The 144179-nt window shown below is 36.9% G+C and overlaps 1 protein-coding gene across 2 annotated transcripts; it reads left to right on the top strand.

Moving 5' to 3' along the window:
- The first annotated feature begins 46956 nt into the window (after positions 1–46956).
- On the top strand, positions 46957–140431 carry Brwd3 (bromodomain and WD repeat domain containing 3). 2 transcript variants are annotated; one of them, XM_008773357.4, is made up of 41 exons: positions 46957–47229; positions 47362–47420; positions 47625–47654; positions 48057–48116; positions 55524–55674; positions 55858–55956; positions 76279–76439; positions 77629–77850; positions 81350–81450; positions 81914–81984; positions 83124–83224; positions 85617–85657; positions 90451–90555; positions 91821–91974; positions 94932–95066; positions 96502–96630; positions 99102–99327; positions 101027–101194; positions 103855–104038; positions 105083–105176; positions 108084–108233; positions 109168–109244; positions 109926–110094; positions 111031–111144; positions 113794–113901; positions 116953–117077; positions 117787–117869; positions 118601–118712; positions 119171–119232; positions 119338–119493; positions 120143–120263; positions 121265–121390; positions 121476–121554; positions 122622–122678; positions 123496–123636; positions 124604–124672; positions 125957–126109; positions 128145–128308; positions 128630–128727; positions 129531–129689; positions 133460–140431. In XM_008773357.4, exons 1-41 carry the CDS (start codon positions 47199–47201, stop codon positions 134212–134214), a joined length of 5400 nt encoding a protein of 1799 aa, XP_008771579.2. In that variant the 5' UTR covers positions 46957–47198; the 3' UTR covers positions 134215–140431. The 2 variants fall into 2 exon arrangements, with proteins under 2 accessions (XP_008771579.2, XP_038956491.1); XM_039100563.2 differs by lacking the exon at positions 129531–129689 and having other exon boundaries at positions 46973–47229.
- Positions 140432–144179: the final 3748 nt, after the last annotated feature.

The following is a 144179-nucleotide window of genomic DNA, read 5'->3' as shown; positions in this document are numbered from 1 at the left end:
GTTGTAATACCTTGTAATCCCACCAAAAATGAGGGAATATTCCTCTTTCTCCACATCCTCAGCAGCATGTGCTGTCACCTGAGTTTTTGATCTTAGCAATTCTGACTGGTGTGAAGTGGTATTTCAGGGTTATTTAGATTTGCATTTTCCTGTTGACTAAGGATGTTGAACATTTCTTTAGGTGCTTCCTAAATCCCCAGCTGAGAATTCTTTGTTTAGCTCTGTACTCCATTTTTAATAGGGTTATTTGATTTTCTGGTGTCTAACTTCTTGAGTTCTTTGTATATTTTGGATTTTAGCCCTCTATCAGATGTAGGATTATTAAAGATCTTTTCCCAATCTGTTGTTTGCTGTTTTGGCCTATTGACAGTGTCCTTGGCCTTACAGAAGTTTGCAATTTTTTGAGATCCCATTTGTCGATTCTTGATCTTAGAGCATAAGCCATTGGTGTTCTCTTCAAGAAATTTTCGCCTGTGCCCATGTGTTCGAGGCTCTTCCTCACTTTCTTTTCCATCTGTTTCACTGTATCTGGTTTTGTGTAGAGGTCCTTGATCCACTTGGACTTGAATTTTGTACAAGGCAATAAGAATAGATGGATTTGCCATTTGAACCAGAACCTGGTATCTTTCTTGAAAATTTTCATTTCCTCCAGATTTTCCAGTTTTGTTGAGCATAGGCTTTTGTAGTGCGATCTGATAATTTTTTGAATTTCCTCAGTTTCTTTTGTTATGTCTTTGATTACATTTCTAATTTTCTTAATTTGGATACCATCTCAGTGCCCTCTGGTTAGTCTGCCTAAAGGTTTATCTACCTTTTTGGAACCAGCTCCAGGATTTGTTGATTATTTGTATAGTCCTTGTTGTTTCTACTTGGTTAATTTCAGTCCTGAGCTGGATTATTTTTTACCCTGTATTCCTCCTGGGTGTATTTGCTTCTTTTAGTTCTAGACCTTTCAGGTGTGCTGTCAAGCTGCTGACATATGCTCTTTCCTGTTTCTCTTTGGAGGCCCTCAGAGCCATGAGTTTTCCTCTTAGCACAGCTTTCATTGTGTCCCATACATTTTGGTATGTTGTGCCTTCATTTTCATTAAATTATGAGAAATATTTAAATTCTTTCTTTATTTCTTCCTTGATCAAGTTATCATCGAGTTGTTCCCCTTCACTGTGTATGTGGGCTTTCTGTCATTTTTGTTGTTAATGAAAACAAGCCTTAGCCCATAGTGATCTGATAGGATGCATGGGATTATTTCAATCTTCTTATATCTGTTGAGGCCCATTTTCTGACCAATTATTTGGTCAATATTGGAGAAGGTACCATGAGGTACTGAGAAGAAATGTTCTATAAGTATCTGTTAAATCCATTTAGTTCATAATGTCTGTTAGTTTCATTCTGTCTTTGTTTCTGTTTCTGTTTCCATGATCTGTCCATTGATGAGAGTAGGATGCTGAAGTCTCCCACTATTATTATGAGAAGCTATGTGTGCTTTGAGCTTTGGTAAAGTTTCCTTTATGAATGTGGTTGCCCTTGAATTTGGAACATAGATGTTCAGAATTGAAAGTTCATCTTGGTGGATTTTTCCTTTGATGAGTATAAAGTATTCTTCCTTGTTTTTGCTGATAACTTTTGGTTGAAAGTTTATTTTATTAGACATTAGAATGGTTACTCCAGCTTGTTTCTTGGGACCATTTGCTTGGAAAACTTTTTCCAACCTTTTAGTGACTTGCCTTGGTCTCTGAATGCAGGAAAATGCTGGGTCCTGTTTACATATCCAGTCAGTTAGTGTACATCTTTTTATTGGAGAATTGACTCCACTGATGTTAAGAAATATTAAGGAAAAATGATTGTTGCTTTCTGTTATTTTTGTGGTTAATGGTGGAATTATGTTTGTGTGGCTATCTTCTTTTCACTTACTTGAAAGAAGATTATCTTCTGGATTTTTCTACGGTGTAATTCCCTCATTGTGTTGGAGTTTTCCATCTATTATTCTTTTTTTTTTCCTATGATTTTTTTTCTTTTTCTTTTTTTCAGAGCTGGGGACCGAACCCAGGGCCTTGTGCTTCCTAGGCAAGCGCTCTACCACTGAGCTAAATCCCCAGCCCCTCCATCTATTATTCTTTGTAGGGCTGGAATTGTGTGAAGATATTATGTAAATTTGGTTTTGTCATGGAATATCTTGGTTTCTCCATCTGTGTTAATTGAGAGTTTTGCTGAAAATAGTAACCTGGGCTGGCATTTGTGTTCTCTTAGGGTCTGTATTATATTTGCCCAGGATCTTCTGGCTTTCATAGTCTCCGGTGAGAAGTCTAATATAATTCTGATAGGTCTGCCTTTATATTACTTGACCTTTTTCTCTTACTGCTTTTCATATTTTTTCTTTGTTTTGTGCATTTTTGTTTGATTATTATGTGATGGAGAGTGTTTCTTTTCTGGTCCAACCTATTTGGAGTCCTGTAGGCTTCTTGTATGTTTATGGGCATCTCTTTCTTTAGGTTAGGGAAGTTTTCTTCTATAATTTTGCTGAAGCTATTTACTGACCCTTTAAGTTGGGAGTCTTTGCTCTCTTCTATACCTATTATCCTTAAGTTTAGTCTTCTCAGTGTGTCCTGAATTTCCTTGATGTTTTGGGTTCAGAGCTCTTTGCATGTTGCATTTTCTTTGGCTGTTATATCAATGTTTTCTATGGTATCTTCTGTCCCTGAGATTCTCTTCTATCTCTTGTATTCTTTTTGTGATGCTTGCATCTATGCCTCCTGATCTCTTTACTAGGTTTTCTAGCTCCAGGATTTTCTCCCTTTGTGATTTCTTTATTGATTCTCTTTCCATTTTTAGATCCTGGATGGTTTTGTTCAATTCCTTTACCTATTTGGTTGTGTTTTCCTGTAATTCTTTTTTTTTTTTTTTTTTGTTTTTAGGAAGTCTTTTTTTTTTCTTTTTTTTTTTTTTATTAACTTGAGTATTTCTTATATACATTTCGAGTGTTATTCCCTTTCCCGGTTTCCGGGCAAACATCCCCCTCCCCCCTCCCCTTCCTTATGGGTGTTCCCCTCCCAACCCTCCCCCCATTGCCGCCCTCCCCCCATAGACTAGTTCACTGGGGGTTCAGTCTTAGCAGGACCCAGGGCTTCCCCTTCCACTGGTGCTCTTACTAGGATATTCATTGCTACCTATGGGGTCAGAGTCCAGGGTCAGTCCATGTATAGTCTTTAGGTAGTGGCTTAGTCCCTGGAAGCTCTGATTGCTTGGCATTGTTGTACTTTTGGGGTCTCGAGCCCCTTCAAGCTCTTCCAGTTCTTTCTCTGATTCCTTCAATAGAGGACCTATTCTCAGTTCAGTGGTTTGCTGCTGGCATTCGCCTCTGTATTTGCTGTATTCTGGCTGTGTCTCTCAGGAGAGATCTACATCCGGCTCCTGTCGGTCTGCACTTCTTTGCTTCATCCATCTTGTCTAATTGGGTGGCTGTATATGTATGGGCCACATGTGGGGCAGGCTCTGAATGGGTGTTCCTTCAGTCTCTGTTTTAATCTTTGCCTCTCCCTTCCCTGCCAAGGGTATTCTTTTTCCTCATTTAAAGAAGGAGTGAAGCATTCACATTTTGATCATCCGTCTTGAGTTTCGTTTGTTCTAGGGATCTAGGGTAATTCAAGCATTTGGGCTAATAGCCACTTATCAATGAGTGCATACCATGTATGTCTTTCTGTGATTGGGTTAGCTCACTCAGGATGATATTTTCCAGTTCCAACCATTTGCCTACGAATTTCATAAACTCGTTGTTTTTGATAGCTGAGTAATATTCCATTGTGTAGATGTACCACATTTTCTGTATCCATTCCTCTGTTGAAGGGCATCTGGGTTCTTTCCAGTTTCTGGCTATTATAAATAAGGCTGCGATGAACATAGTGGAGCACGTGTCTCTTTTATATGTTGAGGCATCTTTTGGGTATATGCCCAAGAGAGGTATGGCTGGATCCTCAGGCAGTTCAATGTCCAATTTTCTGAGGAACCTCCAGACTGATTTCCAGAATGGTTTTACCAGTCTGCAATCCCACCAACAATGGAGGAGTGTTCCTCTTTCTCCACATCCTCGCCAGCATCTGCTGTCACCTGAGTTTTTGATCTTAGCCATTCTCACTGGTGTGAGGTGAAATCTCAGGGTTGTTTTGATTTGCATTTCCCTTATGACTAAAGATGTTGAACATTTCTTTAGGTGTTTCTCAGCCATTCGGCATTCCTCAGCTGTGAATTCTTTGTTTAGCTCTGAACCCCATTTTTTAATAGGGTTATTTGTTTCCCTGCGGTCTAACTTCTTGAGTTCTTTGTAAATTTTGGATATAAGGCCTCTATCTGTTGTAGGATTGGTAAAGATCTTTTCCCAATCTGTTGGTTGCCGTTTTGTCCTAACCACCGTGTCCTTTGCCTTACAGAAGCTTTGCAGTTTTATGAGATCCCATTTGTCGATTCTTGATCTTAGAGCATAAGCCATTGGTGTTTTGTTCAGGAAATTTTTTCCAGTGCCCATGTGTTCCAGATGCTTCCCTAGTTTTTCTTCTATTAGTTTGAGTGTGTCTGGTTTGATGTGGAGGTCCTTGATCCACTTGGACTTAAGCTTTGTACAGGGTGATAAGCATGGATCGATCTGCATTCTTCTACATGTTGCCCTCCAGTTGAACCAGCACCATTTGCTGAAAATGCTATCTTTTTTCCATTGGATGGTTTTGGCTCCTTTGTCAAAAATCAAGTGACCATAGGTGTGTGGGTTCATTTCTGGGTCTTCAATTCTATTCCATTGGTCTATCTGTCTGTCTCTGTACCAATACCATGCAGTTTTTATCACTATTGCTCTGTAATACTGCTTGAGTTCAGGGATAGTGATTCCCCCTGAAGTCCTCTTATTGTTGAGGATAGCTTTAGATATCCTGGGTTTTTTGTTATTCCAGATGAATTTGCAAATTGTTCTGTCTAACTCTTTGAAGAATTGGATTGGTATTTTGATGGGGATTGCATTGAATCTGTAGATTGCTTTTGGTAAAATGGCCATTTTTACTATATTAATCCTGCCAATCCATGAGCATGGGAGATCTTTCCATCTTCTGAGGTCTTCTTCAATTTCTTTCCTCAGTGTCTTGAAGTTCTTATTGTACAGATCTTTTACTTGCTTGGTTAAAGTCACACCGAGGTACTTTACAGTATTTGGGTCTATTATGAAGGGTGTCGTTTCCCTAATTTCTTTCTCGGCTTGTTTCTCTTTTGTATAGAGGAAGGCAACTGATTTATTTGAGTTAATTTTATACCCAGCCACTTTGCTGAAGTTGTTTATCAGCTTTAGTAGTTCTCTGGTGGAACTTTTGGGATCACTTAAATATACTATCATGTCATCTGCAAATAGTGATATTTTGACCTCTTCTTTTCCGATCTGTATCCCCTTGATCTCCTTTTGTTGTCTGATTGCTCTGGCTAGAACTTCAAGAACTATACTGAATAAGTAGGGAGAGAGTGGGCAGCCTTGTCTAGTCCCTGATTTTAGTGGGATTGCTTCAAGTTTCTCTCCATTTAGTTTAATGTTAGCAACTGGTTTGCTGTATATGGCTTTTACTATGTTTAGGTATGGGCCTTGAATTCCTATTCTTTCCAGGACTTTTATCATGAAGGGGTGTTGAATTTTGTCAAATGCTTTCTCAGCATCTAATGAAATGATCATGTGGTTCTGTTCTTTCAGTTTGTTTATATAATGGATCACGTTGATGGTTTTCCGTATATTAAACCATCCCTGCATGCCTGGGATGAAGCCTACTTGATCATGGTGGATGATTGTTTTGATGTGCTCTTGAATTCGGTTTGCCAGAATTTTATTGAGTATTTTTGCGTCGATATTCATAAGGGAAATTGGTCTGAAGTTCTCTTTCTTTGTTGTGTCTTTGTGTGGTTTAGGTATAAGAGTAATTGTGGCTTCGTAGAAGGAATTCGGTAGGGCTCCATCTGTTTCAATTTTGTGGAATAGTTTGGATAATATTGGTATGAGGTCTTCTATGAAGGTTTGATAGAATTCTGCACTAAACCCGTCTGGACCTGGGCTCTTTTTGGTTGGGAGACCTTTAATGACTGCTTCTATTTCCTTAGGAGTTATGGGGTTGTTTAACTGGTTTATCTGTTCCTGATTTAACTTCGATACCTGGTATCTGTCTAGGAAATTGTCCATTTCCTGAAGATTTTCAAATTTTGTTGAATATAGGTTTTTATAGTAAGATCTGATGATTTTTTGAATTTCCTCTGAATCTGTAGTTATGTCTCCCTTTTCATTTCTGATTTTGTTAATTTGGACGCACTCTCTGTGTCCTCTCGTTAGTCTGGCTAAGGGTTTATCTATCTTGTTGATTTTCTCAAAGAACCAACTTTTGGTTCTGTTGATTCTTTCTATGGTCCTTTTTGTTTCTACTTGGTTGATTTCAGCTCTGAGTTTGATTATTTCCTGCCTTCTACTCCTCCTGGGTGTATTTGCTTCTTTTTGTTCTAGAGCTTTTAGGTGTGCTGTCAAGCTGCTGACATATGCTCTTTCCTGTTTCTTTCTGCAGGCACTCAGCGCTATGAGTTTTCCTCTTAGCACAGCTTTCATTGTGTCCCATAAGTTTGAGTATGTTGTATCTTCATTTTCATTAAATTCTAAAAAGTTTTTAATTTCTTTCTTTATTTCTTCCTTGACCAGGTTATCATTGAGTAGAGCATTGTTCAATTTCCACGTATATGTGGGCATTCTTCCCTTATTGTTATTGAAGACCAGTTTTAGGCCGTGGTGGTCCGATAGCACGCATGGGATTATTTCTATCTTTCTGTACCTGTTGAGGCCCGTTTTTTGACCAATTATATGGTCAATTTTGGAGAAAGTACCATGAGGAGCTGAGAAGAAGGTATATCCTTTTGCTTTAGGATAGAATGTTCTATAAATATCCGTTAAGTCCATTTGGCTCATGACTTCTCTTAGTCTGTCTACATCACTGTTTAATTTCTGTTTCCATGATCTGTCCATTGATGAGAGTGGGGTGTTGAAATCTCCCACTATTATTGTGTGAGGTGCAATGTGTGTTTTGAGCTTTAGTAAGGTTTCTTTTACGTATGTAGGTGCCCTTGTATTTGGGGCATAGATATTTAGGATTGAGAGTTCATCTTGGTGGATCTTTCCTTTGATGAATATGAAGTGTCCTTCCTTACCTTTTTTCATGACTTTTAGTTGAAAGTCGATTTTATTTGATATAAGAATGGCTATTCCAGCTTGCTCCTTCAGACCATTTCCTTGGAAAGTTGTTTTCCAGCCTTTCACTCTGAGGTAGTGTCTGTCTTTGTCTCTGAGGTGTGTTTCCTGTAGGCAGCAGAATGCAGGGTCCTCGTTGCGTATCCAGTTTGTTAATCTATGTCTTTTTATTGGGGAGTTGAGGCCATTGATATTGAGAGATATTAAGGAATAGTGATTATTGTTTCCCTTTATATTCATATTTGGATGTGAGGTTATGTTTGTGTGCTTTCATTCTCTTTGTTTTGTTGCCAAGACGATTAGTTTCTTGCTTCTTCTAGGGTATAGCTTGCCTCCTTATGTTGGGCTTTACCATTTATTATCCTTTGTAGTGCTGGATTTGTAGAAAGATATTGTGTAAATTTGGTTTTGTCATGGAATATCTTGGTTTCTCCATCAATGTTAATTGAGAGTTTTGCTGGATACAGTAACCTGGGCTGGCATTTGTGTTCTCTTAGGGTCTGTATGACATCAGTCCAGGATCTTCTGGCCTTCATAGTTTCTGGCGAGAAGTCTGGTGTGATTCTGATAGGTCTCCCTTTATATGTTACTTGACCTTTTTCCCTTACTGCTTTTAATATTCTTTCTTTATTTTGTGCGTTTGGTGTTTTGACAATTATGTGACGGGAGGTGTTTCTTTTCTGGTCCAATCTATTTGGAGTTCTGTAGGCTTCTTGTATGCCTATGGGTATCTCTTTTTTTAGGTTAGGGAAGTTTTCTTCTATGATTTTGTTGAAGATATTTACTGGTCCTTTGAGCTGGGAGTCTTCACTCTCTTCTATACCTATTATCCTTAGGTTTGATCTTCTCATTGAGTCCTGGATTTCCTGTATGTTTTGGACCAGTAGCTTTTTCCGCTTTACATTATCTTTGACAGTCGAGTCAATGATTTCTATGGAATCTTCTGCTCCTGAGATTCTCTCTTCCATCTCTTGTATTCTGTTGGTGAAGCTTGTATCTACAGCTCCTTGTCTCTGCTTTTGGTTTTCTATATCCAGGGTTGTTTCCATGTGTTCTTTCTTGATTGCTTCTATTTCCATTTTTAATTCCTTCAACTGTTTGATTGTGTTTTCCTGGAATTCTTTCAGGGATTTTTGTGTCTCCTCTCTATGGGCTTCTACTTGTTTATTTATGTTTTCCTGGAATTCTTTCAGGGATTTTTGCGATTCCTCTCTGTAGGCTTCTACTTGTTCTCTAAGGGAGTTCTTCATGTCTTTCTTGAAGTCCTCCAGCATCATGATCAAATATGATTTTGAAACTAGATCTTGCTTTTCTGGTGTGTTTGGATATTCCGTGTTTGCTTTGGTGGGAGAATTGGGCTCCGATGATGCCATGTAGTCTTGGTTTCTGTTGCTTGTGTTCCTGCGCTTGCCTCTCGCCATCAGATTATCTCTAGTGTTACTTTGTTCTGCTATTTCTGACAGTGGCTAGACTGTCCTATAAGCCTGTGTGTCAGGAGTGCTGTAGACCTGTTTTCCTCTCTTTCAGTCAGTTATGGGGACAGAGTGTTCTGCTTTCGGGCGTGTAGTTTTTCCTCTCTACAGGTCTTCAGCTGTTCCTGTGGGCCTGTGTCTTGTGTTCACCGGGCAGCTTTCTTGCAGCAGAAAATTTGGTCTTACCTGTGGTCCTGAGGCTCAAGTTCGCTCATGGGGTGCTGCCCACGGGCTCTCTGGAGCGGCAGCAATCAGGAAGACCTGTGCCGCCCCTTCCGGAGCTTCAGTGCACCAGGGTTCCAGATGGTCCTTGGCTTTTTCCTCTGGCGTCCGAGCTGTGTGTGCAGGGAGCAGTCTCTTCTGGTTTCCCAGGCTTGTCTGCCTCTCTGAAGGTTTAGCTCTCCCTCCCACGGGATTTGGGTGCAGAGAACTGTTTATCCGGTCTGTTTCTTTCAGGTTCCGGCGGTGTCTCAGGCGCAGGGGTCCTGCTGCTCCTGGGCCCTCCCCCACGGGAGCCCAGAGGCCTTATACAGTTTCCTCTTGGGCCAGGGATGTGGGCAGGGGTGAGCAGTGTTGGTGGTCTCTTCCGCTCTGCAGCCTCAGGAGTGCCCACCTGACCAGGTGGTTGGGTCTCTCTCTCACCGGGTCTGGGAGCAGAGAGCTGCTGCGGGCCGGAATCCGCGGGTGTGGGACTTCCGGTAAACACAGAACGTGCCCGGTCCTAGAGAAATTCTGCTTCCGTGTGTCCCAAGCTCACCAGGCAGCTTTCTTGCAGCAGAAATTTTGGTCTTACCTGTGGTCCCGAGGCTCAGGTTCGCTCGTGGGGTGCTGCCCAGGGGCTCTCTGCAGCGGCAGCAACCAGGAAGACCTGTGCCGCCCCTTCTGGGAGCTTCAGTGCACCAGGGTTCCAGATGGTCTTTGGCTTTTTCCTCTGGCGTCCGAGATGTGTGTGCAGGGAGCAGTCTCTTCTGGTTTCCCAGGCTTGTCTGCCTCTCTGAAGGTTTAGCTCTCCCTCCCACGGGATTTGGGTGCAGAGAACTGTTTATCCGGTCTGTTTCCTTCAGGGTCCGGGGGTGTCTCTGGCAGGGGTCCTGCCGCTCCTGGGCCCTCCCCCACGGGAGCCCAGAGGCCTTATACAGTTTCCTCTTGGGCCAGGGATGTGGGCAGGGGTGAGCAGTGTTGGTGGTCTCTTCCGCTCTGCAGCCTCAGGAGTGCCCACCTGACCAGGCGGTTGGGTCTCTCTCTCACCGGGTCTGGGAGCAGAGAGCTGCTGCCTTTCCTGTAATTCTTTAATGGATTTTTTGTTTCCTCTTTAAGGGCTTCTACCTGTTTACCTGTGTTTTCCTATTTTTCTTTAAGGGAGTTATTTTTGTCCTTCCTAAAATCCTCTATCATTATTATTAGGTGTGATTTTAAATCTGAATCTTGCTTTTCTGTTGTGATGGGGTATCCAAGACTTTCTGTAATGGGAGAACTAAGTTCTATTGATGACAAGTAGCCTTGGTTTCTATTGCTTGTGTTCCTGTGCTTGCCTCTTGCCATCTGGTTATCTCTAGTGTTATCTGCCCTTGCTGTCTCTTACTGGAGCCTATCCCTCCTGTGATCGTGGTTGTGTCAGAACCTTTTAGAGTCCAGCTGTCTCTGGGATCCTGTGATTCTAGGATCCTGTGATCCTGGGTGTTTAAGAGCTCCTGGGAGTCAAGTTGCCTCTGGGATCATGAAATCCTGGTGTGACCAAGCTCCTGAAATTCTGTTGTGTCAGAGTTCCTGGGAGTCAAGCTTTCTCAGGGTGTTACAGGAGTTGATGGGGAGCCAGAGCCCTGGGTTTGCTCCAGGCACAGGTGCAAGCTGGAAGGAACCAGTGTCTCTGGCTGGGCCCGGGTTTGTGTTTCCCTGGTTCTTGTCAGGGTCCTAGTAACACTGGGTGTTGGGAAAGTTATTGTGACCTCAACTGTGAGCTTGAGTATGTCAGAGTTCTAGTGCTCCTGTTTGTGTCTCATCTCCTAGAAGTCGAGCTTCCTCTGTGATCCTGTGATCCTCTGACTGTGGGAGTTTCAGAGCACCTGGAAGTCAGGCTCCCTTTGGGTGTTGTAAGATTGGATGAAGATCCAGCATCCCACATCTGCTCCAGGTCCAGGTTCAGACCAGAAAGGACGAGCAAGGGTTCCTGTGTCCTTGGATCCTGGGGGACCCAGTTACTCTGGGTGTTGGGGTAGATGTTGCGGCCTCTCCTCTGATCATGGGTGTTTCAGAGTTCCTAGGAGTCAGGCTCTCTCTGTGTTGTATGAGTGGGTGCAGAGCCAGCTCCAAAGCTCTGCTCTGGGTGCAGATTCAAACTGGAAGGAGACTATTAAGTTTTTAAACAATACTATATAATTTGTACCCAAGAAAAGGGGAAAAATTCCTAGCACTCAGCAAATGGGGACAGGAGCACCAGAAGTCAAAATTAATCTTTGCCTAATAGCTCTGGTCCAAACTGGCATATATGTGACCCTGCCTTAAAAATATTCTTATTCAATAGTATCTTAAAGTGATGTAGAAAAAGTTTGGCACAAAATGGAATTGACTCAAAACAAAATATTGCTTTGTACTAAGTAATATATTACCTGGTCATGGTGGTACACATTTATAATCTCATCACTGCGTATCTGGAAGCAAGAAGATGAAGTTCAAAGGCCGTTTCAGCTACAGAGTAAGTTAGAAAACAATTTGAGTTATATGAGACCTTGTTTCAAAAATATATGTGTCAATTGGAAACAATGTTTATAATATTCATACAGTGTGCTCTAGAATAATTTTAATGTGGCTTAAGTATATATATGTGGGCTTGGTGGTATACACCTATAGTTCCAGAACTACAAAGGAAGAGGCAGGGTGGCTGTGAGTGGGTTGAGGCTGACTCAAGCTACAGTAAGACATTGTCTCACAAAACAAAAACAAAACACACACTACAGAGTTGGTAAGAGAATAGAACAAGCAGATGAAACTTTTAAAATGTCAAATGGCACCAAGGCTTAGTATGTAACTGAGTTGTGCACACACACACACATAGCATGCATGAGGCTGCAGGTTTGATACTCAGCAGCAAAAACACACAGAAACACAAAATTATTTCCAACAGGTTATTTTGATAGATAATACTCATGAAACGCAAAGGCTTCATACTCATCATGTAGCTAATGATGACTCTGAACTTTGGTTGTCTTAACTCTAACACGCACCTGTCACCATGTCCAACTAAATATTTGATTTCTTTAAAAAAGCTACTCACTTCTTTCTCTTTCTGTAGCATGATAATTTTTAAACATTCATTTTTTATTATGTGAATGTGTCACATACACACATGTCTATGCCATGGCCAGCACACATCTTATAGGTGTCAGTCCTCTCCTTCTACCATATGGGTCCCAGGGATCACACTTGGGTCTCTGGGCTTGGTAGTAAGTGCTCTTAACCCACTGAGCAAACTTGCCCAGCACAAAAGCCACTTCTGATTTTAAAATGTTCTTAACTATTAGGAATACATGCATTTTAAATCACAACAAAGATGAATCTTTTAAAAATATTTATTCATTTTTGTTTAGTATGTGTATTTGGCCTACATGTATATATTTATGTCCTTAGTGTTTAGAACCGATAGAGGTCAGATATGGATATTGTATAAATTTATAGTGATTTAACCTCCATTCCACCCTAATATCTAATTACTACATTACTTCACTGGTTAGAAATGTCAAACTATGCTTAGTAAGAATGTATATAACAATTGTGATATTTCTTAACTTTAAATTTTTCATTGTTTTAAAATGAGTATGATGGCACATGACCATTAATCCTAATACTTGGGAGGTGGAGTCCAAGGGTGCTAGGAGTGTAAGGTCATTTGTGGATGTATGATTAGTTTGAAGCTGACGTGCGCTGCATGAGACCCTGCCTCAAGTTCTTACCTATTTTAGCCAGTAGTTCAGAACACTGTTTGCTCTTTAAGAGGACCCAGTTTCATTCCCAGCATCTACATAGAGGCTTGCAACCATCTAATTGAAAACCTTTCATTAACCAACAGATATTTTTCCAACCCTAAGTATGTGGTGCCTGTCCCTTTGCTGTCATTTTTCTGTAACAATCAAATCACTTCATTATTCTAGAACTGTCTTCCAGCCCTTTCAGAAAAATGTAACTTTTTTTTGGCTCAGTTGAGTTGAGAGGCAAAGAAGGTAAGTAACTAGTTAAAGTTTATCATGTATATAGCATTTTGAAAATCTAATTAAACCAATAAAATAACAAATAGCATCGAATTAAACAAGTAAAAAGTGTAGGGAAGGGAAAACATCTCTTTTCAATAAGAAAGAGAGCCATAGTAGTAGATACCTTTAATTTCAGCACTTGGGAGGGAGAGGGAAGGGTATCAGATGTTTAGCCTTCGCACCAGCTATATAGTGAGTTTAAACAAGTCTAAGCCTGGGCTCAAACAGAGTGTGTGGATAAGCGAGATTAAGACAGAGATGGACAGAAAGAGAAAGTGAAATAGTGGACCACGTAGAAAATGGGATGATAATATTTGCTAGTTTTGTGACACTGATCAAATATCTAGTTGATTAGAGTTTTGATTTCCCTATTTCTAAAGTAGGAATAATAAATGTGTATGACACAGGGCTCTTGTGACTACCATCAATAATCCATGTGGATATGTAGCTTAGGCCCTAGCAACTAGTCAGTACTTTTGATCTGTACTCTATAAAGACAATGAAATTATGAAATAAATTATAATCAACAATAGATGTATAGAATTTTGACAAAGAAAATTAAGAACTCTCCCTGTGGGGCTGGGTATGTAGTTCAATTTCTAGAGTGCTTGTCAAACACACACAAGGATCTAAGTTTGATTCGCAGTACTTCATAAATTGGGCACAGTGGTACTTGATTATAATATCAGCACTCGGGAGGCTGTAACAGGTGAATCTCTTTGGGCTCAAGGCAAACCTGGGCCATATACTGAATTCTAGGCTAGCCAGGCTACAAAGTAAAATCCTGTCTCAAAAAAAAAAAATCAAAAGAGAGAAGGGGGAAGGGAAAGAAGAAAAATGTTTCTGAACTTTCTTTAATAAAAAGAAGTTGCCATGATGAAGTGTCCGAGTTAAACAGCTCAACACTTGTATTTGTTTCAAAGTTTAAATAGGTGTAAGTCCACAATCAGCGGACTCCACTGCCTTTAGCTCTTTGACAAGGTGGGAACATTCCAGTAGAAGGGTAATATGAATTTAGCTGCACATGTTACCCAGTCGTGAAACAGGAGCCAGGGTTGGAGAGATAGCTCAGCGGCTAAGAGCACTGACTGCTCTTTCAGAGGTCCTGAGTTCATTACCACATGGTGGCTCACAACCATCTGTAACGGGATCTGATGCCCTCTTCTGATGTTTGAAGATAGCTACAGTGTGCTTACATATAATAAATAAATATTTTTAAAAAGGAAAAAAACAGGAGCCAAAAGGGTCCAGTACAAAGATGCCTTTGAAAGTTATACCCCAGTGACCTACTTCCTCCAATGAGGTCTCATCACCTACTAGCATTTTACCTATGAATTCACACGAATGGTGAAATCAGTGCCCTTTTGACCTAATCATGTCCTAATAACTAAATGCTGGAGAACCAAGCCTTTAGAAGACTTCTATAAGTCATAATAAGATGACAGCCGATGAAAAGCAGAAACACTGGTGTGTGAGTGTGAAATTGAGTTTCTCAGATGATAAAATGTGATATAATCTAAACAATGACATCAACATGGGATTGGGAACAGATGTTGTTGCTTTTATAACTTCATTTTTTAGAATTATTTATTTATTTTATGTATGTGAGTATACTGTCACTCTCTTCAGACACACCAGAAGAGGGCACCAGGTCCTATTACAGATGGCCGTGAACCACGATGTGGTTGCTGGGAATTGAACTCAGGATCTCTGGAAGAGCAGTCAATGCTCTGAACAGCTGAGCAAACTCTCCAGCCTGTGTTGCTTGGTTTTAATTGTCAATTTCACACAATCTAGAATCACCTAAGAAAGCAGGAAGACTCAATGAGGAATTGCCTAGGTTATGCTGGCCTCGGAGCATGTCTGTAGAGCTCTGTCTTCATTATGTTAATTGATGTGAGAAGACTCCATTTAAACGTAGGCAGAGTAGGCAGCTCTATTCCCTAGGGTTGAGATCTGGACTATAGACAGACAGACAGACAGACAGATAGAATAAAAGAATGAGAAAGTGAGTTGAGCACAGTTATGCATAACTGTGGATATGACTAGCTGCTTCACATTCCAGATACCTTAAGGGGACTCTAATGACAAAGCATAACCTGGAGTTGTGAGCTACAAAAACCCTTTCTACTCTTTGTTGCATTTGACAAGGCATTTTATCATAGCAACCAGAAAGAAAGCTAGGACACAGATCAATAGAAAAGAATACACAAAAAGAAATAGATCTTAGTATAACACATTATTGAATGACACCAACTGCATAATGTAGAAACTGGGCAAAAGCAAACATTTAATAAATATTGCCAGAGAAAAGTGGTTAGCTATTTTTCAAGCAATCATACACAAATTAAACTGGAAAGTAAGTAGTCATACACAAAAATATTAAATTATTGTTTTGTTTTTTTGTTTATAAAGCATATCTTAATTACATACAAAAATGGTTTTCATTATGACATTTTTGTAAAAAAAACCTTTGTAATTAATTAGTTTAATATTATTGTGTGTGTATGATTTGAGCCTGTAGGTACATGCTATGGCATGCGTGTGGATTTCAGAGGAAGTTTGTGGAGTAAGTTCTCTTCGTTCAACCTTTTACATGGCTTCTAGGGATCACACTTAGCAGTTAGCATCTTTGACTCCAGTTCCTTTACTTTTCCTTTTTAATTTAATTTGGGGTTGTGAGACTGGTCAGTAGATAAAGATACTTTTAGCCAAGCCCGATGACCTTAATTTGATCCCCAGAACCTAAGGAAAGAGGAGCAAACCTACTCCAAGTTGTCTTCTGACCTCCACATAGGCACATGAGGTACATGGTCACTGACGTGGTCACAAACAGAGAGTGAGAGGGGAGGGAGGGAGGGAGGGAGGGAGGGGGAAACAGAAACAAAGAGACAGAGTGAATGAATGAATGAATGAATAAATAAATAAAAATACCTTTCAAAATCAGATTTTAGGGCTGATGAGATATAGCTCAGTTGGTAAAGGCACTTGCTGCCAAGCCTGACAATGTGTTTGATTCCCAGAACTCACCTGAGAAAAAGGGAGGGCTGACTCAGAAAAGTTGTCCTCTGACCTGCATATGCACAGTGTTACCACCTACATGCAACCACACACTCACAAAATAAATAAATGTATTTTACGTTTTATGTGCCCCTGTCTGTATGAGAGTACATGCAGGTTGGGGTCAGCTAGTAAGCGTGTGCATACAGGCAGAGGGCAGAAGTGGGTATTAGATCTATCAGACTAGAACCTATAGGCTTTTGATACATGGCTGCTGAGATCTGCTTCTCATGATTGTGTACTTCCAAGTAATCTTTCAGCCCCAATTATGACACTTTCATAGATGCTTTTATTGTCATAGGATCCTATCCAAACCCTGTTACCCACTCTTGTCACTTTTCTATTATGGCTTGTGGTGGTTTACATAAGAATAGGTCACAAAGGAGCTCTCTGCTCCCAAACCCCGTGGGAGAGAGACCTCACCGCCTGATCAAGTGGGCACTCCTGAGGCTGCAGAGCAGAGGAGACCACCAACACTGCCCACCCCTGCCCACATCCCTGGCCCAAGAGGCAACTGTATAAGGCCTCTGGGTTCCCATAGGGGAGGGCCCGGGAGCAGCAGGACCCCTGCGTCTGAGACACTGCCGGAACCTGAAGGAAACAGACCGGATAAACAGTTCTCTGCACCGAAATCCCGTGGGAGGGAGAGCTGAACCTTCAGACAGGCGGACACGCCTGGGAAACCAGAAGAGACTGCACTCTGTGCACATCCAGGCGCCAGAGGAAAACACCAAACGTCATCTGAAACCCTGGTGCACGGAGGCTCCCGGAAGGAGCGGCACAGATTTTCCCGGTTGCTGCCACAGCGGAGAGGACTTAGGCAGTACCCCACGAGCAAACTTGAGCCTTGGAACCACAGGTAGGACCAACTTTTCCCCTGCAAGAAACCTGCCTGGTGAACTCAAGACACAGGCCCACAGGAACAGCTGAAGACCTGTAGAGAGGAAAAACTACACGCCCGAAAGCAGAACACTCTGTCCCCATAACTGGCTGAAAGAAAACAGGAAAACAGGTCTACAGCACTCCTGACACACAGGTTATAGGACAGTCTAGCCACTGTCAGAAATAGCAGAACAAAGTAACACTAGAGATAATCTGATGGCGAGAGGCAAGCGCAGGAAGACAAGCAACAGAAACCAAGACTACATGGCATCATCGGAGCCCAATTCTCCCACCAAAGCAAACACGGAATATCCAAACACACCAGAAAAGCAAGACCTAGTTTCAAAATCATATTTGATCATGATGCTGGAGGACTTCAAGAAAGACATAAAGAACTCCCTTAGAGAACAAGTAGAAGCCTACAGAGAGGAATCGCAAAAATCCCTGAAAGAATTCCAGGAAAACACAATCAAACAGTTGAAGGAATTAAAAATGGAAATAGAAGCAATCAAGAAAGAACACATGGAAACAACCCTGGACATAGAAAATCAAAAGAAAAGACAAGGAGCTGTAGATACAAGCTTCACCAACAGAATTCAAGAGATGGAAGAGAGAATCTCAGGAGCAGAAGATTCCATAGAAATCATTGACTCAACTGTCAAAGATAATGTAAAGCAGAAAAAGCTACTGGTCCAAAACATACAGGAAATCCAGGACTCAATGAGAAGATCAAACCTAAGGATAATAGGTATAGAAGAGAGTGAAGACTCCCAGCTCAAAGGACCAGTAAATATCTTCAACAAAATCATAGAAGAAAACTTCCCTAACCTAAAAAAAGAGATACCCATAGGCATACAAGAAGCCTACAGAACTCCAAATAGATTGGACCAGAAAAGAAACACCTCCCGTCACATAATTGTCAAAACACCAAACGCACAAAATAAAGAAAGAATATTAAAAGCAGTAAGGGAAAAAGGTCAAGTAACATATAAAGGCAGACCTATCAGAATCACACCAGACTTTTCGCCAGAAACTATGAAGGCCAGAAGATCCTGGACAGATGTCATACAGACCCTAAGAGAACACAAATGCCAGCCCAGGTTACTGTATCCTGCAAAACTCTCAATTAACATAGATGGAGAAACCAAGATATTCCATGACAAAACCAAATTTACACAATATCTTTCTACAAGTCCAGCACTACAAAGGATAATAAAGGGTAAAGCCCAACATAAGGAGGCAAGCTATACCCTAGAAGCAAGAAACTAATCATCTTGGCAACAAAACAAAGAGAATGAAAGCACACAAACATAACCTCACTTCCAAATATGAATATAACGGGAAGCAATAATCACTATTCCTTAATATCTCTCAATATCAATGGCCTCAACTCCCCAATAAAAAGACATAGATTAACAAACTGGATACGCAACGAGGACCCTGCATTCTGCTGCCTACAGGAAACACACCTCAGAGACAAAGACAGACATTACCTCAGAGTGAAAGGCTGGAAAACAATTTTCCAAGCAAATGGTCAGAAGAAGCAAGCTGGAGTAGCCATTCTAATATCAAATAAAATCAATTTTCAACTAAAAGTCATCAAAAAAGATAAGGAAGGACACTTCATATTCATCAAAGGAAAAATCCACCAAGATGAACTCTCAATCCTAAATATCTATGCCCCAAATAAAAGGGCACCTACATATGTAAAAGAAACCTTACTAAAGCTCAAAACACACATTGCACCTCACACAATAATAGTGGGAGATTTCAACACCCCACTCTCATCAATGGACAGATCATGGAAACAGAAATTAAACAGAGATGTAGACAGACTAAGAGAAGTCATGAGCCAAATGGACTTAACGGATATTTATAGAACATTCTATCCTAAAGCAAAAGGATATACCTTCTTCTCAGCTCCTCATGGTACTTTCTCCAAAATTGACCATATAATTGGTCAAAAAACGGGCCTCAACAGGTACAGAAAGATAGAAATAATCCCATGCGTGCTATCGGACCACCACGGCCTAAAACTGGTCTTCAATAACAATAAGGGAAGAATGCCCACATATACGTGGAAATTGAACAATGCTCTACTCAATGATAACCTGGTCAAGGAAGAAATAAAGAAAGAAATTAAAAACTTTTTAGAATTTAATGAAAATGAAGGTACAACATACCCAAACTTATGGGACACAATGAAAGCTGTGCTAAGAGGAAAACTCATAGCGCTGAGTGCCTGCAGAAAGAAACAGGAAAGAGCATATGTCAGCAGCTTGACAGCACACCTAAAAGCTCTAGAACAAAAAGAAACAAATACACCCAGGAGGAGTAGAAGGCAGGAAATAATCAAACTCAGAGCTGAAATCAACCAAGTAGAAACAAAAAGGACCATAGAAAGAATCAACAGAACCAAAAGTTGGTTCTTTGAGAAAATCAACAAGATAGATAAACCCTTAGCCAGACTAACGAGAGGACACAGAGAGTGCGTCCAAATTAACAAAATCAGAAATGAAAAGGGAGACATAACTACAGATTCAGAGGAAATTCAAAAAATCATCAGATCTTACTATAAAAACCTATATTCAACAAAACTTGAAAATCTTCAGGAAATGGACAATTTCCTAGACAGATACCAGGTATCGAAGTTAAATCAGGAACAGATAAACCAGTTAAACAACCCCATAACTCCTAAGGAAATAGAAGCAGTCATTAAAGGTCTCCCAACCAAAAAGAGCCCAGGTCCAGACGGGTTTAGTGCAGAATTCTATGAAACCTTCATAGAAGAACTTATACCAATATTATCCAAACTATTCCACAAAATTGAAACAGATGGAGCCCTACCGAATTCATTCTATGAAGCCACAATTACTCTTATACCTAAACCACACAAAGACACAACAAAGAAAGAGAACTTCAGACCAATTTCCCTTATGAATATCGACGCAAAAATACTCAATAAAATTCTGGCAAACCGAATTCAAGAGCACATCAAAACAATCATCCACCATGATCAAGTAGGCTTCATCCCAGGCATGCAGGGATGGTTTAATATAAGGAAAACCATCAACGTGATCCATCATATAAACAAACTGAAAGAACAGAACCACATGATCATTTCATTAGATGCTGAGAAAGCATTTGACAAAATTCAACACCCCTTCATGATAAAAGTCCTGGAAAGAATAGGTATTCAAGGCCCATACCTAAACATAGTAAAAGCCATATACAGCAAACCAGTTGCTAACATTAAACTAAATGGAGAGAAACTTGAAGCAATCCCACTAAAATCAGCTACTAGACAAGGCTGCCCACTCTCTCCCTACTTATTCAATATAGTTCTTGAAGTTCTAGCCAGAGCAATCAGACAACAAAAGGAGATCAAGGGGATACAGATCGGAAAAGAAGAGGTCAAAATATCACTATTTGCAGACGACATGATAGTATATTTAAGTGATCCCAAAAGTTCCACCAGAGAACTACTAAAGCTGATAAACAACTTCAGCAAAGTGGCTGGGTATAAAATTAACTCAAATAAATCAGTTGCCTTCCTCTATACAAAAGAGAAACAAGCCGAGAAAGAAATTAGGGAAACGACACCCTTCATAATAGACCCAAATAATATAAAGTACCTCGGTGTGACTTTAACCAAGCAAGTAAAAGATCTGTACAATAAGAACTTCAAGACACTGAGGAAAGAAATTGAAGAAGACCTCAGAAGATGGAAAGATCTCCCATGCTCATGGATTGGCAGGATTAATATAGTAAAAATGGCCATTTTACCAAAAGCAATCTACAGATTCAATGCAATCCCCATCAAAATACCAATCCAATTCTTCAAAGAGTTAGACAGAACAATTTGCAAATTCATCTGGAATAACAAAAAACCCAGGATATCTAAAGCTATCCTCAACAATAAGAGGACTTCAGGGGGAATCACTATCCCTGAACTCAAGCAGTATTACAGAGCAATAGTGATAAAAACTGCATGGTATTGGTACAGAGACAGACAGATAGACCAATGGAATAGAATTGAAGACCCAGAAATGAACCCACACACCTATGGTCACTTGATTTTTGACAAAGGAGCCAAAACCATCCAATGGAAAAAAGATAGCATTTTCAGCAAATGGTGCTGGTTCAACTGGAGGGCAACATGTAGAAGAATGCAGATCGATCCATGCTTATCACCCTGTACAAAGCTTAAGTCCAAGTGGATCAAGGACCTCCACATCAAACCAGACACACTCAAACTAATAGAAGAAAAACTAGGGAAGCATCTGGAACACATGGGCACTGGAAAAAATTTCCTGAACAAAACACCAATGGCTTATGCTCTAAGATCAAGAATCGACAAATGGGATCTCATAAAACTGCAAAGCTTCTGTAAGGCAAAGGACACTGTGGTTAGGACAAAACGACAACCAACAGATTGGGAAAAGATCTTTACCAATCCTATAACAGATAGAGGCCTTATATCCAAAATATACAAAGAACTCAAGAAGTTAGACCGCAGGGAAACAAATAACCCTATTAAAAAATGGGGTTCAGAGCTGAACAAAGAATTCACAGCTGAGGAATGCCGAATGGCTGAGAAACACCTAAAGAAATGTTCAACATCTTTAGTCATAAGGGAAATGCAAATCAAAACAACCCTGAGATTTCACCTCACACCAGTGAGAATGGCTAAGATCAAAAACTCAGGTGACAGCAGATGCTGGCGAGGATGTGGAGAAAGAGGAACACTCCTCCATTGTTGGTGGGATTGCAGACTGGTAAAACCATTCTGGAAATCAGTCTGGAGGTTCCTCAGAAAATTGGACATTGAACTGCCTGAGGATCCAGCCATACCTCTCTTGGGCATATACCCAAAAGATGCCTCAACATATAAAAGAGACACGTGCTCCACTATGTTCATCGCAGCCTTATTTATAATAGCCAGAAGCTCGAAAGAACCCAGATGCCCTTCAACAGAGGAATGGATACAGAAAATGTGGTACATCTACACAATGGAATATTACTCAGCTATCAAAAACAACGAGTTTATGAAATTCGTAGGCAAATGGTTGGAACTGGAAAATATCATCCTGAGTGAGCTAACCCACTCACAGAAAGACATACATGGTATGCACTCATTGATAAGTGGCTATTAGCCCAAATGCTTGAAGTACCCTAGATCCCTAGAATAAAGGAAACTCAAGACGGATGATCAAAATGTGAATGCTTCACTCCTTCTTTAAATGAGGAAAAAGAATACCCTTGGCAGGGAAGGCAAAGATTAAAACAGAGACTGAAGGAACACCCATTCAGAGCCTGCCCCACAGGTGGCCCATACATATACAGCCACCCAATTAGACAAGATGGATGAAGCAAAGAAGTGCAGACCAACAGGAGCCGGATGTAGATCGCTCCTGAGAGACACAGCCAGAATACAGCAAATACAGAGGCGAATGCCAGCAGCAAACCACTGAACTGAGAATAGGTCCCCCGTTGAAGGAATCAGAGAAAGAACTGGAAGAGCTTGAAGGTGCTCGAGACCCCAAAAGTACAACAATGTCAAGCAACCAGAGCGTCCAGGGACTAAGCCACTACGTAAAGACTATACATGGACTGACCCTGGACTCTGTCCCCATAGGTAGCAATGAATATCCTAGTAAGAGCACCAGTGGAAGGGGAAGCCCTGGGTCCTGCTAAGACTGAACCCCCAGTGAACTAGACTATGCGGGGAGGGTGGCAATGGGGGGAGGTTTGGGAGGGGAACACCCACAAGGAAGGGGAGGGGGGAGGGTGATGTCTGTCCGGAAACCGGGAAAGGGAATAACACTTGAAATGTATATATGAAATACTCAAGATAATAATAAAAAAAAAAAAAAAGTAAATAGCCATGGCAAGAACATCCCACCAAGGATTTGGAGTGGTAATAACACAAAATTTAAAATGACAAAAGATTAACATTAACCAGACAAGAGGAGCAGTGTATGCTGATAAACAGTGAAAGGTGTGAGTATACAGTTCTGTTGGCCAAGCGGCAGAACACGAAAAGGCATAAAGCAAAACAAACAAACAAACAAACAAACAAACAGTGTAAATACTCAGAATTTTAAAAAAAGAAAGGACAAACCACGTGGTTTTCAGTTCATCATTGTAATTCTTTTATACACGATTAAACCAAGTGAAAAGAGGGATAAAGAGATGGTATTTGTTTATTAAGAGATGTACATGTAAAGTGTGTGCTTCTCGTAATCATTAAAGTGAAATTTGAAACAAAAAAAAAAAAGAATAGGTCACAAAGGCTCCTATATTTAAACAGTTAGGGGTGACATTTGAAAGGACAAGGAGATATGACCTTGTTGAAGAAAGCATGTGACTGGAGGTGGGCTTCGAGGTTTTCAAAAGTCTAAGCCAGATCCAGAGGCTCTGCAATTCCTGATGCCTGTTTAATGTAGAACTCTCAGTTATTTCTCTCTTCCTGCTGCCTTTGGACTGAGATGTAGACTTCTCAGCTACTATGCTGCCCGCATGCTGCCATGCTCCCTGGCATGAGGATAACGGACTGTGAAACTGTAGGCAAGTCCCAACTAAATGCTGTCTTTTATAAAAGTTGCGATGGTATGGTGTCTCTTCACAACAGAACACTGACTAAGACAAGGCTTTTCATATCCTTTCCCCAAGCACTCCATCTTCTATTTCCATATCTTTCGATATATTCATGTGTGTTTGTAGTGAGAATAAATGTTTCCATTTATGCACGTAGAATCCAAAAGCTAACATTGAGAGTCTTTAGCTAATACTCTTCACTTAATAATAATAATAATAATAATAATAATAATAATGGTAATAAATATTATTATTGTTTACAATGTCATTATTTGATATATGATCTATCATAAAACCAGCAATCACCTGGAATACACACACACACACACACACACACACACACACACACGAGTCATTATTCTAGGGCTAAATTTTATACGAGTGCTGGGGATCTGAACTTAGGTCTTCATTTTCCTAGCCCTGCAAGTTATTGCTTTAAACATAGTGGAATGCTGGCAATGTAGTTTAGTTGGTTGGCTTTTGACCTACCATTCATGAGGCCCTGAGTTCAATGTACAAGACCACCAATACCCAGTATAGTAATACAGGTGAACTACATGAGGTAGAAGCTGGATGACGGGGAGCTCTAGGCTGGCCTGCAATACAGGAGACTCTATCTCGAAGTAATAGAAAAGAAATATTAACTATGCAAGAAATCTCAGGATGACTATTCCTTTCCAAGTTCAGGAACAATAGTGCATTGGGGTATTTTAAAGAAACAGGAGAAGAGACTACACTCTGCCCACATTTCTGATCCCAGAGGTAAACACCTAACACCATCTGGGAACCCGGTGCACTGGGGCTCCCAGAAAAGGCTGCGCAGGCCCTCCTGGTTGCCACCCACACAGAGAGCTCAAAAGCAGCCCCCCACAAGCAACTTGAGCCACGGGACCACAGGTTAAACCAACTTTTCTCCTCTAAGGGACCTGCCTGGTGGACTCAGGACACAGGCCCACAGGAACAGCTGAAGACCAGTAGACAGGAAAGACTACACGCCCAAAGCAGAACACTCTGTTCCCACAACTGGCTGAAAGAAAACAGGAAAACAGGTCTACAACACTCCTGACACACAGGCCTATAGGAAGGTCTAGCCATTGTCAGAAATAGCAAAACAAGGTAACACCAGAGACAACCTGATGGCGAGAGGCAAGCACAGGAAACCAAGCAACAGAAACCAAGACTACATGGCATCATCAGAGCCCAATTCTCCCACCAAAGCACACACTGAAAATCCAAATACACGAGAAAAGCAAGATCTAGATTTAAAATCACATTTGATCATGATGCTGGAGGACTTCAAGAAAGACATGAAGAACTCCCTTAGAGAAACGCAGGAAAACATAAGTAAACTAGTAGAAGCCTATAGAGAGGAATCACAAAAATCCCTGAAAGAATTCCAGGAAAACACAATCAAACAGTTGAAGGAATTAAAAATGGAAATAGAAGCAATAAAGAAAGGACACAGGAAAACAGCCCTGGATATAGAAAACCAAAGGAAGAGACAAGGAGCCGTAGATACAAGCATCACAAACAGAACACAAGAGATAGAAGAGAGAATCTCAAAAGCAGAAGATTCCATAGAAATCATCAACACAATGGTCAAAGATAATGTAAAGCGGAAAAAGCTACTGGTCCAAAACATACAGGAAATCCAGGACTCAATGAGAAGATCAAACCTAAGGATAATAGGTATAGAAGAGAGTGAAGACTCCCAGCTCAAAGGACCAGTAAATATCTTCAACAAAATCATAGAAGAAAACTTCCCTAATCTAAAGAAAGAGATGCCCATAAACATACAAGAAGCCTACAGAACTCCAAATAGATTGGACCAGAAAAGAAAGTCCTCCCGTCACATAATAGTCAAAACACCAAATGCACAAAGCAAAGAAAGAATATTAAAAGCAGTAAGGGAAAAAGGTCAAGAAACATATAAAGGCAGACCTATCAGAATCACACCAGAATTCTCACCAGAAACTATGAAGGCCAGAAGATCCTGGACAGATGTCATACAGACTCTAAGAGAACACAAATGCCAGCCCAGGTTACTGTATCCTGTAAAACTCTCAATTAACATAGATGGAGAAACCAAGATATTCTATGACAAAACCAAATTTACACAATATCTTTCTACAAATACAGCGCTACAAAGGATAATAAATGGTAAAGTTCAATATAAGGAGGCAAGCTACACCCTAGAAAAAGCAAGAAACTAATCGTCTTGGCCACAAAACAGAGAAGAAAAGCACACAAACATAATCTCATATCCAAATATGAATATAACAGGAAGCAATAATCACTATTCCTTAATATCTCTCAACATCAATGGTCTCAACTCTCCAAAAAAAAGACATAGATTAAGAAACTGGATACGCAATGAGGACCCAGCATTCTGCTGCCTACAGGAAACACACCTCAGAGACAAAGACAGACACTACCTCAGAGTGAAAGGCTGGAAAACAACTTTCCAAGGAAATGGTCTGAAGGAGCAAGCTGGAATAGCCATTCTTATATCAAATAAAATCGACTTTCAACTAAAAGTCATGAAAAAAGGTAAGGAAGGACACTTCATATTCATCAAAGGAAAGATCCACCAAGATGAACTCTCAATCCTAAATATCTATGCTCCAAATACAAGGGCACCTACATACGTAAAAGAAACCTTACTAAAGCTCAAAGCACACATTGCACCTCACACAATAATAGTAGAAGATTTCAACACCCCACTCTCATCAATGGACAGATCATGGAAACAGAAATTAAACAGAGACGTAGACAGACTAATAGAAATCATGAACCAAATGAACTTAACATATTTATAGAACATTCTATCCTAAAACAAAAGGATATACCTTCTTCTCACCACCTCATGGTACTTTTTCCAAAACTGTCCATATAATTGGTCATAAAACAGGCCTCAACAGATACAGAAAGAGAGAAATAATCCCATGCGTCCTATCAGACCACCACGGGCTAAAGCTGGTCTTCAATAAAAATAAGGGAAGAATTCCCACATATACATGGAAGTTCAACAACTCAATGATAACCTGGTCAAGGAAAAAATAAAGAAAGAAATTAAAGACTTCTTAGAATATAATGACCCAATTGGACAGGATGGATGAAGCAGGGAAGTGCAGGCAGACGGGAGCCGGATGTGGATCTCAGAGACACAGCCAGAATGCAGCAAATACAGAGGCGAATGCCAACAGCAGACCACTGAACTGAGAGCGGGATCCCCGTTGAAGGAATCGGAGAAAGAACTGGAAGAGCTTAAAGGGGCTTGAGACCCCATATGAACAACAATGCCAAGCAACCAGAGCTTCCAGGGACTAAGCCACTACCTAAAGACTATACATGGACTGACCCTGAACTCTGACCTCATAGGTAGCATTGAATGTCCTAGTAAGAGTACCAGTGGAAGGGGAAGCCCTGGGTCCTGCTAAGACTGAACCCCCAGTGAACGTAATTGTTAGGGGGAGGGCAGCAATGGGGGGAGGATGGGGAGGGGAACACCCATAAAGAAGGGGAGGGGGAGGGGTTTGGGGGATGTTGGCCCAGAAACCGGGAAAGGGAATAACACTCGAAATGTAAATAAGAAATACTCAAGTTAATAAAAAAAAAAGAATATAATAAAAATGAAGGTACAATATACCCAAACTTATGGGACAGAATGAAAGCTGTGCTAAGAGGAAAACTCATAGCTCTGAGTGCCTGCAGAAAGAAACAGGAGAGAGCATATATCAGCAGTTTGACAGTACACCTAAATGCTCTAGAACAAAAAGAAGCAAATATACCCAGGAGGAGTAGAAGGCAGGAAATAATCAAACTCGGAGCTGAAATCAACCAAGTAGAAACAAAAAGGACCATAGAAAGAATCAACAGAACCAAAAGTTGGTTCTTTGAGAAAATCCACAAGATAGATATAATGAGAGGACACAGAGAGTGTGTCCAAATTAACAAATTCAGAAATGAAAAGGGAGACATAACTACAGAATCAGAGAAAATTAAAAAAAATCATCAGATCCTACTACAAAAGCCTATATTCAACAAAACTTGAAAATCTACAGGAAATGGACAATTTCCTAGACAGATACCAGGTACCGAAGTTAAATCAGGAACAGATAAACCAGTTAAACAACCCCATAACTCCTAAGGAAATAGAAGCAGTCATTAAAGGTCTCCCAACCAAAAAGAGCCCAGGTCCAGATGGGTTTAGTGCAGAATTCTATCAGACCTTCATAGAAGACCTCATACCAATATTATCCAAACTATTCCACAAAATTGAAACAGATGGAGCACTACCGAATTCCTTCTATGAAGCCAAAATTACTCTTATACCTAAACCACACAAAGACCCAACAAAGAAAGAGAACTTCAGACCAATTTCCCTTATGAATATCGAAACAAAAATACTCAATAAAATCCTGGCAAACCAAATCCAAGAGCACATCAAAACAATCATCCACCATGATCAAGTAGGCTTCATCCCAGGCATGCAGGGATGGTTTAATATACGGAAAACAATCAACGTAATCCATTATATGAACAAACTGAAAGAACGAAACCACATGATCATTTCATTAGATGCTGAGAAAGCATTTGACAAAATTCAACACCGCTTCATGATAAAAGTCCGCGAAAGAATAGGAATTCAAGGCCTATACCTAAACATAGTAAAAGCTATATACAGCAAACCAATAACTAACATTAAACTAAATGGAGAAAAACTTGAAGCAATCCCACTAAAATCAGGGACTAGACAAGGCTGCCCATTCTCTCCCTACTTATTATTCAATATAGTTCTTGAAGTTCTAGCCAGAGCAATCAGACAACAAAAGGAGATCAAGGGGATACAGATTGGAAAAGAAGAAGTCAAAATATCACTATTTACAGATGATATCATAGTATATTTAAGTGATCGCAAAAGTGCCACCAGAGAACTACTAAACCTGATAAACACCTTCAGCAAAGTGTCTGGGTATAAAATTAATTCAAATAAATCAGTATCCTTCCTCTACACAAAAGAGAAACAAGCGGAGAAAGAAATTAGGGAAACGACACCCTTCATAATAGTCCCAAATAATATAAAATACCTCAGTGTGATTTTAACCAAGCAAGTGAACAATCTGGATAATAAGAACTTCTAGCCTCTGAAGAAAGAAATTGAAGAAGATCTCAGAAGATGGAAAGATCTCCAATGCTCATGGATTGGAAGGAATAATATGGTAAAAATGGCCATTTTACCAATAGCGATCTACAGATTCAATGCATTCCCATCAAAATACCAATCCAATTCTTCAAAGAGTTAGACAGAACAATTTGCAAATTCATCTGGAATAACAAAAAAACCAGGATAGCTAATACTATCCTCAACAATCAAAGGATTTTTGGGGGAAATCACTATCCCTGAACTCAAGCAGTATTACAGAGCAATAGTGATAAAAATTTAATGGTATTGGTACAGAGACAGACAGATAGACCAGTGGAATAGAATTGAAGACCCAGAAATGAACCCACACACCTATGGTCACTTGATTTTTGACAAAGGAGCCAAAACCATCCAATGGAAAAAAGATAGCATTTTCAGCAAATGGGGCTGGTTCAACTGGAGGTCAGCATGTAGAAGAATGCAGATCGACCCATGCTTATCATCCTGTACAAAGCTTAAGTCCAAGGGGATCAAGGACCTACCCATCAAATCAGATACACTCAAACTAATAGAAGAAAAAGGGGGGAAGCATCTCGAACACATGTGCACTGGAAAAATTTCCTGAACAAAACACCAATGGCTTATGCTCTAAGATCAAGAATTGACAAATGGGATCTCATAAAACTACAAAGCTTCTGTAAGGCAAAGGACACTGGTTAGGACAAAACGGCAACCAACAGATTGGGAAAAGATCTTTACCAATCCTACAACAGATAGAGGGCTTATATCCAAAATATACAAAGAACTCAAGAAGTTAGACCGCAGGGAGACAAATAACCCTATTAAAAATGGGGTTCAGAGCTAAACAAAGAATTCACAACTGAGGAATGCTGAATGGCTGAGAAACACCTAAAGAAATGTTCAACATCTTTAGTCATAAGGGGAATGCAAATCAAAACAACCCTGAGACTTCACCTCACACCAGTGAGAATGGCTAAGATCAAAAACTCAGGTGACAGCAAATGCTGGCAAGGATGTGGAGAAAGAGGAACACTCCTCCATTGTTGGTGGGATTGCAGACTGTTACAACCATTCTGGAAATCAGTCTGGAGGTTCCTCAGAAAATTGGACATTAAACTACCTGAGGTCCCAGCTATACCTTTCTTGGGCTCATACCCAAAAGATGCCCCAACATATAACAAAGACACGTGCTCCACCATGTTCATAGCAGCCTTATTTATAATAGCCAGAAGCTAGAAAGAACCCAGATGCCCTTCAACAGAGGAATGGATACAGAAAATGTGGTACATCTACACAATGGAATATTACTCAGCTATCAAAACCAAAGACTTTATGAAATTCATAGGCAAATGGATGGAACTGGAAAATATCATCCTGTGTGAGGTAACCCAATCACTGAAAAACACACATGGTATGCACTCATTGATAAGTGGCTATTAGCCCAAATGCTTGAATTACCCTAGATGCACAGAACACATGAAACTCAAGAAGGATGACCAAAATGCGAATGCTTTACTCCTTCTTTAAATGGGGAACAAGAACACCCTTGGCAGGGAATAGGGAGGCAAAGTTTAGAACAGAGGCAGAAGGAACACCCATTCAGAGCCTGCCCCACATGTGGCCCATACATATAGAGCCACCAAACTAGATAAGATGGATGAAGCAAAGAAGTGCAGAGTGACAGGAACCGGATGTAGATCTCTCCTGAGAGATGCACCCACAATACAGCAAATACAAAGGTGAATGCCAGCAGCAATCCACTGAACTGAAAACGGGACCCCCGTTGAAGGAATCAGAGAAAGGACTGGAAGAGCTTGAAGGGGCTTGAGACCCCATATGAACAACAATACCAACCAACCAGAGCTTCTAGGGACTAAGCCACTACCCAAAGACTATACATGGACTGACCCTGGGCTCCAACCTCATTGGTAGCAATGAATAGCCTAGTAAGGGTACCAGTGTAAGGGGAACCCCTTGGTCCTGCCAATACTGAACCCCCAGTGAACGCGATTGTTCGGGGGAGGGGGTAATGGGGGGAGGATTGGGAGGGGAATCCCATATAGAAGGGGAGGGGGAGGATTTAGGGGGATGTTGGCCCGGAAACCAGGAAGGAGAATAACAGTTGAAATGTAAATAAGAAATACTCAAGTTAATAAAGATAAAAAAAAGAAACATAACTGACAGAAATAAATACATAAATAAATAAATATATACATACATACATATATTACACATTATATATACATATATTACATATTATATATACACATACATACACATACATATACATATATTACATATTATATATACATACATACATTATATTACATATTATATATACATACACACACACACACACACACACACACACATGATTTCTTAGGCTTACCAGATGCAGTCTAGCAGCTGGATAGTCCATTAATGACTAATTCATGATGGAAAGGCCAAGATTCTGGCAGTTGTTCAATCTACAAGACTCAGTATCTCAGTAGCCCTAGTGTGGCACCGGAATCCTGGATAGACATTGATCTTCATTCTGTTGGAATCCCAAAGCATTTAGGTTTGAATACCAGTGAAGAAATTCTGTAGGAAAAGAGAGATGGAGTTGACAAGTGAGACTGAGGACAAACAGACAAAAAGCAATGTTTCCTTTTTCCCAAATCCTTTTTATTCTGAGCTGCCACCTAATTTAGGGTGCTGCCCTGATTTAAGGTGGGCTTCCCTGCTTCAAATAATCTGATAAAGGAAATCCCTCAAGGTGGTGCCCATCAGCAGCTTTAGAGGATCCCAGATGCAGTCAGGTTGACAACCAAGATTAGCCATTGCAAATGGAAAATAAATCAAATGGAAAATGGGGAAGATTGAATTTAAACTCTCTACCAGTATCAGCAAAGTAAGTTCAATTTTTAAAACAATCTAGGCATGATTATGAACATCAGTAATATCAGCCCCTGAGAACTAAAACAGAAAACTGGTGAAGTGGAGACTGGCCCTTAAGCTGTAAGAGCCTGTCTCAAAAATGAGTAGACTAATTAACAATAAACAAAGAAAATAATAAAATTAGAAATATGCTGGCAGAAAAATGCATAAAAGGTGTTTATGATCACATATATCATACAAATTAGTAAGCTGGCAATTGGCAATTCTGATCTTTTACAGATGAAATAAATAAATGACTAATAATCGAGTACTAAACATATTTTCATGCAACCAAATAGTTAAACTAAAAATAATAGATGATTGATAAATATAGATACATGATGGTTTATGATATAAAATTTTTCCTACATTACTAAAAGGAAATTCAAATTAGTAGATTAAAAAAATAAGTTGGAGGGAAAACTAATGAAAATACGTACTAGTATATTTCTGAAAAGAAACTTGGCACCAATTTTGGAAAGCCTTTAAAAACAGTCAATCCAGCCGCCCAGTGGTGGCACACAGCTTTGATCCCAGCATTTAGGAGGCAGAGGCATGCAGATCTCGAGTTTGAGACCAGCCTGCTATACATAATGAGTTCCAGCACAGCCAAGGCTGAGAACCCCTGTCTTTAAAAATATGTGTGTATGTGTGTATTTATGTATTGAATTCATATGGTTTTCAAGTGTGAGGAATCTATTCTTTGCACCTATTTAATAATTAGAAAGATAGACAAGTGATAAGGCAATATGGTCCCACACTTTCAATCCCACCTGTCAGGAGGCAGAGGCAGGCAGTTCTCTGAGTTAGGAACCAGTCTAATTGATACAGAGTTCCAGAATAGCTAGGGCTGCACAGTGAGACCGGCCTCAAACTGATTCTTTTTATTTGTCTATTTATTTATTTGGGTTTTTTTTTTGAGACAGGGTTTGTATGTGTTAATAGAGCCCTGGCTCTCCTGGACTGGCTTTGCAGACCAGGCTGGCTGATAGAAATCCCTCTGTCCCTGCTTCCCAAGTGCTGGGAATAAAGTTGTGTAACACCATGCCTGGTGCAGAATTGTTTTAAAAAGAAAGAAAAACATACTTTATTAATGAAAAGAAAGAGGAGAAAAGCCAAATGAAGAATATTAACTCAAAACAATTATGATATGTACAAAATGTGACATTTCTATAATTATTAAGATGATTAATATGCTTTATATGTGTGATGACCAAATCCAGGACCCAGCACATGATAACCAAGCCCCTTACTGCTGATATATATTCCAACTTCTTACTGTGTCCTTTGTGAGTAGCAATTTGAAAATGCGTGAGGCAATGAAGGAGAAAGTGCAAGGCGATATTAAAAGAAAAAAATAGTCAGAATACTATTTGGTTTTGAAATATTCAATTATGGCTCAACAAGGAAAAAATGTTAAGAACATACTACAGTCATAATTAAATTTATTAGCCAAACACCATTTTAATTAATTTTAAAGAAAATCTGATTTTATTAGTTTATCTTTAGTCAAAGCACCACATATTTTTAAGACCCCACTTGAGACATAATTTACATACCTTAAAGTTCACTGTTTGGGTAATGAATCCATGGCCTTTTGCAAGGGAGAGAAGTATTTTAAGCATAAATCTCTACCTCCAGCTCCAGTTCACTGTTTTAAAATGTGAATTTACAGCCAGCAAGGTGGTTGAGAAAGTAGGTAAAAAGGCTTGCCATGCAAGCCAGGTGAACTGACTTGGATCTCTGGAAACCACGAGAAGGTGAAAGGAACGAACTGACTCCACAAAGCTATTCTCTGACCTCCGCACATGGATCACAGCATCTATGCCCATACACAGGCACCCCCATGCACTAAGAAAAACTTGCTCCCTTAGATGCTTTTGTTTCAATTTACAAACCTATGCAAGCATTACCAGAATGTAGTTGAAGAACATATTAGAAACATTTTCCCCACCCAAAATAACTGTTGTATGTGCAAGCACCTTCCCTCGCTGCATGTCCTTAGACCAACGGAACCAATAATCTGCTTTTTACCTTGTTTCACCTGTTCTTCACATTGTCACACTATTATACTATATGTGCTCTCTTTTCTGATTAACCTCTTTCATTCAACACATGTTCAGGTTCACATCCAGGCACGTGTCATTACTTTGTTCCCTTTTATGTTAGAATACACAATTCTATAGGTACACAATATCTTGTTTTTATTCATTCACACGTTGTTTCTGTTACGGAAGTATTAAAACAACACTGCTGTGAACTGTTTTTTGAGACAAGACCTCAGGAAACCCAAGCGGGTCTTGACTTCTCTGTGTAGTTGAAGCTAGACTTGACAAGATTCTCTTCCCTCCCCATTCTAAATGCTGGGATTAGCGGTATATGCACTGCAACAGTTTCTGTTGTTGTTTGTTTTGGATGCTGTGAGCTTTGGCAACAACTTTCATTGTACAGATTTTTCCATTCTTTGGGGTATACAGCGACAGGTTAAGTTTTTGAGGAACTACTAAACTATTTCTACAAGCTTTGTGAAAGACTACTGGTAGAAGGAAGGTATTGTCATCTTATGGTTTCAACTTGCATGAATTTTTGTAATGAGCACTGATATGTGTGTTCTCTGTATATATTCTGGTAAGTAGATTCTTACTGCATATAACTTACTATTTTCTTCCGTGTGTTGGGTTATCTTTTTTGTCGTTGTTGTTGTTTTCAGATAGGATTTCTCTGAGTAGCCCTGGTGGTCCTGGAAGTTGCTCTGTAGATTACGGTGGACTCAAAGTCAGAGATTTGCCTGCTTCTGCCTTCCAAGTGCTGGGATTAAAGGCCTGTGCCACTACTGCCAAACTGGGTTATCTTTTCCTTCCTTCCACACCTCACCTCTCCCTCCCTCTTTTATGTAGGGTCTTACTTTGTAGCTCTAGTCAGCCTGGACTTGATCTGTTTGTTGATCAGGGTGACCTCACATTTAGAGATTTGCCTCTAGAGTGCTGGGATTAAAAGCATGTGTCTCTTCCTTTCTTCCTTTCTTCCTTTTCTTTCTTTCCTTTCTGTTTTCTTTTTTTCCCCAAAGGGTGGAAGAATTTATTTTGCCTCATGATGTTACAGTGTTTTTTCTGGTTAGCAGTATAAAGCTGATTGATTAATGGTCACAATTTTCTTAATGTTGTTTGACATACATAAATGTTTCACTCTGACAAAGCTTAACTTACTACTTTTGTTAGCTTGTGTTGTGTCATAACAAAGATACATTTGTTTAATATCAGTTAACAAACACTGGCATTTAGGTTTAATTCATAAATTGTATTGTTTTAAACTTTAGGGCTTGGAAAATATTTGAGTTAATTCCTGTACCTATTATTGCATTATAGTCATCTAAACTGATTTTCTTCATGTGCATATCCATTTGTCCATGAGCACTTGTTGAAAGAATATTTTCTTTCTTCCATTGTATTGTCTAGGAACCGGTAGCAACAATGGATAACAGAACAGCAGGCTCATTTCTGAATTCTAAATTCTATTCCACTGATGTGTATGACTATTTTTTTTTCTTTTTTTTTTTTCCGGAGCTGGGGACCGAACCCAGGGCCTTGCGGTTGCTAGGCAAGCGCTCTACCACTGAGCTAAATCCCCAACCCCCTGTGTATGACTATTTTTATGTCAGTAGCACAGACACCTCCTGATAATTGCTTTTAGTTAGTAAGGCTTTAGCATGAGAAGTGTGGACCTTCCTAATTTATCCTTCTTTCCAAGATGGTCTGGCTATTCTGGGATCCTTGTATGAATCACGGAGTTTCTGCCAAAATTCCTGGGATTTGGCTACATATATTATGCAATGTAGATCAGATTTTACTATTATATTTCAAACCATGGACATGAAATGGCTTTTTATTTCTTTAGGTGTTCTTTAATTTCATTCAACAGTGGTTCAAAGTTTTCTTTCTCTCTCTTTAATTTTTAAAGGTTTTTTGAGACAGGGTTATTTTTTCTTTGTAGCCCTGGCTGTCCTTGAACTCACTCTGTAGACCAGGGTGGCCTTGAACTCAGAGGTCCTCCTGCTTCTTCCTCCTGAGTGCACCCATTACCAGTCAGCTACTTTACAGTTTTCAGTGCACTTGTACTACATTTATTTTGTTAAACATATTTTTAAGAATTTTATTCTTTTTGATGATACTGCAAATCACAATAGTTTTCATTTCAACATCTGTATTGCTCAGGTACTGAATTATAAGTACTATCTTGGTCACATTTCATACATTGCTCTGCTCATTCAACCACTCTAATAAGTTTTTCATGAGTACCTTAAGATTTTTGCTAGCTAAGTCTATACATTTAAAAGAAAGAGATGCTTATTCCTCTCCACACCAGATTTAGTATCCTCTTTTTTTCTTTTTCCTATTAAAGTATGTACAAACTCTGGGAAGACGATGAACAGAAATGGTGAGAGAAGGAGTGCAGATGTAGCTCACTTTGTTGAATGCTTGCCTATGTTTTCACAAGACTCTGGCTTTTACCCTCCCTCCCCTCCCCAACTCCGCACCAAATAAGCCAGGTGTGGTGGTACATGCTACTATTCCCAGCCCTTGGGAAGTGGAGGCAGGAGGATGAGAAGGCCTAAGTCACTCTTGGCTGCACAGGAACTTTGACATCCATGAGACATTGTCTGAAAGAAATTCTACCTTAAATTGAATCTCCTGGTTATAAGAGAATAGTCTTCAAATTTTCACAATTAACAATGATATCAGCTACAGGTTTTTCATAGACACCTGTTATTAGCTTAATGAAGTTCCCTCTGTAAACTAGTTTATTGAAAGTATTTATTAGAAATGGTGGTAAATTTGGCAAATTGTTTTGTGTTGATGTGTTTTCTGTTTCGGTGAAAAATGTATGAGATAACATGTTCAAGAATGGAAGTATTTTGGCTCTGGCATTGAGAGGCTTGAGTGAGTAGTTGCTCAGTTCCATGGATATGAGCCCTGATGGCACTGAAATGAAGGTTAGAGTGTAAGACAGTAAATTTGTTCATCTCTATATGACTAGGAAATAAAGATAGTGGAAGGGAGCATCTTGACTTCCAATACCTTCCTCAAGATCATGTCCTGTTTGGCCTTCTTCAACAAGGTCCTGGCTTTTATTTATCTGCTGGGTTTTCTATTTGTGCATAGTTGCTGCAGAAAACAGTACCTTTCATTACAAGATTTTCATGCATGAATATCATATAGTTTACTTGTATTCTCTGCTTTCCTATGGTCTTGTTCACAGGCCCACCTTTACTTTCATGCCATATGTATACACATATATCTACATAAATGTTTATGTGTGTAATCTAGACGCTTCACAAAAGGGAGCTGGATATTTGTCTCTCCCTGTCCGGCACATTTTACTTAACAAGATACTGTCTCTCTCTAGTTACATTTCCTTGAAAGTAAGGCAATTTTATTCTTCTTTGGGGGTAATACTCCATGAAGGCACAACATACCAAAAGTTAAGGAACACAATGAAAGCAGTGCTAAGAGGAAAGAAAACTCTTAGCTCTGAGTGCCTTCAAAAAGAAACTGGAGAGATCATACACTAGCAGCTTGACAGCACACCTGAAATCTCTAGAAAAAATAGCAAATATATCCAAGAGGAGTAGACAGGAAGAAATAATCAAACATAGGGCTGAAATCAATCATGCAGAAACAAAAAGAATTATACTAAAAGTCAACAACACCAGGAGCTGTTTCTTTTGAGAAAATCAACAGCCAGACTAACCAGTGGGCACAAAGACAGTATCTAAATGAACAAAATCAGAAATGAAAAGGGAGACATAATAACAGAATCTGAAGAAATTCAATAAATCATCAGGCCCTACTACAAAAGCCTATATTCAACAAAACTGGAAATGCTGGAGTAAATGGACAAGTTTCTAGACAGATACCAGGTATCAAGGTTAAATCAGGATCAGATAAACCATATAAACAGTCCCATATACCCTAAAGAAATGGATGAAGTCATTAAATGGCTCCAAAACAAACAACAACAACAACAACAACAAAAGCCCAGGAGCAGATGGGTTTAGTGCGGAATTCTATCAGACTTTCATAGAAAACCTAATACCAATACTCTTCAAACTATTCCACAAAATAGAAACAAAAGCAACAATACCCAATTTATTCTATGAAGCCACAATTATTCTTATACCTAAACAACACAAAGACCCAACAAAGAGAATTTCAAACTAATTTTCCTTATGAACATCAATGCAAATTTATTCAATACATTTCTCACAAACAGAAACCAATAACACATCAAAATGATTATCCATCATGATCAAGTAGGCTTCATACCAGGGATGCAGGCATGGTTCAATATATGGAAATCCATCAATGTAATCCACTATATAAACAAACTCAAAGATAAAAACCACATGATCATTTCATTAGATGCTGAGAAATCATTTGACAATATTCAACCCCCCTTCATGATAAAAGTCGTGGAAAGAACAGGAATTCATGGCCCATACCTAAATATAGTAAAGCCATATACAGCAAACCAGTAGCTAACATTAAACTAAATGGAGAGAAACTTGAAGCAATCCCAATAAAATCAGGGACTAGACAAGGCTGCCCACTCTGCCCCTACCTGTTCAGTATAGTTCTTGATATCCTAGCTAGAGAAAATAGGCAACAAAAGGAGGTCAAGGGGATACAGATCGGAAAAGAAGAAGTCAAAATATCACTATTTGCAGATGATATGATAGTATATTTAAGTGATCCCAAAAGTTCCACCAGAGAACTACTAAAGCTGATAAACAACATCAGCAAAGTGGCTGGATATAAAATTAACTCAAACAACTCAGTAGTCTTCCTCTACTCAAAGGATAAACAGACTGAGAAAGAAATTAGGAAATTGACACTCTTCACAATAATCACAAATAATATAAAATACCTCGGTGTCTCTCTAACCAAGCAAGTGAAAGATCTGTAAGCCAAAATCTTCAAGTCTCTGAAGAAAGAAATGGAAGGAGATCTCAGAAGATGGAAAGACCTCCCATGCTCATGGATTGGTAGGATTAATACAGTAAAAATGGCCATCTTGCCAAAAGCAATCTACAGATTCAATCCCCATCAAAATTCCAACTCAATTCTTCATAGAGTAAGAAAGAGTAATTTGCAAACTCATTTGGAATAACAAAGAACCCCAGACATCAAAAAGTATTTTTAACAATTAAAGAACTAATGTCAGAATCACTGACCATTCCCTTACCTCAAGCTGTATTACAGAGCAATAGTGATAAAAACTGCATGGTATTGGTACAGAGACAGATAGGTCGATCAACGAAATAGAATTGAAGACCCAGAGATGAACCCACACACCTATGGTCACTTGATCTTTGACAAAGGAGCTAAAACCATCCAATGGAAAAAAGATAGCATTTTTAACAAATGGTGCTAGTTCAACTGGAGGTCATCATGTAGAAGAATGCAGACTGATACATTTTTATCACCCTGTACAAAGCTTAAGTTCAAGTGGATCAAGGACCTCCACATGAAACCAGATACACTGAATCTAATGGAATAGAAATTGGGGAAGAGTCTGGAACAAATAGTAACACAGTAAAATTTCCTGAACAGAATGGTAATGGCTTAAGCTTTAAGATCAAGAATCAACAAATGGGACATTATAAAATTGCAAAGCTTCTGTAATGAAAAGGACCCTGTTGGTATGACAAAATGGCAACCAACAGATAGGGAAAAGACCCTACACCTGATAGAAGACTAATATCTAACACATACAAAGAACTCAAGAAGTTAGACTCCAGAAAATCCAATAACCATTTTAAAAAGTGGGGCACAGAACTAAACAAAAATTCTCAACTGAGGAATATGAAATGTCTGCAAAGCACCTAAAGAAATGCTCAACATCCTAAGTCAGCAGGGAAATGCAAATCACTCCATCTCGCCATAGTCAGAATGGCTAAGATTAAAAACTCAGGTGAGAGCAAATGCTGGTGAGGATGTGGAGAAAGAGGAACATTCCTCCATTGTTGGTGGGATTGTAAGCTAGTACAACCACTCTGGAAATCATTCTGGAGGTTTCCTCAGAAAAACGGACATAGTACTATCTGAGGACCCAGCTATACCACTCCTGGGCATATAACAAGGACACATGCTCCACTATGTTCATAGCAGCCTTATTTGTAACAGCCAGAAGCTGGAAAGGACCCAGATGCCCTTCAACAGAGGAATGGATACAGAAAATGTGGTACATCTACACAGTGGAGTACTACTTAGCTATCCAAAACAATGAGTTCATGAAATTCATAGGCAAGTGGATGGAACTAGAAAATATCATCCTGAATGAGGTTACCCAATCACAAAAAAACCACACATGGTATGCACTCACTGATAAGTGGATATTAGCCCCAAAGCTCCAATTTCCCAAGATACAATCCACAGACTACAAAAATCTCAAGAAGGATGACCAAAGTGTGAACAATTCAGTTCTGCTTAAAAGGGGGAACAAAAATATTCATAAGAGGGGATATGGAGACAAAGTTTGGAGCAGAGACTGAAGGAATGGGCATTTAGAGCCTTCCCCCACATGGGTATATAGCCCATATATTTACAGCCACCAAAACTAGATAATATTGATGAAGCTAAGAAGTGCATGCTGACAGGAGCCTGTTATAGCTGTCTCCTGAGAGGCACAGCCAGAGCATGACAAATACAGAGGCGAAAGCTAGCAGTAAACCATTGAACTGAGAACGGGGTCCCAGTTGAAGGAATTAGAGAAAGGTTTGAAGGAGCTGAAGGGGCTTGCAACCCCATAAGAACAACAATACCAACCAACCAGAGCTCCCAGAGACTAAAACACTACCCAAAGTCTATATATGGACTGACCCATGGCTCCAGCTGTATATGTAGCAGAGGATGGCCCTGTTGAGCACCAATGGGAGGAGAAGCCCTTGGTCCTGTCAAGGTTGGACCCCCCCCCCCCCCCAGTATAGGGGAATGTCAGGGCAGGGAGGAGTGAAGTGGGGGTTGGGGAGGGTGAACACCTTTATAGAAGAAGGGGGATGGAGGGTGGGATTGGGAACTTATGGAAGGAAAATGGGGAAAGGGAAGAACATTTGGAAGGTAAATTAAAAAGTCCAATAAAAACTAATAACACTAAGACTGAGTAAGAACAAATTCTAGGTAAGGATTCCTTTTTGGTAGCCATTCCCTATCCCACCAAACAAATTTCTCCAACTCTGACAAGACTGAGTAGGCATGCTGCTTTCCACCCTCATAGAAGCAGGGGGTGGGGGGATGGGATAGGAGGTTTCTGAAGGGGAAATAATATCCAATAAATGAAAAAAAAAGAGAAGCAGAATCCTTAAATTAGTTTACTATCAGGGGTTGGAGATTTAGCTCAGCGGTAGAGCGGTTGCCTAGCAAGCGCAAGGCCCTGGGTTCGATCCCCAGCTCCGAAAAAAAAAATTAGTTTACTATCACTGATGAGAATGCTCTGTGAGTAAAACTCTTGCTATACAAGCCTCACCTGAGGGTTTTTTGTTTTTTTATTTTTGAGAAGGTCTTCTCTTGGTAGCCCTTGTTGTCCTGGACCTCACTATGTAGACTAGGTTGGGCTCAAACTTGGGAGATCCACCTGCCTGTGCCTCCTGAGTACTCGGATGAAATTTGCGCAGCCACTGTTTGGCTAAGTGTGATTCTTGGAATCCACAAGTTGGAAAGAGAGGATCTACAATGTAAAATTGTCCTCTGGCCTCTACTTTTTAGTAAATACAAATAAAGAACTGTAATGCATAAGGAATGAATCCTGTAGCTGGGCCTGTTGGTGCAAGCTTCTAATCTCAGCTTCTACAGAGGTAGAAGACTGAAATTCCAAAGCTCTCCCAGGTGTGGTGACACACGCCTGTCTGTCTGCTCAGCACTAAGCAAATGAAGGCAGAAAAAAATTAGAAGTTCAAGGTCACCTTCTGGTATATAGTGGGTTCAAGAGTCAGCCTGGGATAGGTGAGATCCTTTCTGAAACAAAATAAATAAACGAACAAAGATTCCTGATAGTTCAAGGCCTGCCTGAGCAACTTACTGAGTGCTTGTATCAAACAACGAAACAAAAACATAAGTAAAACAAAAGACAGAGCTGTAGACCAATGCTGGAACACTTGCTAAGTATGTGGAAGAGCTTGGATTTAGATTTAACTTCTAGTGCTGAATCAGAAGGAGGTAGGAGACAGAGAACAAAATGTATTCTTTTTCAGGAAATCTGTGTTCCTTTTGCTATCATACTTTGGACTGAAACCATACTGAAAAAGATATTGCTATGGTGTGTGGTAAGCACTTTGTTACTACAGGACATGGAATTTGTATCTTAAAGTGAAACATGCCTGCCTCCTGTAATTCTCCTACTCAGAAGGTAAAGGCAGAGTGAGTGAATGTTTGAGCCTGGCTATACAAGAAGGCTTTGTTTCAAAATATAAAACCAAAATGCAAAAACAGAAACTATGTATCCCTGGATCAGATGATCATAGCCCATATTGGAATTGTTTCAGGTATCCACAGGAGGTGCTGGAATTTACTCCTCATGAATAAGGGACAGAAATATTATGCTGTCTAGATTCTGTTGGTTTCCAGCTGGAAAAATAACTTCCTTTACGACTTTCTTGTAATGTGGCTTCGCTAACAACAGCCTGTTCCTTTTGTTTTTTATTGGGGAAACATCTGCCTTTCACCTTTGTTTTCAAAGTTAGCTTTACTAAACATAGGACTCTTGTGTGGTGCCTTCCTTCTTGGGTTACAATGACTATGCTATCCGATTGCCTCTGGTCTCCATTGTTTTAATAAGACATCATATCTTAATTTTCTTTTATTAGTGATGACGCAGTAGTTTTCTATTTCCAATGTTAGTGGACACTACTAAATGTTTATATTTGTAGTTCACTGAGTTTCCTGTGTGTATGTTAACTTTGAAACAAAGGCTTCTGACATGGTTACAATGTACCTTCAAAATATTTCGTCTCACTTGTCTTTCTAACATTTTCATTAAATGTGTGTTTGTGTGTGTGTGTGTGTGTGTGTGTGTGTGTGTGTGTGTGTTGGTGAATATAATGCTGCCTATTTTCTGCTGAGAGTTCCCTTCCATTTTTTCTCTTTTGTTTTCATTACTTTTGTTTGTTTTTCGGAGTTCACAATCTCTACTAGCTGTCAACCTTCCTAATGTTGTGGTCCTTTAATACAGTGCTACATGTTGTGGTGACCCCAAACCATAACATTATTTTCTTGCTACTGCATGATCATAACTTTGCTATTGTTACAGATCATAATGTAAATACTTTATATGTAGGCTATGTGTTATGTGACTCCCTCCAAAGGGGTCACAACCCACAAGTGGAGAAGCACTGCTTTAGATCAATAAATAGTTTTCTTGTTCAAACTTATGATTGTTCCTTTAGATGACTTTTAAATTTGAGAAATTGTCTTCTAGTCTAATGAAGAAGTCTACCAACTGAGCCATATCCTTGGCTCATGCAATGTGATTTTAAATATTTATAGTTTATTTTCTTTGCATGTGTACCACCAGCATATACCACGGCACAATTGTTGAAGTCAGAGGCCAATTTACAGGAGTCAGTTCTATCCTACTCTGTGGATCTGAGGATCCAACTCAGGCTGTCAAGTTTTGCTATAGTCTTAATCATTCTGCAATGTGATTTTTAAAAGGACAATTTGTTCAATCCCTGGAACCCACATAAAAGCAGAAAGAGAGAAACAATGTTATAAAGTTGTCCTCTGACAGTCATGTGTACACACATCATGCCCCCCCACATATACACACACATCCAAATATGCATACAATAATGGCAAATAAGATTTATTTAAAAATAAAGATGATAATAAAGTAATGGGTAGTTCAGTGAATTGTATCCCCTCAGAAATATGTTCATATTCTGACCATTGTACCAGTGAGTACCACCTTACTTGGAAATAGGGTTTTTATACATATAATTATGGTATTAGGATGAGGTCATTTTAGATGTAGGGTGGGCCTGAAATTTAATGACTTCTGTCCTTATAACGAAACACATTAAGTGGTAGAGTGCTTGCCCAAAATGTGTGAGACCCTGAGTGGGTCCCAAGAATCATGGATATTCACAATCCAGTAAGTTTGACACAGGGCCCCACATGTACAAAGGTTATCTGAACATGGAGGAAGATAATGGAATTATGCTGTCAACAAACTTAAGAAGGCTAAGGATCCATTAGAAGCTAGAAAAGGTAAAAAAAAAAAGATTCTTTTACAGAGCAGTTAGAGGGAGCACAGACTCTGCCAGAGGCTTTCTAGCTTTCATGTGTAAGAAAACAACCCACTGCTTTCCTAAACCCTTTGGATTAGAAGTTGTTATGGTAGCCCCAGGAAGCTAATGCAGCTACCAAGTAAACATTTTTACTAACATTTTTTACACTTATGTAGTGTGTTTGTGTGTGGGTGGGAAGTGCATGCCAGGGCAAGAGTGTGGAGGTCAGAGAACAACTTGAGGGAGTCAGTTCTCTCCTTCACCAGGTAGGTTGTGGGGATCGACCTCAGGTTGTCAGGCTTGGCGGCAAGCACCTTTACTGGCTGAGTCACTTGCCAACTCTCGTGGTTTTCTTTTCCTTCTCTCTTTCCTTGTGCTGTTTTCATGTAAGCGAGTTGGTCTCAAAATCATTGTGTAGCCAAAGATGGTCTGAACTCTTAATCCTCCTGCCTCAAATTTTCAAGTGCTAGGATTATAAGACCACACCACAATGTCTGATAACATTTCTCAGTTTTTCTACTGAAGTCCACTTTTTTTCCTGTAACAGATGAAAACTTGCTTCCTTTCCAAATGAAAACTTTGAAAAAATTAAAGACAGTGTGGCTAAGTGGGTAAAGGCACTTGCTGCCAAGCCTGGCAATCTGGATTCAATCCTGGGACCCATATAATGGAGGGAGAAAAGCAGCTCCTAAATGCTGTCTTTTGACCTACATAGACAAGTGCACGCACGCAGAGTTGGGAGGAGAACACAAAAAACACACAGAGGTTAAGCCTGGTGATTGTGTTCTAAATTACTTCAAAATGTTTGATTAATTAGCATTAGTTCTAAAGAATGAATACTTTTTGTGGGAACAGGGACATTTACAAAATTTCCTTCTTACATATTTAGTACAGAAAATTTGTGCTAGTTTATCAGTTCCTTAATTATCATCTCCAAAATTTACCCCTACTGACTGGCTTTGTGGAAATGGATTTGGGCTTTAAGTATTTTTCCTTTTGTCAGTTTGCTTTATCAATAGAGGATACTATAATCAAAGCAGGACATTTTGCTTGCTGAAGTTTCTGAAGTATGCATTCAGTAGTCTGTGCCTGAAACTAATGGAGTGCTCCTTCCCAGTCTCCTTATCTCTCTAGGAAGGGTCTCACTGTTTCTCATGCTAGCTTTAAATTAGCTATGTATCCCAGTGTAGTTTTGAACTAAGGACACTTCTGCCTCAGCCTTCCTAATGTTTGGATTATAGGTATATCAGACCACAGAAGGTTAATCTCTATTTTCTTTATTCCTAAGCCCTTATCACTTCCAATTATGGTCAATATAATTATTTACCTTGAGGTCAGGAGACTCTGCCCCTTCATATACACAATAAATAAATAAATAAATAAATAAATAAATAAATAAATAAATAAATAAAATAATTCTTTACAAAGTAACTTCTTACCTTAAATTTCTGTAAATGTGTGGAGTTTTCTCTCTTAATTGCATCCAAATTTGCAGTTTAGTGATCAATGGAATAATTATGTCACATGTCTTTTGAATACAACACAGATATATTCTCACATGACTTCTACAAAAATGTGTTTGTAAACATGGCGGATATTATTTATTCTTATCATTTACACATAAAAATACAATAGAATGTAAGTGCTCTTAATTCATATAGTAGTCATTTTTAATATTGCTGTGATAAAGAAAAATATAAACTATCTCCTAGGTCACTGTAAGGATTAAATAAGTTACAGCAGGTAAAATATGTGTTTAAATGATTTACAGCAGGTAAATAAAAGAAATGGGCAGAAAGAGTTACTAAGGATATGCTAAGTTTATGCTTACTTAATTGAATTCTATGCCCAATGTGGTAATGGCTAAGCTCCCTGAATCAGAAAATTATACTCCCACTATAGCCACACAGTTAGGTGAACCTTCAAATTTGAGTGTTTCAACGAAAGTAATGTATACAATTCAAATAGTATTTGTTTTCCCATCAGGTGTTGCCTCTGTGAATTCTGTTCACAGTAACATCCTGAGAACAGGATGTTAAGAGAAATTGGGGAAGTGAACCAGTTTACTCAAACTGTCAATTATTATACAAATCCTTCGATCACTGAAGATTTACCTACCCCAAACAGCAGGCCAGCGCTCTGCTAAGAGTTAAAGTTATACATTAAAACAATTGTAGCCTCAAAACATTGGAAAAAGACTTAGTAAAGTGGAATGGTGACTCATGTCTGCCACGTGAACAGCAGGGAAGCTGAGGCAGGAGGATTGACACAGGGAATGCCAGGAGAGCCTTGGATAAATAGTGAACATAGTGCAAGCATGACAGAGAATAACACTTCAAAGACAAAACCAACCAAACTATCATTTCTATCCAAATTTCACAATAGTTAAAAACTTTAAAAATGTTTTGGTAGAATTTCAAAACAGAGTTCCAACTTATCTTACAGGAATGGAGAAGATACCGCTTGTTGATCATTTCAGAAGGGGGAAAAGGCCTCGTGGTTAAAGTGCAAACTTCTCGTTCAATATTTATCAGAATCAAGGGGATACTTTAAGTAGTTTTCTAGAAGAATATTATTCCCTTGCTCCAGCTATCAGGTAAGCACAGCACTTTCATTTGGTATACTGTTCCTCCTTTGGCAACAAAACCTTTTAGTAGCTAGCGACTTTTTTTTTGGGGGGGGGAGGGTAGAAAAAGAACAAACAAACCAAATCCTTTCGGTGACCCAAGGTAAGCTAGGTCAAGTCAGTCTCTCACAAGTTTCTATGGACCAGGTCTGGAGAAAGGTTCCTTCACCGGAAAGGGTACGATTGCCCTTACAGGAAGGGTAAGCAACTCGGGAGCTCTGGGACGCCAACGCCACCACAGAGTTTGACAAAGGTTGCCAGAGCGTCTGCCTGCGTTTAGAACCTCTTCCTTGTTCTCTGGGCAGTAACTAGGCAACCCCAGGCCGGCTTAAGCGGCTGGAACTAGGCGGCCGCCTTAGTGCCTCTGGCGGCCAGCCTGGAGCTCTGCAAGCTGCTCCCTCCTCTCCTCCCTCCCCCCTCTTTCTATGACTCCACCCCTTTTCCCCCGCCCACCCCTCCGCGACTTCAGCTCCTCCCTCTCCTTCTCTCTTGCTCTCCTTCCTCCTCCGCCTCCTCAGCTCTTGGGCTAGAATATCTATGGGTCGAAACGTGATGCGATGAATCCGAGAGAGACCGAAACTGGGACGAAGAGTGCGGCGGAAGCGGCGGGACTCCCAAGCATGGGGGCTTCACCACAATAGAGGCAGCGCCCCCACCCGCCCCCGCCAGCCCTCCGGAGCGAAGCCCCCAAACCCCCTCGGGAAAAGGATGGCGGCGGCACCTACCCAGATCGAAGCCGGTGGGTAGCTGAGCCGGGGGCTAAAGGGATAGGGGATTTGTGCGACTGCTGTCAGAATTTTTTTTTAAAGCTTGTATCTCTCTTCCTTGCCTCTCTCTCTACGTCTCCCCCCACCCCCCACCCCTTCTTTAGAGCTGTATTACCTGATCGCAAGGTTCTTGCAGTCCGGACCCTGTAACAAATCCGCTCAGGTGAGAGGGGAAAAGGATATCTGGGAGTGTTGGGGAATGGTCCCATTGGGGAAATTGAGGCACCGGGTAAGCAGTGCAGTTGGAGGGTGAGGGAAAGGCCGGCCGCGATTACTCCTACAGTCAGCGGCTGTGTTGGAAGTGGGGAGGGAGGAATGGGTTGGCGCCCCAATCTGTTCCTCACATCTGTGTGTCCCTCTTCCCCAGGTGCTAGTGCAAGAGCTCGAAGAGCATCAGGTATGGACCCCCTTTGGGAAGAGGTGGGGAGGGCTGGGGAGAACCTGGAGGAAGGGTAAGGTAGGTCAGGGGCCGAGGACAGGGGCCGGGAGAGAGCCTTCGAGCTGGACAGTTGGGACTGTTGTCACTTGGGGTGAACCGGGCTCTTTGCTTAGAAGGGGCGGACAACGCAGGGGTCTAAACTCGCTGCCTTTTATTCCTGCGGGAGGTGTTTTTTCAGGATTTCCTTTCCTTTGGCCTGCCCCCCACCCCCCACCCCGGACACGGCGGCAGTAGCTGTTGGGACTGGAGAAATTAAAATGCTAAAGGGTCCAGGACTAGACTCCAGGCTGGGTGCTGCTGATGGGGACCAGAGGCTTTTCCTTCACACACCCCCCCCCTTTCTTTTCCTCCGGCCCCCAGCTGATTCCGCGCCGCTTAGACTGGGAAGGGAAAGAGCACCGAAGAAGCTTCGAGGATCTGGTTAGTAAACTTTTCGTTTCAACTTAGCCCAACTCTTTATCCACTCCCTCCCCACCTTGTGCCCCCAACCCGCCCCTGGCCCTTCAGCCCTCAGAGCTCCCCGAGCCTGCTGTTCGGTGTTCGAAGGACTGCCCCTTCCCCCTCCCAGCGTGTCGGAAAGGGTACCTTGCCCTCCTCTAGCCTTGCTTATTTTCACCCCAAAACTTTGAAGAATGTGAGTTGGTTTTCAGAGGTGCTGTGTTGTGCATTATGACTGTGTTACAAACATCGGAGAAGGCCCATTGTAGGGGAATAAGGGACAGAAACCAGGGGGTTATCTTGGGGCACGTACCAAGGACTGACGCTGGCCAATGACAGCGTTGGTAACAGCCCGGAGTTCCGGATTAGTGGAAGAAAACTGGTTTCTGGTTGGTCCTGGCTTGAAATACGGGAACTGAGGCCAGGCTTGGGTGTTTTTTTTTTTTTTTTTTTTTCCTAGCTCTCTCTCTTTTTCTCCTTTTTCTTTCTTTCTTTTTTTTTCTTTTTAGAGGGGAGGGGAAAAGGGACTCAGAAGGGGAACTGACTCGTAAGTGAGGAAAACTACACAAATAAAAATACTAAGGACTACTGAGTGAATTCCAAGATTTACTGTCTTTAGATAATGGACTACTGAATAAAAACATTGTTGTATATTTCCAATCTTAGAAAATAGCTAGTTAATTAAGTAAATTGCATTTGTAAAAATACATTTTCACTAAATAAGAACTATGTATTATGACCTTTTGGGAATAGGTGAACAGGATTTGGGGATTAAGAGACAACAATGGGCATTTTTTAAAGAATATACTTTGGTTAAGGACCAAAGCTTTTGGATTGCAATGCAAGTGCATGTTTTGCTCTGCACTGAGACAAAAAGATGATCTTTTATATGTGGGAAAAGAGATTCTAGTATTAGCCACAAATATGAAATTATAATAAAAAGGAGTGATAATAAAACCTAAATTCAACTCCTTTCTTACAAATAAGATCCAAATGAGGAAAAGCACACAAAGTGGAGAGAAAGTTGGAAGAATAGTAGAATAACGTAGACTAAATAAAAAGAAAATTATTGGAAGTTTGCTTGTAAATAGTAAACAGTTAAATTGCTGTAATATTCATTTTGAAAAGTTTTTGTATGATATTACAAGAGTAAAGCCACTTTAAGTGTTACAGAATCTACTGACTTTTTCCTAATGCCTTGTTAAAAAAAAATAGGTTTAATTATAATAAGAGTGAATGCCACAACCAGTATTGTTAATGGTAATTTCTCAGAGAGTTACTAATAATTTTTGAACACGTTGTTACTACCTTTAATTTTCAGCCCAAAGTTTTGTTGTTCTTTCTGTTGTTAGATATGTCCTACTTGTACCACAGAAGGCAAATTCGAAGTGTTCACTAGTACATGTTTTAGCCTCGAATTACTGATACATGTTTGAAAATAGTTTTAATATCCAGGTGTATGGGCAATGCTTTTGTTTACTTTTTCCCTTTTTCAGTTTATATATGCATGTGCAGGTACATCATTTCTAAAAACTTGATAGGAAATTGAGTAATTAACAATTGTCTCAAGTTGGGGATTTAGCTCAGTGGTAGAGCGCTTGCTAGGGCCCTGGGTTCCGTCCCCAGCTCCGGAAAAAAAACAAAAAACAAAAAACAATTGTCTCCTCACCACACAGTTCAAAAGGCGGTTTACTAGTCATTTTCTTAAACAGTAAAGGCAAATCTTTACACAATTATAATCAGTGTCCATTTTTTTACTTTATATTTTTCTGACAATACTTTGGCATGACTAGTGTTCTTTGAATAGCCATCATGGTAATGGTAAGAAAAAGAATTAGTTGTGTTTTAGGTATGATTTGTCTTCAATTTCCAGTTCATTTGAGTTACTTTTACCTTTTCAGTAATATTTTTGCGTAATTACATGGTCTTTTTCTGCTGCCTTCTTTTCCAAAAGGCTCCTGGACTTACAGATGTCTGAATCAGGTCAAAGTAGCTCATCAGTTGTCTAGCTTTTGCCACATATTGAAGATCCGTCTTCAGAAGTTTGTCCTGAGGTCTAATGCCAACAACATCTAGTGACAGTGTGATGCTTTATAGTTTTAAAATCATTTAAAATGGTTTTAATATGTAATAATAGTCTTGAGTTGATTTAAATAGACTTTTGTTTATTAGTAGTAAGGCTGACTGAATCCTTAACAGTTATTTTTTTAAGTATTGTTAATACACTTGTCCGTTTCTATGGACTTGATTGTGCTCTCCTGTAGTTTTTGTTTTGTTACTATGTTTGAGTCACAGTCACATACTTTTGTGTAGTCTGACCTGGAGCTCATTCTGTACTCCAGACTTGCCTCAAGCTTGAAGCAACCTCCTGCTTCAGCCTGAGAAATGCTGGGATTATAGGTATGATCTATGATATGGTTACTCATTCATTCATTCATTCATTCATTCATTCATTCATTGAGTTAGTAGTATTATACAAGGTTTTATAATTTAGCCAAGGCTGACTTAGACTTTGTAATTTTCCGTGTAGAATTTGTGATTCTCTGGTAGCTTCAAACTCAAGTGTTACTCATTTCCCAGCCTTCTTAGCAGGCATATGCCACCATGTGCTTGGCTCCATTTTCACACAGTGTACTCTTGCTTTTTCACGTAACTTTTTATATTAGGTACTTTTTTCTTCTTTCTCTGTGTCTCCCTTGTTGACATTTTTCACCCATGGAATTGAAAGCACTAGTTAGCAATTGTATTACAATAACATGGGTTATATTACCCTTGCTGAACAAGCAAGATATATGTGCCAATATTAAAATAATTTTATCAAAGTTCCTATGTTGAAAAGATAGTATATGATCATTATTGTCTTTCAAAAGAGTATTGCATTTCTGAAGATACTTTTTATCATTCTAAGAGTCTTTTTACAAAATACTGAAGCTTTAGAATGTTTTTGGCCGTATTGTAGATTGAAACCATGTGTCTCATACCTATAAGGTAATTACTATGGCTGAGCCTCAGCCTTAGCCCCTTTAAGAGTGTTTTCATATTGTCATTTGATTCATAACAACTACTTTAAAACAGTGTATTAGCATTCCAGACATACCTGTATTCTTTTCTTACCTGACCTAGCTTTTGTCTAATTGCTAACAATAGTTTAAATTAGCTACTTGAATAGCAGACACATGTTTGAGTGCTGGTAGCATAGTTATTGCCTGTGTAAGTGTGGACACAATTTAGACAGGTGTGAATTAAAAACTGTACCGTGACCCACAGTCATCGTTAGGAAGAACAGAATGAAGCATATGAAACCTAAAACATGGGCTCCTCAAACTCAATGCACTGCAGTGTCATGACACTAAAGATACTAAGGCAAAGTAGGCGGTCTCTGAAAACTGGTACTATTGACTTTACTAGAGTCATTTACCTAGATTTGATTGTAGGAAACGTCAATTCAGTGACTAAGAGTGTTCAGGTGGTTTCTTTGAAAATTCTGGAAAAAGACTGGTATACAGTACAAGGAAGCTGATATTGTAAGTTAAGAGAATAGATGACAAGGAGGTAGGAATTTAGATTTCACGAATTCCACTTACAAAATGTTGTCTTGAGGTCATTTTACCCCATACATATGAATTTCTGAAGTGTGTGGGGTGGGAGGAATATGTTTGTGAATATGCCTGTGTGTATCTAAATTAATGTGTTTTCTGTACATGTGGAGGCCAGGGGTTGAAGGAGTATTTTCTTCAGTTGCTTTGTGCTTTTTTTTTTCTTAGCACCACAGTAAAATTTAGTGTATTTATATTTTTAGGACTGATCATTTGGTATTAGATAACCAATTGATGTGCTCTTCCCTGGGGAAGACTATTCTCCCATTTTTATCATTCTTTATTATTTGAAATAGAATCTCTTTTACACATTTTGATAATTTCATACATGTAAAAATGTTGTAATGGTAATAACCACTGGATACCCTTATTATTTGAGACAGTATTTCTCATTGAATCTAATTGTTTCAGTACACTGGCTGGTCAGCAAACCTCAGGGATCCTCATGTACCTATGTCCTTAAGGCTAGGACCCATGGGTTGCTTTGCACATGGCTGCTGCTGATCCTGACCCAGGTGCTCGTGGTTGTGCAGCCAGCTTTTTACCCACTGAGCCGTTTCCCAGCCTGCCTGAAATCTTCTTTCCTCATGTTTTTCACATGACTGGTAGAAAATAATTTGTGTGTTTGGTTTTTTTTTAACAGTAACTGTTTACTGATTGCTTAGTAACCTTTTTGGTAACAAATGGAAATTTAAAGGCAATTTATAGTTTCATGTACATTTAGGAACACTGTGTTTCTGCGTACACACACAAAGAGTTTATTTAATCTGTCAGCTGATGATGTCGCTCCTTTCAGTGTATCTTCTTTGTTGAGCAACTTCTAGAAGACAGATGTACCCTCTGAACTTTTCTTGATTTTTATCTAGCCCTTTTAGCAGTCTTCCTCCCCTCCCCTCCCCCTCCCACTCCTGTTTTCTTTGTTGTTTTTAGGCAGTGTTTCTTTGTGCTGGAACTTGCTCTGTGGACCAGACCAGACTGGCCTGGAACTCACCAAGATCTGCCTGCCTCTGCATTTGGAGTGCTGGGATTAAAGGTTTAGGCAACCACGTGTTCAGCCACTTTAAGCTCTTCTTGAAGTGGTACAACCTAGAGAATGCTTGAACCTAGGAGGGTTGTTTGAGGTTTCTTTTTCCTGGGGAAATCTTTAAACCAGTAGAAAGAAAAGGAAAGGCGATTAATACTGATTAACTTTCAGAAAACAGAGTTGTAGGGAATCTGAACTTCTGGCAGGTCAATCTGCCTCCTATAGCCAGACATGGTGGCAGCACTTTTAATCCCAGCACTTGGGGATGGGGGTAGGGGGTGGGCAGCGTTTCTTTGTAGACAGGTGGATCTGGTCTACAAAGCAAGTTCCAGGACAGCCAGGGTTGTTACACAGAGAAGCCCAGTCTGGAAAAACAAACAAAAAGTGTTCTGACTAAAGAAGGACCTGCTGCTGCTTCTGTTTCAGCACTCACTCTTCACCCCTTTTATATTCAGTAATATATTTTGCATGATTGTCTGAAAACCAGACACTTTTGTTTCTATAAAGTTACTAAAAGATTTAAGATGTGAGTTTTTGATTCAATCCTGACTTTTAAATAAATATAACACTTATTTATGAGACACAGTTCTCACCTCTAGGGGAAATACTTTATTTTTGCTTGTTTTTTAGCATCATTTTAGTGTTTTTCTCTTCAACCAAAGAGGAGAAATTTTATTGTCAGGCAATAACTTTGAAATATTAACCTTAATAGAATTGCTTTATCTTCCTAGAATTTTGAATAAAGATATTTTAATTCTTTAATTTTGTTATACTAATCAAACAGAAATCACTCTGAGAATATGAGATCTTCTAGGAGCAGTTATTATATTGATTTTAGTTAGACTTTATATATATCCTTACTCATTTATTCATTGACTGATTTATTCAGTATTTATCTGCTCATAGTTTATGCTGGGCATTTTTCTGAGTGATAGGAATAGGGCAACAAACAAACCATACAGAGCATTTTATATATATGAGTGTTTTCTTTGCATGTTTTTCTGTGCAGGACATGTGTGTTCCTGGTACCTGAGAAGGCTTGGAAGAGGGCATTTAATCCCCTGAAACTAGGGTTGCAGGTGATTTTGTTAGCCACCATGTGGGTACTGGGAATTGAGCCCAGGTCCTCTGGAAGAGCAGGCAGTACTTACTTTTAACTGCTGAGCATCTCTCTTAGCATAGCCATTTCTCTAGCTCCTGGTGATGTTTTGCTTTTAACCCCAGAATGAGGGAGGTAGAGGCAGGTGGATGTCTGTGAGGCCAGCCTAATCAACATAGAGATTTCAAGATTGGCCAAGGATACACAGAGAAACCCTTGAAAACAAAAAGAAAGACAAGACAAGAAAGAGCCTACGTTACCAGGACCTTTGACTTTAGGACTTTGTTGTCTATAATATGGTTTGCATAAGAACATGACTTAGATTATCCCTTTTAAAGAAACTAACTTTGTACAGGGAAAACAATTCTGCTTTACTGTACACATATGTGTAATGTTAATACTAAGGGGACAATATGGTAAGTGGTTAGTTGGTATAAGATTTTTTTTTATTCTTTAATCTTTTTATGCAGTCCAGACTTTATCCCCCTCCTCGTCCACCCTCTCACTATTCCATACATCCCACACCTCCTCTCCTTCCCACCTTCCCACCCCCACCCCACCAGACCTTCCTATTCTTTGGGGCCTCAAGTCTTTTGAGGGTTAGGTGAATCTTCTCGGACTGAATCCAGACCCAGCAGTCCTCTGCCATATATGTGTTGGGATCCTTGAGAGAATTTTTCCCTTTGAGTTTGTTTTTCTTCTGAGAAAGAGCCTTACTTTGTAGCTCAGGCTAGTCTGAAGCTCAGGTTGGCCTGCAACACCAAATGGTATGTGGTGCTTGTTGGGTTTAAGCTACTGGTGATTCTGTTGCTTCAGTCTCTAAGTCCTGGAATTTTAGGCATGTGACACCTTCCTGTGTTCTGGTAGCTCAAATTCTTCTCTTTTCTTTGAGACAAGATCTGACTATGTGTCCTTAGCTGGCCTCAACTCAAAAGGACAGACATCTGCCTGCCTCTATCTCAGATTTTTTTAACCAGTTAATTCTCAGCACTGAGTAAATGAAATCAGAGAGTTTACTTTATCACTTGCTTTTTTTATTGGCATCATCAGGTTGTCTGTTTTGAACCACATTTTATATAAAATTCAGGTATGATTTAGTAAAGGTATGTAGAATAGAGGCCTGTGCTGTGTACCCGCTATGACAAGATTTAAATATGCTGTGCTTGCTTTCTGTCTCTTTCTTTTTTAACACTTATTTTTATTATTTTTAACTGTCTGTATATGTGTGTGCCTTAAACACAGAGGAGGTGACAGGTTTCTGGTACTACAGGCAGTTGTAAAATACCTGATAGGGGACCTAAAGTTGGACCCTCTGCAAATATATTATGTGCTGACCTATCATTCCAGCCAGTTGTGTCTGTTAACACTGGTTCAAGTATTAATTAAATATGTACATTTTAATTTCCTTTTTTTTTTTGAGACAGGGTTTCTCTGTGTAGCCTTGACTGTCTTGGAACTTACTCTATAAGTCAGACTAGCCTTGAACTCACAGAGATCTGCCTCTGCCTCTTGAGTGCTGGGATTAAAAGCATATCCTACTACTTCCAAGCAGTTTATTCAATTTTAATTTTCTTAATTTAATATCATAAAATACGTTTGATTTATGGTGAGATAAGTTGGTACATTAAGACTAATTCTGGTTTTTCCTGTGTTCCATTTATTCTATTTAGGTGGCAGCCAATGCACACATTCCTCCAGACTACCTCCTTAAAATTTGTGAGAGGATTGGCCCTTTATTAGATAAGGAGATCCCTCAGAGTGTTCCTGGGGTACAGACATTACTAGGTGTTGGTCGGCAGTCTCTGTTACGGGATGCAAAAGGTAAGATCTTTTAAATGAACATTCACATGCTTTTAGAAATACTCACTTTGTTTTAGTTTTATTGTTGATTTTTAATAATTTTCTAAGTCTATAAGTAAATTTGTAAAGGCGTAAAATACAGTTCTTTTGTGTCAAGTACTAGAAAATCCTTTTTCCTTGAGTAACTTTTGTTTTTTTCTGTAGACTGTAAGAATACACTATGGAATGGGTCTGCTTTTGCAGCTCTACACAGAGGCAGACCTCCAGAACTACCTGTAAATTATGTGAAACCTCCAAATGTGGGTAAGTAATATCATTCAACTTAGAAGCATATTCTTGATTCATTCTTGGACTCATTTCATGGCCAAAAGTAGGCACTGGAATTGAATTTGAAGTATAAATGCACTGTTTACATTGTTAAATGTTTTGAAGATTGATTTTTGTGTATGTGTGTATATGTACCTCTTGTGCATGTATATACTGTATATACTACTGTATACATTTAAGGGCCATAGGCAGGCCCAAAAAAGAGTGTGGGATTCTGTCAAGGATGAGCTACAAGCATTTGGAAGCCACCCAAAATGCGTGTTGGGAACTGATTTAGGGTCTTCTGGAAGATCACTCTTTAACCACTGAGTTGTTGTTTCTCTAGCCTCTCTAGCCTAGTTCTTAATGGGACAGTATACTTTTAAAATGACATTTATTGGGGTTGGGGATTTAGCTCAGTGGTAGAGCGCTTGCCTAGGAAGCGCAAGGCCCTGGGTTTGGTCCCCAGCTCCAAAAAAAAAAAAAGACATTTATTTATTTATTTAGTGTGGTGTATGTATACGTGTGTGTATACATGCAACTGCACAAGTTTGGAGGTCAGAATACAACTTGGAGCCTTTTTTTTCTCTACCATCAGGATTTCAGGAATCACACTCCGGTCAGCAGGTTTGGCTTCAGGTGTCTTTACACACTGAGCAATCTCATGGGCCTCAGGGCTATATTTTTTTTCAAGTGTTTTTCAACTTAAAGCAAGTTTCAGCCTCATTTTGTAAAAGATGATCTATTGGGTTTCATTTCTTCCTTAGCAGAAACTTGGTTCCTTTTTGAGCCAAGATCTCATGTAGTTTCTGCTGGCCTCCAATCCACTGTAGTGGGGGCTGATCCTGAACGCCTGATGATTTCTGCTCCCACTTCACAAATACTGGGATTGTAGTACTTTAGTACCACACCCTGCCTCAGGAACATTTTCGAACATAGAGTACAAGGAGTTTAAGCCATATGGTTTTCTATTTCCATGTCTCTGTATTGAGTTTCTGTAAATCTTTATAGAGAACTGCTTAAAGGTAGATTTCAGAAGGAAAGAAATATATGTCCTGTTTATATTTCATTGCCAAGTTTATAATTATGGTATGTATTTTATATCAGTCATCATTCTATTTATTTTTTGTTGTTCTGTGATACAGTTTTCCGGTTTCCCATACTGGATTGGAATTCAGTGCTTAACCAGGCAGTCTTCTAACTTGCTGCTTGAGTCTCAGAATTACAGGCATGGACCACTACACCTTGATCTATTTTTTTTAAGACAAAATATCACCATTCCTAGTTCTAATTTGCTGAAATTCACTTGTCCCTAGTTATTCTCTCGCCAAATAATTTTGCAGAATTACTAGTTACTAATGGCTACCAAGATGATAGATCTAGTAGTTCTAAACCATTTTGATTAACGCTAACCTTTCCAAAGTGCTTATAAAACCAAGGTGCAGAAATGTCGTTCTGCTTCCATAAAAAATATATTTTTTTTCTGTAATTCCTAGTGCTGCTTTCACACTGTGCCCTCAATTTTGAATGGAAAACTTTCAAATCAAAAGCTAAGAACCCTTTTTTGTTGTTGGCTCTTCTTAAACATGTTTTGACACAAAGTCTCACTCTGTATCCCTGACTGGCCTCCTACTCAGGGATAACAGAGATTGGCCTGCCTCTCCCTTCCCAGTACTGGGATTAAAAGTGTTTACCAGCTTGTTGATGGCTTGTTGACTTTTTTCAGTCCAGGACACATGCTCAGGGTGGCCTCATGGTAATCTTTTGTTTCTACCTTCCAAATGTTGAGTCTACAGACATATGCCTGGTTTATGAAAAAAGTTCTCAAAAGGTGTAAGTTAATAGAACTTATTAACCTTTGGAGGCTAAATAAATTGAGGGTAGAGATTATTTTAAAGGATTAAACATAAAGCTTAGTAAGAGAAACTCGATACTTAAGAGTACATTGCTACATTGCTAACAGTACTCATTTAGAGCCTTCATGTTACTTGGTTAGGTCTTATTGGATTTGTTTTGCTAATACTTTTTTGTTTTACTTTGTCAGGGATAGTTTATAAACCAGAATTTTTATTTATACTTTATTGACTTGAGGAAGGTTTTTTCCCCTGATGAATTTATTTACTTTCAAAAATATATATAGCTCACAGAGATCCTCCTACTTCTCCATTCAGAGTGCTAGGATTGAAGGTATGTGACACTGTGCCAGGCTTTAAATTCCTTCTTCAATTAAGTTTAGCCAGTGGTTGTGGTGGTGGTGCCTGCCTCTAATCCCAGTAGTTAAGGGGCAGAGGCAGGAAGATCTCTGAGTTTGAGGCCAGCCTGATTTATAGAGCATGTTCCAGGACAGCCAGGGGTACACAAGACTCCTGTCTTGAAAAGCCAAAAAGAGTTTAAGTTAGCTAAGTAATTTTTATACACCCATGGCATCACGGCACTTTGTTCTAATTCTCTCTCCTTCACTGTTCGTTCTCCTTTCACATTCTCCTACTCTTGCTGGTAGCCACCTTTTCAAAAGTCATTTTTCCCGTTTCATTTTATTTACTTATTTAGAGACAGGTTCTCACTATATAGCTCTGATGAGTGGCCTGAAAGTCCCTATGTAGACAGAGATCCCACCTGCCTCTGCTTCTCAGGTGTTGGGATTAAAGGCAAGTGCCACTAAGCCTAGGCCAGTAGGTCAGTCGATCAGTGGGTGGTCTGTCTCTCTCCCTCCACCTCCCTTCCTCCCTCCCTTCCTCCCTCCCTCCCCCCTTCCTTTCTTCCTTCCTTCCTTATTTCCTTTATTTAACGAAATGAAAATCTTATTGTGTAGCGTAGGCTAGCCCTCAATTTCCTGCCCTCTTTAGCATCCCTAGTGGGAGAATTACTGGAATGTGTCATAATTGACTGGCTCTTCTTTTTTTTTTGGATCAAAAAAAAGTTTATTCTGAATATTTAATTTAAAAAAATCCATACCTAGGGGTTGGGGATTTAGCTCAGTGGTAGAGCGCTTGCCTAGGAAGTGCAAGGCCCTGGGTTCGATCCCCAGCTCCGAAAAAAAGAACCAAAAAAAAAAAATCCATACCTATAAGGTGTGCTACAGAATTCCAGATGATAATTCGTATAGATGGCTGGCTCTTCTTAACTTTCTTTCTTCCTTTCTGTGCTCTTGATGTTTCGTGTATTATAGGGAACTGTTCCACCTCTAAGCTGCAGACTTGACACTCATTCAGTTTTTGAGAAATAATATTTTCTGGCCCAGGTTGGATTTAAACTCACTGTGGCCCTTCTTCTGCTTGAGTGTTGAGATTACAATGTTGTGATTACAGATGTGTATTTGAACTGGGTATATATTTTTTTCAGGATTACAGGGCGTTTGGTACTCTTAATAATTGCTTAGTAATTACAGAATTGTTGTTATACCTTTTAAAATCTGAAAATCTGCCCTGAATTTGGAGAAGAGTTTAGACACAATTGAATTTTCACATAGAACGTACTAGTCAAGTTTAAGAGTTTTAAAGAAGCTCTAGATTAGCCAGGGCTCTATGAGACTGTCTCAAAAAGAAAAAAAAGAAGTACAGATTCTAAATATTTCTATGGAATATATCTGAGAAACTGGGTTATAGCTTCTCTTTTGCAGCATAGAAACCCAAACAAAATCCAGGGAAGTCATAATTGGCCAAAGTTTGCTTCCTATCTTGTTTTATTTTACCATGCCATGTTTGCATGTTTGTGGTCAGCAACTACTACTACTACTTCTACTACTACTACTGCTACTACTACTACTACTACTACTATTTCAAATACACTTACGGAGCTGCTGCAAAATAGATAATTAGCTATATTGCTTTTTTTTTGAGACAGGGTTTCTCTGTGTAGCCCTGACAGTCCTGGAACTGTACATAGACCAGGCTGGCCTCTGCCTCCCAAGTGCTGAGATTAAAGATGTGTGCCATATGGCCAGCCATATTACTACTTTTTAGAATATGTTTATCTATCAATCAGTCATCTATCTTCTGTTTATTTTCTAATGTGGGAATGAAGCTAGGACCTCGTACATATTAGTTAAACTCTCTGCCAGTAAGCTATGTCAGAAGCTATCTTTTATATTTTGATTCTGAGACACTGTTTTGCTCCAGACTGGGCTGGCCTAATAGCTTGCTGCCTTCTCCTGCCTAGACTGTCTATGTAGGTGGTATCATAGCCCAGATTTGGTAAAAGGCCTGGCTATTTTTAAAGTCAAACATCTTAAGGTACAATTATGCATAATAAAATTCTCCCTTTTAAGCTGACTAGTATACTGAATTTTGATAAATGTGTACATTAGTGTTACTTCGAGAATAATAAAGGATATAATGTTTCCATCACTTTCTAAATATGTGTCTCACAAACCCTGAATTCCAATAATCATCTCTTCTGTGATTATATCTTTGCTTTATTTAGAATGTCATTTGAATTAAAGCACATTGCATTCAGCTTTTTGTGTGTATCTTTTTTTCTTTGATCCTTGTTTCTTTCATTCTTTCTCTGTTTCTGTTTTTCTTTTTCTTTTGAGACAAGGTCTTACAATGTAGGTCTGCATGCCCCGGTGGAACTTACTGTGTAGACCAAGTTTGTCTTGTTTTGTGTTTCCCTACTATGGGCTTGACCTTGAGTTCACAAAAATCAGCCTGCCTTTGACTTTCAAATGCTGGGGTAAAGGTGTACACCACCACCACCACCACCCCACTAAGCCTACGTACAGATCTGTTTTTTCAGGCAAGGTCTTGCTATATAGCTCTGACTCACCTAGAAATTTCTGTGGAAACCAGGTTGGCCTTGAATTTCACTGATCCTCCTGACTAACTCCCAACTACTGGGGTTTATCAGATTCCTTTTAAATGAATGTTTTATGAGACTTAAGTCATTTCATATGAGCAGCATTCCTTTTTATTACCCAGTAGTATTGTATTGTACTGATACATTAGATTCTGTTTGTTTAGGTCCATCTGCTGGTGGACATTTGGATTATTTCCAAATTTTGGCTATTAGGAATAAAGCCACTTTAAATGTTTTCATATGGAAATATTTGTGCACATGGTTTCATTTTGGGAGGTAAATACGAAATAGAATTGGTGACTTGAATGCTAAGTACAAACTTACAAGAAACTGTAGAACACTTTCAAAAGAGATAGTCCTGATGCAGTTGCTTTATATCTTCATTGGTTTTGTGTATGATTGGGTAATATCTTTTTATGTGCATATTTGCCAGTATTTTTTTGCCTTCTTTATAATCCTTTGCTCATTGTAAAAATGATTAGCCTTTCTCTTAATGAGTTCTTTATAATTTGGCTATGATTTTTTTCATATTTTGGACCAATTTGTGATCTTTGCATTTTTTAACAGTTGTTCAAAAAACTCTAAGTAGCTTTTGTTGAAGCCCTGCTCATCGGCTTTGTTTGAAAGTATATTTTTGGGGGTGTGGATCTCATATCTAAGAAATTGTACCCTGTCATAAGCTCCCAAGATTATTTCTATTTCCTTTTTTAAAGTTTTGGAATTTTATTTTAAATTTTGTTCATTTTTTCCATTTTGCATTAATATTAGAATGGATATGCAATTTAGTTTGGGTTCATACTTTTTTGCACATTGAAATGTAATTGTTTCAGGCCATCTTTTCTCTTAATTATGCACGTATGACTCTAGACTATGTTGTTTGACTACTCCAACTTAGTTCTCACTTTTTCAGAATTGCTTCAAGGTTTCTTGTCCTTAGCCCTCGTATAAACTTTACAGTTCAGTTCCCTTTACTACAAAGAAACCTTGAGGATTTCCTTCAAATATCATTGTATCCGTGGCCAAATTTTGGGAATGCTTTTGTTATTTACCTCTAGAAAATAGACACTACACTTAACAGTTATTTCTATATTAACCTTATGATATTCAGTTACTAAATTTGCTGACCTTTAAAAAGACACTTTGAGATTATTGTTTGTGTGGATGATAACATCAACACTGAATGATTGTTTCCTTTTTCATCTTTCCCTTGTATGCCTTTCTTGCATTACACAGTAGGTGGTTGAAGTAGTGAGAATGGATATCCTTGCTTTGATTCTTGTTTTAAGATTAAAACTAGACAAGTTTTATCACTAAGTAGCATCATAGATATTTCTATTTAGTCAATTTGCAGACGTTACCTTCTATTCCTACTTTTTAAAAAAACTGCAAATGTTTTTATAAAAATTCATAATTTTTTAAAAAAATCATAATGGATATAGCCTTTTAATTTTATATTCGGTAATTGACGTATACCTATTTTAAACAAGTACTTTATCACTGAGCTATATTCCCAACCATTAGGAGTCATTGTTTTTTTATTTGCGTCTCCTGTAATCTAGAGTAGGCATGTATACACTGTAGCAGATGCTGGCTTCTGCTCCTTACAAGATGATTCTCCTAGCTCCAACCTATGTACTGGGATTACAGCTAGTCCCACTATGACTTGCTTTATGTGATGCTACAGATTGAATCGGGAACTTGGTGCTTGCTAGTTCTTTCTTTCTTTTTTTAATTCTTTGAGAATTTATAGAGTTTACTTTTTTAAATGAAAGTTTTACAGAACTCTTTTTGCCAAGTACAATTATACAAATACAGTTCTGACCATTGAGACATTTCTTTACTTGCCGCCAAGGTCAGAATTGCATTGATTTGGCAAAACACTGCTGGAACACTTTATTTAAAACAGAAGAATATCGTAAAAAGAGTATACTGTGTGAAATTGTCAGAGAATAATAAAGAAAAATTTGTATGATATGATGTTTAGAATTCAAACTATGGAAAATAGTTTACAGAAAAAAAATTTTAAAAAAACTTAGAAATGGAATAGGACAACTTCGAATCCTTGATCCTCTTACTGCTGCCTCTCAAGTGCTGAGATCATGGGCATACCAGGCTGTTGGAGTGCTTAAGGGTACTTGTTCTTCTGAAAGGCTCAATTCCTAGTACCCACATGACAGCTTCAATTCCAGGGGATCTGACATCATCATCTTCAGGCCTCTGTGGATACATGTGGTGCACAGCAGAAAAGGACCCATACACATATAAATTGAAATACATAAAAATTCTGACTTGGCTTGTGCTCTAAAACACGCTACACTGTTGATTGTAATGTCCCCTCCTTGGAGCAACTGATCAGTAATGATGCTTAGTAATTTAATAAGATGGTAGTGAAGGAATTTGAAAGTTAATACCCTGATAACATTCTCCACACTACTTAATATAACACTTGAATTCTATGTGTGGTCACTTTAATCCAGGGTGAATTGCTAAATTTCTCTAGAGAAAGAGCAAAATAGGAATATAATGTATGACTATAATGTGACTGGACAGATGGCTCAGTGGTTAAGAGTACCTGCTGCTATGGCAAAAAACCTGGGTCTGGTTCCCAGCATGCAATGGTAGCTCACCACCATTATAACTCTAGTTGCAGAGGATGGGACACCCTTCTCTGGCCTCCAGAGGAATGGGGCATACATGCACTTGCTTCACAGACATACATAGGAAATACACCCATGCAAATAAAAAGAAATATTAAAAAAGAGATGACTATAGATTTGTATTTTTGTTTACATTTCAGTAGTGCTATTTCATTAGCTGGATGGTTGTCTAATCTAATTGGATTCTCATTGGGCCAAGACTAAATCAGGAAGAAATTTGAACCAATCTCAAACACTCTTTATACTAAATATGACTTAAATAAATACTGGGGCTTATTCAACATTTGTGGTATTGCTTGGAGTTTTAGCCTGTTATCACTAAGTGTTATTTCTTCCTCCCTTTAAAGATTAATGTATGTTATAGAAAGTGATAGTTAAGATTTAACAAACTTTTCATGGAAACAAAGGCCTTCTGAGCTAGTTTGTCATTAGAGAAGTAATATTAAAAGTTCAACTTTCAAGAGTTAGCAATTATTATCCATCCTGGCAAAAAAAGTTTACAAATTTTCATATTTTCCTCTCACAACAATTTTCATGCAGTTCTCCTTAGAAGGACAAGGGTGGGAGCTACCTCATTTTGTTACATACTGACACTATTCCTCAAGAAGGCATAAGCATGCTTTTGTATTTCTAGTCTGAGTCAAAGGCGTGATGCATTAAAGAATCTATTTTTAAATGTTTGTCACTACTTTTATCTTCAGTCCTATTAACTTCCAGTTAGATGCTATAATTTACATAGCATGCCTTTAATTTACATTGTATACACATTTGGAGGCTTGCATTCATTCTAAAGCCAAATTATTATTTACAAGTTGACATAGGCTTCCATTTAGCATTGATTGTCTCTTGACTTACTGGCCATTGTGTGTGTCATAGTTAATGCCAGAACTCACTTGGAGGTGGGAAATCTGCCTCTTTTAAATATATAAATACATATTAGAAGAAAGTACTAAGCTGTTTTTATCGTGAGGAGGTGACTGCATTCCTGTGAGAAATATTTAGCCTTCGTCCCTAATTTTCTGGAGTTCTTATCTCTTGTCCTTGGATCATTTTCTGCCAGACTTAATATTCTTTGTTGGGAGCCTCCCTCCATTTACTTTTCCTATTTGTATTGTGGCAAGCTGCTTGTCCAGTCCCAGCTTTTATGTATCTGGAAAAGAGGAAGAGATATTTGTCACACCTGCAAGTAATTACAACTGAAATATAAACTCAGTCCTTTGTAGGAGCTACGTTGAGTGCTTACTAAATATTAAATGGATGGAAGTGCTATAATTACTGCCACAGGGAAACTGAAACACCCATTTTAAATGCATTGTTTATACAGCTGAGTTTCTAGCCTTTTACATACACTTCTGCAGTCAGTATTGCAGTAATATTAGGATTCGTAATTTTAGTACTGTTTCTTTTTGTTTTGAAGTTATATTATCATACCATTTCCTGCTTCTCTTTTCCTCCATCAACCCTTCCTTACTTACATATACTCCTCCTTCCTCTCTTTCCAGTCATGGCCTCTTTTTTTTCATTAGTCGTTGTGTGTGTGTGTGTGTGTGTGTGTGTGTGTGTGTGTGTGTGTGTGTGTTCCTAAATACAACACATGTCTTAGTATTTTTGAAAAAGAAATTAGATTTTTATGTTCAACTTCATTATATACAATATAATGAAAATAATTTCTTTACTTCTATTTTGAACATTATTTTTACTTACACATGTACAAACTGTTTTAGTCCTCTTATATTTATACTATACATTTAGTTAAGTATCTGATAGAAATAGAACTTTGTAGTTTAACCAAGCTGTAAAATAAGAGTCAAGATTTTTAAATTGGAGAAAAGTGTATTCCAAAACTTCTGGGTTTAATAACTAAATCGGGTTGAAAGGTTTAGAGGAGGATTAAGAGGATAAAATGCAAATGCAAGCCAGTTGTGGTGAGGCAGGCCTTTAATGCCAGCACTGGGGAGGCATAGGCAGGAAGATCTGAGTTCAAGGCCAGTGTGGTCTATTTAGAGCAGTGGTTCTCCACCTTCCTAGTGCTGTGACTCTTTACTGTAATTTATTTGCTTTGCTACTGTTATGAATCATAGACTATCAGAAATATAGGATATTGAATATACAACCACCAAAGGGGTTGTGACCCCACAGGTTGAGAACCATTGATTTAGATTTCCCAAGAAAGCTTATACTTTTAATCCTGGCACTTAGAGGCAGGCTGACCTCTGAGTTTCAGGCTAGCCTGGTCTACAGGACAGTCAGGGCTTGTTACACAGAGAAACTTTGTCATGAAACAACAACGATGAAAAGCCAGAAAACAAACAAACAGACACCCACAAAAAAAATCAACACCAAAAAATGCCCACACAACCCAGGAGAGTTCCAAGACAGCCAGGGCTTCATAGAGACCCTGTCTTAAAAATCAAATCAATATTTTTAGTCCCATTTACATTATATTAAAGAACTTGCAGCGAGTCTGACTAAAAGGCTGAGCAGAACTGGAAATGATGATTAGGGTTGTTTGGTTAGTTTGTTTGTTTGTTAGTTTCTTATTTTTTTTTCAGTAACTTGGTATTATCCAAACAATAATAAATGTATGGCCATTAGCTAGTAAGCCTATTGTACCAACTAGTGTTATCTAATTTATGTTGCAGAGGAGAACTGTGGGATGGAATTGCCATCTGCTTTGAAAACTATAAGCTTTTAGTTTGATGAATTAAGATTTTACAGACATAATTTGAGCCACAGTAACATGAAATTCATGAAAGAATATTCTTAGTTTTATGTATTTGTTATACTTTCTGGATTTCATTCAAGTTTATTTTTATTCTTATCTTAGTACCTTTCACATTTAGTGGATTTTAATTTGTCTTATTAAAGCTTTTCTCAAAGACATTTACTCAAGCTTCATAGTCTCCTTTGCAGCTGTAAAGTTGGTGCGAAGTTTATATGGTTTTTTTTGTTTTGTTTTGTTTTGTTTTCTTTTGTTGTCATTGGTGGCAGCGGCAGCAGTGTTTGCTTGTTTGCTTGTTTGTTGTTTTTGCTTTATTTCCAATGCTCCAGATGGGACTTGGAGTCTTACTTACATTACAGACTTTCTCTACTACTGAACTACAGCACTAGCTTACTGTTTTTAGGGTGGGTTTTTGATGTTGCTAGTTTTCTGGGTCTTTTAAACTTTTAAAGAGACACTCACTTTGTAGTTCGGTGTAGCTTGGAGAATTGGTGATTTGTGTGTGCATGTGTGCGTGCATACACACCCATGCATACCGACCATGGGACACATGTGGAGAAAGACAGAATAACTTCTACCATATGGTTCACTGGCATTGGACTCAGTATCTGAGTGAGACTTGGTAGCAAGTCCCTTATTTGCTTCGATGTCAGCCTTTCCAGGGTTTTTGATGGGCAGTTTCTTAGTCAGTTATGGTCTTTTGTATTTATGGAAGCTGTTGTGTTTAATGCATTTTAATATTCAAAAGGTTGTAAATAGGTACTCTTTGCTGGTTAAAAGAAAAATAAACACTAGCCAAGTGACATTTTTGTAAAAGAGAAAAGAATGGTTTTTAATCTATCAATGTCATTTAAGAAAATTCAAAGCATTCTATTTTTATACAATTTAAAGGCATTTGAAATTAAGAATTAGAAAACTACAGAAGGATTTCAAGAACCTATTATCATACTGTCAAGGGCAGATGAAACGGCTGAAGAGTTATTTTACACATGGGGAAAACATCAGATATTATTGCCACATTGTACACTTGTGTTTTAAGGGGTTTTTGTTTTGTTTTTTGATGCTAGTTTGCTAATAAACTGTACCAGCAGAGACAATATTTTCCTCAAATAATACATGTCAAAATTCAGTGAGTTATCTTTTTTATAGTTTTGGTTTAGGCTTAGAAGTTTTATTTGGATTCGGAGCTTTGTCAATCTAAACAACTGAACATTATAGGGTAATTCAATTAAATTTATTACTTAAAGTGTACTAAGAAAAGGCCACCACATGTTACCGTGTAATCTAACCAAATAAGATTTATTGTTTTCACAGAGTGAGGGAGGAAACTTGTGGAAGCATGGAGGGTCTCTGAGAGATAGGCCAGGTTAGTAGCATTTGGCTTAAACTAAAGAATTGGTAGGGTTTAAAGGAAGTCAGAACAGTTCTAAATTGGCGGCTGTTTTCTGAGGCAAATTAGGAAAATGGAGAATTATCTGGAGACTGGGTGTTATTAAGCAAAAGCAGTTTGGAAGTTAGATATTTCTCTCTGGTAGGAAATGAAAATAACAAACGGGTCTGGGTGCATGATTGGTAAGAAATCAATAATGGTCAAGGAGTGGGGAGTAGTTAATGGTATTTTAGAACTACTCTATAACCTTGGGGAAAGCAATGTTCCTGGTAATTTTGCAGCTGGCTTTATCTGTGTCTTCCCAAGTTTGATTGATTTTAGGGATTTTGTTTTATTTTTCAGTTCTCACTGATTGACTCCTTCAGTCCTGAATGGCTTTTGACTATTTAAAAGTGGAGTATTGTACATCTTTTAAATAAACCCAGGTCACAGTTTGTCATTAATGTTATTTTGAAGACAATTTGTTGGCTGTTCTTCATCTGCTGAGTTGAAAAATCTTTTGAGGGGTAGGCTAGAAACATTTTATAGTTGACACTTTAAGGTTCCACACCTGTGGGAAAAAGTCTTAATATTAACTGAAAAAAATGAATACACTATTTAGTGGTCCAGCAGCTCTGCTGTGGTCTTTGTGGAATAGTCTTTGGTACTCTGCGGGTCTTGGCCAGCTTCCTACTAGAAACCAATTTAGCAGAAGCCAGAATCTCTGTTAATTGTGTTTTCTGGCAGATGGAGATAAGATGTAGACTTTTTATGGTTAAATTTTTTATGTCTTTTTAGGCCCACAGTACTTGTATATTCAGTAATGTTATTAAAGAGGCAGCTTTTTAAAAGTGGAAAATGAAATCATGAAATCTTTTTTGAAATTAGGTTATTTCATTTATTTACATTTCAAATGTTATCCCCCTTCCCAGTTTCCCATCTACAAGCCCCCTATACTGTCTTCCATCCCTTTGCCTCTCTGAGGGTGCTACCCCACCTGTCTACCCACTCTTGCCTCAGTGGCCTAGTGTTCCCCTATCCTGAGTCATCAAGCCTCCAATGAGTTAGGGTCTCTCTGTGTAGCCTTGGCTGTTCTGGAACTCACTTTGTAGACCAGGCTGGTCTGGAATCCGCAGAACTCCCGCTGCTTCTGCTTCCCAAATGCTATTAAGGGCATATGTCACCACCATCAGCTCCTTCCCATGTTTTGTATCCCCTATATCCCATTGAAGTGAGATTTTATGAAAAGACAAGTGATTTTAGACTGCCTTCAGTGTTAGGTATGATATTGATGAGCTGAAATTGCAGAAGCTAAAGGAATAGCTAGGGGTAATGGATATCAGTATAGTAAACTGGGAGAAGTTTAGTTGAAAACTGAATAGATTGCCTATGAATAATGTCCAAGGGCTTCCTCTATACTTGTTTGTGTATACATATGTATACATATGTGTAAGCAAACTGAAGCTCTATACTGTTTACCACTTACGTGTCTATCTCTATAATTGATAAAGAATTTTCATCTCTACAAGGGCTCTTTATGTTGCCTTTCTATAACAGGACCATTTCTACCTAGCTCTAACACTGAGCCTGGTCAATTGCTAATCTTCTACAGTGGTGGTCACTTAGTATCATGGAGGATTGATTCCAGGATCCTCCTCCTTAAATTAATGGATGATCAAAGACCTCGTATGACACAGAGGCGCTATGGTTATAAGGTAGTGCTGGAGATTTTTACTAGTGTGTGATAGGCCTTGGACTGCAAAAAGTAAAATAACCAACAAATAGTATTGGGATATAGCTTACATGCCTGTTTCATATATTTAAAATTGTCTTTAGATTATTAATAATACTTAAAGCCATTTAAATTCTATATAGTTATTTTAATTGGTTAGGGAATGGTGACAGGAAAACCACCTGTGTGTAGTTGGTACAGATGCAGTTTTATTTTTACTGCTGTCATTAAACTCAGGGCCTTCTCACATGCTAGATATGTACCTTCCCCCATGTTCATACATTTGTTTAGTGTGTATGCATACTCACATGCTGTGATGTACGTGTGGTGGTTAGAGAATGATTTGTGGGAGTCGGTTCTCCATCTACTATGTGTGGATTCTGGGGATTGAGGAAGAATCTCTGATTTTGTTGCTTTGAGGACTCTAGGCTAGTTGGCCTGCCACCTTCCTAGGCTTTTCCTGTCTGTAGCTTCTCTCTTGCCTCAGGAGTGCTAGAATTACAGCTTTGAGGTATGACTTTCCTTGAGTTCTGAGGACTAACCAAAGGAGTTCTGGGATTACAGATGTGCACTACCATATCACTTTTTATATGGGTTGAGACATTGAGCGCAGCTTACACTGCACAGTAAGCACTGCGCTTACTGAGTCATCTCCTGAGCCTCATACCTAATTCTAACAGGATGGGGTGATTCTTTGACTTGCACTCAGTGATACTTTGTGATATTGTAAGTTTTGAAATACATTATATATTTTCACTACATGTTTGTCAGCATTTCAGAAATGTCTGTTGAGTTCTGCTGCCTATTTTTCCTGCTTGTCAACATTTCAGAAAGGTCTGTTGACTACTGTTGCCTTTTTTTATTGTGTTCATTTGTGTTCTGTTGAGTTTTGGGATGTTCTTATATGCTGTCTATATCAACCCTGTGTCATATGAATAGCTTCTCAATATTTTCTTCCAATCTGTAGGTTGTTTTTCTATGTCTTTTTGTTGTCGTCATCGTTGTTGTTGTTGTTGTTGTTGTTGTTGTTGTGCAGAAACTTTTTAAATTTGAGATAATAATTTGGTTTGTTGTTATTTTTGAATCCTATGGAACTAGGGTTAAAAAAAAGCTGTGCCCGCTGCAATTCTGTTATATTCTGAGTGCCTATATTTATGCCAATCCTGTGTTGTTTGGATTATTGTAGCTTTCAAATATATTTTGAAACCACACTTTGTTCCTTTGGTTGAAGACATGTTTGATCATTTGCAGTTGTGACTTCGTACAATTTTGTGATTTTCTTCTAGTCCTAAGAAGATTGTTTTTATGTTATTAAGGATTCTATTTAAACAGATTGCTTTATATATTATGGATATTTAACCATATACTTGAGGCATTCTACATTAGAAACTTTTGTTTACTTACTAAAAGAGACTACATGTTAGTCTAGATATATCGTTTATTATAGCAATATAATTTCTTTCACATGAATTTCTAGAAGATTGTTGGATTATGTAGTACTTCATTTTTTACATTTTGAGGAACCTCTATATTATACAGGAAAATGATAATATAATTTACATTTTTACTCATAACATATTTTTAAGTGCATGCTTTCATGCATGCATATTTAGTGCATGCTTGTGTGCATGTGTGTTAATGCTCATACATATCAGTCAAAGGGCAATTTTGAGGCATTAGTGCTTTCCTTTTAATGGATTCTTGGGATTGAACTCAAATCTTCAAGCTTTGCAGCAAGCACCTTTATCTTACAGACCTCAATATTTGTTTCTCTTTTTTTCTCCATCTTTATTAACTTGAGTATTTCTTATTTACATTTCGATTGTTATTCCCCTTCCAGGTTTCCAGGCCAACATCCCCCTAGCCCCTCCCCCTCCCCTTCCCCATCCCCCTCCCTTAACCGCCCTCCCCCCAACAATCACGTTCACTGAGGGTTCAGTCTTGGCAGGACCCAGGGCTTCCCCTTCCACTGGTGCTCTTACTAGGATATTCATTGCTACCTATGAGGTTAGAGCCCAGGGTCAGTCCATGTATAGTCTTTAGGTAGTGGCTTAGTCCCTGGAAGCTCTGGTTGCTTGACATTGTTGTACTTTTGGGGTCTCGAGCCCCTTCAAGCTCTTCCAGTCCTTTCTCTGATTCCTTCAACGGGGGTCCCGTTCTCAGTTCAGTGGTTTGCTGCTGGCATTCGCCTATGTATTTGCTGTATCAAATGTCTCAAGCCCCTTCAAGCTCTTCCAGTCCTTTCTCTGATTCCTTCAATGTGAACATTTGTTTCTTGTTGATATTTTTTACATCTCATTTGAGAAATGTCTTTTCAGGTTCATTACCCATTTAAAGAGTTTTATTGTTAAGTTCTTTGAATTGCTTATAACCCTTAAGTGATTTGGATACTAGCTTCATCAGATCTGGGATTTGCACATACTTTCTCTTAATCTGTGGGTGAACTCTTCATTCTGTTGTTGGCTGTGGGGTTGTTTTTGTTGTTCTTGCTGTTGTTTGGATGAGATCTCATTTGTTCTTAACTTTTGGCTATATATGTTTCTGGAGTGGTATACAGACAACTAGTGGCTTTACAGTTTAGGGGCTTATATATAACTCTTTGACTCATGATAAGTTGATTTTTGTATTTAATATATATATCATTCTTTTGCATACCCAGTTTTTTCAACAGCACTTTCTCCATTGTTTGATCCTTGAACATTTATGGAGTGTCAGTTTATTTTCTATTTTTATTACTGGAAATGCTATTCTTTTATGTTGGTCATTGTATTGTTTCTGTGCTAGAACGATGCCATTCACGGTAGCTTTATAAGGAATCTAGGGCTTTATGCTTTGTTCTTTCTGTTTTAAGTCCTTTGAGTATTTGGGAATTTTATATTTCCACTTAGATTAAGGATTATTTTCTACTTCTCTGAAAAATGTCATTGGAATTTTTACAGTGATTTATTTGACTCGAATTTTTTTTAAAGATTTTATTTATTCATTTTATATATGATGAGTACACTGTCACTGTCTTCACACACACCAGAAGAGGGCATCAGATCTTGTTACAGATGTTTGTGGGCCACCATGTGGTTGCTGGGAATTGAACTCATGACCTCTGGAAGAGCAGTCAGTGCTCTTAACCGCTGAGCCATCTCTCCAGCCCTTGACTCGAATTTTATGATCATTTTTATTATCAAGTAGGTGACTACATAAAAAAGATTCAACTGCGTACTGCTTACAGATTCACTGTACATCTAATGAGACTTACAGTCAAAAAAATGTATTCCATGAAAAGAGAAACCTAAACAGAATAGGGGTAGCTACATGTTAGACAAAATAGACTTTAAATGAAAAATTCTAGGAAGAGAAAAAAGGGATCCACACTAAAAATAGTATATAAAATTTTCAGCACATTTGTGTATGGTGTATTCAAAACAACTTAATTTTGTCATTAGACCTAAGTCTCCTTCTTCCCCAGGGGATCTCATAATTCATATGTAAATAATCCAAGCACTTGTGTATAGAATTAGTCCATCTGTAAGTGGAATAATCATACCATACTCACCTTATACTGCTAATGTAGTTTGGAGAGAAGATCATGGCAATACCTATAAACACCTATTACACAACCTATTAGACTTCAGGGAAATGAAAAAGATAACAATAAAACAACTCAGTTTTTTTTAGAATTGAGGAAATAATAAAGAACAGAAATAAATAAAAAATCACTACACAAACAGCATAAAAGATCAACTTAATAGTGGTTGGTTGCTCGTGCCTATAAGTTTTCTCTTCTTTGATGGTTTCGTCCATGTTTATTTTATGAAATAATGTATGTTTGTCAGTTCTAACTTCCCAACAAATGCTGTTTTCATGTTTTGTATAGTGTTTGTAGTTTTGCTTTGTTTTGTTTGTGACATGCTGAGTTTAATTAGTGTTGCCATGAGCATAGGGGAGGGATTATTTACAGGAACATGAAAAATGTACCATGCCTAGACCATTGAAGAAAATAACCCCCTTTCCCTTTGTAACCTTTAACTGCTAATAGCTCCTCAAGGAGGGATGGGATCTCATGAGTCCCTTTCCATCCATGATAGACTGTTAACAGGTAGAGCTTTTGGCGGTTTAAAAAGTTAATCCTTAAAAAGGCATTGCCAAAGCCTTAGTCAACATAATTTAAAAAGAGGAATCATTCAAAACAGAGATGAGAGAAATTACAACTCATGACATGGAAATGCAAAATTCATAAGATACAACTATACATCAACAAATGTGATAGTCTACACTACATTGAATAACTATATAAAAGCTTAGATAGCCCAGAAGCAACAAAGATTTCTCAAAAAGTATAACCTACTAAAAAAATCAGAATGGAGGAGAAAAATCTGAACAGAATCGTAAAAAGAAATTTCATTAATAACTAAAAGTCTCCTAATAGCTTCATTGCTGAATTCCAGCAAACTGTTAAGGAGGAACTAATTCAATTACTTTTCATACTTGCGAAAAATTGAAGGAGAGAATGCTTCCCGCTACCTTAAGAGTACACCAGTACCTTGATAATAAAATGAGACACTGTCAGCATCCTTCCTGGACATATATAGCAAAAATCAAACAAATGTTAGCAGTACTCACTCCACAGCACACTGAAATGTTATAAAACATAACGAAGTGTAGTTTGTTTCCATGATGTTTATCAACTCAGGCAAATGAATGATCATGATACAGCAATTGATAAAATGAAGGGGAAATATAGTACATACTCTTCTCTAACGATACAGGAAAACATTCAATATTTTCCCTTTATTGGTGATAAAAGCATTAATGAATATAAAATATACATATATACCAGTGCAGCAGAAGCTATATATTTCAAACCTATAACTAATATATTCATCAGTGAAAACTGTGGTTTTTCATTTAGGATTAGGAACAAAACAAGGATGCCTTCTTTATCTACTTCCGTCTGCCAAAATGTCAGATATTCTTGTTAAATTAATTGAAAAAGTGGAAAAGTAAAAAATAATACATCTATTATGAAGAAAAGATGACATAGTTGTTAACTCCACCTCCCCCCAAAAAAAAACTGCATCAAAAAACATTTGAAACTGTTAATACAATTTCGGTCACGTTTTCAGGTTACAAAAGCAATGCATGACAACCTCTGGTGTTTCTATACCCTAATGATGGACTAGTTGAAAGAAAAATTATGAAAACAATCCTATTTACAATACCAAACAATAGTATATATAGCAATAAACTAAGAAAATGAAAGTTCTCTTTAATTAAAGTCTGAAACATGATGTTATAAACTGATGGTACAAACCAAAGACTATATAAATAAATGGAAAGATATCTCGGTTCATTGATTGGCATTTTTTCCTATCTCCACCTGGTCCTCAAAGTTATTTTGTTTGTTTTGTTTGAATTTCTTCTGCTGCTAATTTTTTATTACTTGTTTTTTTGTCCTGCAAGCAGTGATTTTTCGATAGAGGTGTTTCTCTGACCCCCAAGCCATATTTAGCAGTGTGGGGAGCTATTTTTGCTTGTCATACTCAGTGCTGGTAATGCTATTAGTGTCTAGTGGGTAGAGACTACGGTTGCTGCTAACACCCTACAATGAACAGACTCACACCTGTAACATAGAAATATCCAGCCCAAAGTGTCAGTATTTCCTCAGTTGAAAACTATACACTTAAACAACATAACTTTTCCTCTGTGAAGCTGCAAAAAAATGAAAAGAAATAAAAGCAAACAAACCAAAACTCAAAACATGAAAACCACAAAATAGGGCTGATTCAAAAACTCAAAGCATTAGGAAATGTTTGCTTGGGAAAGCAGTGTGCCTACTCTGTCTGGTCTTAGAGTTGGAGAAATTTCTGTTCGGTGGGATAGGGAATGGCTACCAAAAGTAATCCTTACCTAGAATTTGTTCTTACTCAGTCTTATTATTTTAACCTTTATTCGTTTACTCATTGTTTAACAATATTTAAGTGCCCATCTCTAATATGCGCTAAGGATTTTCTTTCAAAGTTTTCTGACTATGACATTCATCATTAATGTTTCTGTAATTTTACCAGTTTAAAGTGGCCAATGTAACTTTTCCTGAAAGGTAGACTTCCTAATATGGTGAGGCAATAAGGGTTTCATATTTTTATTGTGGCATGCTTCTAATTATACTGATCTAGCTAGAACTGAACTCTTACCTTCATTTCGCTGTGCTTGAACATAGACGTGTTGCTGTTTGTTCCATACAGTGTTCGCAGGGCAGTAAAATGTCCTTTCACCTCGGGGTAAATTTCAATATACAGAGATTCTATGTTATGCCTAAAATAACCATGTGGGTTACTCAGTTTTTAGTGTGTAAGAGAAGATTGGAAGGACTTACACACACACACACACACACACACACACACACACACACAGAGAGAGAGAGAGAGAGAGAGAGAGAGAGAGAGAGAGAGAGAGATAAATAGGTGTTTGAGAATTCTTACATTAGAACCAAGATCTCTATTTTAGAAGTGAACAGAATCTACGTGGTATTTGTTGAATTGTTCAAGTTATGTTACATTCCTGGTGATTTTTTTTAAACCTAAACTTATTTACTTATTCATTTATGTGCAGGGGCCGGGATTTAAAATGATCACAGAGGATGTATATAAAGCCTCAAAAGTTTAGTCATACAAACTTGTGGAAAAAAATTCTATAGGTAGAATCCAAAAGATGAGAACTGATAAACCTCAACGGGATTTTCTTTTCTTTCTTCCTTTTTGCTGCTTATATAGCATCATAGAAAGAGGAAAAGAGAATGTGCTTCATAAACTATAGGAAGCTAAAGAGTGTATCAAATTCCCAAGACCTAACAGAATAGTATTGTTCGTACTCTTGAATTTAGAAAGTAATGAAATGTATAAGTAAATTTAGATGTCTCATTATGGAGAATTGGTATGTCAGCTATACCATTTTGTCTTATTTTAATAGTCATACATACACAAATTGCGTACAGTAAGCTTCACTTTCTGATTTTAAGATGTATTCTCCTATTTCATTTTATTTGCAGTGAATATCACCTCGGCCAGGCAATTAACCGGATGTAGTCGCTTCAGCCATGTTTTCCCCTCATCTGCTTACCAGCACATTAAGATGCATAAAAGAATTCTGGGACACTTATCTTCTGTCTACTGTGTAGCCTTTGATCGAAGCGGGAGGCGAATTTTTACAGTGAGTTAAAAATTTATGATATGTAACATTATACATTTACAACTGAAGCAAGACTCCATGCCATCCAGTATATTACATTTTATAAGTAACTTATACTATGTGGACTTAGTGATATAGAAAAGTTGGGTTGAAATTGAAAATAATGTCTCAATTTATATAAATGGAGGATGTTCTATGGTAGCCACTTTTGGGAAATTAAATTCAGAAAATTATGTCCTTAGACATCTATATAAACTCAAGATGGTTAGTTTAAGTGAAACAAATCCACTGTTTGATTCTGTTCAACAGTCATTAATTAGAAGACATTTTCTGTTCATATTTGCTTCACGTTGGGCTTTCGTGATTCCATCACCTTCAGCATGGAATGGTTGAACTAAACTGTACATTGCCGAAGATTACACTTACATATATTTCTTTGATTTTTAGGACTGGTTATTTTAAAAATTTCCCAATTTTAAGTTTGACTTACTAAGTCATGTTCTTTGCTTTTGTCTAAACTCTATAGTATATTAATATGTCTAAAAATACGAATGTGATTGCTTCATTGCTGTTAACACAGAGGTGAGAGAAATAGCAAATTTTCTATTTATATCCTACAACAAAGGAAGTGCATTAGAGTCAGAGAAATTATAACTCCTTAGATTGTGTTATTGGCTTTTGAGCTAATGATTTACGTTCCTAGCTATGATGACTTGACAATGGTGCATGTCATCTTTTAATAAATAGATAATTATTTTACCATATTAGAATAGAATTCGTTCTTCTATATTTGAAGCTCACTTGGAATTCTTAAAGGGAAGAGCAACATAAAGTTTTTCACTTGGGGTTATTAATGGCCTCAGGTCTCCAGAGAGATCAATGTGCACTGTAGATTAAATTTTGAAATATTTGTACAAAAAGTTATCAAGACAACTAAGTCAAGCTTGCTAGGCATAGAAAGGAGCAACGGAGAAAATGCTTAATGGCTAGTCACTTAAGAAGGAGCATAAAATATTTAAATTGTTTTTTGGATTATTAAATTTGAAGCCTTTTGCACAAATGACACTGTTTGGACAATACTGAGTCAGCTCTGTCATTTACACAATGTGTATATTTGCTAACGAGTCTACATTATATTGCATTTTTTTCCTTCTTGGTATAAATGGTGCTTTTCTGTTTCATTTTAAATCTGTCTTCTGTGTCCCTGAAGGGTTCAGATGACTGTTTGGTGAAAATCTGGGCTACAGATGATGGACGCCTCCTTGCCACCCTGCGAGGGCACTCTGCTGAAATCTCCGACATGGCTGTTAACTATGAAAATACTCTCATCGCTGCAGGCAGCTGTGATAAAGTTGTGAGAGTATGGTGTCTTCGAACCTGTGCACCAGTTGCTGTCCTTCAGGGACATTCAGCTTCTATTACTTCCATACAGGTGAGAACAAAGATAAGATCTCTGACATGTTAATAAAGCTGAGAATGTTATCATTTGTATTAAGGAGAGATGATATTTTACACGGATATATATACACACATATATATGTATCTTAATATATATTAATATAATTAATGTATACATTAATTATATGGACTAAAGCTCAAAGAATGGCAACAGAAAGAATGCTCTCATAGAGTTTTCTTTCTCTTCTGCAGACAAATGTTTTTAATTTCTTTCCGTCTTACATAAACCTGTGCCTATAAAAATAAATAAAAAACATGATAAGTAATGTTCTTCAAATCTAGAATGAGATATCGTATTTATCTTAAATGTGTATACGTGAAGAAGGGATTAAACTTGCAGATGTCTGCCTGCACCCTAGTTAATACCTGTTAATCAGGATATAAAGAGGTTCTAACATGAATATTGACATAGTCTGTTAATACTTAATTCAAAGTATATGGCAGATTTAATATGTGTGTATATGTAGTTTCAATATTATGAAAACGTTACAGTTTTAGTTTCAGTGATTTTTTTTTGTTTCAACTTGATGCTTGATGTAAAATAGATTGTCCATATAATACTTTGATCAGATCCTGGTAGGAAAAGGCATTGCTATCTTAAAAGCCTTTGCTCTTAACAAAACTAAGCTGAAGTTTTCTTTTACTGTTCTGTTTTCTTTCAAGAAAAAAAAAACAAAAAATCTTATTAAACTTTTGCATGTAGATAAAAGGCAATACTTTTTAGAAAAATCATTGCTTATATTTGTCATGTGCTAGTTTATAACATATCACTTATTTATAGGGATTTAGCAGAAACCGTGCTCATTCTGTATTGAATTAAAACTTGTAATTAAAATTTTGATTCATTAAGGTTATTGTGTAGATTGTTTTGAGGCCTCTTCTTATTCTGTAGTCTTGGATTTTGAAACTCTCACTCTTGTTCTTATTTTGCATTGTGGGCTTGCAGTTCACCTCTAGGTTGATTAACCTGATAAATACCCTCATCTTGGGCCCATCTTATAACTATATATTTGCTTATTCAACTGTGTACTTAGCATCATTGTGTGATGTCTACCAGATGTCTAAAACTCCGTATATTCAAAATTTAATTCATTTTGCTATTCAAATTTAATCCCAACCAAGCTTTCCCCATCTGTGTAAGTCACTTTTTGGTCACAAATAAAATGCCTGAATGACATTACTTAGGAAGTAAAGAGGGTTTATGGAGCTCACAATTACAGAGATGGAGTTGGAATCCATAATGCAAGCTCCACCACTACTCCTTGTCTACATGACTTCATGCTGTAAATAATATAGGCAGAAGTGTGTTAGCATAAAAGATATGAATCATGGCTGAGGCATGTGTGTGTAAAAGCTAAAGTCACCCTGCAGGAAGTCACATAAGCACATTGGAGGTGGATACAGTCCCTTGAAGGCATACTGTCAGTAATCCCTAGACTTCAACCAATGACACTCAGAAAGGTTTCATCTTCTTTAATAACCTGCATTGTAGATCAAACCTTTAATATGTGGGCTTTTGTGGAGACACAGAACATCCTAACTACAGTAGCATCTAAACATATGATGATTTCATGATCATAACTAATGTTTATATTTTTCTTATTTCACTAGTTTAGTCTGTCCCCATACCATATTTGTTCTACTCTGAATAATACACTGAGAATCTTGAACGTTCTAATGAATTATATCAGTACTATGCTGTTTAGAGCCACTGACATCTGAGGCTAGATTTTCCAACTAAAATGCTCGTTGATTTTCATGTTCTGAACGCTCCCTTGTCCTAGTCTAGATTCTATATAGTATACAGATGATTGTGAAATAGAAGATAAGTCATATCACTGGTATTCAGCCCTTACTAGCTTCTATTCTATAGGTTGGAGGCAGCATATCTTTATAGTGATCTGCACGACTACAGACATTTTCAGCCTCTCAGCTTTCCTTGACTGCATATGCTATTACTTGCTTTTCCTTTTTTACTGTTTTAGGTGCTGATAAATTCCTATCATTCTTCTTCTCCTTCTTTTTCCTTCTCCTCCTCCCCCCTTCTTCCCTTCCTCTTTTTCTTCCTATCTTAGCCTCCCATGTCCTATGCTAGGCTGAAATTTCTGATTCTTCTCCTATTTTTTTTCTCTGAAGTGGTCCCTAGATACTCAACATAATAGCCCATTCACTTTATACTTACTCTGTGCAAATCTTATTTTCTCAAGAAGACCAACTGACTTTATCATTTTATTTAGCCTAACAGTCTGTATCTTCTGTGTTTTTTAATTTATTGTTTTTTGAATTTTATACAGTATTACATCTATATTATTTCTGCTGAATGAGTTATAGTAAATAATATAGACTGCCAATGGATAACTATTACTATGGACAAAATGCCATGCCATTGTGGGTGGCCAAAACTTCACAAGGCCTCCACCCTAGATGAAGAGCTACACGCAATCACTAGCTATTGAGGCGGGGAGAATAAATTTCACTATAGCAGCACTAAGCATACTCAGCAGATTGTATTTATATACATATTTGTATGTAAATATAACAATAGTAATAAAAGACGAGGTTCCAAATTTGACTGGGTGGTACAGGAGGGGTTGGAGAGGAAGGAAGGGGAAGAAATAATATAATTGTGGAAGCAGAGGTAGGATTGCAATAAGTGCAAGACCAGCCTGTCAACATAGCAAGTTGTGAACCAGCTAGGGTTACATAGCAAAACCTGATCTCAAAAACAAAATCCACAGTTTTTCCTTATGAACATATATTTTCTGCATTTGTTATGACTTAGTAATGATTTCTGTATTCATTCTCCATTAAAATATTCTAAAAGTGTTATGTTAACTTATTTAAAACAGTAGTTACCACTGAAATATTTTATTTCAGATCCAAGTACTACTTTCATTTTTAAGACTTTCCTTTTAGTATTATGTGGATGGGTATTTGTATGTGGTAGGGCCTGTGGAGGCCAAAAGAAGGCATTGGATCCCCTGGAGCTGGAGTTTCAAGGCATTGTGAACCACGCAGTGTGGGTGCTGAGAATCAGAACTAAGCAACAAGCATTCTTGACTGCCAAGCTTCCACCTCTCCAGCCCCTCACTCAATATTTTCTGAAGGCTTTGGTATTTAATATTTTTTGTTAAGTATTCATGTAGCTATGGTATTTAAGTAACAAAACTCTGACACTGAAATTATTTTTTCCTTTGTGTGTATGTGGGATTTGTACATGTATGTGGGCTTCAGGCATTCATGTGCTACATACAGCACACGTGTGAAGGCCAGGGGAACTTACATTAGGTGTTTTTCTCCATCTATTATCTGGATTCAGTGAACTAAACTCAGGACCTTGGACATTTTGGCAAACACATTACCATCTCACTGGACTGATATTGACATTCTTAAATGATTTTTGTGCTGTATTTGTACAAAAAAATCATTTGAATGAGAAAAGTTCATATCTTACTTAACTTCTTCTTTTTAAGTTTTGTCCATCAACTAAAGGCACAACTAGATACCTCACTTCTACTGGTGCTGATGGAACAATTTGTTTCTGGCAATGGCATGTAAAAACCATGAAGTTTAGGTAAGTTTAAATTTTATAAAGTTTGTGAAAAATCAACTTTATATATCTTCATTACCTTGGTTTTATACTAGTTCAAGTATTGAAGAATGTCCATGTAAATATTCCCACTGTGCATGCTTAGATCCATACCTATGTTAATGTTTAGCGATTTTAGGATAAATATTCTTATAAAAACTAGTGTCAAGACTATGAAATTCATAGGGAAGTGTGGGATAAAATGTATTTGAATGTTTTATAATAATATTGCTAAATAACGTGACAATATGTTTGCAAAACTGTTGTCAAAATTTTGATGCCATGAATTATATTTGTAAGGTTTGAAAATATGATAAGAGCTCTTATTGGATTCTTTTCTTTTTAAAACTAATATTGATGCTAAGTAGCTCAGTACTCATCAGTGTGCTAAGATTTTTGCCCATTAGATGAGCCTGATAGAATTAAAAACATTTACTTTATTCTTTAGAGATCGCCCAGTAAAATTTACTGAGAGATCCAGACCTGGAGTTCAGATATCTTGTTCATCTTTCAGTTCTGGTATGTATCAAGAGTGCATGCTTCTAGTACTTACAATGATCCGCCTATAAAAGACCATTGAAAGTTTCTTATGAAGAAAAAGTGTGTGTGATAGATGGTGAGCCTACCAAAGATGTAATCCATGTGTTGGGTTATACGATTCTGTTTGACTAATTTAGCACCTAATAATATTTTTAATTTAATACATTTTCTATAATGCTAGTTTTTTTGGCAAAGAATAAACAGTTCCCATGCCAAATACCCATTAACTAAAATATATAGTACCCAACTCTTCCCAATTTAATACTTTACAGAAAGTACACATAGTTGTGGCTTCATATATAAGATGTAAGATTATTGTAAGTATAAGTAATCTTAGAGTTTTGACATAGTATCTTATATAAAATATAACATTCTTAAAAGCTTTGGCATGCATAGTTTTTAATCACTAACCCAATGTTTAGTGTATAATTGGTACATTTTGTTAGGTAAAGGGTATATTTGTTTTAAATACTTCTCTGTCTTTGTCTCTTATGACACTGAGACCCTTGAACTGCTAGGCAAACATTCAGTCACTGAACTATCTTCACAATCTTCTAACTTCATTTTCACTGTTTATTTGTTAGTTTTTAACTTTCTAAACCGGGAGGGCTTTCAGTTTTACTATGTATTTATTATATATGTATACATGTGCCTGTGTTTGCCCTGGCACATTTGGGTAGGTCAGAGTACAGTACTCAGGAGTCAGTTTTCTCCCTCCACCATGTGGCTTTTGAGGATAGAACTCAGATCACAGGACTTGTCAGCAAGCACCTTTATGCACTGAGCTGTTTCACTGGCCCTTACTTTATTATTTTGACATAAGATCTCAGTTGCCCAGGTTGACCTTGAAGTCACTTTGAAGCCCTGGACAGCTTTAAATTTAAAATCTTTCTGCCTTAACCTCCCCCCGCAGCTAGAATTATAGTTTTGTTACTTGGCACAACTCTATTGTTTGTCATGCATTTTATTTCTTTTTCTTTGAAATATTAACATGACCTTATTATTTGTAGTAAGACAACTGTGTTTTTGTACAGCTTGTTACTAATCTAAAGTAAAAAATGAAATACTATTAAAGAAGTGCCTTGGTTTACAGGTTTTATTTTGTTTTAATCTTCCAGGTGGTATGTTCATTACAACAGGGAGCACTGATCATGTTATTAGAATATACTATTTGGGTTCTGAGATACCTGAGAAAATTGCTGAATTAGAATCGCATACGGTAAGAGCAAAATAAGACATTTGTATTTATTGCCTCATAATTTTAAATCTCCCTTGCTTGTCTTTTCTGGGCTGAACCATTCTTCAATATAGATGAATATTAAAACTTTAATTCAAGATAATTCCTTAGTAATGGAGGGAAATGTGAAAATCTGGAATGATTATGGTTGTAGTATATAAGATGAGCCCTATTTGCCTGTACATAAAAGGTTTTGTATACCTAAAAGGCAGTTTAAGAAATGCTTTCATGAATTGAGCTTTTCGATCTTTGGTTTTCACCATATCATCGAAGGTTCAGGAATCTAATCTTCCTTAGCAATAGCAGTAGTCACTTATTTTTATTATTAGTGTTTAATTTAGCATACTAATTGATTCAATGTCATTTTCATACATAAATATTATACTTTGTTCTTATTAAAAACCCATTCCTCCCCCTTCTTTCCTTTTTCGGCTTATCCCCTTTCTCTCCTTTGATTTAGTTTTACATATATTCCATTACCTTGTCTTATTCCTCTCATATACTTAAATCTCCTTCTCCTCTCTCATAGTCTTTCTACTTTCATATCATACATATACATACCTAAACATATGTATATATATTATATATACAAGCATATATATATGTATAGATTTCATGTATGAGAGAAAATATATTTGGCATTCTATGCTTGGCTTATTTAGAAAATCAGTGATCTCCAGTTCCATCCAGTTTCCTGCAAATGTCATGATTTCATTCCGCTTTATGCATTGACAAAATATAATCCGATGTACTCATGTACCATATTTTGTTTATCCATTCATCTGCTAATGGGCATGTAGAATTGTCCCACTTACCAGTTATTGGGAGTAATGCAACAACAAACGTGAATGTGCAAGGATATCTGTGTTAGGTTGATTTAGAGTCATTTGTGTGACTCCACGAGTCATATACATGGATCATATGGTAAATCTATTTTTGGATTTTCAAGAAACATCTATACTGGTTTTCATGGTGCCTCTAACACTTTATATTGCCATCGGCAGTGTAGAGTAGGGATGCTCTTTCTTCATATTCTGGCCATCACATTTTGTTTGTTTTCTCTGTCATAGCCATTCTGACTATTCTGAGGTGAGATAGAATCTTAATGTATGTCGTTTCAATTTGCATTCCCCTGATGGATAGGAATGTGGAAAGCCTTTTCAAATATTTATTACCATTTGCATTTTTCCTTTGAGAACTGTCCAGTTTCAGACATATCAAATTCAGCTTGCTCTCATCTTGATGCTTCATATTCTAGATAGTAAATACTGGAAGCTTATTTAAATTGTACAAGAGAAACACTTAGAAATACTCAGAGACCTCATTCTGAGACCACTAAATATAATCCATTGAAGCTAAGCATGACAAGGCAACCCCTTTGCACTGTGTATACAAGCACAATCTAGTTCCTAAAGCACTGAGAGAAGAGCGAATACATGAACAGAAAAGAATTAAGGGGTAGGGGGATGAAGAACATACGATTTGTAGTTTTGTTCGCAAAGTCCCAGGTAAGCACAAAAATATTATCAAGTAAAAATCCCCTGTTCAAATGAATGGTCTACCACTTGTGTTAGTTGTTACAGTTAAATTACTTCTCCAGGACATCTAAAATTAGTTATTGCTTGTGTTACTAAGAATTCAGAGTTTATCAGTAAATACCATATTGAAATCGCAAACCTATTTAAGTAAGAATTATATGAATATGTGAATGATGTTTAAAAATTAAAATCATTATGAAGGTTTTGCTGGGTTTTTTTATTAAAAGTTAAGTTTGAGGGCAGATTGCTAAGTGGGTACTGTGAAAATGAGTGCAGTGTATGAGGGTGCGTTTTAGATTCCTTAACAAAGAAAGCAAGAAGAGCTATATAAATTTTAGCTTCGGTTTCAATATCATCTTTGTATACAAAAACGTAAATCAAGACATAAAAACTGTAGAACATCAGAATGTTAGATGAATCCTTTATAATATTAAAAAGAACATGTGGAAAACAAGTAAATAAAACATTCTCTAAAGTTATGTAAACAATTGGGAACTTTCAATGAACTCAGTTGTTTAAGGTAGGTCCTTCTATTGTGGTGTTATCTCACGGAAGATGTAATACCTTAGTACCTTTCCAGAACTATGCATCCCTTGATAGGATTTATAAGCAGATTTGTTTATATTTAATTTGTTTCAGAATACCAAAGACTTACTTTGTACATTGGTTGAGGCTTCAGCGATTTATCTTATTAAGCAAAATGAGTTTTTAAAATGAAAATCATATTAAAATAAAATCTACCCTGTAAATCTTTTTTTGCCTGTAAATTTAGGAGAAGGACACTATTTTTTTTACATAAGTTCATTTAATCAAAAGTCTGTTGTTCTATGTTTTAGGACAAAGTTGTTGCTGTTCAGTTCTGTAACAATGGAGACAGGTAATTATGGAGTACATACTTGTATAAAGAAATATTTGACATTTTTTTTATTATCCCCCCAAACTAATATAGTTGCTATCCAGACATCGACATTTCAAGCAACTCACTTAGAAATCCTTTTGTAGGCTAAGCATCTATTCACATCACCTTTCCCACAGTTAAGCTCCTTCAGCTCAATTTACACTCACTGAAGTCAGACCTAGAAATGGTATTCGTACCTTGACCCACCTCCTGTAGTTCTGGATATCTCTCATTGTACCCTAATTCCTCTAACTGCCAAAAGTTCTTTGTTTTGTTTTAAGATGATCTTGGTTGCTTGAATTGCTTGGCTACTTTTAAAGATAAAACCTAAGAGATGCACTTGTGGAGACAGAGATTGTTTTGTGCTGTCCTTGGCAGCCAAAGCTGGCTGTGCTGATGGTGTGCGCTATCACTGGGAGATAACCTTAAACAAAGTAGCTCAGAGTTCTTTCTCACTTCACAGACAATGTATGAGGCAGAAATGAGCCACTTTGTTTAGACACAGGTTCAGAGTCCGTGTCTGTCTTCCTTACTATCTGTATCTCTTTAAAATGGCTAACACAGTAGTGACCATAGCCTGTCTGCTCTTCAGCTCCATGAGTTCCTTTGTTGCTGTATACTTCGCCTTTTCTGTTTTCTTTGACAACCTGGCTTAAACGAGAATTGTATTATTTGATTAGTATGGCTCTGACAAGCAAACATTTATTCTATTCAGAAATGTTCTTACCACTTTTCGTCTGGTGCTCTGGGCTGCATTTTAAATCTCAAACTGGCATTTCCAGACTCTGTGCAACTTGACTTAGACAACTACATTCTTTTCTCACAGGAATCTGTGCTTTATGGATTTCTCTTCCATATTTTCATTTTATCTCATCCACTACTTTGATTATACTTTCCTCACATTATTCCTGTTCAGCACTGTCATTCCCCACCTTTTACCTTCTTTTCTTCTCCCTCCTGCATGTTTTAGCTCCTGTCTCGTCTTCTCTCTTTTTCTTTTCTGTCTCTGCCTCCCTTTCTATCTCTCCTGATTCTATTGTATCTATGTCTCATATGGGTTTTAAAGTTCATATCCTACTTGGAGCTTGTCCTGAGATGTCCAGAATTCATATTTATGTTGACATTCCCTGTACACATGAATCGCCAGTCTCTACTACCCATAGGATCCATTCCCTATCTCTGGGAAGTCAGACCTTAAATACAGGTAACTGTGAGCGCTCTAAAATATCGGATCCCCAAAGGTCACAGTACATGTTGGTCAAAAACTTGTTATAAAATACATAACATTAGCATATATTTGTATCTGTATGCCTATATTCTGTGGGTAACTTTTATTTCAAGGTACTTTTGAACAGTGAGTAATTACAAAGATGAACTTTTGACCATCTTCTTGAAATATAAATATAAGAGCAAATAATCTGCATTAAGGATGACAAAGTATTAAAATAGAAGTATAAGTTAACCATATGACCATTCTTAAATGACTTTTAAGTTTGTATGTGTATATGTGTGTGAGAGTGTGTGTGTGAGTGAGTGTGTGTGTGTGTGTGTCTGTATGTTTTAGCCACATGTATGTAGATGCCAGCATAGACCAGAAGAAGGGTCTGGATCCTGCAGAGCTGGCATGGGTCCTGAGAGTCAATCCCAGGTCCCCTGGAAAAGCAGCAAGTACTTAAATGCTGAGCCACTTCTCCAGTTTCTTTTTAAGATTTATTTTTATTTTTAATTGTGTGAATTTCTTTTGTTTTTACTTTTTAAATATAGATTGTTTTTATTTTGAGATTGCATATCATTATATGGGTTAGGATGACCATAGACTCTTGGTGCCCATGTCTCAATTTCCCCAGTTGCTAGAATTACAAACATGCAAGTGTCATTCAAAGCCTGTGCACATCTTTATCAAAACTATTATTTAGCTTAGGGATCACAGTGAATTTTTTCAAGTAACAGAATCTCTATTATAATAGTAGTCCTACCTATTTCTTTGTGTAGTACCAGATCATATAGTCCCATATTCCCTTCTGTTTCAATGACAGTATAATTGATGACTTTCTTGATTTGCACGCTGATTTCACTTAGCAAAATGCTAGTTTTATTGTTCCAAGAAACAAGCAAGCAAGCAAATAAACATTTACTATTCAGTCTTATTACATTTATTACTTAATTGATGGTTTTACTTTTCCTTTGTTATCTAGATTTATGACTTCCCATGCTTATACTTCCTGAAGAACTTATTTTAATATCTTCTACACAGCACTCTTTTGGCTATGGATTTCCTCAGGCTTTGTATTTATTATCTTTCAATATTTCTTATTTATATTTTAAAGAGAGCTTCTCAGGTGCTTTTGTTAGGGTGTTTTATCACAGCAATGGCAAAAGTATATAGAATTTTTTTTTTGTTGGTAGTGGTGATTTAGTGCCTGGGAGCTCTGAGGAGTCTTGTTGGTTGATATTGTTGTTCTTCCTATGGGGTTGCAAACCCTTTCAGCTCTTTCAGTTCTTCCCCTAACTCCTCCATTGGGGTCCCCGTGCTCAGTCCAATGGTTAGCTGCAAGCATCCTCATCTGTATCAGTAGGGTTCTGGCAGAGCCTCTCAGGAGACATCCATATCAGGCTCCTCAAGCAGTTCTTGGCATCAGCAATAGTGACTGGGTTTGGTAGCTACATATGGGATGCATTTAAGTGTGTATGTGTGTGTGTGTGTGTGTGTGTGTGTGTGTGTGTGTGTGTGCCTCATATGTGTCCTCATGTGATATGGATATGTGTCCTCGTAACTGTAGGGTGTCTAAGGAGATCAGCAACATCAGATCCTTTAAAGCTAGAGTGAACAGGAGTTTTGTGAACCTTCTGACAATCTGCAAGAGTAGCCCATGCTCTTAACTGTGGAGCTATCTCTCTAGCACTTAGTTTTAATTTTAGTTCTCTCTCTGTCTCTGTCTCTGTCTCTCTGTTTCTCTGTCTCTCTCTTTGTCTCTCTTTCTGTCTGTCTCTGTCTCTCTGTCTCTCTGTTTCTGTCCCCCCCCCCCTCTCTCTCTCTGTGTGTGTGTGTGTGTGTGTGTGTGTGTGTGTGTGTGTGTGTGTGTGTGTTTCAATGTAAGGGTTTATGAACCTGTGTGCAGTTGCTTACAGAACAGGTCACAACTCTTGCAGTTGGAGTTATGAGCCTTTATGGACTACCTGACATGGGTGCTGGGAACAGAGCTCCAATCTGCTGCAAGAGCAGTATGTGTTCTTACTGGTGCAGCACCCATACTACTATCCTTTTCTACTGAAAGAGCCTGAAATTATAATTTTTTATCTATTTGTAAATGTATATTTCAAAAATGTTGTTAGTGAGCCTTCAAAGTTAAGTGTCGCCAATATATCCAAATCTTATATGAATTTTAAAATGTACAAAACATATTAAATATGAATGGATGCGTATATGTGAAAAATCAAAATACTGAAATTTTGTTTTTCTAAGGAAAGATCATAGGTGAAAATTTGTTCATACTTGAAATTCTTTGTGTTTATTTCTTTTATTAGTATAGAAACAAACACTCCCTAATCAGAGCAGCCAATTTTATTAATATAATATAAATTAAAACAACTAACATTTTTAAATTAAAAGATAATTAAAATTATAATACTCAACATATTGAGTATTGTAAATTGACCCTTTCCTGCAACTATTCATAAGATTCTTTTTTTCTAAAACATAGGTAACAATTTGACAATGCATAGCAAAACCTTTTTAAAATGTACCTGTTCTAAATCAGTACAATATATAATAATGTAGAAAGACAGAGGTGCTCTTTATAGCATTCGGTTTAAAGCTGAAAGGTAACTGCAATTATTGATCATTATGCATTTCATTAATTACATTTTGATATATCTATATAGTTGAATACTTTCTCAAATTGATATAGTTTTATACTCATAAATATAGAGCTATAAAACACTGTTATGGACAGCATTGTATATGGTGGGACTCTGTTTTCTAAGTAGAAAATGGGTCATTATATATGTTTCGATGGCTTTTAGAATTTTTTGTCAAGTCTCTTAGTATATAGTTCATGCTGGCCTTGAACTTGTGATCTTCCTAGCTCATCTTCTTGATTACTTGAATCATAAGCTTGCAAGTATGCCTGGTTTCAATACATGTCTGAAAGATTAGAAAAATACAATATCAAGCTTGTGATTTACAATAACACGTATTATTAAGGGTAGCTCCTAATAAAAATGCTGGTATATTTATAGGGTTGTGCAACCTTCAGTGTAGTTATTCTTAGAACAAACATGTTCTTCCACCTTATAGAATGCTCATTCCCTCTAGTTATGAATCCTTAAACCTATCGTAACTCTTTCCCCAGCACTGGGTAACTGTTCATCTCTGTCATTAGACTTACTTGCATATTCAGCATTCACCCATATTACAAACATATCATTTTTCATTACTGAAAAATTCTGTTGGAGGAATGCCATGTTTTTTTTATCCATTGGCAAACTTTTCACTTGTCTCTGCTTTGGGGATTATTACGTGTTCCATGTATCTTCACGTACACATTTTATACATACTAACGTTTTCATTTCTTTTGGGGGATATGTACCTGAAGAATGCGATTGCTGTGTCAAAAGGTAACTTAGTTTAGCATTTTAGGAACTGCCGAACTGTCCTAGAAACTGTACTGTTTTACATATCCCAGTAGTGTCTGAAGGCTATATTTATTTTATAATCAAGAAAATGTGATGTATTTTGGAAAAAAAAATAACAAGGCTATTTTACCTTCCAGCTTAAGGTTTGTTAGTGGAAGTAGAGACGGAACAGCAAGAATATGGCAATACCAACAACAAGAGTGGAAGAGCATAGTGCTAGATATGGCTACTAAAATGAGTGGGTAAGCATGGGGCGTAGGTATCTCAGGGGAACGCCCATAGCATATCATCTTTTGCATTGTATCATATTTCATAATGAATATACTTTTTTGTTAGTAAAGAGTTTGGAATTTCTAGGAGTGGAATTTGCCTCTTCAGTCTTGCGGCAGCTGTTGCTTTGCTGATGACTGACTAGAACATTACTGATTTGTTTCAGATGCTGGGCTATTCTGATGCTTGGATGTATGAGTTTTAATGACTTCCATGGAGTTATTTTCTGGCTTAGTTTTTCATTTATTATTTTTTCCATCTATCTGCACTTCTGTTTTAAAAGTTGTTCTTATTAAATACTCTAATAAATTTACCTTCTACTCTAATTACAAAGGACTCCTTCACATTTCATATTGTTTGCATTTATATTCAGAATTATACACGCGGTTAATTGCTATCTGCTTTCAGCAGCTTACTGCTGACGAGATGATATATCAGTGTCTTTGAGATAATTCAGCTTCTCCGTGTTTGACCTTTAAATGGACTACCTTATTAAATAAACTGACTTTATAGGCATAGACAGATATAATTAATGTCATACTCATTTATGTCAATATTCTGATTCTTATTGACAAAGACTATTAGTTTTTTTTAAAGTAATACTTATTACCACTCTCCATGTTTTGTGTTGTCTGACAGCCAACATGATCATACTGTCAATTTACTTTTTAAGATAGTTATTTCTAATCGCACTCTTTTTGTGTACTTTCAAGTAACTATTATACTAGTTTGGTTTTTTATTGCTGTGATTAAGCATCATAGCGAAAAACAGGTTGAAGAGGAAAGGGCATCTTTCATCTTATAGCTCCTAGGTTATAATCCATCTCTAAAGTACTCAAGGCAAGAACCTGGAGGCAGGAACTGAAGCAGAAGCCATAGGGAACACTGCTCTCTTAGGCTTGTTCTCTATTGTTTGCTCAAGCCACTTTCTTACCCAGAACCGCCTGCCCAGAGGTGGTTCTGCTGATAGTAGGATGGGCCCTCCAACCACATCAATGGTTACACAAGAAAATGCCCTACAGTCTTCCCTAATGACTAAGCTAATGGAGGCATTTTCCCTACTGAGATTCCTTCTTCCCACATGACTCTAGGTTATGTCCAATTGACAAAAAGCTTTCCATCTCAATTGTTTACATCTAATCATTTACATCTTCCTAAAAATTTGGTCATATTTGCTGTTTTGTGTTTCCCTTTGTTAAAATGTATAAGGTTTAACTCTTCGAAATTATTGCTTCAGGAATAATTTGACATCTACGGAAGATAAAGTCACTAAACTGAAGGTGACTATGGTGGCTTGGGATCGGTATGACACCACCGTTATTACTGCAGTGAACAATTTCCTTTTGAAAGTTTGGAATTCTGTCACAGGGCAGCTTCTTCATACTTTATCTGTAAGTATTCTACCTTTTCAATGGAAAAGAAAGGATTTAAGCCTAGTGCAGTGGTGTATCATATGTCTGACGCTTATGGTGAGGTATGAAGGTTACTTGATCTAGGAGTTAGAGACAAGTCTGGGCCATATAGTGAGACTGTCTCAAAAAATTAATTATTCTAGGAGAAAGACAAATAAGTTTTGCTTTCCTTTCTATGACATATTAGCCTTTGGAAAATAGTTTGGGGGTCCATTGTTACATTTACCTGATAAGACTAATACATGATATACCACTGAAAGCATGACTAATTTTTTTTTTTTCGGAGCTGGGGACTGAACCCAGGGCCTTGTGCGTGCTAGGCAAGCGCTCTACCACTGATCTAAATCCCCAACCCCCTTGCATGACTAATTTTTTTAAAAGTTATATTTATGCATTTCTTAATGTTAGTATTTCTTCAAGTATACAGTAATTTGTTTTTACTGAGGATTAGGGCATTTTTATTTTTTGCATATATATCCTACATTTTATATTTTCACTGATCAGTTTATGTAAGAAATAGAGGAAACAGGAACAAGTAACTGAAATGATAATGTATTTATTTTTTTGGATTTTCTGTATATTTCTTATAGTAGAAGAATGTTCCATCTGTAGGATTAATAGCAGAATACATGCAGGTGGAGTTGTTGTTCAGTTATTCGTGTTATGGGTTGACCTCTCTTTCCTCCTCTCTGCTTCAGTTATCAATATATAAGCATTTTACTGCACAAGTCCTAATTTTTGTCGAATGTTTTCAATATAATATCAAGTGGCAGGGTTTAGACTAGAGACTTAACTTACTTTCTCACTACTTTACCTTGTTTTCATTTTTATCCACCTAACTGGTAATCTTCACCTCTGTCTGTAATAACAGCACATAGGATGCTGAAGTAGAGGAGTGCCACAAGTTGGAATCTAGCCTGAGCTATATATTTGAATACCAGGCTAACCTGGCCTACACAGGAAAATCATGTACAAACACCAGTCAACTAGTCAATAAACAAAACCAAGCAAACAGAATAACATATTTTTCTTTGATTCTTTAAAATCAGAAAACATATTTTTCTTTGATTCTTTAATTGTTAATGTTGGTTTGGATCAATATTCCAAACAAATAAGCTATATTATAGATATAAAATACAATACTAGGTTTTTTTAGCAGCCACAATTAACAATCTAATTTCACTAACATATTTAGTATATCCAAAATACATCATTTCAAAATGGATTTACTAATGAAACATTTTACATTCACTTTTCAAGCGAAGTCTTAATACAGAAGATCTCAATTTGTACTATCCATATTTCAAATGTTTAATAGCCACAGATAGCTATATCTACTGAGTTAGACATGCTGCATCCATATTATTAAATTTATAGCTTTAAGAGTTATAGTTCGTCATTTAATAGATCCATGTAAAATTTCATCTTCGTAGTTACTTTAGTCTTGCTTAGTGACACGGTTATGACTGACTCATATATTTTTACTAAATTTTACGGGCAAAATTAGTGTTTGTAGCAGACAGCTACTTAATTTTCTTTTTCTGTCTTTATTTCATTCATTCATTCACTCATTCATTTTTTTTGAAAATTGAGATGAATTTCATGGAGCCCAGGCCAGCCTTAAACTTTTAATAATGAAAATTATTAGCCAATAATGACTTTTAATTTTCTGTTCTTCCTGGCTCCGTTTCCCAGTGCTGGGATTGTAAGCATGTGCCATCACATGGTTTTCTGCAGAGCATAGGGTGCTACAGAAGAACTCTACCAATTGGTTGAAATCCAACCCTTTCATTTCATATTGTACTTATATTTCCATTGTAAAAATTTCTGTCATAGTCTTTGTGGGGCATAAAGCTCTTCTATTCAGTGATCCTGGGCTTCTACTGCGTGAACAGTTTTGGATTAGGTATTAGAAATCAATGGAAAATTAACCAGTATTTTCTCCTTGTGGCAATCAGATCTGATGTCGGACTTTGCCCTAATATACTGTGAAACAGCTAGGCCATTATCATTTGAATTATCAATTTCAATATATGCTTTATTAAATATACTTTTAGGAAACTAAGAAATAGTGGCCATTCACATGATTCTTAAACAAAGGTTGTAGTTACAGCATAGAAAGAACATTTTCAGTAGTCATGGGTGAGAATTTTTGTTCTCTTCAAGTTATTGATGGTATTTTTTGTAATTCATCTTAGCACTGTATATTTTAGGGTAGTCTTAAGGTAACCTTTTGAGGTAAGGTTTTACTATATACTTTTGGACCTATCATCTTTCTACCTCAGCCTCTTGTGTTCTGAGACACAGATACAAATGATAGAGAACATTGGATGGAAACCAATCAGGTCTTTTATCATGGTAGTAAGATTAGATAGATATTTATAATGAAAGGTCTTTTTTCCTTTCTCTGTCCTGCAACTTCTACTCTACTTTGAGACTCTATCTTGCATATTCCCAGCTGGGTTCAAACTTACTATATAGTCAAGGATAGCCTCTGATTGTCCTGCATCAATGTCTTTACTGCCAGAAGTACATAAACTGTCATACTCCGTTTGTTGTATTTTCTGTGGCTTTTAAAAAATTAGTGGCCTTGACTGCCGAAAGTACATATGCCATCATATGCTGCCTGTTCTATTTTCTGTGGCTTTTAAAAAATTAGTGAAGTCTTAGATCTCCAAATTATATTTCAGTGGTTAGTGAGCATTAATCATCTTTCTATGTCTTCTATCTATGACATCAGGTTTATAAAATCAGCACTTGTGCATTTAAGGACCTCTAACTAGAATAATTATTTATGAAGTACCCACAAGTGAATTCTATTCAGTTGCTATGCATTAACTCATCTCAACCAGACTTCTAGTGCTAAAGGACCTTTGGACAAATAATTTAGACATCTGGAGTTGCATCTTTATTTCTAATATTGATTTTCATCACAGGGGCATGATGATGAAGTATTTGTCCTAGAAGCACATCCATTTGATCAAAGGATCATACTTTCAGCAGGTCATGATGGGAACATTTTTATTTGGGACCTTGACCGAGGGACCAAAATACGAAATTACTTTAATATGGTAAGAAAACTGTGTCTATAAAGTTCATATTTTCATATTAAACCTTGCTTTGCTCTTTTGATAATCCAGTAGCCTAGGACAAAGGAACAGCTTGTCATCTTACGTTTAAGTCAGTTATTCAGAGACTGACCCAAGGGCTTACTTAGAGTTAGACCTTTCAGCATGGCTATTTATCGTGGTTGATAGCATTTTTCAGATTCTGATGTCTGCATCTAAACTTTTTCAATCAAAATGGATTTAAAATGTAAACTGACATAGCAGAAGTTCCATGTTCTATTACTAACCAAATGTAATTAACATTATAATTTTAATTTATAATTACTAAAATGACTGCTCTATATGTATCTGTCTCTGTTGTATACTTTAGCTATATGAATTTCATAGTCCAACTTCTTGGAAAATATAAATTTGTATATGCACATGCTCTGTTGTTGGAGGAGGAAATGCTTTCTCATGTAGTCCAAGTAGACATCAGACTCTCAGTATAGGCAATGATGACTTTTAACTTCTGATATTTCTGCACTACCTCTTATTTTTTTTTAAGATTTATTTATTTTATGTGTTTGAATACACTGTAGCTGTCCTCAGACACACCAGAAGAGGGCATTAGATCCCATTACAGATGGTTGTGAGCCACCGTATGGTTGCTGGGAATTGAACTCAGGACCTCTGGAAGAGCAGTCCATGCTCTTAATCGCTGAGCCATCTCGCTAGCACCTGTACTACCCTACCCTTTAAGTGCTTGGATTACATCAGTGTACTGCCATTGGTTGTGGTTTCTTTGTTTTCCCATAGGATCTTGCATATTGGTATAGATCCTCATGTTATAAATCTCATACAAATTATGTAAGACACTGAACGGCTGTCATTTCTTTAAGTAAGACACCATTCTTTCATGATGAGCATGCTTATATCATGCGTGTTTAGGGTACTTTTCTTAAGAATTGTTAAGACTAAACAATACTAAACTGTAGCTGGGCCTTTGAGCTCACTCCTACAGATTTTATGTAGATCCAGATCATTAATAATATTATTTCCTTTGTTAGTAGACTATTTGTATTGTTTAAGGTAGTTATTTAAAGGCCTATTTGTCTTACAGCTTAAGATATAAACATAATATCTTCACTTTGCTGAATAGCACCTTTGCCAACTTGGTTGCAAATAGATCCTTTTAACTCTCTGGATGCATCCATTTATTCTTTAATAAGGTTTTATGGTAGGTGCACTTGTTCAGTGCGTCCACCACAATGCTCTTCTCTATAAGTATATTTCAGAGTTTTACTGTTTACTCTAGGGTTCTGCCTACAGAAGCCAGAGAGTACATTGAAATGTTGCTTCTTGGTAGAATCCAAGGGAGTAGCCAGGAGAAGCGATTGCTTGTTTAATATTTGCAAAAGAGTCTTACAGCGACTTAAAAGTCTCCTCTAAATTTCAGATTGAAGGCCAAGGTCATGGGGCAGTATTTGATTGTAAATTTTCACCAGATGGAAACCATTTTGCCTGCACAGATTCTCATGGGCATTTGTTGCTATTTGGCTTTGGATGCAGTAAATACTACGAAAAGGTTAGCATATATAATGTTTTGTTTCAGATCATTTGGGATTGTACCATTCAGCAATAAATGTTTTTCATTGTATATATTCATGAAACATGGTATTGTGTTGCATACAAGCATGTACTATACATTGAGCATATGCCCTTCCCTTCCCTTTTCTTTCCCCAAGTTAGTCCCCCAAATAGTTTCACTTCTTCATTCATGTCATATGTATAGATCAGTTTTTCTATCTGTATGAAAACTAGGACCCTTACATTAGAGAAAACATGATCTTTTTCTTCTTCAGTGCTTTAAACTTTTCAGTGTATAAATTTTCCAATTCCTTGGTTAGGTTTATCACAAGGTCTTTTATTAGTTTTTTTCCTGAGGTTGCACTGAGTGGGATTATTTTCTTGATTTCTTATACAGTGTCTTTGTCATTTATATAAACAGACACTGATTATTTTATATTAATTTTATATCCTGCCACCTTGCTGATAATATTTACCAGCTATAGAATTTTTCTGCAGAAATCATTTTTTAAAAATTAGACGTATTTATTTTTTTGTTTATGGGTATTTTCCTTGCACCATATGCATGCCGGTACCCTTGGAAGTCAGAAGAGGGTCCCCTAGAACTCGACTTATAAATGATTGTGAGCCTATTATGGTAGCTGGGATTGGACCCCAGGTACTCGGGAAGAGCAGTGGATGCTCTTAACTCCTAAGCCATCTCTCTCAGACCCACATAGTCTTTAGACTCTCTTATAAAGTAATATTGTCTGAAAATAATTCTATTTTTTCACTTCCTGTTTGTGTCATATTCATATCTGTCTCTTGTCTTAGTCTTTTAAGACTTCAGGCACTGTATTCAATAAAAGTGAAGGGAAAAGGCCTGCTTGTTATGACAGTATTTGGAAATCTGTTTAGTGTATTGCTAGCTATAGATTTTTCATATTTAACCTTTGTTATGTGGAGATGTGTTTTGAATTTTTACTCATAAATTGTATGGGTATGGGTGTTTTTTCTGTACATCACATGCATGCCTGGTGCCAGTGGAGAACAGAAAAAGCTGTCAGATCCCCTGGAACTGGAAACACAAATGGTTGTGAGCCACCATGTGGGTATTAGGAACAGAACCTCTGTCTTCTGGAAGAGCAATCAGTGCTTTTACCTGCTGAAGCACCTCTCCAGCCCATACTTCGTTTTTAAAGAAAGATTTTATGTTTATGTGCATATTTGTGTGTGTTGGAGTTCCCTAGAGCGGTCCTTGCCAGCAAGTGTGATCTGTCTGCTCTCTGGGAAATGGACTTAAGTCCTCTGAAAGAGATCAGTATGTGCTCTCTAACTTCTGTGACATTTTTCCACCCCTCAAGATGTGCTGCTTCAATTCTCGTTTCTTCAGGGCTTTTGTCATACTAGGAGTTGTATGTCTTTCTGAATTAAATGAGATTATTATATGATCTGTCCTTGAGTCTATGTATGTGATATATTAGACTTACTGACTTACGTACCTTGAATCATCTTTTCAGATTTGAAGCCAGTTTGTTCATGTTGAGTGATGTTTTTGATGTGGCCGTGATTTTGGTTTGCCGGTATCTTATTTTTGCTTCTGTATTCCTTTGGCATAGTAGTGTAGGATTTTATTTTTGTACTGTCTTTATCTGTTGTTTGTATCAGGGTAATGATGGCTTTATAAATAGGTTTTGGTAGCATTCTTTTTTTCTTTTTCGTGTAATTGCCTAAGAAGCATTGTTGTTAATCCTTTAATGGTCAGAAGTTGTTTGCTTTTTTATTTGGGAGATCTTTTTTCCTGTTAATGGTTTCAGTCTTGTTTCCTGCTATAAATCTGTTTAAATTGTTTAGCTTGTTTTAGTTTAATTTGGTTAGGTCACATGTGGTAGGCCTCCATCCATATCTTTTAGTTTTTCTGCTAAATAGGTGGCATTAACCTTGCTGCCACCCTCTCTCTACCTGTCTCCCAAGTGCTAGGACTATAGGCATGCCGTACTACACCCAACTGGTTGTTCGTATTTATTAGCTATGAGACTGGGGTAGATTGTGAAATGTTACAGTGAGAAGAGACCTCACCATCGTTGAGGATAGCTCAATACTTGTATTAAAATTTTAATATAGTTCATTTGGTTGATATTTATCTCCTATCATGCTGATTATGTTTCATTTACTCTTGAATAAAAATAAAAACTCATTATATAGGTTTGTGTGTTTCTTTTAAGTCAAATCAAAATATACAAGTTCTGATAGATGGCTTACTTCTTGTCCAGGGTAGAGATAGATAAGATGAAGTCTCAAAAAAAAAAGTTATAGACAAGAAAACTAGGTCTTTTGTTTCTGCCTAGAAGGAAAATACAGCAATATAGAACTATGAGATAATATAAAAATTATCTGATTCAGAAAATAATATGCTATAGGAATGAAAATAAGGGCACAGATTGTGCATTTTCTGTTCTATTAAACACTAACAAAACATCTGTCACAAAGATTCCAGATCAGATGTTCTTCCACACCGATTATCGGCCACTCATCAGAGATGCCAATAACTATGTATTAGATGAACAAACTCAACAAGCTCCTCACCTCATGCCTCCCCCATTCTTGGTGGATGTCGATGGAAATCCTCATCCTACAAAATTTCAACGCCTGGTACCAGGACGGGAAAACTGTAAAGACGAACAGCTCATTCCACAGTTGGGATATGTAGCTAATGGTATGTTATCTCTTTATGCAAATTGAAAACTTCACAGATGTGTGCGCCTCACACATTGAGATGCGTTCTCGAATAAGTTATACTGCTCATTATATACTATGTCTATTAATTGTTACGTGCATATTTCAGCTTCTCAGAGTAGTTTTTCATTTTTTAGCTCTGCTGTGCAAAAGTAAGAGGTTTAGGACAAACAATAACATTCCGAAGAGGTAATTTGTTGACCTACTGCGGTGGGAAACCATTACCATATGTATGACCTTTTTCTGCATGGTGACTTCTGGTAATGATTACACTTACTAACTCTGCTATATTTAAGCTTTTTATAATTGCTTAAATTATATTGATTATAGCATTGATAGTTCATTTTGAAAGCCCCATATAATGAACCGAAAAAAAGAAGACTGGTCTCTTTAAATAGATGGTTTAGCTGGTTGTACTGTCTTTTCTACCTCTTCTTCCATGGACTGCGTTTGTATTGGTTTGCACTTCACAATTTTCATTCAATTATAGAAGAGTAAGTAACAGATTTGCAAATAGAATTTCCGTTCCTCCTTTTATTTGAGGTTTTTTTTTTTTTTTTTTGGTTTGGTTTGGTTTTTTTTTTTTTTTAGTTTTGAGATGGGATCTCACCCTGTACCGTGGGGCAGCTGGGAATTCACTTGTCTCCTGGCTTCAGTAGCCTCCTTAGTGTGGGGATTACGGTGCCATCATACCTGGTTTCGGAATCGTCTTTTTTTTGCTAGGGAATTAAGGCTTGAACTGACCTTTATAGAATAAGTTGGAGTAAACGTTTGTAGAGAAATGAAGTAACATTGGTTCCTCTGATGATTTAATATTTATTAGCCAAGGAGAAAATGTGAATAATAGATTGAACATCAAACAAACTATCTAAAGAAAACCTTAATTTAGCATAGTTAATTTCTTATAAGAACTAATTACTTCATTACTCTACCAAATAATGTTTGATCTAATTATACTACAATTGAAAAAAGGACATGATGCATTTAAGAAAGATGAAAGTTTATATTTTTCACTCAAAAGTAACCATTGAATTTGAGTTTATTATAAAAACAATTTTCTACTTATTTAAACAGTATTATTTTTAAAAGAATATATTTATTTACTTAAAGACCAAAAATATTTATATAAAAGGCCCTACTTTTAACTTCTTTTAGAATGAAATTTTCATAAAAGAAAGACACAGACCATTTTAGGTAACTGTGACTAAGCTTGTTTATTTTTTACTCAAGCCAGACAAGTTGGCTCACACCTAAACTCCCAGCACTCAATAGGCTGAGGCAGGGTTCCCGTGAGCTCCAGGCCACGAAGGACTATGAGTTCCAGGCCAAGCTGGGTGGTAGAGTAAGACCCAATACTCAAATCTCTAATTTCCTATTTTGGCCTTAGATTGTAACAGAAAACTTGTTTTAAAATGCTTTATTTAACTTTAACATTAGTTATTCCTTAAAATGCCTTGATAATAATGTCTCATTTAGTACTATTGATTAAATCAAATACAAATGCTGAATTGTTAATATATATTTTTAAATTCCCATAAAAATGTTGTTTCATGTATTTTCATGTTATTTCTAATTCTCTCACAATGTATAGGTTATACTTAGCTTTTCTTCTTTTTACCAAATTAAGATATACTAAACTCTAATTAATTTATCTGACTTTGTGTCTCTGTCTCATTAAGGTGATGGCGAGGTAGTAGAACAGGTAATTGGGCAGCAAACCAATGACCAAGAAGAAAGCATTCTTGATGGGATAATCAGGGAGTTACAGAGAGAACAAGATCTCAGACTAATTAATGAAGGAGATGTTCCACATTTTCCAATTAATAGATCGTATTCTGTTAATGGTGGTAAGTAGTTATACATTTGTGGAAAGTATAAAAACATAGTTGTTATTTTAATTACACCAATGCAAACATTTTCATTAATGAATACTTACTATCAGCTATTCCAACATACCATTACCTCGTTGTTAGTATTTGTGATTAAAAAATATAGGTAGTCTATTTAAATGCAATATCCCCCCTGACTCAGTACATTTAAAATCTTTACGTTTATTTCTAGAAATGAAGTCTTGGAAGAAGTTTAGCCCTTTTGTTGGGGAACCCAGTCTATGAAGCTTTTAAACTTCAACCACCTTAGGTTTAGAAAGTACTGTTCCAATAATTGGCCCTTTTTTGTTGGAAGGAAAGCGGCATATCATCTGTCTCTTTTTGAAGGGATGAAAATACTCCAATACATAAAAGCTTGGCCTCCTCTTAGGGCATACAGATAGGACTCCTGGAAGGACTTACACAACAGCTTGATTGAAAACCAGTAAAAGTTAATATATGATTAATTAGTTTATTTAATAATTATTCTTTTTAAAAATTTCCCCATTACTTTGCATGTGTGTGTATGTGTGGGGCCGTGGGATGGAAATCAGGTCACCAAGCTTGAGAACCTTACCTTTAGCCATCTTGCTACCCACAACATGAATGTTATTATCTACTGTACGTCTTCTTTCGTACTGTGAAATGCACTCTGTGTGTGTGTGTGTGTGTGTGTGTGTGTGTGTGTATGTATGTGTGTGTATAATTGTTTTAATTCTAGTTTGTCAAGAAACGAGTTTTTAACTTTAAAGAGCAATTATGAGAATTTTTTTCTCAGCTCTAGGGTTTGAACTTATATAGCAAAGTCTCCACACCTGAACTACATTCAAGCCCCAAGTATTTTATTTGTGATTAGATCTTCCTGAGTTGACCATGGTGGCCATAAAGATGCAGTCATCAGGCTTACTCCACTCAAGGACCTGGAGTTATAGGCCAATATCACTGTGCCTGGTTGTTTTTTTGTTATATTTACATAATTAATGTAATTTTAGGTAAAATCATATATAGGCTTACCCACAAGTGAATGAATTGAACTTGAGGCAGTACACAGAATATTTTACTTATTTCACTATATTACAATAAAACTGTTCTTCATTTGGGTCCCTTGGAGTATATGACTCAGTTAAGTTTTCCTGAGTTATGAGCCTGTGTGGCAGTTTCTTATATCCCTAACTTAGGTCTTCATTAGTGGGATCAACATACAGTTCTACCTCTAACATTAAGTTGCTGTAGATTGGAAATGCCATTAGCTAGTGGAACCTCACTGACTTCTGTTTGCAATGTTCATTTGTTTTCAAGTGTTTATTTTTATAGCTGAAAATTGCAGTTCCTATTTGTGTTTTATTTGCAGATATAAAACATTAACAGGAAGCTTACTAGAGAAATAAAAAACATTCTGTCACTCCATTCTTCTATTGTTTATTAATCTTGAAAGTGAATTTTGATATTTAAAGTGTTTGGTTAGCTGGATGTGGTGACTCGTGCTTTAAGTTCTGTCCTGGGTCTAGCTAGTGCCTCAGGGTCACAGTAGGTTGAAGGTCACAGGTGTAGTAAATTTTCAAACACCCCGTGTTACAGAGCGAGACTTTTTTTTTTTTTTTAGTTTTGTTTTGTTTGGTGTGTGTGTGCTCTCACGCACGTGAGTGTTTACATGCATAGGGAAGCCACTAAATGAAAAGTGTCTTCAGTTACTCTCCTTATTTTTTGTGACTGTTTTTCTTGCTGGCCAATTCACCTAAACTGGCTAGCCAGCAGTCTCCATGGTCAGTGTGACTCTCTGCTCCTCAGGTGCTGGGATTATAGGTCTAGGACACTAGAAGTATATGCTAGGCATCCAAACTCAGGTCCTTGTGCCTGCATAATGAGCACTTTCTTGATATCTCCCCAGCCTCCACTTGTACTTCTAAAATTTTTGTTTTGAAAGTTTTGTAAATTTTACTCTAAAACATTGCTTTTAGAAATTATCACCCTCTGTAGCTAGTCTACAGCTCACAATCTACCTCAGGCTCCCAAGGGTTAGAATTACAGGTGTCTAATTCCCCATACCTAGTTTACCCTGAAACATCCTAATGGATTAAACAAAGATAGAATTTAGATTTTAAAAAGATGCATCTTGAATTATTGTTTATATATAAACAATATATATATATAATATATATGTGACAATAATATATAACAATATATATGTGATATATATATATGTATATATATATATATATAAAATGAATTTTTCAGATCATCTTTGGACACAGTTTTGTATTGTGTATTTAGTAGATGCCTGATACACAGTGCTTTGAAAGAACTAAAAGAATTATATGAATTTTCAACATTTACTGAATACTTGTTTTACTTGTAACATTGTAGAAACATGAAGATGACATAGAAAAGTGTAGACCAGGAATAACAGTTACTTCCATATCTCCAGCAGTCCTCTCTTCCCCTTTGCCCTCCTCTCCTCTCATATCTCGGGTGCGAGGGATCAGATCTAGGGCCTTGCACATCTCAGGCCAACAATCTAACACTGTTATGGTACCAGCCTCAAAATTCTGTATTTTAACCTTTTATTTTGTTTAGAGTTGTAATCTATAATACTGGTATCTTTGCCCAGAAAATTGTATTTTTCTTTGCTTTTCCTTCAGCTCTGAGTAGTCCAAATATGGACATACCTTCTTCTCCAAATATCGGCCTTCGGCGTAGTGGTCAAATTGAAGGCGTTCGGCAGATGCATAACAATGCCCCTAGGAGCCAGATGGCCACTGAAAGAGACCTCATGGCCTGGAGCCGAAGGGTGGTGGTGAATGAGCTAAATAGTGGTGTGAGTAGGTGAGTTGACTTGGGAGCTTCATAAGAAATTCAAAGCTCTATCTATATTTACAAGTGATTGAGTTGAAATTAGCCTGGTAACAATTATTCTAGTCCGTTGCGTTATATAATAGTTTTTGCATATTAACTAATACTAATTAGTTGATTCCGTAACAAGCATCATGTTAAATATTCTCATCTTTATAATAAATGCCTTGCAAGTACTGAAAATGTGATATACTATTGTCGATTACATTTAAGCTAGGGTAAGAAATACAATACTAAGAATGAACTCATACTAGATTATATGGAAACCAGTAACATATGTATATATGTAAGTTGTAAGAACATGTAAAATTTATTTTAACCATACCTCCTAACCTAGTATTTTTAACAGATATCCCAAAAGTAGAAGTATATGTAATTAGTTTCTATTGTTTTCTCTCTGCTTTCTTTTGTGAGTAGGACTCCAGAAAAAAAAAAAAAGAATACAACTAATTTTAGAAGTGACAAGTGCTAGAATCCAGTTGAAATAATTCATTAATTGAAAGTAACTAGAAAGCAAGGTCTTAGATATTTGCACACTAATTTTCATTGCAAGTTTACTCAAAGTGAGCAAGTGGTGGAAAAAATCAAATTTCAATCAGTAAACGAGTATGATAGAATCATACAGGGGTATTTCTTAGATCACGTTCTGGAAACTGTTATAGCATAAACAAAAATTGAAACTATCTTCCCTGGTGAAAGAAGATATCCACAAAAGAGCAAATATTGTGTAACCCCACCTAACAAACTACTTATGAGCAGACAAAATCATAGACATCATAGCAGAGATGAGAAGTTCTCAGACCCCAGAGGAATAGGAAAATGAACAGGAACTGCTGAGCAGTCTTGGGAGTGGGGAAAACCCAGTGGGAGTGGGGAGGGGGTTGGTCGCAGATGTGCTGCCATATACAACGAAATGATGAAAATTATCAACTTTATATTTTGAAGTTTTTAGGTTTTGAGATTTGATGTTTAAACTACTGGGTTATTTTACTGTTTTGATCTGCAATATTTTATCAGGGTACAAGAAGAATGTCGAAATGCAAAAGGTGACCTAGAAGTTAGTCTTTATACTGTTGAAAAGAAGAAAAAGCCATCTTATCCTATCCAAAGAGTAAGTTGGAATCCAGTGTTTGCAAATACAGGTTATGTGAAAGGGAACAGCTATGCATCAAGAGGCTGGTTAAGTTGGTGTCTACTTATATGGAACCTAATTATAGAGTCACTTAAAATTAAATAAAATAAAAAAGGTTGTTTTTTATGTTCTGTGTTTTGAAATATCATTTTTATATGGTTACGTGCAGCTGTAACTTTATTGATCATTCACCCCAATTAAAAGTAATGGTAGATCCATTAAATAAGAGGTTGACAAGCTCATAGATGAAATCCCATCTGTTTCATTTAATCAAATGTTATTGAAGTAGCTTGCCTTTAGCTATTTTTATGTTATGTATAAAGACAAAATTGAATACTTATCTGACCTAGAAAGCCAGACATGCTTACATTTCTGGCCCTCCACAGATAAACTTTGCTGACCTCTACTGCAGACCCATGCCTAACCGACCTAATAATGTAAACAAAATCTAATCTTTACATTGGGAAGTACTAGATTCATGTCCCAGTAGATCCTGCTAAGTAATGGGTAGGAGACCTGCACTGCATTAGGTCTAATGAGCTTATTAATATTTCTCATTCATCAGTTTAAAAGGCCTTAGAATGTACACACTTTCTTCCAAATTGCAACACCACTGTAGAACATGGTTATTGGGAGAGTCTTCAATGATTTTCACTGTTTAAATAAGAGCTAAGCAATATATTCTGAATTTTTCACTATTTTTCAATATTAATGCATAAAATTAGTGGTAATTATCATACATATCTTAAAATATTTACACATGATTTTGAAAGTGGCTTTAAATTTTTATGTTGTTTTTAGCTTATTTAATTTCTAATATGAGAAGTTTCCTTTCTGGTTTATGATTTGCCAGTTATAAGGTTTACCTGGGAATGCTCGGTATCTGGATGAATTGCTCTGCTTTAGGCTGGGTGTATAAGCGCTTAGGCATTTAGGCCAGGATTTGGACATTTTCAGATATGTTGAAGGTGAAAGGGAACCAGATGTGGTGGTGCATGTCTGTAACCCCAACATTTTGGAGTATGGGGTAGGAAGATAATGAGAATTGAGGTCAGTCTGGACAATATATTTACAAATAAGGAAAAGAAACTGGCCCTTCAAGACTAGTTTAGAAGTCTTTTAAATTTACTTGATCCTAATGATATATTAAGGCTAAATTTTTCTGTGTGGTATTGTCAACACTAATGATTTCTACATATAGATATTAGATAATGTAATGTTGATATTAGATAAAGTTTTATTTGTTTATCTAATCTTTTATTAATGGTCTCATGGAGAACCTGGAAATTGTTATGCTCAAGGGTGGCCTTGAACTCACATAGATTCACCTGCCTTTGTCTCTGCCTCTTGGGTACTAGGATCAATGCCACCCAGCCTGGCCCCAAATTAAAGGTCTTTTAAACTTGTATGTTGAATTGATATCATAACAACTGTAGTTAGGATATCAAGTGAATTACCTGCTACTACTAAAATTATCCATTTTCCATCGTTCACAAACAGCAGGAGTAAGCTCCAATGAGATAAAAGAAGTTAAGCATGGCATACATTCTTGCTAGTGTACTTGGATGCATGTTTCTGTGCACTAAGTCTTTTTTAAAGGGTCTTTCTGGAACGTACTATGTAGACCAGGCTAATCTTGAACTTGTAATTCTCCTATTGCCTCTGGCCTCTTGAATTCTGGCAGTACAGGCATGTGCTAGGCAAGACCTAATTCTCTGTCAGAAAGCGGTTTATTCTGGGGGTTAAAGATGAGAGCATACCTTGCATGGTTCTGTGAACTGGCTGGAATATTGCTTTGTGTTGTTGTTACTGTTTTTGAGACCATGGCTCATATAACCCAGGCTTGTCTTGAACACAGTTATGTAGTTGAGGATAGCCTTGGACTACTGAACTCCACATCTTCCTACTTCTACCTCCTGCCTTTACTCCCAAGGTTTAGGATTATAAGTAAGGGCCACTGCACCTGGTTTGAATATTATTTTTTATATGTGAATTACTTTTGAGTCTTACAAGTTTTCTAGAGTTTAGTTTATGCCTGTCAATTCTCTTGATCCTTTTATATGTATTTTGTGGGACTAGAGAGATGGCTCAGTATTTAAGATCACTAGGGTGCTTTGACTTGCGCACCCAGGTTTGATTCCCTGAACCATGCCACATGGCTCCCTAATCATCTGTTACTCCAATTCTAGAGAAAGCAATGATCTTTTCTGTCCTTTATGGTCACCAGACATTCATGTGATATATAGACATTCATAGAGTCAAAACACTAACTCATAAAATAAAAAGTAGACAGTACACACAATCTTGTATTTTGAGCCAGGGTGTCACTCTAGCTCAGGCTGGCCTTAAATGTATTGTAGTCCACCTGCTTCAGTTTCCCAAGTGCTGGTCGTACAGGTGTAAAGAACCATGTAAAACTGTGTTAAATTGATTTGAAAGATGTTTTATAAACCTGAAGAATCTTAACAATGCTAATCTGGAATGAAAGAAGTATAAATGATTACAATAATTAGCCTTGTTAATATTTAAATATACTTTCTTATATTTCTTTTAAAGAAATAAAGTACATTTGAAAATTACATTCAATGTAATACAGATGTTTGTTCCTTCTAAGATAATTGAGAATAATGTGCCATATATGAGCTCTACATGGCCAAATTCTTACAACCTAGTTCTTTAGAAACATCTGTCAGTTGATCACAAAGGTTGTAAAATAATAACCAGTATTAGTAAAAAGTAAATTATAGTTATACTTACATATTGTTTTACCTTTGGTAATTTAGCTTCATCCTTTACCCTGTCCCCTGCTTAATATCTATTAAGTACTATATGTACTCAGTTTTGTGCTCTTTAGTCTTTTAAATTATTTTTCCTTTTCTTTTGCAGAATGATTATCAGCCCAGCTGTGGAAGGTCATTACGGAGGACACAACGCAAACGACAGCATACTTACCTAACAAGGTCGAACATAGAGCATAATTCACAGGCATCATCTCAAAATTCAGGTGTACAAGGAGATTCAGACAGCTCCTCAGAGGTTAGAGCTACTATTTATTCAGTAGAGCGTTTTTGTTGGTTTTTATTTTGTGCCATCCGTTCTGGTTTAATTTTTGAAAGTCTTCTTCAATCGACTAAAATAGAGGTTTATTCATTAATAAGGCACTTAAGATAGATTTGGTTATCCCATTTAGCCCTTTCAGTTGTTTTTCCTGATTTCTACCTAAGATACAATCTTGGAAATTTGCAAAACATAGGCCAATGACATATGCATACGACAGTGATACTATCGTTAAAGGAAATCTCCCTAGAAGTGGAAGGAAATGTAACATAAATAATAGAAATAAGGTAAACAGTCCCAGAATTGATTCGCTCTGCGATTGGCTTACATATCCACTTTCTTGTTCTACTGACTACCTATTCCATAGATCAGTAAGTGCAGAGTTATCTCAGACCTGTGTTCATTGTGACAATGAACAATGCGTATAGCAGTTCTTTTCCTCTTGTTCCTCTTTCTCCAGTGCTATTGTTCTTTTAAGAACTGTGTTAGGTGCATAGTGAGAGATTCATTCACATTGAAGTTATTGTAAAGTACTTTCTTCCTTGTGCTCTTCATGGTTCTTAAAGTAATATTTTCCTTTTTCTCCATTAATAATATCTTGACCGTAAAAGAATACTCATGTAATGGTTTAAAGCTATTTTTTTAGCATTTAAGAAAGTTATAAGTCTTTTAAGGTTTAAACAGTTTTTGCAAGGAAATATAATTGTTTTATATCAGTAAGCAGTATAATACCAGATCTTGTAAAATACCCAGTAGGCTTGTTTGTAAAATTGACAGATATGTACAGAAATAACAATGTGCATTTTAAGTAGAATGTTTGGGGGAAGCAATAAAGTATTAGAAATCAAGTAGGTTTTTTCCTATATTAAACTAATACTTAGCATGTCTTTGAATTGCTGTCTCTTTACTGTAGGAAGATGAAACTGTTGGCACAAGTGATGCTTCCGCAGAAGACCCTGTTGTTGAGTGGCAAAGCGAAAGTTCTTCCAGGTAGTTTTCATGGATTTGATCGGCCCCAAATTATTAAGATTTTGTAGGAGTTTGACAAAAGCATAGATAAAATAATATCACATAATAGAGTTCTGTAGTTGAAGCCTACATAACATATGCTTTTTCATGACTTCCAGTACATTCTGTAGATATCACTTTGGAGTTTTTGTTTCCTCTGTCTGTAAAATAAGCCTTTTACATTTATGATTCTGCTTCTTTGCAACTTTATATAAGTATTTTGGATTCTGTGTTTTTGAGACAGGGTCTCACTATGTAGCTCTGGCTATCCTGGAACTCACTATGTACAGCTGGCTGGCTTCATACTCACAGAGATCCATCCTCCCTGCCCCTGGAATTAGAGGCAAGCGCTACCACACCTGGCTTTTTATTTCAGTATTAAAGCTATATCTCTGTCATCATTTCAGCAATAAGATTCATATTTATTTTAAATAAGTTTGTCCTTTGAACAGGGATTTAAAATCCCTGTTCAAGAAAATTAAGTATTAAGTTTTATTCAAGAAGCATTTCATGAAGATCAAATAGTGATCAAAATTCTGTATTATTTTCATTCTTTTTCAATCCTTGTCACTGTTCATGGGTAAAAAAAGATCCTATTTCTGTTATGACGTAAAACTACTCCTTTTCTGTACTTAGGTATTAATAATTTTGATTTATTTGCAGTGATTCATCAAGTGAATATTCTGATTGGACAGCAGATGCTGGGATTAATTTGCAACCTCCCAAAAGGCAAACAAGACAGGCAACACAGAAAATATACAGCAGCTCTGAGGATGAAAATGTGAAGTCATCAGAAGATAGGCAGAAGAAGCCTAAGCAAACTAGAAAAAAGGTTCGTAATACAGAATTCTTTATTTTTGCCGCTAGTATTTGAGTTTTTAATAGCGGCAATTGATATTTCTCTAAAAATGACCTTGTCTTAGAAGCCAATTAAATAAAATGTAAGTTGATTTTAAAGAATTTAATTTCTTGTTATCAAAGTTAGTACTTAAATGTCATGTTTACAATATGTTATTAAACCAGAACACTGACAACTGCTTATTAGAATGTAGCAACATTTTATGAGAATAAGCCATAATGAAATCAAATGGTTTTCCTCGTTATTACCCAATTAGAAATTTGTATTCCTTTATGCATTTCACTCATAGAATGGTAGAGTTCAATGAACTTGTGTTTTGTCTGACTCCACTATCCTTTCTTTCCCTCACTATTCATTTAATGTAGGGGCCATAATGCTTTAATCTACAAGTTCTTTGAATTTGATTATATGGTAATGTTATAACAAGGATATGCCATTTCTATACTTTCTACTATAAAAGAATCACAGTTCTCTAAATGCCAATATATCTAAATTGAAAATGGCATCAACAGGGGTTGGGAATTTAGCTCAGTGGTAGCTTAGCGAGCGCAAGGCCCTGGGTTCGGTCCCAAGCTCCGAAAAAAAAAAAGGCCTGAAGAAGATATAGGCCAGCAATGCCGAAAATGGCATCAACAAATAGAATACAATTTAAGAGTTATTAATATGCTAACAGAATAATCTACTGTTTTAATAAATCTAAGTACTAGGGGTTGAGTCTACTGCTTGACATGCTACAATTGAACTATATATACACCAGCTCTTTTGTGTACTTTTTCGGACAGAATCTCAAGTTGCCTGGGCCAGCTAGTAATTTCTTCCTCCCTTTTTGATGCTACTATTCATGAATTTGTTCTTTAAAACTATTAGAAGTACCGTAATTGGGTTTTTTGTTTGTTTGTTGTGTTTTAGAAAGGGGGACTTGTTTCTATGGCAGGCGAACCCAATGAAGAATGGCTTGCCCCTCAGTGGATCTTGGATACCATACCACGACGTTCTCCTTTCGTCCCACAGATGGGAGATGAGGTAATTGCTGACTCCTTTCTCTTGGAGCTTTAAGAACACTAACATTGGGCTTGAGAAATAGCCCAGCAGTTAAGAGCACTGACTGTTCTTTCAGAGGACCTAGGTTTATTTCCAACACCTACCTGGAAGCTTACAACTATTTGTATGTAACTCCACTCCCAAATGATCTGATGCCTTCTTCTGGCCTCTGTGGCCACCAGACACGCACATGGTACACAGATACATTCATGCAAGCACATAAAGTAAACCAATAATTACAGAAAACTTGCTTTTATAATAAAAAGAAAAATTAACATCATTCAGTCTTGGGTTCTTATATCAATTGTATTTTTTAACCATTTTATTGAGTGTTTGTGCATAATAGAGGTAACACTCATGCTATAGAGCACATAGGGAGGTCAGAGGATAGCTCCATGGAGTCATTCTTTCTCCACCTTTTACATGGGTTCTAGGGATTAAACTCAGGTCACACAGCTCAAATGCCTGTGTTAACTGAGCCATCTTGCCCGCTTCAGGAAATTCATATTGTTACATATGTTCTATCCTCCTTTCTTTGTTCTGCTGTATATTTCTTGAAGAACATGACTCAATATAATTAATTTTTGTATCCGTTATCTTGTATAATGTAGTCAGCATAGATGATAGATGAAGGCGGAGTTAAACTTATTCATGATTGATTTCTAAAGTTCTTAAAACAGTCGATTTTATTTTCATTGTGACTTTCTAGAATTGAGTAGTACTTTGAGTCTTCATTGTTTAGGGAATCCAACCAGGTAGACTATCCTAAAGCAAGCATGTCTTAGGTCGAGTACCTATCAGTGTGGTCCAACTCATTTGTGATGTTCCATTCCAGAATCACAAAAGGTGAATACCTGTGCTAAATGATAATTACTGAGCCTGTGATTTAATAAGTGTAGATACACATTTATAATCAGGCAAAGAAAGATTTAATAATTCTCCAATATTGAATTTAACAAAATTCAATATTAGTAAGAACGTTCAGTTCTAGCGCTTATAAAGGAGTCTACTACTGTTCATGAAATCACTTTTTAATTATGATACTACTTACTACTTTGTCTAACTATTAAGCCCTTGTTATTTGCCTAGAATAACCATACTCATAAAAAATTATTTCTCCTTAGAATGCTTCTTTTTAAATGTCCTCTCAAACTGCGAAATTCTGCTTTGCCCATATGGCTTTCTATGTGAACTCTCACACCTACATTGTGTAGAGTGTGTGTGTGTGTGTGTGTGTGTGTGTGTGTGTGTGTGTGTGTGTATTATACTACTTTCCCTTAAAGGGAAATACTACATTTTAATACCTTATGATTCCATCCAGTAACTTGTGCTTAGATGTTTTGTCAATATTATTAGAATGACTATATAACAATGTGCTTAGTTTAGATTTTTAACTTCTATGGTTTTTATTTTACTAATATTTAAATTTTTCACCTTTTGATTGATAGAGTATGTTCATGTATTCTTTTTGGCTTTATATAATAGGAATTTAGTCTATCACCATTTTGAAAGGTAAACATTAAAATATGGCATTGGTAAATTTGTGTTCTCTCTCAAATCTAACCCTCCCCTAGCTTTCAGTGGTTCTCAGAATCCTTAGTGTTCTTCGACCTGTGGCAGCATTACTTCAGTTTCTGTCCTACCTTCAAATGCAGTCATCCCTCCAATTCTCTCTGTACCCAACTTTCCTTCTTATCTGGTTAGTCACTAGTTTAGGGATCACCTCCATCTGCTCTGAGTTCAAGTACTCCTCATTGATTGATTGTATCTACAATGATATATTTCCCAAGTAAGGTCCCAGATTCTCTGGGTGGGTGTGGCAAGGGGGTGGGGCTGGAGGGTGTTTGTGAGTCTCTGTGTGTGTTCAGAGCAACAACCAACCCCTGCATTTGAGAATGGAGAACTGACAACTTAGGAGCATTTCATTGAGGACAAGAAGGGAACTTGCTTCAAGGGCTGTCACTGTGGCTGTAAGACCATAAGGGGCTCAGGGAGGAATTCATTTTCTTTAGTGGCCAGCTAGTGCTGACATGAATGCTTCCAACAGAACACTTTCAATTTATCATTAAAATTACTTCATTTAAATACTGTATGAAGTCATTTTCCTAGGCAGCCTCACACTAAAGAAAAAAACCTCATGATAGATGTTTACAAAACTGGCTGCATTTCAACAAATTGTTTAAGCTTGTAAGTAGTATTCTAAGTATCTAAATTTTAAACTATGGAATGTAATAACTTTTCCTAGGGTACTTTCATGATTATTTTGTTTTGGTTGACTCGCCCCTCCTATTCTCATCTCTCACATCTTTCTGCCCCAATTCTCCCCTTGGACCCTTTCACTCTTAGTGTTCATCTTTCTTCTTTAATGTCACAGGTGTCTTATTGCCCTCCCTTCCCCCTTCCTTGAGACCTGTTTTTCTCTCTCATGGGCTTCTCTTTTCTTCAGTTGACTTTTGCAGCTGCTTGGGAGAAAAAAACTGCATATTTATGCAGTGTAAAAACAGCACAGGGGGAAATAGACATGAGTGTTGAATGAACATCATTTGATCAGGGAATTTTTTTAGTAGTGATTATTTTATGTGTAGAGTTAAAATAGAATGTGACATTGTGATACATCATTTTCTGTTTCAGCTTATTTACTTTAGACAAGGACATGAAGCTTATGTGCGAGCTGTAAGGAAATCAAAAATATATAGTGTTAATTTACAAAAACAGCCATGGAACAAAATGGATCTCAGGGTAAGTTTGCCGGATAGGCATGAATTCAATTGAAAGAGTTTGGGAATTAAGTTGCTTTAAGCTTTTTTTTTTTGTCTCAGTTTCATGGATGCTTTGGTGGTGTTATATCCAAAATTAATTACTGCATGCTATTTTATAGAATGGATAATATATATTTCTTAAAATTTGTGTGCTAGGGTATAGTGCGTCATACCTGTAAACTTAATTCTTAGGAAACTGAAGCAGAACTGCTGGGAAGTGAAGCCAGTCTAGACTAGAGTGAATTACAAATCAGTCTAACCTAGTGTGAGAATCAATATCAAACAGTACAAAACAGAACATTATTTTTAAAAATATGTTATGGGCCTAGAGAGAATGCTCCGTGGGTAAGAACACTTACTGAGGACTTGCATTCAGTTCCCAGTACTCACGTGATGGCTCACAACTGTCATTAACTCCAGTTCCAAGAGATCTGATGTCCTTGTCTGGCTTCCACCAGCCAGCCAGCATTCACTTAGTACACACAAACACTTGCAGGAAAAGCAGGCATACACGTAAAATAAATGTTTAAACAATTTTTAGCCTGTGTGTTCTCTTATTTGCCCTATTTTCCTGTAAGCTTTGGGTCCTCTTGTTTTTACCATTCCTCAACTTCAGAAAAGCAGAAGTTTCAAGTATTTGACATTATCAACAGTTGTGTATATTCCAGAGTAAACCCAGTGAACTGCAGACATTCTCATAGTTTTTGTACTTAGGTTAAATATCAGAAAGCACAAGAGGCTTAGAGGCTTATATTCTGTGGGATCATCTCTTCTGATATAATAATATAATATCAAGAAAGATAGTTATTCTATATTGAAGAATTTTAGGTCAGTTACTATGAATTCATTCTTTGTCAGATATAAAAGATGTACAGGCAGACATAAGTGTGTATCTTTCTTATTTGAATTTTATGTCTGTTTTTTTTCTAGCTTAGAAAAAAAGGGCAATTTTAATATGATTTTTGTATGGAAAATGAAGAGTTGCTGTTTGTCTTTAATGATAAAAGTCTGGCTATTCAATTAGATATTTAGTTTAGACATTTGCAGATAAAACATTAATGTTTTTAGATGTTAAAATACCTTATCAAGTCACCTTTATAGGATTATCTCTACTGCCTGCTTATCTATTCAAAATCAGATGATATTGAATACTCTCTCCTTGAACCAAGGGAATGGATAAGATTTCTGTCTTATTTCTGTTCATATCTCTGTGGTGCTAGGAAATTATAGGAGGGTAGTATGTGTAAGATATAAAAGCATGGGCTTAAGTCACTGTATCCAGGAAGATTAGTTCTTTATTTCTTAAATATGAACAACAAACTGTAAGACTGTAATATTAAAATACCATATGCTTAAAATGTCTGTCATTTCAAACATATACGTAAATCTGAATGATTATATATTGTTTTCACTAATAGTGTGGGTGATTTCTTTTTAACGAGACAGTCTCATTATCTCCCCATTATTTTTAAATCATTTTTTCTTATTTTTGAGATTATAATATAATCACATTGTTTCACCCTTCTTGTCCTGCCAAATCCTTCTATGTGCCCCCTTGCTCTTTCAAATTCATTTATTTTTTTAATTGCTGTGGTGCATGCGTGCGTGTGCACGCACGCATGTGTTTGTGTATGTGTGTGTGTGTGTGTGTGTGTGTGTGTGTGTGTATGTGTGTGTTTATAAATGTCTATTTAGTTTTTATGTTACTTATATGTGTAGGATTTCAGGGCTGACCACTTGGAATTAGAATCCTCTTGTATGAATACAGTCGATATTCTTGTCCCTGGAGAAGACTATTTCTCCCACATTTGGCATTAAGGAATTGCCTATAGAGTTCAGGGTTGAGGCCTAGTGAGCTTTACCCTTTCAAGTTAGCATATCTGCTGCTTTCTAAAATGCAGAGTTGTAGATCACTGATACAGGTACAACACAGTTCTCACACCAAGGTTCAGGAATCACTGAGGAAGAGGTGAGCAGAAAGACTCAAAGAACCAGAGGAACAGAGAGTTTGCTGTGAGTTTGTGTCTTTGAGAAATGTCACAACTTTTCATTTTTAAGAACATTTGACTGATGTGTACCCAAGACCTATAAATTAAGGGTAATACTTAAGATCATAAATTCTGGAATGCTTCCTTAAGGGTTTTGCTGGTTAGTCTTGTTTATAGCCCCACCATAAATGTCAACTTGTTTAGTATTCTTTTTGTGATTCTTCATTCAATTGGCTTTCATATGCATGTGCATGAGTGTTTAGATACTCACTTGGTGTGGTATACACGTGGAAGTTCGAAGACAACTTTTGAAAGTTGTTTCTTTTCACAAACTATTGGTTCTGGGGATTATCTGAAGTTGCCAGCCTTGCTCAGCAATCACTTTTACCCACTAAGTAAGTCATCATCATCTCACTAGCTTTACTGTTAAATATTAAGGCTCAAGAGACTACCTTCAACTTAGTGTAGTTCCTATTATTTGATGGATAATGAGATGACTTTTTGATTCAGCAAGTTATATCTGTGTGTGTGTGGAGGGGGGCACGGGCACATGCACACGCGTGCACACGCATTTAATTTTAATAAAGAAAAGGAAACCAAGTAGTTTGAGAGTAGAGGGGCATGGTAGGGGCTGAAGGGAGGAGGAGGAGGAAGCAGGGAGGTGGTGTAATTCAATTTTAGTTAAAAATAAAAAAAATATATAACCAACCTATGATGATGCACGCCTTTAATCCCAGCACCTGGGAGGCAGAGGCAGGCAGACCTCTGAGAATTCGAGAGCAGCCTGGTTTGCAGAGTGCATTCCAGAATAGCCACGACTACATAGAAAAACCATGTCCTGAAGCTACCCTCACCCCGATAAAAGAACTGAAATATCTTTAAATGAAAATAAAAGCTTTTTATTGCTACTGCTGCTAGTTTAGACACTATTGAATAACAGTTTAATATCCAGATAATGCTTAAGTTGTTTGAGTAACAATGAAGTATATTTATGAAAGATAGTTATATAAAGAAAAATAATACATTGGTGTTTCTATGTATAGGAGCAAGAATTTGTTAAGATTGTAGGAATCAAATATGAGATTGGACCACCTACACTATGCTGCTTGAAACTTGCATTTTTGGATCCAATTTCAGGCAAAATGACTGGAGAGTCTTTTTCCATTAAGTAAGTAGCTGTTTCTGATTCTGTTTGTTTGTATGAATTTTAATGTGCATCATTATAATGTATTTAATATTCAGTTAGTGCCTCAAAAACATTGGGAGAGGAAAATACTGGTTTACAACTCTACAGAGTTTAGTTCCTGTTGCTCTATATACTGTTACGATATGCAAGAATAAATGAATAAATGCACACGGGTCAACTGATATGAGCAAAGCAGGTTACTTAATCTGCTCATGTAAAATGGACACACTTAAATGCTGATACTGTCTTAGGAATCAAAGCCTGAAGCATAATAGTGGGTGCTATTTTTGTTAATAATACAAATAATAAGTAAACAACTCTTTGTGGAATTAAATTTGCGATCAAAGGGAATGAAAAAAATTATCAGTGCATAGTTTTTGAGGCAGGATCTCACTTTGTACCCCTGGCTGGCCTTGGAAGAGATCCACCTGCCTCTGCTTCCCAAGTGCCAAGGTTAACGGTGTATGCCACTAGGACTGGCAAACCATTTCTTTTTCAATCTTAATGAAGGTCTTCATACTAAGTTTTTAAAACCTTTATTGATATCTTTATGTTAGCTAAGTAAACACACTATGGAGACCACAGGACTTACAAAATTTTGCAATGTCAAATATTTATCCTTGGAAATGATACATGTGATAAGTGTTATTATATTATAGTATTACATGCTACTGTGCTCTTTTCGGTGTAGGTATCATGACATGCCAGATGTCATTGATTTCCTTGTGTTACATCAGTTTTATAATGAAGCCAAAGAAAGGAACTGGCAGATTGGTAAGTATAGAACTGTCACTTCTAATGACTAACCTTGGAGTACAGTATTAACCCTGTTGTTTTTCCCATTGATTTATATATTTAATCACTTTACATCCCAAGCACAGTGCTTCCCTCCTTCCATCCCTCACATGGTCCCTCACCTATTCCCAAAGAGTCAAATGTATAAGGCAAACAAAAAGTAAACATCATGTTACCCTCATTTACCTTGTATGATTTTGCTCCCCTATGTGCAGTTTTAGAATGAAGGTACAGAATTGGAAATACCAAAAGTAACTCATAATTTTTAGGTTGTTCCTCATTCTCAGTAATATACTGAGTTCTCACACCATGATATTCCTTCTTGCCTGGGATGTCAATTTTTCCAGTGAATAAGCTGAATCTCCCTTTTATTTTCACCCGTGTCTTCTGAATGCTCTGCATATCGTAGCGCTTGTGACAAGGCCTACGTCACTCACTGAACCAACTCACATAATCACAAAAAGAAGGGAGAATATAGCAGTGCAATAGGATGCTTCAAGAGAGACCATATCACAAACTTGTAGTATTTTATAATATTATATTTTAAATATTTTATTATATTATTCTAATCTCTTACTAAACCAGATTTATAAAATTTATGAGTTATATATGATGATGATGGTGATAAAGACAATCAATTTCTATATTTTAAAAAGACATCGTAATTTGAATGGGAACAGAGTTCATTGTCTTTGTTTAATTCATTCTAGGTGATAGATTCCGCAGTATAATAGATGATGCCTGGTGGTTTGGAACTGTGGAAAGTCAGCAGCCTTTTCAGCCAGAATATCCTGATAGCTCTTTCCAGTGTTACAGTGTTCAGTAAGTCTACTTCATTTGTGCCTCTGACAAATACTAGGTGTTCCATTATATCAACATTTGTCTTTCTTTTTTTTGGGGGGGGGGACTGAGGACGGAACCCAGGGCCTTGCACTTGCAAAGCAAGTGCTCTACCACTGAGCTAAATCCCCAACCCCAACATTTGTCTTTCTAATGCATCATTGGAACCTTTCCTGTGGATTAATTTTAGATATATTCTTCATCAGCAAAGAAATGACTACTATGAAGAGTGGGCTTCTGCCCTCTTAACCTTTACATTGGTGAAATAGGTTTTCTCTATCAGGGGTGCAATACTGTCTATCTGTAAGCAGAGTTGTAGTGTCATGAATATTATGTTGCTTTTCTTCTGAATTTCACCTTCAAGAAATCATGCAAATAATGTTACTATATGAATGGAAATGCTTGGGAATCTGATTTGCATCTTCTTCTTTTGTTGATAGCTGGGACAATAATGAAAGAGAAAAGATGAGCCCCTGGGATATGGAGCCAATTCCAGAAGGAAGTAAATATCCCTTTAAAGATGCATTAATAATTCCTAGAAAAGCAAAATTGCAACAGTTTGATGTTGGAAACTCACTCTTTTGGAATTTTTTTATTCTGTCCCCAGCTGCTTTTCCAGATGAAGTTGGTGCTGGTATTCCTGTGTCCCAGGAAGAACTAACGGCATTACTGTACAAACCCCAGGAAGGAGAGTGGGGGGCTCATTCCAGAGATGAGGAGTGTGAACGAGTTATTCAGGGCATCAACAACCTTCTTTCCCTGGGTATGGTGATTCTGAAAAAACGACTGGGACAAAAGTGGGGAGCGTGAAAGGCCAGCAGAATCTTAAAGTCTGCACAGCTATAGTTCATCACAGTGTGCTTTATGTTTAATTCAACAGGCACAATGATTTAAGTTAATGTTAACATTATTAAATGCTTGGCTATGGTAGTAACTAGTAAACTTTTTCATTGCTCTGGAGACGGGGGAGGGGGGTGGGAATAATGAAGACAAGCACAAAGTGTCCTTTGCTTTTTTTGAGTCATTTTGGCTCACTAGCTATTTTCTGAGACTGACTTTAGAGGGGTTTCTTGGTAAGACAGTGGGTGAGTAATATATTTTACCCACATAAATAGTTTTATTTTCTGAACTATATCATCAGAGAAGTTAGGCATTTATTCAGGAAAGACATAGAAATTTGGCAAGTGTCTCACTTCATGTTGTTTCATTTTATCAAATTTGAACCAATACTTCATTATATGCTTCAAAGATGTCATATACAAAGAAAATGTGACATATCTATTATTTGAAGCATTACTGTCTTAAAAATTAGGTATATTGCCCTTCCTTCCTGTTTATATGTGAATATGAGCTAACAGGAAATGTTGATCTGTTTAGTAACTAGGTTTTAAACATTTTGGTGACTTCTATAGATTTTGCCAGCCCGTTTGCTGTTCCAGTGGATCTCAGTGCCTACCCCTTGTATTGTACTGTAGTTGCTTATCCAACTGACCTCAATACCATCAAACAAAGACTTGAAAATCGCTTTTACAGGTTTGTTTTATTTTATAGTTTATTAGAGAAATCATAGTTTTGTGGTTCTTGTGCCTTGTAAAATCTGCTTTTTGATGTCTGATCTAGTCATTCAAAAACCAAACTCCAAAGTTCTTTCTATTGTCACATGTGCAAACTAAAACTCTGTATGGAAAAAAGATAGAGTGGAAAACGTACGCAGCACAATTGTATGAAACAAAAACTCCATTAAATTGAATTTACTAAAGGCAGATCAGGGAGTATATTATTAATGCCTCATGATCAAGATGCTCCAGTGAATATGCTAAATTTTTTAAATCCTCCTATGGGATTCAGTAAGTTTAATTGCCAGATATATAAATAGACCAAGTTATTTTGTTCTTTATTTTGGCTTAGGAGAGAAATTATTAGGAGAGGACTTTGGAGGTCAGTTCTTGGTCCTTTGTTAAGTCATGATCACTTTACAGTGACTTCAGTATTCCATGAGCTAGTTAGTCTGCCTCTGGGACCTGAGAAATGTGCATATTTTATAAAATAGGTATTGATTTCATTTGATATTTCAAGCATAGCTAGATGAAAGTGTGTTATTTTCCACAATATAGGTTTTTTTTCCTACTTTTTTTTGGTCCCTTTCCCTAAAGTAAATGTGATTTTGATTTACCAATGCACCTTTTGTTATTTTTTTGTTTCATTTATTTATGTGTGTGAATGTTGGAGGAGGGTCAGCAGAAGAACCACATTCATAGTACTGCACACTCAGAGAGGTCAAAGGACAACTTTCAGGTGTTGCTTCTCTCCTTCTACTATGTGATCCTGAGCATCCAGCTCTGGTCCTCAGGTTATTCATTGAGCCATGCTGATGTTCTAAGCCTGCATAAGTCACATAATATATGTGTCATATACATATATTGAAATACTTTAGATAAACAATGATAAAGTGCCTCATAGTCTAATAATGCATGTTCTTAGAATATAATTCAATTATATCAGCCAATACTAACAAATTTTTTTTTACTTCATAGGAGAATATCAGCATTAATGTGGGAGGTACGTTATATTGAGCATAATGCCAGGACTTTCAATGAGCCAGATAGTCCTATAGTTAAAGCAGCCAAGATTGTGACTGATGTCCTACTTCGGTTTATTGGGTAAGGACTGTCATCTTCTATAGAGACTAATATCCGATTTCTTAAATAGTGGAATGTAGTTTGCCTTACTTATCTTCTTTCTTAGGGATCAAAGCTGTACTGATATTTTGGATACTTACAATAAAATCAAAGCAGAAAATCCAAACAGCAGCGATCCAGAAGAGGTAAGGATTACAGCTTGATTGTAACTGTATTTCTTCTGGTCTTTGAGACATAGTGTTAGTGTAAATACTGTAATTGGTTATAGTGAAAGTTTTTGAAAGGTGACTAAATATTGGAAACTTTTATATTAAGCTCTTTCCGATGTTATAAACCAAAAATGTGGTGGTGCTATCTACAAAGTGCGGTGTGAGACAAGTCGTCCCTTGAAACTCAGTGCATTTATATGATCAAAAATCAGTAAGATTTTCAGCCCTTAAAAAAAAAGACAAAGCACCAAGCATTTGATTTCTTTTGGTTATTTTTCTTGGTGAAAATTTATCTGACTAGAAAGTAATCTATTTTAATACACCTAAATGTTATTGATATAAATAATGGCAATGTGATATAGGAATTAAATATTAACATATTAAAAATCCAAGCAAAATTATTCATTTTTCCTTGTACTTTTATAACCTTTAGCTTAAATTATTTTAATTTAGGTTTTGATATCATAAGAATTTCTCTACAAACTATTACTTCTGTTTTGCTTAGAATAAAAAGTTAAGGCAAAATTTTTAAAAGCTTGATTTCCCATGTCCATTGTATAGTTGTTTTGCCCTTCACTAGTTGGACCTGGGTATTAATTCTGTGTTAATCAAGCCTGTTTCTTATAGATAGGCTTAACTGAATTAGTACAAATGTATATTTCCTGTAGGGAACCAATTCTTGAGACAGCAATGTTTAATTGGGAGTATTTTATAATTATATCATATGAATGAGTCACATAGAATTCACGTAGAGTTTTTTATATACTCACACTTATTTAAATACAAAGTTTCACATTTTTCCTCCTTCCCTATTCTAGTTTAAAAAGCAAGCCATTTCAGTCCTTCTCCCAGTGTATTTTCTAACCTGTAAACAGCATATTGGCAATGGTTGGAGGGAATCTCCCTCCCACATTTGTTCTGCTGCCTGATCCAATGAAGAAAAGTTAGCTGTCATCATCTTTGCCGGTTCCTCATGGGTGTGCGTCTACTTTGTAACACTTCGAATATAACTTAGCATCTCTTGTTTTCCCCCTTTAATTTAGGATACAGAAATGGTTGACTTAGATTCAGATGGTCCTGGCACTTCATCTGGAAGGAGGGTGAGTAAACATGACTCACTGAAAACAACGCATTTCCGGGATTCCTGAGTCAGAGATCCTAAACTCTTACCCCAAATTTCAAGAGCAGCTAGAACTTGAAACTTAGCACTTTGGAAGCAAATACATAGCTTACGTGGGATTTAGATTTATTAAAGCAGTATAGTATACAGCCCAATCACAGGAAAAATACAAGGCGAGTCTGGATAAAACCATAAGTTTCTCCTATGAGAGGTCATAGAGCACACTGTTTCCCCAGCAATGAAAAGACAAAACATGCATGTGATTAGTGACTCAGTTACCAAGACTTTTATTAAAGACTGGTTATGTAGGCACCTTCTGACTAACCTGTACCTTGGTTCCAGATTCCCCAAGGAAAGCAGGCGGCCTACACAGATTATGTTGTTTATACTTATATTATGCTGTTTAAATAAACAGTCTTTACAATTCAAGAAACAGATAAGGCTCCCAAATACAGGCCATAGGCCAACAACATTTTACATCAAGTTCTGCTTATGTGCGAGGGGAGTGGGGAAACAGTTGCTTATCTGTAGTTTTTTGCAGTTTAGGTTTTCCTAAAACAAAATTTTAGAATAGCAGAATCGTTGGCATTAGCTTTGATTTATTTTTGACTAGGACAGAATGATGACTTAAACAAAGAAACATAAAAGTAGTGACTATTGTGTTTTATACCAGTGACTGCCATTCCAATGACAGATTGGTTAACTCAGCACTTTGCAGCTTAACTTTGATAACATTAGACTTTTAGGAGAAGATCAAGGAATAGTTAAGGAAAGGTGTAATTATCTTAAATCTCTAGGCCAAATGTCGAGGCAGACGACAGTCTCTCAAGTGCAATCCTGATGCTTGGAAACAGCAATGCAAAGAGCTACTGAGCCTCATTTATGAACGGGAAGACTCAGAGCCCTTTCGACAGCCAGCGGATCCTCATTCTCACCCAGTAAGCATACTGCTGTTGACATAATGGCCCACAGGACAATTTCCCATTACTATTCCTTTGTACCTGTTCATGAACAACTTCCCCCATCGTTTTCTATTAGTTCTAACTTTTTAAAAATAGTTGTAATGGGCTTAGTATGAAAATTGCATAGTTTCGAAAAGGAATTCGAGTCATCTGGATGTGGTGGCACATGCCTTTAATCCCAGAGGCCGGTAGATAACTGGAAGTTTGAGGGTAGTCTGATCTTCACAGAAATCCAGGCTAGCCAGGACTGCCTAGTGAGAACCTGTCTAAAGCAAAACAAAAAACACTTTTCTGTTCCTTCATGCTTTATTTGTTTAGTGTATTCTACTGACTTTTAATGTCACCTCTATACACTATTGATACTTGGTAATAATATTTATATCAAACCTGTTTAATTCATTGCAAGTTTATCATCAATATGGCCACTTAGATTCATATACCAATATTACTTTTCAACAAAGATAATAGTCATAATTAGAGTATAGAGCTACATTTTACTGTTAAGTAAGGGTCTTCTCACTGTATATAAGACTGGCCTGGGACTTACACCTAAACTGACCTTTTTCTCATGTTCCTCCTGTCTTCTCAAATGCTACGATTAAAAGCATGCACTGCTCAGCCCCATGTCTAGGATTTTTTGTCCCGTACACATATGTGACAACTCCAAATACTATAGATACTTGGCAATATATATGTGTATGTTTTGGAAAGGAAAATGAATAACAGTGTTGTATTCAATGAGGTTTGATTTGTTCATAGAAAGGTTGAGTTTGGTACAAAATGCTTGGGTTTTTCATAGCAGAATATGATGAATACAGAATTCTTTCAAGTAAAATAGGTTTTTATTTGTGGTTATTTGAGCCTTGAGTCATAGTTTCATTACAAGTCTTGTTCTGTGTCATGGTGTTGTGGAAACAGTCTGTGTTATTTACTGTGTTAATAGGCTCAACAACAAGAAGGAGAATCCTCAGAATCAGTTCCTCCAGATAGACAAGATCCATCTCTTTCTGAGGTAGGCTTAGATTATCTTTTTGTGATACTACATATTATATTACATTTTTTATACTGCACACAAATTTTGTTCAATTTGCTCAGTCCCCCTTTGCAACTCCACTTAGTTTCTTTTTATGCCTTTATTTTGTTTTTGGTCATTTTTATTCTTTTATTTTTTGAATCAGCATGTTTTCACAGTTCTATGAAGTCATAGTTGTTCCTTGTAGATATAGATATAAAGCCATGCATCAAAGCAGAGAACATGCAGTGTGCTCTATTATTTCTGGATTACAGATGATCATTCTCACTGGAGTTTCCTTAAATAGTCATCTGAATATTTTGATATTTTGTCTTATTATGTTATGTTCCCACATTTTTCCCTACGAAAAACTGTTAGAATATACTTTTGGAGTTTTTAAAACTTATGGAAATCTATTTAAGGAAATTGTATATTTTCATTTGGAATCTATTTAAAGAAATTGTATATTTTCATACTTTGGAAAACCTTTTCTCTTCATAATAATAATTCTCTACTACTTTTGGTACTTCGCTTTCTTCCCAGAGAAAGTTGGATGGTTTTACTTCTTAATGATTCTAAATAACATAAGTGACTGAATACCCCAATTCATGTAATCAGGGTAGTAATATATGTCTACTTCAGATAGTATCCTATATGATAGCTCTAGACTTGAAGGATTTAAGTTAAAATGGACTATTTTTCTCCTAATTGGATTCAAACCAAATTCTGAATCAGTCAGACTGAAGACTTTAGATGAAATAAAAATAAACAAAAACAATGAAGAAGCCAAATGTAATAGTGTAGAAATATAACCCTAATATTTGGGAGGCTAACGTGGGAGAACCATTAAGTTTAAAGGCAGCTTCCGCTGTATATAGAGACCAAGACAGAGCCTATGGGGCACAAGCATGGCCAGTTAACTCTGACTTCAACTAATAACAGCATACGTGAAATGTCCTAACTCAGGAGCCTGGAAATATGTAGGTAATTTGTGGAGGGGAGTTATGGAATTATACCTGAATAATCTCATCATCTGTCTTTAGGTAAGTTGGCAAGATATCATCAATCACTTCTAGCCAATGACTATGATTTTTCTAATCCTTTAAACTCATTTTCAGAAACATGCAAAGGACTTGGTTTGGGAGTGAGAATAGATTGGTAAAAATAAAGGTAGCATTTGTGTCAGAATAACTTGCATCAGTGGGTAATGTCATTCTCCATGCTATTTTATTTACAATTGTTTTGCAATTTGAGTATTTAAATGTAACACATTATCATTTGTAGGATTACCAAGATGTTGTAGACACACCTATGGACTTCAGCACTGTGAAAGAAACTTTGGAATCAGGAAATTATGATAGTCCTCTGGAATTTTATAAAGATGTTCGCCAAATATTCAGCAACTCCAAAGCTTATACTTCTAATAAAAAGTCAAGGGTATGAAACTAATATTAAATGGACAGTTATGTATATCAGGCAGTTTTCCTTCCTCAGATTTTAAGAGTTGTAAACAAATATCTTCTACTATTTGACACAATTACTGAAGTTTGATTCTCAGTATCTTTTCTGAATTCTGGATTTTTTTCAAGGCCTATGTAAATACCATTCTGAAATTAAACAGCTTTTACTTTCTCATCTAACCCTTCGTGATCCTTTAATGAGAATTACATTTTCAGAGAAAAGACAAAGAAAGAAGGTTAATGATTTAGATACTCAATTCCCCTGTAATGAATTAATAAAAGGAAATGTAGTTGACAATATTAATTTATATGAAATCTTTAATTGCCTCTCAATGCAGATAGTCCTGTTACTATCACAACTAGTGAACCCTGTTGGGAAGGTTCATCTCTTCCGTACTTAACGTAAAATATTTCCCTATGTATTATCAAAGCTGAAAATATTCTGAGAACAAGAAATAGTTATAGTAATATTTTCTTTTGGATTCACTAGTACCCAACTAACTGTCCAACTAGTTATGTGGTATGCATATATTTACCTGCTTCAACTTTTTATATATGGTAAATTTTCATTAATTCTGTAGGCACAATTTTTGGTTTTCTTCCTTTCATTGTAGTATTTATTTGCTTTTTCTCCTCTCATCGTAACTTTTAGAGTAATGCAGCCTCTGCAGAAAGTTTAAAACATATTACAAAAATATTTTTTAAAAATCTCAAACTTTATCACATTCTTATATATAGTTACTATTTAATGTGCTTACTTTAGGACTATACTAATATTTAACATTTATATACTTTTATAACATTGGGTTTCACATTTCAAGTCTTATTGCTTATGTATTATGACAAAATAAATTTTACTAATTATTTGGGAATTTCATATACTATATTTTAAACATACTTACTTAGTACCCTGTCAACCCCCCCACTCCCCCCACCCAACTTCGAGATACTCTTTTTTTTAAATTCATTCCTCATTAGGTGAGTGTGTACCGCCCAGATAGTCTTTTGATTGGGGCCTGTTCTGTTATGTAGTCAGCTCACCAGGGTTTATATCACTTAAAACAAAACCAAACAAAAAGCCCTGACTTTCCTGCTCTTCCAAGCCTTTAAATGCTCTGGCTCCTCAGCCACTGGTAGGATTGCACATCAACCTTCCTGTCCTCTATGCTGGGATTTTATCTCTCTGGAACTTGTGTAGGTCTTATGCATGCTCTTAAATTCTCTGGGTCCCTATGAGCAACTGTCCTGCTATGTCTACAAAACGGTATTTCTTTGAAGTCATCCACCACCTCTGACTCTTAAAATCTTTCTCCCCTCTCTTCCTTGGAGATTCCTGAACCTTGGAAAGTCTGATTGTGGCTGAGCACTTTTATTCCCTTTTTTTTCTGCACATTCATCAATTGGGGGTCTCAACATTAAGTATGCTATTTACTTGAAGCAAAAAATTTCTCTGATGAGGGTTGGTAGATGCTCTGGTCTGTATTATTGTTTAAAATAAGATATTTGATATTTTCCAATAGCTGATCATTTCATAATTTATTAGGGGTTTTGTTTCATTTTTTCTTACTAGTATCCTATTGCTAGAAAATTAGATTTTTAAAGAAATAATTTTTGGACTGTATACAAATAATGACTGCTGGTAATGTCTTTAATATCCTTGAGCATGTTTTTATGCGTGTATAGTTCCTTGACGGTTTCTTATAACAGATGACCAGTAGTAAAATTATTAGCCAAAGGATAGCTATATCTTTAAAGCTTTATGGTACATATTAAATTATCTTACAGAATATTGTTTCAGTAAAACTTTCCTGTTCTATGAAGATTTGTTCATGGCTTTCACAGAACTAAATATCTTTTAAAGCTTTTATTATTTTTTTTAATGAAAATGACATCTTAATTCCTCATGTCTTTTTCAAATAGATAGATGATGTTCATGTTGGTCCAGATAGGCTCATACTTTTCTTAAAACTAAAATAATGGCTAAAGCAAGGCTGTACTTTGCACCTTTCCAGATCTATAGCATGACACTGAGGTTGTCTGCCTTATTTGAAAATCGCATTAAAAATATCATCTCCGAATATAAGTCTGCTATCCAGAGTCAGAAGAGGAGAAGACCACGGTACAGAAAGCGTCTGAGAAGCAGCAGCAGCTCCTTATCTAGCAGCAGAGCTCCCAGGTAGAGCATATAGGAGCAGCATTTGCTGCTTTAAAGCATTTTGTGCCTGTCACCTCCTTTGTGAAAGCTCATGAATAAGTACTGGAAGTCTCCTCAAGAAAATGGAGTTTGTGACCCAAGCTATTGTCATGTAGATTTTCCTATGCCTTTAACTGTTTATTTTTTTCATCTTTTCAATTGTTGAAGTTTAACTTTGTCAAATCACCAATTTTAGACATTTCGCTTGATTTTAGGTAGTTTCATTTTTGGTTGCCTTAAGAATTTTTTGTCATTATTTATTATACTGAATTATTAACAGAAAGATGGTCATTTTTTTTGCAGTCCAAAAGGGAAACAGAAGCAAATGAAGTTACAGCCTAAAAATGACCAGAATACCTCAGTGGTTTATGCCAGGACTAGCTCTCCCTTTTCTTCTCCTGGTAAATATATCTTTGTTTTTTGTCTTCTATAGTTTGATGATTATTCAAGGATATAGAAGTGGTAGTACCATAGAGAGTGCAATTTAGATTAAAAGTGCATTTTAAATCATTATTTGACGTGCTACTTACATGGCCTTCCAGTAAGACATTAAGTCAGGTGATTTGGTTTCTTTGTTTGACTAGGTGATTTGGAAAATCACTTCTAAGACATATATTTTGTGTTTATGAGTGTTTTGCCTACTTGTATTTTGTATACCATGTGTGTGCATGGTAACCGCAGAGCCCAGAAGCTGGTGTCAAGTGCCCTAGAACTGGAGTTACAGATAGTTGAAAGATGCCATGTAGGTTCTGGGAATCCAAGTTGGAATCTCTAGAAAAGCTTAAATGCTGAGCCATCTCTAACCCCTGACTAGATGAATTTAGATATCCCTTTGAAAGTCTGCAACTGTACTTATAAGAACTCAAAAAATTGTACAATACTGTTGTCGACATAAGACTTCGAGATTAAACATGTGATAGAAGTGTTTCCTTGTTCTGTTTTAGGCAGTTTGTGTTTGAATGTTTAGTGATGATAAACTATTCTCTTGTCTTCATTTCTACTTTGGGGTGGGTTTTAAAGTCTTCCTAAATAGCCAAGGTAGATCTTAAACTCACTGCCCTCCTATCCGAGTTTCCAAAGCTTGGGAGTATAGGCGACCTACCAGTTGTAAAACAATTTTGAATTTGATAATGCAGCAGCCTGTACTAATTTTCCTGAAGAACAAATGAAATTTTGTTAATGTTACAATCTCTTAAAATGTAAGTTTCAGATGCTGCTGAAGGTGTTTCACTGTATCTACTTGATGATGAAGGGGATGGGCCTTTTTCTCCATCAAGTTGCAGTGGATATAGTAGAAGTGGAAATAGCCATGACCCAGGGAAAGCCAAATCATTTCGTAATAGAGTTTTACCAGCTAAACAAGGTAGGAAATTGATTATGAGAGCGGTAACATATTCTCTATTTTCTTATGATAGATAATGAGTCATAAGCTGGTATGTTAGAGTAATACAATTAGTGTGTCCTAGCACTTGGTAAGAATTGCACCATGGTTGGATTTAAGTCAAAGGGAGTTTTAGGACTACAATTAGGAACAGATGTCTAATAACTACTTTAAAAGAAAATATAAGATAGAATGCATAAGAGAAAAAAACTAAATGAATAATCTGTCTCCCAAGTGCATAAGAACCAGATTTCAACACATTTAGGATTTTTCATATATTAAACCAAGTCAATAAAAATTGAAAGGACTCAAAAGTCATATTTTTAAAGGTCTTATTCTTGCAAGCTCTTCCAGTAACGTTTTATTTGAAGAAAATAATACGGTGCTTGCAAAAATAATTGACTTAATCCATGATCGTATGAAGTTTACTAGTATTCAGAGGCTATTTTACAGAATCCTGTCTACACCCTGAGCATGCTCAGAGGAAGTTCTCTTTCCAACTATTTGAAGTTTATAAAAGTATTTAATTTGCTTTTAAAAGTATGTCACTAGATTATTATTTTAGCTTCATATATATAAATCATATATACATAAATGGACATTAATTTTCATATGCAATGTTTTATAACCACCAAATAACTTAATAGACTTTATACATATATTACTGGTTATATGAAAAATATTAAAACATGTTATAGTTGATCTGAGCTAAAAGACTGACAAGCAATTGAAACATACTACTTTAAAATGTGCTTTTATGTTTCCCATTTTGTAATTTTGTTTTTTCTGATTCTATTGCATTGTACATACTTACGCCACCAATACTTTATAGGAAAATCTTGTAGACAGAGTAGCCTATATTTCCTGCCTCTTTTATACAGGATCCCTTTGTCCTTTATACCCTACCCGTTGCTCCAGCCACTCTCCAAAAAGTTCTTCTGCCCAGATCACCAGTAATAGAAACTGCCAAACCAGTGTCCTTTTCTTAGTACTTAAGACCCTGGACACTGTTTTCCTATGTCCTCCAAGTCAGCTATTTCCTGACTTGGAGCCTCTACTGATATCCATATAGAGTTCTTTTGCTTTGCTTTGCTTGCTCTGAGTTGTATTTTCAGAGTTTTCTACTGTTTAGCTCACTGGACGTTTTTGGCTCCTGGAAAAAAAGAAGTCTAATGATAATCTGTTGACTAAGCCAGTCATCATATTTTTATAAGGCAGAATCTTACTTTGTAGATCTTTGTCTAGAATTCACTCTGTAGACCAGGTTAGCCACAAACTCAGAGACCTGACTGCCTCTGCCTCCTGAGTACTGGAGTTAAAACTGTATGCTACCATTCCCATCTTAAACCATTCTCCCTGATGTATCAACGCAAGCAACTTTTCATTCCACCAGCATTTCTAGAGCTTCTTAAAAGTACATGTCATCCATGGTCATTGTCTTTGTGTCTCAAACTCATCATTTTCATTCAACTTCAATCTCTTATTTTTAAAGGTATGATGTCACTGCATAGTCTAAGCTCACCTCGGATTTCTTTAATCTTCCTGACTTAACATCCAGAATGGTGAAGTTGGAGGCAGTCTAGCGTTTTATAAATTAGCACTCAGGAATTTTTAACCCTCCGTTTAGCTCTCACATATACAGAGTTGTAAAGTCTTGTTAATTCTATAATTCTTTTAAAATTTTTATTTGTGATTATGTGCATATGTCTATGTCTATCTGTGAGTTTGTACATGTTAATGAAGTGCCTATGAAGTCCATAAGACAGCATCGGATTCCCTGGGACTGGTCATATAGCAGTTTTGTTGGGAACTGAGCTCTGCAAGAACAGCAGGCCCTCTTGACCATCTGTGTAGTCCCTCTAAGACTGCTGAAATATCTTATCTCCTGCTGTTCTGTGATAGTGCTTAGTCTGTAGCTGAGTGTATTAGTCACTTCTGACAGCCATACTAAGATGCCAGAGTGAGCAGCTTAAACAAGATTTCATTTTCCCACAGTTCTGGAGTCCCCAAGTCCAGGGAATTAAAGCATAGAGATTACTATCGGAAAAAAAAAAAAAACTTTATTTTCCTCAAGCATATAGAATACCACATTTAAGTTGTGTCCCTTAAGGCCGTATGTCTGACTATAATTCTCTGTCTTTGGCCCCACGGCTCTGGGGTGATACAGTGTCTTTCTATCTATCTATCTATCTATCTATCTATCTATCTATCTATCTATCTATCTATCTATCTATCTATATTGTGTGTCCAGGATAGAGAGATAGAGAGAAATTTAGAAACTTTCAATTTTTCTCTAATATTTTAGACCTCAGTTGATCTTCAATACTTTATACAAGGCTTCAGTTTCCACATGCACTTTGGGAGTTAGGCTCTTAACTTAAGAATTTCGAAGGCACATAATTCAGTCCAAACAAACCCCGTTAGTAAATTAATGTTGTGACTGTAATCACCAGTCTTTTCTCCTGTTTTACTCTCCTGTTTCATTCATGGCTCAGTGGCTATTTCTTCCCTATTACCACTGGTGCTTTTTCTTTATTTGTAAATGTTAAGATAATATAGCTTGCTTTCCTTACCCATTTTGTTTCCCTTTATTTGCTCTCCCTGGACTGAAAAATTCACAGCATTCTCTCTCTAGCTCCACAGTCTTCTGAGATCCAGCTTATATATCTACATAATGTTTTCATTTGTTTTGGCGATATACTTTCATATGTACACATGCAAGTGTATATCTGAAGCTGAACTCAGGGTCTCATGCATGCTAAGCATATTGCCATTGAGCTGCCCTTTTAAATGCTGATTATTCCTTTCATGTCTTTCTTTTTAGATTTCTACTGGCACCTAAAACTAGAAAATCATGATTTTTTTTTTTCCTCAGCACACTGCCCAAACTTGTTGAATTTTCAGCGTTTCTCTCAACGTAGCAAATACTTCTACCCATTACCCAGTTTCTTAGTCTATAAAATCTAGGACATATACTATGTTTTGTTCTTAGTGTTTGATGTCAACCATTCTCAACAGGTCCCATTGAAATAAAAAAAAATTATTCTGGTTGGCCTTCTAGGATGAAATGTTTGAATAGATTATAGATATCACGGCTCTGCACCTCATCGTGCCTTACCTAGACTACTAACTTCACAGTTCTTTTAGCTGATCTCTACTTCTATTTAACTACTTCCTACAATCTGTTCTCTGTATAACAGCAGGAACATTTTTTAAATGTAAATCAGGTGTTGTCTTTCTCTAGTCACTTCATTAATTGCTTCTTTAAATGTTTCATCCTGTCTAAATAGCACCCTGTAGACACAGCCCTCATTAACACTCATCTCTAACTTCAAGTTGCATTTGTGTCATCACTTTGTCCTCAGTAGTGTGAATTATGACAGCAGGTACTTTTCTCATTCAGCATCATGTTGCAACCTCCTTCTACTACCTTCTAATAACTAGTAAGTTATTGCAAAGTATTTGTTCAGCGAATGAATGAATGAAACTTGTAATTTATGTTTCCTTGTAATTCTTAAGTTTAATGCTAAACTGTCTACCCAGATATCCCCAACAATCCTTCCATATCTTTTTTGTTTGTGTAACTCCAAAAGAAGCAGTGGAACAAGAATCAAACTTTAATATCTTTCATTTTAAATAGACCTAAGTGTCTTTTCTAATATCTACACCCAGTCCAATGACTTTGACTTTTAATCTCAACGACTATCTTACAATGTCAAGACCTAATTTTGAAAAATAATGTTTTGCTCTAGATCACTCCCTTGATGGTCCTCTTACAAATGTTGATGGCAGAGAGCCTCGGACAGGAGCCAAAAGAAAACTACTCAGTGCTTCAGAAGAGGATGAAAGCATGGGAGGAGAAGAAAAAGAAATGAAAGAAACAAAAGAAAAAGCACATTTATCCTCCTCCGAGAGTGGAGAGTTAGGATCCAGTTTAAGTTCAGAAAGTACCTCTGGCTCTGACTCTGACTCTGAATCCACTTCCAGGACAGATCAAGATTACGTAGACGGAGACCATGACTATAGCAAATTCATACAAACCAGACCTAAAAGAAAACTGAGAAGACAGCATGCCACTGGAAAAAGAAACTGGAAGACGAGAGGCACAGGAGGAAGAGGCAGATGGGGAAGATGGGGTAGATGGAGTAGAGGAGGCAGAGGAAGAGGTGGCAGGGGACGAGGGGGTCGAGGACGAGGTGGAGGTGGAGGGAGAGGGCGAGGACGAGGGAGAGGAGGAAGAGGTGCCTCTAGAGGAGCCAGCCGAACCAAACGAGCACGAGTTGCAGATGATGAATTTGATACGATGTTTGCAGGACGTTTCAGTAGACTTCCACGGATTAAAACAAGAAACCAAGGCAGGAGAACTGTTTTATATAATGATGATTCAGATAATGACAACTTTGTCTCCACTGAGGATCCTCTGAATCTTGGTACATCCAGATCAGGCAGAGTACGTAAAATGACAGAAAAAGCCAGGGTTAGCCATCTCATGGGATGGAATTATTAACAGTTAGAGATTTTAAAATAATTTTTGAAAATAAAATCAATGGCCTTCTACTGCAGGGAATTTATCAGAAAATCTACAAAGCAAGTTGTGTGGGGACTTCTGCTTCCTTTCACATTGGTGCTTTTCCATTATGCCAGTATACATTTGTTTCAAGACTTTTAATCTCCACACTTCATTTGTTCAAACAAGCCTTACTCATTAGGCCTTAAATTAAAACAAATTCTGCCCACACATATATGTGTGTGCACATACACATGCATGGACATGTGCTCACTTGCGTACAAACATATACATATACACACATATACACACACACACACATACATACACACAGACACACTACAGATTTACTACATTAAAGGAGCATTCTGCTTCTTAAGAGTAGCATGACATTTTTATCTCAATAAAATATCCCTCTTTGCTTTTGTATCACAGAAGTATAGCACCTTCTTACAGAGTTTTATATAGTTTGTTTTTGCCATTTTGATTCCTATACCCAGTAATAATAACTTTTGCACAATACACCAATCCTAAAGGCAGCTATTAAATGTTTACAGTTTCTATATTGTAAGAACGATCTGGATTATTTTACTCTTCCCAGGCCAAACTTTCACGAACTGTACTGAACTGAAGTATATATTTATACTGCAGTTTTGGGGTGGGGTGGGGGGTATCTTGATATGCTTTTCATTGATTTGCTTAATTCACGTTTAAGGTGAGAAAGGGTTGGTGCCTTGTAAATATGTAGCAAATCATTGTGGTGTGTCCTGATGTGTGCATTAACTTTATTAAAAGAGAATACTTGAGGTATCAATCTAGACAAGGTGCCAAATGCAAAAGTTTCTTGCATCCATTTTTCTTTTCCTGTTATATTTTATTGCATTAATAGAACTTGTGTAGCTTAAACGTAACTTAAACATTTGAAAAAAAAATCCTCATCCACAAAGAATAACTTCTTTGAACAGTAGCTCAGCTACCTCTACTAACTACAACTACTGGAAATGCTAAGGAAAATAGATGCTGTTACTCATTACTAAGGAGAAATAGAACAAGCTTCGTAGGGATGAATACTCCTAAGCTATAAGCTGAGGTTTTTCAATAATCATATTGGCTCTCAAATTAATAGTTGTGATTAACAAGGTTTCCTAAGTGTTATATGCTCTAGGCTTTTATACAACGTATTTGTGTAAGTAGACTTGCTCTACTGCATATATATATATATCTGCTGCCACTCTCTATTTAACAGCCGTGAGTTACTGGTTTTCATTTGAATCTTAACTAGTATCAAAGCACCTAACTTTAGCTGGAATATTTTGGCTAGCTAATACTTGGAAGCAACTTTAATAGGTTCTTCTGTTCTCATTCCAAAGGGTTCTTCTGTTCTAGACTTCCAGAAAAGAGCCTCATTGCACTGCAAACAGATATTTTGAATCGTTATTTTATAGTTGAAAAAGAAACTTTAAAATCATGTATGGTCTTGTTTACAGCAATAGAGTGTGCACGTGGTTCCACAAGCGAGCTTCAGTTCCAAGATCAATTTTATTCCTCAGATTTGAGATAGCAGATGTGCTACTTTGTTACATAAATTCTTGAAGTAAGAGGGGGGGATAATAATTGATCTCTGCTTTTGTAGCAGCAGCTTTGTTACACTTAGATCAGACTTGTGTGATAAAACCTTTTCTTAATGTATGCCTGGTGGTCCAGGATATTTCTAAAGCTGACGTGTTTGTCTCATGCTTTTTAATCATTTCATGCATCTGAAAATCTGTTAAGTGCAGAGGAAGGAGTACACACATAACTTTGCTTTTCGGTGGGGTTGGGGGTTTTATTCTTGAACTAATACCCTTAAGCAATTTTCACTTGCAGTAGAAATGATGTTCAGGCTTTAAGAAAATATAATGAACTGTTAATGGCACTAATGTCTGTTGCTAGAGAGCAGACCAAGCTGATATTTTTGTTGTTTTTCTTCACTATACCAAAACTATTTCTGGTTATAAACTCAACTGCCATTTTTGCCATAGTATAGATTCAAAATGTTCCCATTTGAGAGTCTACATTTGATTTTTTTTCTTTTTACGAAAATATACTATTTCAGTTATCTATCTCGTGGGCTTTTAGACTAAATTGTGCCTGTGTTTTCCTGGAGTCATTAACATTTTGTCCTACAACAATCAACATACTATAGTTGCTTAAATTCCTGGATATCCCCAAATGTGTATCATGTGTACCATTTTAGTGTGAAAATTTTGTTGACATTCTTCTATGAAGAGCTGACCTCTTGAAATATAGAAGAATTGTCATTTGTGTGATATTAGCAGTCTGGAGCTTTATTTATAATTTATTTTGAAAAATAAAAATGCCACGTTTATTCCCCAAATGTCAAGATTTTCTAGGCTTACATAATTAGAATAATAAGGCTAAAGACATTTTTAAGCATATTTTATATGTAGTGAAATACTGTGAAATACTAGTGAACAGCATTTTGCTGTGATGTTGATTTCAGTAATTAGCATTTAAAGAGTTAGTCACCAGGGTATGTTAGGTGAGCATAGTTATCATTTATTATAAATCAAACAGATACTTTTCTGTTTGCATGCAAATTATTTTCATAAGTGTGAAAATAAAAGTCTGGGAAATAATATTTTTACTTTTTTAATCTGGACTTCCCCTTTCCCCAATTTATATTTTAGGTTTTTTAAATACCACTTCCTACAAATGTGTCATGATTTGTATCATATTGAATACTTTATCATATCAGTTTTCTAGAGATCTTTTAAACCTAACTAAGATCTGGGTTCAGCCATAACAAAGAAAGTAGGGAATGAGTTAAGAATTCTGCAAATGATGACCAGTGTTCTATTTAGGCCCATGAGAGCACTCACATGTATATGTTTAATCCTATGCTATATCTGAATAGTCAGTAAGCTAGCATAATTCTCATGAATGCTAATGTTCAGAGTCCAAGCTTTATGACCTTAGCATGTGTATATGTTTATAAAATTGAATCATGTGTTTCTTCTCTGGCTTGCTGTATGTATCTCATCTAGCAATAGGATGCTCTCCAAAACATGCAAAAACCCACTAGCCTAATGACTAAATTTGGTTTTGTAAAAGTCTTTGTGTACTTATATGTATGTAGCGTTTCTCCAGTTTGACATATCTTCTACCAGACATTAAAAAGAGAGACTATTTTCTATGGAGGACACTGTCTACCAATTATTTGCCTCTTTAGAGCTCAGCCTGTGCATTTATTAATGCTTAAATCATCCGTGTCATTATGTCTTCTAGATGACAATTCTGGTTTTGTCATGTAATTGTGTCCCTCTTTTCTTTTAATTTAATTTGGTCTTTCATTTGTTTGTATTTTCTCTTTCCCTCCCCAGAAATCAGATTTATTCTAGAAATTGTTTCTATGGTGCTTTGTTTCACCCAGAGGCAAAGGAACTAAGTAAAATTGCTAAGTTTCCTTTAACACACTTTAGTTCTCCTAAACCTAAATTGGCTTTCAGATATTGTAAATTAGAGTGTTTTATCTTTTGGTTTGGTTTTAATCATGTAGATTGTCATCAGACAATACAGTGATTAAAAGAGAAAGATGTGAATGCCACTTCTAACTTTTTAATAAAGCTTTTTGGAGCATTTTTCAAAATGTGTAAGTTTGTGGTAATGATACACACCTTAGTATTTATGGAATCATATAATCATAGTACATTTGCCAACTGGTACTTCTTTAAAGCTGCATTCCCATGCCCTTAAAAAAGGAGTCTTAAAACATGTGATTTTCACTACATTTTGATGTTCAGCCTTTTAGGCAATTACAATAACATTTGGAAATCTGAAATTAATAGTTCAGGGGAAAGGAATAGAGCTTGATATTTAAAGTCCTTTATTTTAAATGCTAACCACATTCACCAACATCTTGGTGGCATGCAAGGCTTTATGAATGTTACTGAAAATATTCTAAGATCACTTTTAAGGCTTGCTTTTAAAATTCATGGTGAAATATTTGCATGCTTTTTTTTCCTTTACATCTCATAACACCCAAGTGTTAATTTGCCACATTTACAAAGTTTGGGTTAAAATCCAATTAAGTGAAATGTTTTTATGGTGCTGTATTTTATGGAACATAGAGAGCACTCAGGTTTCTTGATATTTATTCCTTACTGTGGTCTTAGAATTCTTAAGTATTTCTTTGGTTGTCTTTCCTCTTGGGCTTGCTCTTATATCTACTTCTCTTTCACAATGAAGACTGCACTTAACCTAGCATACTTCAATCAGACTGGAAATTTCACATTCATTTCTAAGAGAAAATATAGAAAGACCCTAGAGTTTAGAGTTAAGGTGTGTTTATTTATATGTATGCCCATTTCCTATTCTTATACCTATCTTAATTAAGTCTAGACTATGGGACTTCGACAGTAATTATTTTCTAAAAAAAATTAAAATTATTGATACATATTGAGATCACCATTCATAATTTACTTTTACAATCCCATATTGACTTATCTAGAAGCCCAGTTGGAAAACGTGTGTTTGCATATGTCACCAAATATACATTAGGCAGTACGACAAATGTTAATTTGTTAAATAGTACAGTCGTGATGGCAATCAGTAATTTATTTCTCTGTTCTGTAACTTATCCTCCATGTTTTTTTTGTAATTCTTTACACAGTATTAACAAAACTGTACTTTATGTTTGTTCTTAGTGTCCATAAATTTTAAAATGGAAAAAACATGCAGTTAAGAGTTGATGTGCTGTTGTGTATGGGCAGTCTGTCCATTAAACTAAAATTCAGTTGGGGAAGAAAAGTAAACAAAACTGGCTTGGTTTATAAAAGATGTTTTGTTTGGCAGTTGTTGGTCATTATAAGCAATTACTTTCAAAGACAAGAAATACTGGACTAAATTTGTTGCCATTCTTTATGGGATGTTTACAATAAAATTCCAAGTTGTTTGGAATCAGTTGCACTCTTGCTGCTTTATGCCTTAATTCATACTAGAGATAAATGAACAAGACTAAAGAATTTTAAGAACTACGAAGTTAACCTTTCTAACTATCCAGTTTTAGAGATTGTATCGTGTAATCCGTCAGTCTTCTTGTCATAAGATATTTTATTATTATCATTTTTTACTTCTTAGAAACTGAGTTGCTTCCTATGAAAGAAGCAACTTCCTATGAAAGAAAAGATGTGTCCTATTCTTGCTGGTATTCTTTGGATCACCTTTAGGTAATCAATGTGATGGAAATACTTTAAAAATTTGGGCTCCTTGGTGCCTTAAATAGCAGCCCCAAGCACCCATGAGCTCTTTATTCTGTGTGCTTCTTGAGGTAACTAGATTTCTAATATACTTACTGTTAGATTTTAACAGCTGAGCTATGGATACCCAGTGTCTTTTATTTGAGGTTAAATTGCCTGTTGACTATGAATTTATTATAAATGGTGCTTTAACTTGATGTAAATCTAGGAGGGAGAGAAATGAAGTGAGCTGGGGTCTGAATGTTTTACCAGGAACACTCACCTTGACCTTAAATCTATCCCCACAAGTTTTCTCCCAGTGTCAAGAATTCTACTGAGTTCAAGATAAATAAGCTTCCAAAAGACTGGTTTGCATCTTTTATATGCAGCTTGTCTGTTTTGTGTTGTTAGAATTGAGAAGACTCTTAGAATAGTTCACCTCTCTTCTGACATTGAAGCAATTGACTGACAGCCCAATTTTCACAATACCCAGATTGAAGTCAGGGTTTATTTGTGTTATTTTTGTTTAGCTGTTTGACTGCTTTAAAATAACCCTCTTTTACTATGTGAATATGTTACATTAAAAATTCTTTGTTAGAAAACTTCTGTACTTTCTTTACCCGCAAGATTTCTTCAATAGAAAAATTAAAGAATTTTTATGACAAAACTTTATTGAAGTATTCAGAAGATTGTTTGCCTCATTGAGAAGATTAAGGGGAAGAGTGCCCTTTGCTTTCTCTATATATTATTTACCACATATTCCTTAAAGCTACTTTCCAAAAATGAACAAAAATAAATTGAAACTAATATGTTGAGCTTGTGAGTTAATTTTGAAATGGAGTTTTGGTGCTATATTTAAACTCATTTCCTGTCTCAAGATTTTTATATAAGTACTTAAAGCATTTTTATGATGCATAATGCTGGTAGACCAAATATAACATTAAATAAAATATTTTATGGTGTTATTTTTTCCCCCAAAATTTGGAGTGAATTTTCTTGTTTTGTAATTTTAGTTACCTTTCCTTTGCCATCTGTAGTACCTGACCTAATAAAGTTCTCACCTGCAGAATATACACATCTAGTAGCTAATTTTAGCAAAAGTTAGCATACTAATCTTTCAACATATACTAAGAACTTTCAAAACTGTTATGCTATTATACTTTCATTAATTTGTAAAATTCTACTTGATACCTGCCCAGTGCCCTTAGAATTTCCAGTTTCATAAATTTTCTCACAAACATTTTCAGAAATAAAAACATTTCGAGTCATTTTATGCAGGTTACTAATATTGATAAGTATTTTATTCATTCTTAGTGGTGTTTTGTGGTTTATTTTTGTCCTGTTTAAAATTTGTATAGTAGCACGTAATTTGTACTAGGAATTGTGTGTACTCTGTCAAGTACTTTGTTAAAAGAAAACTTGTCATAAGGTGTTTCTAGTTCTTTTTTTGTTTTACAAAATGTCAGTTTCAATGAAATATGCATCCCAAATTGTGTATTAGACATCCTAACAGGAGATTTTGTTACCCTTGGATATTGTTCATTTAAAATGTCAATAATGAAGTGCTGATAGTTCTGGATTGTTTCCATATGTTAAGTTTTAATTTATAAACAAGAGCCACTCTTGTTTGCAAAAAGCATAACTGTTACTTGTTCTAGTCTGACCTCATAATATATCTTGTCCTTGACAGTTTTAGTTACTAAATCTTTTATCACATATTTCTAATTGTTCAACTCAAAATTGTCAGGAGCTGAATCACATTCTCTAGAGTTGTATTATGATGTTCTGCCTTTATAATATTTATCAGCTGGTGTTTGTAGCCTGTATTGGACTGTACCTCCCTAGGATTCTTCATCTCTACCTTCTGTGTTTTAAGCCCTGTCCTTTTTTAAAGATCTTTAGAGTTTACAAAAGTTATTCCTCAAATATAGTCTTAATCACCAGAAAGACTATCTGTTGACTCATTTTTTTCAAATGAGAAAAATGAGTTTCAGTAAAATCAAGTAATTTGCCTAGGGACATTTAGCTAGTAAGTAAATTAAAAAGCCTTAGTTCACCAGGTCAAGCAGTGGTTACACAGGCCTTTAATCCCACCACTGAGTTCGAGGCCAGTGTGATCTACAGAGTGAGTTCCCAAGGTCAGAGATACACGGAAAAACCCTGTCTCAAAAAAATGGACTCATCCAGGATACTTCTAATGCCCTTTGGTTCTATTGGCTTCCTTTCTAACTGCTATGAAACAGAGGCTCCTAATTCATGCATATATGTATCACCTAAGGAGAACTTTTCTGTCCAGTTTTAAGTATGTGCACTCCCAAAGTGAGCATGTGGATCATATTTATAATGAGCATGTTCACTGAGCGTGTCTTTGGGGTTCTTTCTACATTGGAGACATGGTTACAGGGTCTGATGCCATGTACAAAGTGAGTCACAAGATTGTTACTGATGCGTCTGATGCTATTGTGTCCACACTGTTCATGGAGCTGATGAGAATATGCCTGGGGTGACTCTTCAGTCATGACAGACTACTGTGTCTCTTCTCCATTCCTTGGTAACTAGAGGGTGTGTACCTGGCACAGTCTCATTTCATTACAGTATAAAAATGAGCTGACACGGCTAAGAGAAAAGGAGAGATAATCCACTCATGTTCAGGATAAAGGTTCTATTCCCTGTAAAATGAGAAAAGCTGGGTGCATACAGCTGACTTAATTCTGGAGCTATGATGTGTATGAATGTTAAATTCAAATAAGTCCAGTAGAGTTTGCTAAGCGAGAGGAGGAACAGCAGAGGAAATGTGGTAAGGCTTTGAATTCTGAAAGATAGGTTATAATCAATAGTAGTGCACACTCAGTAAAGGATTAGTGTTGGAAGAAAGAACAAGAAATCAATAGAGCTTTAAAAAAATAGTGAATGAATTGTCTTGCCTAATAATGTCAGTCCAAGTAACAGCTCAATTAATCTTTGTAAATGATCTTATTTTTTTTTCTTTAGAGCAGTGGTTCTCAACCTTTGCAATGCTGTGAACCTTTAATACAGTTAGTTCCTCACGTAGTGATGATTCCCAACTATAAAACTCCTTAGAGCAGTGATTCTCAGCTTTCCTAATGCTGCAACCATTTAATACAGTTCTCATGTTGTGATGATTCCCAACCATAAAATTCTTTGAACGTTGTCAACATTCCTAATGGTCTGTTCGACTCTTTAATGCAGTTCCTCACATTGTGATGATTCCCAACCATAACATTATTTTCCTTACTACTTCATAACTAATTTTGCTACTGTTATGAATTATAAATGTGTGATATGCAGGATATCTGATATGTGACCCACAAAGGAGTCATGACCTACAGATTGAGAACCACGGCCTTACCATTTGACACTGTGAAGAGTTAAGTTGGAAGTTAAATCATAATACTCTGTTACCTAAGTGCTTTCAGCAGCACATTCTCTGGACCCAAGACAAGCTTCATGCATATTAGTGGGGTTATAGTTTTTCTGTAGATGTCTTCCCTGTCTTGAAATGTATCAATGTGACTATTATTTTATTGTTATTGCAATTCTGTCTCACATCATAGGCCAAAATATTTTTAAAAATTACCATGAGAAATTTACCTCTAACAAACTAATGATCATGAAAAACATTTACATTTTAACATCCATTTATTTTAAGGATACTAAGTTTAGTGTACAAAATTCAATGAATTTAAAAAAATAAAAATCAATGAAGATTTAGCCTGTATTAATACAAATATGTGCAAAACCAAGTGCTTAAGTTAGTGTAAGAACTTATATTAGTTGTATGTTCACGTGTGCTTTACACTGTGTTAGACTAAATACCAGTTCTCATTACCTTCCACACTGTATATAATTTTGCCAGCACAAACTTGAGACTCTCTTTTCATCTAATAGGTCATATGGATTTCAGATAAAAGTTCCTAGAAAATACCCCCCCCCCAAATTTCCTGATTTACTCATCTACTGCATGGGCATAACATCTTTTCCCTTGAGCTACCCCAATTTTTTTTCTTCTTACTTACATTTAATCCCCTTCTTCTGTCTTCATTACCTCGTATTCAAAAATTTGTCCTAGAATCCAAACTGTCTAAAACCAATAAGATTTCTTTTTGGGTTTTTGAGACAATATTCTCTGTGCACTGGCTGTGTGTGTAGACCAGGCTGGCCTTGAACTCACAAGAGATCCGCCTGCTTTTACCTCCCAAGTACTGGAATTAAGGGATTGCACTACTATGACCAACCCTATTTTGCTTTTTTTATATGATATTTTGGGATCATTGTGATGACTTTTTCTTCTACTTAACACTGGCCACGAGTGGTAATTGGTAGGAGTTTGATTAGATCTGTAGATAAAGTAAATTAAACCCCTGAATCACCTAACAGTTCTGGATATATATGAATGACTGGGAATTTTTCAAATGTTTATGCCAAGGACTCATGCTTTCTGACTTTATCAACCTTAAGCAATGAGGTTTTGCAATGGCTATTTTGTTGTTGTTGTTGTTTACAGTCAAGAGTTTCTCTACATATCCTAAATTGTCCTAGAGCTCTGTGTAGACCAGGCTGGCCTGGAAGTGATAGAGATCTTCCTGTCTCTCTTTTTATTGTGCTAGGATGAAAGATATGCAGCACCAGATTTGCAATGGGTTTGTAAAAACTCTCTAGGACTGTTTGAGCTGTAATTGGTTATATCTTATTTCATAGTGCCGTAGT

Source organism: Rattus norvegicus, chromosome X (genome assembly GCF_036323735.1).
Source record: "Rattus norvegicus strain BN/NHsdMcwi chromosome X, GRCr8, whole genome shotgun sequence".
In the NCBI taxonomy this organism is placed as follows: domain Eukaryota; kingdom Metazoa; phylum Chordata; class Mammalia; order Rodentia; family Muridae; genus Rattus; species Rattus norvegicus.
The sequence above is the reverse complement of the archived record's forward strand: the minus strand, read 5'-3'. Positions and strand labels throughout refer to the sequence as shown.

Bases quoted from the DNA above. Each gene is read 5' to 3' on its own strand.
- Brwd3 (XM_008773357.4), top strand. From the start codon at position 47,199: ATGGCGGCGGCACCTACCCAGATCGAAGCCG. The intron at 47,230-47,361 runs GTGGGTAGCTGA...CCCCTTCTTTAG, and splicing joins ACCTACCCAGATCGAAGCCG to AGCTGTATTACCTGATCGCA. The intron at 96,631-99,101 runs GTTAGCATATAT...TCTGTCACAAAG, and splicing joins GCAGTAAATACTACGAAAAG to ATTCCAGATCAGATGTTCTT.